Raw genomic sequence first — 136,398 nt, forward strand, 5'->3', positions numbered from 1 at the left:
AAAACCACTTACCACACCCAGGAAATAATCATTAAAAATGAATTACTGCACATTCTTTTATTAGCGGTGTGGTTAACTTCTGAATGCTACAGTAAACGCCAAATCCAAAGAGAGATGCCCTGGAATATTTCCTAGGTTCTTGAACATGCAGAGAAAATGTCTCATTAGCCATTCTGGCAAAAGGGATCTTGTGTACCACATCCGTAAGTACCCTTAAGTGGGCATTCCCTAGCTAAGATAACAATTAAATCTTTGCATGCCTTGTGTTACTCATGCACGATTCTAGCAGGTCTGCGTGTCTGGGTTGGCCTGGATGCAATGCCGGGCAATAATCTGAGACATCAGACCAAAGCAGTCATGTAACAGTGGGCTTCATTCGCTGTTAAGGTCCCCCCAGCAGAAAGGATCCCTTCAGGAAAGGTAAACCGTTTTATGCTGGGGTCTTCTGTTGAAGGGAGGCTGGACGCAGAAGACAATCCATCTCAGCAGCTCAGGTTCCAGCAGGCAGGCGAAAGCAGAGGAGCACAAGCAGATGGGAAAGAGAACATAGAAAACTTGTCTGTCAGGAAAGTCTCACCGGTGGGCTGCGCTCCTCACTGTTATTTTTACGGTCCTGCAGTAGCAGCCGGACTCTGCTGTGTTGGGAATGAGGTTCAGCCGGGATCGTTTGATTCTTTTCTCAGCTGAGGAGTCCCCAGACACGGCCGAGGCCCAAAGATCAGGCTGACCAGGTAGCTTGGACCCCCAGGTGCCCAGGCGCAAAGCCAACGGTGAGCATCCATCTCCGGCTGGAGGCCGCTAGGCCTGGAACACCTCTGCGGTTCGGGCAGACACGGGGAGCAGAGGCACCGGGGAGCAGAGAGGCACCGGGGAGCAGAGAGGCACCGGGGAGCAGAGGCACCGGGGAGCCCGGCACCCCCACCCGCCGAGGGTCCAAGCGCCGGGGCCGGGAGGGGGGGGCGGCGGCGGCTCCATCCCGGGCACCGGCGAGCCGGGCCCGCCCTCTGCCGGCACCTCCCCGAAATAAGAAGGGGCGCCCGAAATAAAAAAGGGTGCCCGAAATAAGAAAGGGCGCCTGAAATAAGAAAGGGTGCCCGAAATAAGAAAGGGCGCCCGAAATAAGAAGGGGTGCCCGAAATAAGAAGGGGTGCTCGAAATAAGAAAGGGTGCCCGAAATAAGAAAGGGTGCCCGAAATAAGAAAGGGGTGCCCGAAATAAGAAAGGGCGCCCGAAATAAGAAAGGGTGCCCGAAATAAGAAAGGGCGCCCGAAATAAGAAAGGGTGCCCGAAATAAGAAAGGGTGCCCGAAATAAGAAAGGGCGCCCGAAATAAGAAAGGGCACCTGAAATAAGAAGGGGTGCTCAAAATAAGAAAGGGGCCCGAAATAAGAAGGGGTGCCCGAAATGGAATTGCGGCCGCCTGCCGGGGGCTCAGTGGCAGCGGCATTCCAGCCCAACTCCTAGCAATGAGAGAGCTGGGAGTGAAATGGAAAAATGTCCACCAAGAGACAGTAACAGTGGCGAGAGCACCTGTTTTTATTTTTTTTTTATTTTTTTTTTTTTTTTCAATGAACCCTGTGGCACTTACATAGCTGTGGCAGAGAAGCGAGGCTGAGAAGCACCTGGAAAGGAAAATTGCACCTGACGCGGCCCTGGATGACAGCGACAGCACCATCTGGCTGTACTTCTTAAATGCATTTTTGCCATGCATTGTGTCTCAGGAGGTTGCAGCCTTCCCCGGCCGGGAGCTGCGTACCCAAATCTGCACATGACTGAAGGCAGCACGGCAGCTAACCAAACCCCGGAGAGCCAGGGAAGAGGTGCCCTGGTATGGAATGGGTGCCCGAGGGTCCCCACCCCATCGTGGGCTGAGGCACGCCTGGCCCTGCGGCTCCCTCCCGGGGGGACCTAGGGATGGTTGCTCTCACCTCTCCCACTTTGCTTCCTCCCCCAGGTAGGGATTTGGATTGTTCAGCCGTCCCTGCGTAATCACAGCCCCACCGCTGGCCATGCAGCGAAGCCACGTGCTTGCAGAGCTTGTGAGCCAAAGGTTGCTTACGTTCTGTGATCCCAGGCGGTGGCAGGGACTGGCAGGAGATCCCTGTGGGACCCGCACAGCCTGGTTCCCAGGATACTATCAGGTATATCATCGAACGGCCAATGCTTTCTGCATCTCTTCTTGCCATTCTCGTGGCAGTTAAGAGACCTAAAAGCGATTAAGTGACTGACCTGAACTGATTTCCAGGGGAGCAGAGCATCAGCTGCTGCCTGAATTCCTCAAAAAAACATGCCTGAATGGCCAGGGAAAGTAAAACCGTGTCATTGTAAGGGAGAGCTTTCACCCCAAGCCCAGGAATCCACAGGTTCGTGCAAGGACCATTTGTATTTCTGTTCCCAATGTCTAGCCCTCTGATATGTGGCTAGATGTTTGCTTCCAAGTCTGTCAAGCTTATCATCTGTACGGACCCTAAATTCAGTGCAGAAGACTTCTTTGTCAGGCCGAGCTTCTCAGTCTGTGTAACGAGAATGGGAGGACACTGCACAGCGGTAGGAAGAATCACACTGGAAGATCATGGCATGTCCTGCTCCCACTGAAGCCTGCAAGTGGAAATGCTCTTCTGGTCAGGGCTGCTGGCACAGGGTCCAGATGAGGAGGACAGCACTTGTGCTGTTACAAGGCAGGACAGACCTTCAGGAATTTAGGGCTCCATACTTGTCTTGTCAGAACATTCTGCCCTGAATTTAGGGAAGTCACTTAACATGAAATCTCGTTCTCACAGTAGCTGATGCGAATCTTGCCATGGAATTCAGTCCTTTAATAAACAAAAATAAAAAATGTCCCCTGTTTGACATCAGAAAGGAAGTGCCTTGGGGCCAAGACTGTCTCTTGCTTTGATGGGTTTTTGGTCCTTTAGTCCATCACACGTGGAACAAGGAATAAGAGCTTGAAGAGAGAGAGAATTTAAGTCTCTGATTATGGGAAAAGAAAAAATTTTTACCCTTGCAAAGACAACTGGCAGGTTCTTTCAGCTCAGGGTTTTCACAGACCCTGAGTCAGAAGAGAGAAATAGAAGTACAGATCCCTGCAAACCAAGGGGCCAGATTGGTGGCAGATAGGGCAGAGTGATTTAATGTTGCAACGAGGTCAAAACAGAAACTTTAGCATCAAAGAAAGGAGGAGTGCTGTGAAAGCCCAGTGCTCACAAGTAGCACTTACCAGAGGTATCATATAAACTTAACCCTGCTGTCATTATTCCTATTGGAAAGAAAGGAGGTGAAGGCCACGACCTGTGAAGCAGAGGTCAGATGTTACAGACCACCAGACAAACGCAGTGACAATGGGGAAAGGTTCTTCTCTGAAGCATTACCAGATGGTAGCTAACGTCAGTCAGGGGAGAAGGCACGGCCACCAAATCTGCACCGGCTCGCTGAACCTGACACTCGGGCATTATCAAGGGAAAAGACTGTTCTTCCAACTGTCACAAAACAGACTACGCAGTGCAACCCATGCAGTTAATCAGCGCTGTGCTGATTTGGGACAGAATTTGCCAAGATCAGACATAACACATAGTTGCTTGTTAATTGCTTCTCAATTAAAGCTGTAATCTGAAATAGCCTGAAAATTTCTGCCTTAATGGCATTTTTTCCTCCTGACCTTTCTGCTTATTTGTGCAAACAACTTTGTTTTCTGATTTAGAGAAAAGCACAGTCAGTCAGATCAAGGGCTGGTCTGAACTGGCAGAGCTTTGTGATCAGCACTGGGGTCGGTCCTAATGACTTCTTTTATGATAGCAATGGTGGAAATGATGCTGTCCTTGCATTCAGCTGCAAATCTGCTCACAGATTTCCTGAAAAATCTCGGCTAGCTGAGCTCAGGTAGGACTCCAGAGTATTTCCCTATCTGTAGTGGAGACAAGGAACGCAGAAACGGGCGTAAGGCGGGGAGGAGCTCAGGACTGCCAGAGTGGCCTCTACTCGGGGCGGTACGGCACAGACCTGAGAATGGAAACCCAAATGCTTCTTGTGGTGTTCATCACTACATGGCTTGCATTTAATCTTGTCTGAGCAGCTTATGTTTTCACCATGCTTCTGTTTTCCTGCCTGGGCGAGAAGGAATAGAGCCCCCATTGTTGTAAGCAGCTGCCACAAGAGCCGCGTGCAGAATGCAGAGCTGGGACCTTGCTGTGCCCGGCGAGAGCCTCGTGTGACAAAGATTGGGTTCAGGTCTCTTCCAGTCATTTCTTCCAGAGATAGGAGTAGTGAGCTCACTAGGACTCTAAGCTACGTGCTCTTGCTGTCTATCTTTTGGAAACCTCAGTGGTGCGATTTAAGTATCTTAGTTTGGCAGAGCACTCTAAAGCTTTAAAAAAATAATCTAGCCCACAGAAAACAAAGGCAATTAAGGACCTTCATGAAATTCGGTGGGTGCTTAAGTGCTAAATCAGGTCTTCCGTTGCTGTTATGGTCAAATCTCCTCAGCATTATGCATGGGAATGGTATCACACGCATTTTTTTTTCCACAACCAGGGAAAGCAGTGATGACATCATACCTGACATGCTTGCTGCTCATTGTCTTAATACCTGGCAATGTTATGATATGATTTAAGGTCCTCACTTCTTCTGGTTCTCTTGGAAACAGGGTGCATAGCAACACACACTTCTTAAAATGATCCACAGTATCATTTTGTATGCCTGCCATGTGGGATGTCTGGCTCTGAACCATGGAATGAGAGCTGCAACAGAGGCCAGGGATGGGCAGGGATGAAGTTCAAAGCCAGGGGTGACAAAACCCTCCTGACCCGCTTGTGCTAAACTACCAAGTGATCCCGCCATGTGCTGGGAGATGTCTTCTCAGCCCATTTTCTGGGTACTTCAGTCACCCTGCAAGGCAGCAAGGTTATGAATACAGTAGAAAATCAGGTTTTGCCCATGATAAAAGCTGTAAAACCTCTCCAAATTTGTGTTGCTTTTGCTTTTGTTACCTCCTGAGAAGTTCTGAGTTCATCTTTTGAGTGCTGTTAATGATGACATTTCAAAGTGTTCTTCCTGTGCTAAATGTGCATATCTAACACAGGAAACAGAATACACACTGCTTGCATAAAGCCTTGCTCTGCCTGTTGACAGAGTTTAGCAGTATTGGAATTTCCTTCAAAATTGGGGTCTGCTGAACCTGGGGCATCTTTCTGATTTCTTTTAGACATCTTATTGTTATTGTGTGAGATGGACTCTGCAGGGCAGGCAATCCTTTTAAAGAGAATACTCTGTTTTCCCCTCAAACTGGCAGCTATTTATTACGAAATGGCCACAAAGTGACATTATTTTAGAACTGCAGCAGTAGAGTAGAGCTGGCTGGAACTCAAAGCTTCAGTGAAAACTTTCAGCACGATTTCAGATTTTGTTGGACAACATAGTTGGAGGTTTTGACTAAAATGTTTCTGAAAATAGCAAAACTCTCACCCACTCAGAGAGCTGAATGTGAAACCTCAAATTTTGATGGGGAGAAAAAAAAAAGCGATGACATTTTCCTTCCAATTTTGGATCAGCCCCAACAATAAACTTCGCTTTATATAGGGACCAAGTAGACATAATAGGAATGAAACTGTACATAGATCCTAAATAGAAAATACAAGAGACTAATACGAGCATCAGATATGCACAAGGCAGAAAGTGGAAGAGCAGCAGAAAAGAAATGGAATGAAGGGGGAAGGTATAGCTTATATGCTGTAAAATTGGACCGGGGTAGAGATGGAAGCACAGATGTAAGCGAGGCGGTGTGGTGCAGCGGGGAACGCTCTCACCCCGGCAATGGAGAGCTCGCAGCCATGGACAAGGCAAGGAGCACCAGGCAGGGAGCCTGCACGCTCTCCACAGTCACACCAGAGTACGTGCAAAGGCACCACCACAGGGCTCAAAAACCCGTGGCTACAGGGAAGGATCAAGGTCATGGGGCAAGGGAAAAGGAGTACAGATGATGCAGAGAGGTGAGGTAACGCCAGGGAAGGGTCAAGGTCATGGGGCAAGGGAAAAGGAGTACAGATGATGCAGAGAGGTGAGGTAACACCAGGGAAGGTGTAGGGATTGGGAAGGGGGAAAGGAGGAGTGCTCGCTGTACAAAACAGCTTGCGGGGAGCCCCACCAAGCAGGGGCAGGAGAGGAGGGGAGCTACCCGCTCAGTTTGAGTCGGGAAGTCTGATCGCACTGGGCAAACTGGTGGCAAATGGCAGCCGAGTGGGCCTGGCTAGGAACTGAAGAGGTTCCCATGCTCTCCCTGAGGGTGTGGGGGGACCTGGGGGGCTCCTCTTGCCGCACAAAAGCCGCTCCTCCGGGCACCTGCCCTCGACCGCCTCAGCCTGGGCTGAGGGAATTTCAGGGAGCTACCAGGGGTGGCTGGCAGCCACCGTGAAGAGCCTCACGCCGCAGCCAACCTCCGGCAGGCTTGTCTACCTGCCAAGCCCAGGGCCCTGGGAAGTGCCACCGGGGAGTAGCACCCGTGCCCTGGCGAGGCAGGAGCTGTTTCGGGACAGGTCGACGTCCGCTTTGGCCAGCAGAGCCGGCTGAAAGCTACAGGCTCCCGGCTCAGCTCTTGGCCCTGCCAGAAGCTTCCTGGGTGCCTTTGATGCCGCTGCCCAGGGCCTTGCTTCTCCAACTGCAAAATGGAAATAAGAAATATCATCTCCCTCTTGTTTTTCTGCTCAAGTGATTTGCGAGCGGTTCACAGCTTGGGCTGGGTTTTGCTTGCTGTCTCTCTGCGCTCGGTGCAGGGGATCCTGGGGGCACTGCTGCAGGACAAAACAGGGAGAACAACAATAACTGCACGGTCCTGGCACAGGAGGGGGGAGGATTGTTTTCAGCCTTTGCAGCCCACGAGTGTTGGTACAAATGACAGATACAATCGGGCCTCAGGGTTTTTTTTTTACATTTATATGTCTGGGGAAGGATGTCAGCGGCTGTTCTCAGCCACTCTGTCGAACTGAAGCTAAAGGTTTGGGCAGGTGGGGGAGAGAGAGGGAGAAACTCATTGAATTGCCATCGAAAGAAACATGCATAATTCCTAGAAATGCTTTGTGTCAACTTCAAAGATCCTACTGGGAATGCAGCTTATTCTCTAACCAACATGTTTCCTCTGCAAAAGGCAGCAACTGCTGTCTTTATTTTTTTTTTTTTTTTAGTCTCCAGCAGCAGTCAGTACCTATGTATTTTTCATCTGAAATGCCTCTAAGTTCAATCAGCTGAAATGGATTAAATGTAGTAAGGGATGGGGCAAGTTCACATGTCACTCTAATAGGACCTTGAGACAAAATGTGGCCTCACTGATATAACTGGAGGTTTTGCTCCAAATCTCTGCTGATCTGTGAAGGATGAAGCAGGAAAGAAGGAAATACTTAATCCTTCTGGTAGAAAACACCATGGGAAGCAGAGAAACTAAGACAACATTCCTCTAAAGCCTCACCTCAGAGTTATGGCTAAATCTGAATAAAGTTCTTTCTCGTCCCACTGCCTTTACAAGAGTATAAAAATGGCACTTCTGAAATTTTGCTGTTGTTGGATTTGAGAAAAAGCCAACAAACAAAACTCTGCAATAGTTAAACACTGTTACATGACAGAACTTTAAATGATAAACAGCATCTAGTGCAAAGGTATCAACTTTAAAAAGATATTTTCTTAACCATGGTTAAGTCCAATGTTTAACCTCAACCAGCGATTTTTTGCTTAAGCCTTGATGTGTTTATGGCACACTGCTTGTGGTGACAATCCTACTTTCAATAGCAGTATCTCTGCTTCAAAGCCAGGTCTGTCTTCTCCTTTCACTGAACTCAGCACTCTCCTGAAAAAATTTCAGTGGATTAAAGTAAAAAGGTTGTTTATTTCTGAAATTGTTTATGTTTTCAAAAAGGATAATATAACTTTTTTTTTTTTTTAATTTATCCTGACATTATACACATCGGTGTCATCACTTCATGGCCTCTACTGAACCAGCCAGGCTTAGCCCTTATCCAGTTTCTCTCTGATGAACACTAGTGCCTGCTTTTGAAATTTTGTTTATTTTTTTCATTGAGGTAAGTGCTGGTACCATCTGCTGGGATTTTTGTCACTGTGACCAGTAATGTCAGGATTTCAGTTCTTCCACCTATAAACACACCAAATATTCCCAGTTTGATCCGTATGGCTACTTTTTGGTTGGTTGGTTGGTTTTTTTTTTTCAGTTACACCTTGGTTGTAGCTGAGCCTTTGGTGAGCCTGCCACACGAGGTAAGGCAGGCACAGGGCTGGCTTTCAGGATGTGGGCAGGTCCGCTGGCTTCTGAACAACAATCCAGCACCTATTGTGCAGGGGCATCAAATGCAGCTGGCTACTGTTGCTTAACGAGCGCATCGTGTTTAAAGACAGGGAACTGTTTCTCGGGCATTAGTGAGATGAAGACAAAACTCCAGACAATAAAAAACCTCTTCTATAAATTTTAGTGCTGAGACTAAAAAAGATTAATGAAGGTATTTTGCAACAGAACAAGGGGTAATGGTTTTAAACTGAAAGAGGGTAGATTTAGATTAGTTAGTAAGAAGAAATTCTTTCCTGTGAGGGTGGCGAGACACTGGAAGAGGTTGCCCTGAGAAGTTGTAGATGCCCCTTTGCTGGAAGTGTCCAAGGCCAGGTTGGACGGGGCTTTGAGCAACCTGGTCTAGTGGAAGGTGTCCCTGCCCGGGGCAGGGGGGGTTGGAACTAGATGATCTTTAAGGTCCCTTCCAACCCAAACCATTCTGTGATTCTATGCTTCTATTGATTAGCTTTACAGTAGCCACACAAGGAGCCAATGTGACTCGAGTCCTGCTGTCCAGGTCCTGTATAAACAGATTTTATCTGCCCACGAGGCTACTGAATTTCAATGGAGGAGACAGAAAAAGACTGGGATGAAAAATAGCAGCAATGAAAGATGGAATCATTTCCTTAAGCTTGTGTAAGATTCGGAGCAGGAAACAGTAGTCTGTGACGATATAACCAAACTCTTTTCCTGTAGACATCAGAGCAAGATTTTAATAAGTAAAGAACTATGGGAACAGGGAGTCACAGTGGCAAGGAAAGGTCTTCTTTTTGAACATTTTCAATAGAAAATATAACCTTGTAATTGCAAATTATTATAGTCATTATATCTGGAATTTACTATAGAAATTAAATTCACAAGCTTGTAGGGAATGTAAAAGTAGAGAATGTGTTAAGCACTGTCTATGTTTGTGTCATATACCTCATATTTTTAAGAAAATAACAAACATTTATTTTAAAAGAATGCATACAAGAGTATGTATACTTCATGTGGGATTGTCAAAGCTTTGACTCCCAAATATCATGATATATATATTTGAATAATTTGAAAGTGGTTTACTAGATATATTTTCTCTGTATTTTATGGCTTGCAATACATTAAAAGATACTTGAAACCTTATGATAGGTGGCTCATGCATTAAAACCTAAATATAAAAACCTGTTATATTTTGAGGACAATTTCCCATTTGAATCTCCAGATTTATCAAGGATAGGTTGACTTAGTTTTTGGTTTTGGATCCAAAATGAAAATACTGCCCTTTGGGGTTCAAAAGCAGTTTTAAAGGTGGTATGATCAAAACAAAATTAATTAATCTAATGAGGTTTTGTACTCCAGGGTGACAAAGTCACTCAACTCTGATTTAACATGTCGTCCAAAGAAAATTAGTAGAAACTTTTTACTGCAAATGACCACATTGCAAGCCTCTGATGCTCTGTACTGATTTGAACACTAGTGATAGCTAATCCCTGCACAGTATTGTCATTTTGAGGCATTTTCAGGAACTTCTATAAGAAGGCATAACAGTTGCATGGTTGAAAAACTTAAAACATTTGGAAAACTTAAAACGTGAAACTGGGCAATTCACATTCAAGCTTTGTCTTCTTGCTGATGTTGTCATTATTTTGAATGTTGCTTTGGCAAATTTCAAAGCACCACAAAATTGTTGACAAAAAACAGTTGACAAAATTCAGCATTAATAATTTGAAACAGATGCCCGAGCTACCTGAACTCAGATTTACGTGCCATGAATAGGTCTATTGGAGGGAGCGGTGACGGCACCTGCCAGTTATCAGGAAAATGGTCTGACATTGAATTTTTAGAGCCGTTTCTTCAGTGCAGTCTGAGGCACTGAGCAGTGCTTCTTCCAGCCTCATCTTCAATGTACTGTGGAGCACATTGTACTGAGGAATCTGACGGCCCTGGGCAGATGGAGCGGTGATGTCATCGGGCTTTTCCATTTCTACTTCCTATGAACATTTGCCTTATTCTTACACCCCAGCTCTTTCTTGACATGTTTTAGACTAGAAACATTTTTCTTTTTTTGGGCGCAGAGAAGGAATCACTTCTTTTTGATTTCAGACAAGATCTGGCAAGTGAGCTCTTGTTGCTGGTCAAAGAAAAAGCCTTCAAAAAATTAACACAGAATCTGTGTTTAGCAAAGTGATTTGCATAAGCTGTACACTTGGTTCTTAGAGTTGGAACAGTTCTAACCTATGACAAATTCCTCTGTCTGGGCTGTCTTCCAAAATCATTTTCATCTACCCTGGCAAAAGAACTGAAGTCTGCGTTCTGCACTAATTAACGGCCTTCAGGAGAAGGGCCCCAGTTGAAATGCTGACACACTTTGTACACGCTTTATTTGTGAAAGGGGATACTGAGCCCATTTGATGGCGCCTCCTGCTCCGTCATGCCGTGCAAAATTTTAAGTGGGGAAACAAAATGGGTACAGTTATGTCTTGTTAAGATTCTGAGTTACTAAAACACTGCAGTTTTCCCCTTAAAAAAGCATGATATTGGGATTTTTTACTCTTTGGATAACATTAATAAGGAGTAAAAAGAATAAAACCATGGCAGTTCCTTAGTGAATATGAACTGACATTCACAATTGTTATGAAGCATTAGAGCTTAATGCAGCTGAGTCTCTGTCTCACTAAATGTCTTCATTTTGGAAACAGCAGAACCCAACGTCCCTTTTACATAAAACTGGAAACTGCTGAAAAGGGCAGGCAGGGAGAGCAGCTGTCCTGATAACTCTGTGGAGTTCTTCTAGCAGGACTACCCAGTCCCACGAGGAACATGGCATACAACAACGTCAGGCATACCAAAACACAGCATCCCCCAAAACTAGGGGAGACACCTATGTAGTCACCAATAAACGGGGAGATGGCATAATGTTAGTCTTCTGCAGGAGAACATCCATCCCTGTTTGGGCTTCCCACCAATGAGGTCTCCTCTGGAGCTTTGTGTTTCAGCCAAGAAAGCTCCAGCTTGCAAGGTACAGCCTTCTACAAGAGGAACAGCCTGTACCAGGTTCAGATTTGGTCCCTGCTCTGTGCGTTATGATTGCCACCTTTGAGCTGAACATCCAAGCACAGAGCTCTCTGTGGAAGGGAGGCTGTCTTCCTCTCTTCTTCTGAAGCTGTTGACCCGAGTATTCACCATCTGCTTTGCAGGTATGAATACACACACGCTTGGGCTGAAGAGATCCTGGGTGTTAACTATTTCATCCAAGTGCCCAGCATGAAGCAAGGAAAGGAATTCATTTTCTGGCTTCTGTGTCTGGATCCTCACCTAGGAAGTGTGCTCTGAAAACATTGATAAGACTCAACTCTGCAGCTGAACTACATGGAGAACTCCTGTGGAGACTAATAGGGCTTAACTAGGGTTCAATGCACTCACCCTGGTCAGGGAAAGGAGTGAAGTACATCTATCCAGCAGCAGATGTTCAGATGCTTAGTGACCTGTAGGAAAACATTTGGTAGAGGCAAGGGCGTTTAGGCAGCTGCATGGTGTTTGAGGAATTTAAGGAATCCCAGACCATGTCTTAGGCTTTTCTCCTTGCTCCTTTGCAATGAGTGCAGAAAAGAAAAAAAAAAAAAAAGGAAGAACAGGAGGATTTCTCTCTCAGATATTCGATATTCTTGCAGCATGTCTTTCCCCCAGGCTTTGCCCTGCTTGCCTGCTGCAGCCCTCAGTAAACTTCTTAATTGTGAAGCAGGAATGCACTGATTCTGTAGCCACTGAGACAGATCCAGGGTTTTCACTAGCAAATAAACTAGCAAACATAATCAACATTCTTTGTGAATCCTCATTGTTGCCTTAGGAGGGGGAATTTCAAGTCTATTTTCTACCAACCTTAAACGTGAAGTTTCCGCAAGCACAAATGCTCCAATATTTTCCCTTCTTCTTGGGTACAGAGGACAATTCTGTCTTGTTTTTGTCCCTAAAAGTATTGACTGTGTTAAACACTAGGCACGTGCTTTTGAAAGAAAAGCACCATGAATGCTTACATGTCCCTGCATTATCAGCCACGTGCTCCATCACTGGGAGACAAACGGTCCACTGAAATGCGGCTGGCCTGGACGTTCCACATACCAAGCAGATGCAAGCAGAATGCCATAGGGAAATAAGAAACACATTGTATGTGATTTAAAAGGCTTACAGCTATGGAATATCCTTCTGAAAGCCTAATGAATATCTCCAACACATACGCAATCGAAATACAAAACGCGTCCTGCATCAGAATACAAAACCACGGAACTGGAGATAATCTCTGAAGAAACCCACAAAATAAATCTACTGACAGCAGCACCTATAATCATACAACCCCAGCATTTGGCTTGTCAAAATGTCTCCAAGCTCAGGATTTTCTGTGGAGAGGAAACCGTTCATGGAGATTCTTTCTTAATTTTATGCCTCCTGTTTGCCACTCAAATAAGCTTGTGTGCTGGGTTTGGGGTTTTACTTTGTTTTGCTTTCTTAGATGCTAACACGGCCAAGACTGACTTTGACAAAGTTCCTGATTCTAAATTCAGCTTTCTTTCCACAGGGCTGGAAAAGGACCATTTAAACAAGCACTTGTTCAAGTGACTGAAAATACAGGCTTTTTTTTTTACCTGGTGACAGTTGAAGTGAAAATACCCTATGTTTAGATCCAGTGAGGAGAATATTTAAGGAAAAGGAGGAGGGAGAGGGGAAAATCTCACAGGATTAGTCTTGTAAAGGTACTTTTTTGCATGGACCTCCCTGGTTATTTTACATATGAGCTCTTGGAAGTGTGCCTGCAGAGTTTCCACCAGAAGCTGAGGTGGCAAAGGCAAGGTGGAAGAGGTCAAGAAGATAATTTCATCCCTCATTCTCAAAGGGAAACACAGCTCTGAAGCAATTTATCCTAGAAATGTGTTAATTCCCAAGTTTTCCCAGCCGCTGCAGTGAGTGGAAGAATGGCTGGTGTTACAGCTGTATTGTGAGGTGAGAAGTCGGGTTACGCAGGCCAGGCTTTCTGTCCACAAGACTGGTTGTAACAAGGCAGGTAACAAGAGCATGTCTACTCTGTGGTTAAGAAAGCTGAACCCAAGGTATGTAAATAGTGCAGGTTGCGTTGTTTCTCCTTATCCCTGGGTCATATGCCCTACATGAAGGAGCTATGGCACACCTTCAGGAGCAAAAAACCTTCAGACTCTCCTCCTCCAGAGAGTGTTAAAAGCTTATAAGCATGCTTGAAAAGCAGTGGACGAGTCTGGCTTTGGGAACAGGCTCAGCCTTGCTCATACAGTGCACCAAGTGTATCGAGGCTTTGGAGTAAAAGCAGACGCAGCATAGCACTTTTATATGGGAATCTGGAGACAAAGTTCTGGGAAAAGGTGTGGGAAGACACCACCATACAATAAGAATACAAAAACTCTGCCTACCATTCCCCGGGTTGGTCCTGCATGGACAGATGATCAAGACTGCCAGGAACAAAATATGTACTTTCACAAATAAAAAAGAGGAGGAAAAGTAACAGACATAATAGACAGGGACTAGGCTGAGTCTCAGGACACCCAGCTGAGAGACATCAGCACTAATTTCTGCTCTGCTGCTGACCTGCTGTAGGACCTTGGGAAACTCATTTTGCTTCTCTTTTCTTGCCCACTCATAGTACAAACTCTTCGGGGTGGAGATGGTCTCTTCCTATACGTTTAAACTGTACAATGGAAATTCAGTCTTAATTCAGGCCCATTGATGCTACTGAAATTGAAATAATAACATGTAAATAAATAGATTATAAGAAACAACGAAATCAATTTGTGAGAGAGTGCTGATGGGAGTGAAAAGAGATATGGGTGAAAGAATGTGAAGGAGCATAAAAGAGACCAGAGAAATCTTTCACCTCAACTTTAAAAAACATTAGCTTGGTCCATCTCTCTTTAAAGAGAGCACAATGATATCCCCAGCACATCGTTATGCCAGCATTTATTAGTTGTCCGGGGGTCATCTCGGACCTGTGCTAACATAATCCTGATAAAACCTTCTGGTGTGTCTGGGGCCTAACTGTCTTCAGCAACACACCAGTGTGAAGTATTTATCAATTAAGATAAAATTAAAATATAATTCCCAGGCATTTTTAGAGGGAGTCTTTAGCTTTACTTGCAGCTAAGTGATAGATGGGCTCTAAAAGGTTGCAAGTAACAGCTACGTGGCTCAGAATGTTGTGATAGAAGGTGAAGTCTATGGAGACAGCCCAAGCTAACGCTTTTCAAAGTCGATGGAAAGATTTCTCTGCCTCTCAGAGTGTTGAATCGGTCTGTGAGAGACTGGATAAGATCCAATTGAGGCCCATAGTTACCAGAAGTTGCTACCAACCAATGGTTATTCAGTGAGTCACATTAAGTGAAAAGATGGTTGCAGTAACGTGCTCAGTGACCAATGGCTGCAGACACAAAATATTTTTCATTCTTCATAGTGGTCTGGGGTCAGAAGACCAGGAAGGAAAGGGCATGAAGGCAATAATAATGAATTTATCAGACTATGTGTGCCCCCCCATCGAGGGATCTGGAGGAACAGTCAGATTAACGTAAACCCTGCTCTGTTTTCCAAAAGGTATTTGGTCCAGAGGGCTGCAGGCTGAAGTCACTGTGCCTGTCAGGCTGACTCCCTTTACCAGCAGTGAACCGCTGCTTTAAAATAAAAATCTAAGGATTGACCTATAGCCACTAGACTGCCAAATGCAACTGAGATTTCTTAGAATCTGCTCTCACTGTGTCTTTTGTGTAAAATGTTTCCTAAGATGTCTTTGTGTGGCTACTAGCTATTGTAGTTGCTGTGCTGTTAAAGTTTTTAAAATGGCAAGTCAAAGGGTTTCCTTGAGATCTCTTCTGAAATCCTCTTTTGTTACAAACCACTCTAAGCTAAACCTGGAAATCAAACCAAAAAAAGTAATAATGAGACTTATAATGAATGGGTAATACTCCTTTCTTTCACCCTCACTGAAAATTACTCAGAAGCATATCTTTAAGGTGGCATAGATTTCAGGTCAACCCGAAAGAAGACACTGGAATGAAAACTGGTTAAGACAAAGGATCAAAGTGGTGATTATTCAGCCATTGCAAGTCTTTCAGGGGAAAGTTGAACTAAACACTGCAACACTTTTTCTATCAGTAAGACTGGTTAATAGACTAGGACAGAATATGCTGCCCAGAGAAATCATGCAATTTTTAATTTTTGAGACTTTTAAGCAGACACCCGGAAAATGTTTGCTACAAACAATTTACGTGAGTGCTGATGCTATGGTAGAGCGGGGGAATAGACCAGGAGACCACTTTGGGTCTCCTGTAAATTTATCTTCTTTGATTCTGTGCCTACAAACAAAAAGGAGTGTTAGCCAAGAACATGCTAAACTTGGGAAAGTGTGCAGTAATGTTTTAAATCCATTTATATACAAACTAAAGTTTAAGAAAATATACATATGAGTTGAAGAACTGCAAATGAAAGATGACAGGGAAATAACACACAGGCATTTGAAATGTGGGCTGAAAATAAAACAGGATTCAGCTTGGAAAATGCATGCTAACATACTTGGGGAAAAATAATCTGAAATAATATCCTCAGTGGGAAAGCGAAACCTGGAAATCATTTATGTTACAAAGGAGTCTTCTGGATGATTGAGGACAAAGAACAAGATAGATGTGTTTAAAGCACCACAGTAATAGATGGAGCTCAGCTGGGACTTTCAAATTCAGGTTTGCTGCTCCTGCAACTGAAGCACACAAATAAATCCCCCAGCACTCACAGTAACAGTCTACCAGCTGATTTATACCTCCATTGAAAATTTGGCTGGAAGTGTTTAGAAATTAATGCTATTTTACAATGCAAAATTAAACTGACCATCTGCCCTGGGAAACAGCTTCGGTGTTGAGTCCCTGAAGCTTCACCTGGAGACCAACAGCCAGCTCTAGTGATACGGCTTGACGACGGCCCGGCTGAACAGACTGAGTAAGGTAACAGGCACCCTTCCAGCCCTCCCCGGGTTATGTGTGGTAAGGCAGTCTGAGCAAGGTCTTGATTCGCTGATATTGGTAAACATGAAAATGCCTCTTGCTGGCTTCTATGGACACGGAATTGTAACACTACTGGATATTCAAAATTTCTGAGATTAGCTGGAAGAAAAGCCTAGGTAAGTAGGTAGGGAAGAATTCAGGTGTGAGATAAATCATAGAAAGCAGCGTGAAGAACTGATAAGAAGACATGAATGCAGATACTGACAAACTCTTTGTTTTTCAATTCTTGCAAATTATTAGACATAGTATCTTCTACCCGCCTTGGCTACAAGCTATGTTCCCTACCTGTCTGTTCACAAGGAGATCTAAACCCATTGAGGAAAATTCCTTCTACACCTAAGAGCAATCAGTGTGAACTCCAGACCCTTACTTATGCAAGGAACTTTAAAATGTGGGTAGACAGAAATGACAGAAATATGACACCCCACCCAGTGTACTGCTGGCAGCACCTTTTTACCTAGTTACAGAGAAAAACAACATTAATTTCAGAGACTTTTATTTCCTCAGAGTCCAGAAGCCATAATTTTGTTTTAGCTGTTTTCTTTAACACAAAGTTTTCCATTCTGTCAGTGGCACACTCAGCAGCTCCTGCCATAAGCCCAAGCCCAAGCACAGTATGACTTCATGAAAGACCTTACATCAGCTGATGGCATCAATGGGAAAGTCTGTGTTTGCTCTGTGTGAGATCTGTGGACTCCCATAGTGAATCTATTTGTACTTAGATGCAGGAGTTAGATGTCCAGTTACCAGATAGAAAAATTAGCTTGGTTCCCTTTGCCTCCAATACTCACTTTGTGATTGTTGTCTCCTTTTCTAGCTACTCCAATTGGATGTTCCCAAGGGCTCTCGACAAGGTAATGTTTCCAAAGGAACTAACCTACGATCTGAGAAGTCTGTTTCCTAGCTCTGTTAAGATGACAGCCACAGGGTAAACTAATCCTTCCACTTCTCTCTGCTCTTGATACTATTTCTCCATCCAAAGCAAGCTTTAATTAGACCCCCCTGTTTTAACTACATCATGCACTGAAATGAGATCATCGCTATACTCTGGCAAATGAGGTTGATCTGTGTGGTCCTCCAGCTGTGCCGAGTGCTTTTCTCTGTGAAACTTTTCCTGCTCACTGTGAAAGGAATTTTGTTATCTGATATTTTTTCTGTCTATCACTGTATCTTACGAACACATGGAAAGGGTCTGATATTGGGCTTCACCAGATTAAGCACAGAGGAGCTGTGTTTGACAAAATCATTCACCGAGTTTGTTGTGCAGGATCCTCTCTGAGGGCCTTCAGTGGTGGAAAATACAGCATGACTCCTGGCACCAGCCATGCCAGTTTCCTGCTGAGAAATACCGGATTGGCAAAATCTGCCCACGAAGGAAGCTGAGACATCTGGGAAGATACAGCACAAATCACCCACAGCTCATACTGTCTCCCCACTACGGTCCTAGTTCTGTGGCAGGAGCCCTTTAGGGTGCAGAGGGTCAGTTTGTTTACAGAACCCAGTGGAGTCACTCAAGATTTAATGCTAGTGCACACATGATCAAACTTGGGCAAAAATGCATTCAAGTAGGCTGCAAGGAACAGAAACACGTGAGTTCTCAATTCACTGACCTTCTTTGTAACCTTAATGTATATTTACTATGTGTTCATAAAGTAACACAAATGATGGGCCAGGATCAGCTACAAAGTACAGAGTTATAAATCTTGGTGAAGGGTAGCGATTACTTACTGGTATTTACCTCTGTTATTTTAGTTATGAGTTTTAGTACATTTCTAAATAAATTCCCTTCTTGTTTTAATATTTAAAGATCTCTTGCAGAAGCAGACATCATGTTTTGTGTTCATTCACATGAAATCTTGTAGCCCACATAGATGTATTTAATTATTCAAAAAATCACATCTTGTAGTCCATTATCAATCTTCTGTTTTCTAAATTTGCTCCATTATTTCAGTATTTTTCTGCTAAAGTAGTTTATTGGACTAGACTGACTATTCAAGGAGTGAAATATGGTACCCTGGTACTTTGGTGAGTTAGGCCTTAATATATTTCTCTATGCCCTCTCTGCCTCTGTATAATATTGTATCGAAAACACATCTCACTTAATCTTCACTGTCACTTCTTGGTCTCTTTTGGTGCTGTTTTCCTGCTTTCTGCATTCCACTGTGTATTCGTATTTCAGGGTTTTTACAGCTGCCTTGCATTTTTCTAAATTCTGTTTTTCCTGATATTATATTATCCTGTCTCTCCTGGTACTGTATGTAATCTCACCTTATGTTACAAATTTAATTTTTTCTGGGTCAATATTATATGCCCTCAATAGTAATATTTGTCTTTTTCTTATTGATATTATCTAAAAATTTCAATAATAAACTATTTTCCACATTACATAAACTCACCGTTAATCTCCAGTTCCTGAATTCGTGTCACAACATGCTCACCCGGGATCTCTGATTTTTTCCATGTCACTATGCAGGTTTCTAAAGAACAGATTATGTAGTAACGAACAAATGTCTTGGTTGTTTAGACACCAGTCTCAAACTTGCAAATGCTTTCAAGCAGGTAAAGAGAGAAGTTGGAGGAATGCTACAATCATAGCGCTTGCTGGGGGACAGGGACTGGCTGGAGTGCATGAGTGACAGGCTGGTTTGCTGCAAACCCCAAGTCACTCCAGAGAGTGAGGAGCTTGCCTTCCCTTGGATGCTCCCACCTTCCCATTCCGTTCATGAGCAGTTATCTAACAAACAGAGGGAGAATCAAGCTGTATTGCATTCAGCATGTACAGAGGAGAAACAAACCTGCTAACAACTCAGTATCTCCCGGGCTTGACTCCAAGCACAGTGAAAACTCGAGGTAAAGAGCTTAGGCCCCTCTGCACTGAGCCAAACTCTGCCTGAAGAAAGATATGCAGGAAGGACAGGAACTCTGTGGTGGATGCTGCCAAGAAGAGCACACAAAATTTTCTTCAAGAAGGTGGGTAAGTAGTAGATTTTGTGACCGACATTTTTTCAGACAGATTTCTCCAGCTATTTTACATCCTTTTAAAATTCGTACGTTTGCCAACCAGGAGTAGTACAACTCATATCAGCTCCTACAAATCACTGGTGTATAAATGAGTCTGAGATGATGGAGTTCTGCTAAGTGCCTGGCTAACATCAGCATGCTGTGCTTCGCCAGCCCAGCATCATGCTGCTGGTGAGGACAGGACAGGCAATGGCCCTGCTCATGAGATATTAGGGAGCCAGTTCAAGGCTGGGAACTGAGCAGTTGCCTACAGCCTCACCAGACTGCTTTTCTTTCTTCTATTTCAGCATTGCTTGTAAAATTTCTCCTACTTTGTGCCCCTTCTCCACTGCTACTGATGACAGTTTGTAAAGCTGCAGAAAACCAGAAACACAACAGAAGTGTGTTATACACCAGAAGCGATATACAGGTGTGATAGAGCAGATGTACTGATAAGGTCAACTATTTTTAGGGGGAACTGAGGAGACTGTGCACACGCATGTGTCTGTGCGTGTGAGTGAGCATGATGTGGCAGATGCATCTCAGTCCTCTAGTCCCACCCCACTGCTGGAGGCTTGCACTCCCCATGGCTGGATTCCGTAAGAGGCTGACAAACGCAATGATTACAAGAGGTGAAGAGCTGCTGTCTCCTAGGTGATTAGTAAAGGGAAGAAGACTCCAAACACAACTGAGGCTGCTCTTCATTGTCCAAGTTGAACTAACTATAAGAAATAGAGGGTAAAAAGTAATTTGGGATTCTATATTATTTGGATACTCTGAATCCATAAAAATTCAGTAACATGGGTAAAAATGTTTCTGAACAACTCATTATGTTTATAATGCAAAGATTTCTTTATTAAAAGGCATTGTCATTAGAACATTTCTCAATGTAAACATCTTAATTTACATAATAAATGTTGAAAGCAAATGTATTTGTTACCTTCAAAATTAGATCCACTGAATTTGTGGGAAATACAGCGTATAAGATCATTTTGTACCACATCTGTGCTGAGCTAAAGGTACGTACTTTTCTGTACATCTTTACTTCCTGTTAGTTTGCTATTTTGGAACAAGACAGTAGATTTGTAGTAGCTCACATTGCTACTAGCTTAAGAGGAGAAATGTCTAGAAAAGATTTTCTTGAGAAAAAGTTGTTTGTTCCCCATAAGGCATTGACATTCGGGGAACCAACCAAATAACTATGTCAAATCGCGTTCTAATTTCTGCCTTGCTCATTCTTCAACTCATCACCACCTGAGAAGTAGAGCACAGGCACATCTGCCTGAGAGGCAGTCATCCACTGCAAGAGGGCTCGGAGCTGTTACACACATTTCCAGAAGGATTCTGATTCACAACTACCACCCTGTGTTCTGATACAGTACCTTTACTCGATACAGCCACGGAGTCAGCAGCTCCCAAGCCCTTAGGGCCCACTGACCCTCCCTGCTCCCTGTCTCTGCCAGAAGTGACTCGGGGTTGCTCAATTTAACTGCCATAAGATGCAGCTTTAGCACGGTATCCACCAGACTGCCAATAAATTGTGGGCTGCTGCTGTCTTCTCTGCTCAGATTGGGTGGATCAGGAAGCATTTTCGTCAGTCCAGATACGGCCTCCTCACAGGACTGCTCAGTGTCTGGAAGGCCGATATATCCCTCAGTGGTTTTGCCAGTATTTTGGTTTGTTTCATCAATAACTGGATGCCCAGGCTGTCCTTCTACTCCGCAAACAAAAAATCCTCTTCTACTTTTGTTTATTAACTTCCAGCTTAGCATTAATGTAGCACTGGACATGTCATTTTGGGGTTTCTGCTTTTCACTGTCTGACACCTGTGAACCGGGTTCTTCAGCTTCTTTTGATACATCCTGACATCTTTCTGAAAACGTTTCAGGTGGGATCATGGGACCTGCATAATCGTAACCCAAATGCAGTGGGACCTGCTTTACTAGCATGGCCACTTTCTGTTGCTTTCTTGTTGGCATTCTTCTGCTAGACTAGCTGACAATCCATGGGCAATAATGAAATCACAATCAAGCCGATGAATCTGGTAGCATTTTGGCTACATACCAAATTTCTGAACTCCAGGGTGTGTTTTTTGGTAATCTTGTTTCAGTTCCCTTCTGGGTTGTGATTTTGAACATTGGATGCATTGGTTTTGGTTTTCATGCCAGAGGGTAAACCCTTGCTTAATAATGTGGTTACTCACTGTATCTGCTCAGGTCATTTCTTTTTCTTTTTGCAATGTTTCAGTCCTTGTTGCTTCAGACCTCAATTATAAGCCATTGCATCTGTTCTTGAACCTCTTTTCACAAAGGCATATGCTAGATGTTGTCTCCTCCAGGTTTTTGAACTATCAAGGTAGAATGAAAATGATTCGACATTGCTTGGACAATTTCTGCAGCCTTATGACTGCCTAGGGTGAACAGAGTTGGCTTCACTGAAGAAGAAAAATCTGAATTAGTCAAGAGCTTGGTGTAAGTTTTTTATATAGGAGTCTATTAAGTCTGAAACCATGGACTTAGAGTGCTTCAGTAACAAGTCTTCACCACAACAGAAGCTATATTTGAGTAATTTGCCTGACATCCCATGGTCTTCATAACTGAGACCACCATGACTGAAACCACATTATTTGCATAAATTGGTATGTTTATGTAAATTATTTGCAAATTCATCTTGGGCAAAACATTTTTGTGATGGCATTTTTCCTTCTCCTGTTGTCCTACCCTTCTCTTCTGGAAAAGCTAATTTCTATTGGAAGATTGGTTTATTTCTTTATAAAAAATGTCTTCTTGGGAGGTGGACTCTCTTCATATTTAGTTTCTTTCGTATTGACATGAGTAACATTTGCCAATGGATTATTTTTATTATTATTTTTACCCAGTCAAAGAGATTTATGACTAGGCTTTCCAAGAACAGCAAAACACAAGTCAGGGCCATCTGACTTCCATTAATCTTTTCATGTGCCATTGCAAAGACAAGGTTAGAGAGTCTTTCAGCATAAAAGGAAACCTCTTCTTACTCTCACTTGCCTTCAAGTAGTAGCCTCATCCTCTGCACCCTTTGGCTCCTTTGGATTTTGAGTGGCTTTCATCTTCAAGTGAAAATCTGGTGGCATCCACACTGATATGTTCACCATAGACACTGAATCCTCCTGGTGATATATTGCACTGTTGGAAGCTCTGCCTCTCAGCAGCTGGTTGTCTTGAATTTCCATCACTTTTCAACGCATCATCAATGCTGAGTGCCCACCTTTCAGGGAGTTTTTTAAACCAGCTCAATATTTTTAGTGGAACAGATTCCTGAATCAGTCTCAGGAATAAAACAAAATGGAAATGCATAATGATTTGTTATCCACACCTTTGTCCCTTGGCACAAAGGCTCTTTCCATTTCAAGAAGTTGTGTGTGAGTAGCAGGTGAAATTCTGATTGGTCTTGGCAACTACAGAAGAATCAGTATGTATACTGATCTCAACGGTATGTTGTCAATGGCAGCAACTAGCTCCACCAGTGGCATAAACTATGTGACTACTAATATGAAAAAAGGTTAGGTAGTTTTGCCATAATGCCACTAAAGCCTGTCTTTTTTGTTTTGTTTTGGTTTTTTTTTTTTTTTGTATTGAGGGTTACTGTTGCCCCGTGAGTGATTGTTACTGCTATCTGAAAAGGTCTATTGCAGCCTCATTACTGAGGACACATCTAATTTCACGTTAGATTAAAACCATAGACTCTAAGTGACTATTTCTCTGTGGTTTTGCTTCTTACAATCAATTTACAGTCGGATGGCTACTCCAGCTGTATGTATTTCCACCGAATGAAGGAAACGCATTTAAAAAGGAAGGAATGACGGTAGCCCAGAACAGTGATGGACAGGTATCTCAGAATATTTTGCATTTTCTGAACCTGTCTGGTGACTTGAAGCAACTAGTCTTTTTGCCTAGCATTTCTCCTGAGTCAGCATCCGCAGCAAGATTGTATGAAAAACTGTGTACATGTCAGTATAAACAGTGAAGCAAGTACTGGGAAAAATGTGGGGACAGCGCGTGGGTAGGTCATATGTCCAGTCCTTCTTCCATTTCAGCAGATAGCACTAACACTAGTGGCAGAATTTCCTGGGTTCATCCCCTCTGAATGCCTAAAAATGGCTTTAGCATAAGAAGGGTTTGCATCTGGAGAATATCTTTTACACTTAGTACTGACGCAAGCATAAGTTTGTGGTAGACTTCAAAATTGTAAGCATAGCTACAGGTATGCTCATCAAGATGGGCATGAGCTTATTTCTGTATTTGCAGCTCAGTCAGATAACAACAGAATGGCAGGGACTTGTTTTAGCCTGCTAGAATTCAGGATAAGCTATTTTACCAGTTACACTCTCATCCACACAGTATTTCCAAGGCCACAGCAGAAATATGAGGCAGCTTACAGCTGTGCCACTACTTGTTGTCTGAAAGCTTCAATTTTTTCAGACTGGCATTAAACAATATTCAGGTCCTTCTGACTCCACTCGCTGGAACAGTCAGTAGGTTTGGCATCCACTTCAGTGGCCAGCTGCGTCTTCTCGGCTAGATACCTTCTATGCTGCAGCTGTGCCACAAATTATTACCTTCCTCCTCAAGCTTCTGTCATAGAGTATGGATTTATATGCCTACCTGGCCGTTTCAATATTGTAGACTTTTTATTTACCCTAGCATGCACCAGTAGACATAGGATAAAAAACTGCAATCCTTCACTACGTTCCATTTCTCATCTCTCCTCTTCTAGTGACTCCTTTGAATAGAATGATCTCCTTTCTCCTACCTTCCTCAGACTAGCTCCTTTCAAACTCCACCACCATTTCTGTTGTTTTTGAAAGGTGTATATATATTGCACAGTGACATATGAGAGATTATCATAAAGGTTCAATGGAAAAATCATTATTTGTCCAAGGCCGCCTCTTCTTCTTTCTACTTATTTTTCCTCACACCTGTTCTTTCTTCTTTAATTTCGACTTAGAAATGGGATTTTCCAGTTACCCTGTATCTAGTTTATCCCTAAAGCCATTACAAACAATCCACAATGCAGAGTTTTGCCATTTTTTTCATATCAATCTTTCTATCAGTATTTGGAAGTTAAACAAAAGCCAAACTTTCTGTTAAACTCACAGTATGTGGCTGCACAAGTTTAAAGAGAAAATCAGTACTGTGTCAAAGAACGTTCAGTCAAAATTTTGAATATGTGATCATTGCACACAGAATGTGGACTGAACTATACATGCTTCTAGAAATACTCCTCTTTGACATCCAAGTCCTCATATACAGGAAATGAACCTTTACAGTTCCTCTAAGAAACCAGAGCACCTTTGCTTCGCGGTCTGAAAGAGCTAGTCTAGATTACCCAGGTCTAGCTTCAACTCAGAATTACTTGGTTTAGATTTACACACTAAATATTAATTCAAATACTCTGGGCTTGTGCCAAGGACAATGTTATTAAGCACTGAGGAACATGGTCTGAAAAAGTATGCAATGGTTTACTTTGGCTGATAAGAAAACATGTATATTTCAGATGAGGAATTCTAAGTTCTCTTCATGTGCTTACCCAATTTACAGTAGAAGAAACTGAAGAATTTTGCTTTCCCTTATTTAGACAACAAACTCCTTACTGTAAAGCAGCAGTAACTACTGTACGTAAGCAACAGCGACATTCCTACACTCAAGGGATGGCAGTCCTAGAATTAATCAGTGAGAAGAATACAAAGTTGTGTTGCACATGTACAAATATTTGGAATTTGGTATCAGAGACTGTTGCTTTTATTAGTAAATTTAACAAGGAAAAGGTGTAACTTTCTTCAAAGTATTTAACCAGACACAATCTTCTTGTTTTATTGTGTGCTTTTCCTACATGCAGATGCATATACAAAGTAATTAAAAGAAACACATTTCCTACTGTCCAATTTGTTCTGTTTTCATTCAAGAATATAATGATCTACTTCACAGACCTTGCTGGCTCTGCAGCCAGTCCATATTACCAGATATCAATGAGTAAAAACATAAAAATCCAAGACAGACATGGATATGAAAAGAAGTGTTTACAGTATGTAGTAAATTATTGAAATAAGAGATTTCCAATTTTTCACCAGAGAAAAGTCAGAATTTAATTTGGTAGCTTTATATTTTATTTGCATTTATGGAGAGACTTACACACTGAAACTAGGAGTTTTCAGAGAAAACAAAGGTCTTACAAAAACCTCTGTCTGAATGAAAATGTAAGTATCAAAAATAAAAGAAGTTTTTGTAGGCTGAGCTTGCAAATTTTAAATTAATGAAAGAGAGTATATTATACACAGATTTCTAAAGGAGTAGAAAGTTGTAATTTAATGCCTTAGCTCCAGAAAATGCCTCTCAGCTCTTCTGGAGATGAGCTGTATTTAAATTAATTTTTTGAAAAAACTTACCTTTTTGTTCCTGCAACAGGCTGAAAGATTGTGATTTTCCTCAGCATTTCTGAGAAAAACTCCTGTGGGCAGCCATATATAATTAGAGTCTGAAATGGACAAAAATTGTTTTCAAGATATCTTTGTGAATAGCAACATTAGCACTCTACTTCTGTTAATTTTCATCTTTACTAGGGGTTTCACAATGCGTTTGAGAACAAAATCAAGTGCAGCAATATTGTTAGTATTTGGAAAATCTTGTTAGATGCTGAAATAGTAACTGAGGAGTGTGAAAAAGAGAAAGGCAGCAAACCAAGAACTATCAAATTTTCTCTTGTTCTCATTTCGTAAAAGGTGACATCTTACATGTAGATAATCTGCTGGCTTTAACTGTGCTCTCAGTCCATGGGCATGAATTTGCTGAAGCAACATACTCCAGAAGTCTTGTGTACACTCTTGTGCACGCTGAGGTATCTATCTACCTTTCCAGGTGCATAAGAAGTAGCTCTGATATATGTTGTTTGAAAATCAATTTCTGCAGGGAGAGCACTCACTTTGTCAAACACTGCAGTAAGCTCATCTTTTTTGCAGCATACATAATTCAAATGCCAACTGCCTTTCACGCTACATAAAATAGCCCAAATAACCTATGTTCATCTTTCTCCAAATGAATTTTCTGTGTTGGGCTTTTTTTTTCCATTTTCCATATAAATTACCCTGTAACAATTGCAATTATGGCTAAATATAAACCGAAATATAAGTAACTGAGCAGACATTATAGCACTACTGTTATTCAACAGTACTGAGAAAGAGTTGGGCTTCAAAGTTTTAAACGCTCCAGATCCTTCAAAATCTTATGCAGATGGTTAATTTTATAATTTTGAAGCTTTTCGGTTGATTTCACTGAGCCTTGTCCATGAAGGGTACTTCAGCAAATATTCATGTCTGAAAGAGAATGCTACCGCATTCACGTAACACATGCTGTCTTATCCTACTGCACTTCTGAAATCCCATTTTTTAACAATATCACTAAATGCCACAGAAATTCTAGCCTGTGGCACTACTGCTGCAGAATCTGGATAAATTTGGCTGCAGTGGCTTGGTTATCTATACAGTGAAATAGAGGAAGTTTGCTAAAGGCATAGTTGTTCTCTTTTCCATGGATGTTTTTCATTTGTTTAATGTTACAAAACCCACCTAATATTACTAACAGCATCCATGAGGGGAATTCAAATTCTCTGTTAAGTATTTTGTGCATTTGCCATACATTTTGATTGCTTTTTCAATCATATCATCTTCTCATCCACTTTCCTACTTTGAGTGCTCCATACTGCTAGAGGTTGGACAAAAAACTTACAACTTGGATTACAAACTCCTGATAAGGAAATCTCCAGAACAGATATGGTATCTATAATTCTTTTTATTCATTTTACTTTGGAAATTACTAATTTCCAAGTTGACCGTGTCCTTTTAAATTAGAAAAAAACCCCAGCTCAATTCATTGCACCCAGCTTATGGTGGCACGAAGCCTACCTTGCTGGAGAGCAAAGAGGACCAAGACAAACAGTTCTGCCAGTGCAATTCAGCCAGAGGATCTGTGGGAATGAGAAGCCTCAGGGATGTCTTGCTGTCATTGAACATAACTGTAAAGGAAGATTAATTCACCCCGACCTATCCAGAAAGTAAATCTCTTACCAGACAAAGTAGTTGGTGCTGGTTGAGGAAGAGGTGCTGGAAATTAAGATTTATGAATTACAGATGACACAAATAGAGGCATTCTGATAATTGTTCGAAGTCATGTTTTACACAGATCCTGGTGTGACCGATCACTGAACCCCAACAATGGAAAAAGCCTCTGAAGAGACAGGCAAGGGCAGCACGCTCATGAAGCTCAGGGAAGAATGCACAGAGTGACTGACCACAGCTGTTGCACAGAAAGCTGAACTTCCCTTGACACAAAGGGAACGGAGGGTGGCCTTTGTTCTAGATAAATGGCTACATCAGCCGCGCGAATCAACCGGCTGTAGAACTGCTCATCCCTGACTTATACAAAAGAGCACAAATGTCTTCCTGCCCTGGCCAGACCAGGATGAGGACTGTACACATGAGAAACCTCTTTGAAATAGTTCTAGACTGTTCACTTCTGAGACTTCTCACAATAGTTTTCCTTCTATCTGCCTCAACTGGCTTCAAATCATGTGTTACTTCCCAGCAGCCGAGGATGCTCACCATCGAGGTAGTATATGCCATAGTATAGAGACCCACGATGAGACACACATTTGTATTGTGAGTCAGCTGTCTACTGCAATTGCTAAGTGTAATTTGTATTTGTATTGTGATTTATGTGCAGTGCTGTATCATTATGCTGAATCAAAATCCCATCAAATAATTTCAGGTACATTTCAGGTAACGTCAAATGATTTAATTAACACACATGCATCCCCTTCCCCATCCCTCCCTAAAGCATGGAATATCTAAAAGCACCTATTTAGTGAGTACTGGGCTCTGACACTGGGTCAGATGTGCCAAACGGGATCCAGGACAGTGCAAGTATCAACTACCCCTTAGCTTACATGCAAGATCTACTGGAAGGACAAAGGATGTAGGTGCTCACTGGGGGTTACCTGTGAGTAACCCTGGGATTTTCCCTGGGGTTACCACTGAAGCAAAAAAGTAGCCACAAATCCACATTAGTGGCATAACAATGCTGTGGACACCCCATGTTCCCTCTGCACCTTGCTCTGAGTTCCAGGAGATGTGGTTGCTGTGTGACTTCACCTTCCTCTTCCTATGACACTTCTGTCCCAGAGGCCTCACATGTAGGTTTAACACCAGTTTCAACCAAGGACAAATTTACCCTGCCGTAGCTTTTGGTTTATCTAAGAACAAGCTTTTATTGCCAGCACTAAAATATTTTGTTTGTGTAGGTCTTAATGGGAGACGGTCATATCTTTTCTCAGTTATTAATTGTTGTACACCATGAGAAAGACAATTTGTGGGGATGCTGGGATAACTTAGGATACCATTCCTACAAGGATGAAGAAAACAGTAACAGTATCACACTAATAAGAAACAATTTAAAAGCAAAACAAAAAAAACAGGTGTTATAAAAGTTCTAATTCTATATAAACAGAGGAAGCTGAAGCACTGGGATATTAACCTAAAAATATGCTACCTATAGGAAATAAAGTTAACCAATAATAATATCAATACTTTATTCTAAGACAGTGCTTTTCATCGGTACATTTCTAAGCATTTCACAAAGCAGGCATCATTATTCCACTTTATGGATGGGAAAGCTGAAACACGACAATGTGACATGACTTCTATATGTCATAGCAGACCAGCAGCAAAACTGGGAGCATACCCTTGGTCTCCTGAGTGCTAACCCTGTGCTTGATCCACTGGCAATGCTGTGATCCCCTTCTGCCATCTACAGTATATAGTCTAGCTTTGTCTAAGTCAAATTCATAAGTACCATCACAGGAAACAACCTATCACGCAAAGATCTCTGCAGCATATGTCTGTTTTCTTATACTCAGAAATGGCTTTCACTCTCATTCATGGAGTGTGTCAATTGCAGCATGAGAAGTTAACACCTTGGGGAAATTACATAACGTCTTACAAATCAAACACTACTCTGGGAGTTAGCAAATGAAACAGATGCAAGATTTCATGAAGTAGATACAACATATCATGTACAGAGCAGAGATACTTCCTGCCTTCCACACTGTGCCCCTCCTGACTCTGGCCTAAGCCACCCAAATACCTTGGTAGAGAAACCCAGAAGAAAAGAAAGGAGTTTTCAGAAGGAGGAGAATATCTGCCAACTGTTCTTCACACACCTCTCAAAAAAGCCACCTTAGGAGCAAGAGAGACTACGGTGAGGGGAAGTCTCGGAAGCAAACAGTCTAGAGAGGTTTCTTAAACCGCTGAAACAGCCCTGTTAATTCAAAGGATGGTGAAATCAGAAAGCAAATGGTCTTCAGTCATCAACTTGTATTCATATTTATCCGTTTCATGCACTGAATAATCTGTAGAGTTGACTGGACATACCTACCTCAGCAGCAGTGGTGTGTTTGTTGGGCCCAGGGAGCTTTCAAAGGATGGTTTCATAACAAAGCTGTTTAGTCTTCTCACCGGACAGGCTCTTTGGTCTCCTCCTTATCCTGCTCCAGCCAGAAAGCAGAGTGACATCAGTATGTCCATAACGGCAGTAAGGCCACAGGGAGACCAAGGGTGCAGGGTTGTGTGGAAACTGAGGCATGCCATTCATACCTGCCAGCCCTTAAAGTCAGCATTTGCGACTATCCTGCTGTTCCCCAATGTGGGAGAGCAGAGAGGTGCCAGAAACCCTCAGCATGGGATTCTTAATAAATCCTCACACATTTTTGGTGATCAGTAGCCCTGAGGCTGCTTTTAGATGCTTGGCCCTAACTTCCCTGGGATTCAAATACTGTAAGATAGTCCTTAATCAGCAATATGATGTTCCAAATTGTTTTTAAAATCAAATTCAGCTCCCTGTAAATTGCACATTTAACCTAATTAACTTGTAATTGGAGCTGTGATGAGTTGTGTGTGTCCATTATCCTATTGCTTTTTTTTGTGATTACATCACCATAAGATATAAGCAGCTCTCGTCAACTTACACATCTTATCCCTACAATAGCACTGCTGAAATAGGAAAATATTCTTTTAAAAATGGAGAGTGGAAAGCACAGAGCTCTGGTTCATCTCTCCTAAAATCAGGGGGTGGCAAGCCTGGAGCAGAAATCACATCTCCCAATGTATAGTCCTTTGCCTTAGCCTTAAATAATCATTTTCCTTCTAATCCAATCTTAGAATTTGTTATAAAATCACTTCCCACGGATGTTTATGTCACTGTACAGATCAATCAAGGGTCAAGTCCCCACAGCAAAAGGCTTGGACTTGGATGAAGAACAAAATGTATGCGCGAGATGCAGGAACTGGACAGACACTTTCATGTAGGTGTGCACCATTTCTGAAATGAGGTTGGGTACCCAGTTCTGCTTGGTAAATTCACACCGCTTTCCATGAGCACCCATTACATTCGTAGATTGTGAGCATCGGCTTTCTTGTACCGTCTGTAAGCACAACTGTACAAATTGGATTTCCCGAAGGCGTTGAGGCAGGCTGGGCTGCTCAGAAAAGCTGTGGTGAGACCGTCAGGCATGATGAAGGTGGGCAGAGCCGTGGTGGGTAGGTAGTTTGGAGATGGTGGGGGGTGGGAGGTGGAAGAGGCCTGCTGCTGTGGTTCCCAGCTACCAGCCAAAAGAGATGAGCACATTTATTTCACTGTGCACCTGGTTTACATGCCAAAGAAAAAAAGTGTGCTGTGGCCGAGAACTGAGGATGGCCCAAGTTCACAGAGCATCCAGATTTTTGCCCCAAACCCTGGATCACCTCCTACGCCACAGCCCTGGCAGAACTGCCATTTGGATTTGTGTCAGAACAGAAGTTGGGCTAAAATCGAGTGTTTTGGAATCTGTCCAAATTGCCAGAAATATTCCCTGACTGTTCTGCCTTTTACTGCACTGATGTTTTAAAAAACTGTTGGGTGAATATGAGCACGGGCTACAGTGGTGTAAGCCAGGTTACAGAAGAATGGCCATTTGTATTCAATGCGGACCAAAAAGCAATGGGAACCCATGGGAAAAACGAGGCTATAATAGTGCGAGTGGCAGATTTAGAGTGCCCTGTATGTGATCCTGATGCAACATTCACAGCAGCACTTGCTTAGGGGGAAAAGTCTCCGCAAAATGTTGAAGACCTATGATGACAGAGGCAGTCAGGAAGTTTAGAGTGGTTGCATGTCTGTAACCATAAAATTGTTTAATCCCCATTTGAGGCTAATTTAATGAGGCCAGGTAATTCAAGGTGTAAGTGACGAGTTACTGAAAATGTTTTCAATCAGTTCAGCTCAGCAGTGGCCAAAGTTACTGTCATTTAATTGTTGAATTTGGCTCATTTCCCAGTAGACAGACACTCAGGAGCAGGCACAAGGACCCGTAAAACAGCAGCTCCCGTAGAGAGACTGATAAATGTTTAAGTTCGGAGTTTTCAAGTGCACCTGGAGGTACTGGGGGTCATCCTCCCTCTGAAACTCCTCTCCTGGTTGCTTCTAAAATTCCGTCCCACCCTCCAGAGCCACGAGGCTACGACTCCAAGCGTCCTTACCTAGTCGGGCCCAGACTGTGCGCCTCCCCGCACCCCGCCGCGGGGCTCACCGCGTCACCCGCGGGCCGGCTCGGCTCCAGGACAGCGGCTCCGCTACGAGGGGGGGTACGGCTGCCCGCGGCTCCGCTGAAGGGCCAGGGACGGGGAGCGGCAGCCGGGAGCTGGGGGAGCGGCTGCCCGGAGCGGGGGGCGCGGCAGCCCGGAGCGGGGGGAGCGGCTGCCGGGAGCGGGGGGAGCGGCAGCCCGGAGCGGGGGGAGCGGCAGCCCGGAGCGGGGGGAGCGGCTGCCGGGAGCGGGGGGAGCGGCAGCCCGGAGCGGGGGGAGCGGCAGCCCGGAGCGGGGGGAGCGGCTGCCGGGAGCGGGGGGAGCGGCTGCCCGGAGCGGGGGGCGCGGCAGCCCGGAGCGGGGGGAGCGGCTGCCGGGAGCGGGGGGAGCGGCTGCCGGGAGCGGGGGGAGCGGCTGCCCGGAGCGGGGGGAGCGGCTGCCCGGAGCGGGGGGAGCGGCAGCCCGGAGCGGGGGGAGCGGCAGCCCGGAGCGGGGGGAGCGGCTGCCCGGAGCGGGGGGAGCGGCTGCCCGGAGCGGGGGGCGCGGCAGCCCGGAACCACCGCCCCGCGCTCCCTCCCCTCAGCCGGCGGCGGGGCGGGGCCCAACCGTCGGGCAGAGGCCGCACGTGCCGCGGCTCCGCCCCCACCGCCCGGCGGAGGGAGGTGGGAACGCAGCGCGCCCCCCCCCCCCCCCCCGCACGCATGCGCGCCCGCGGCACATGGGTTTAACGCAGGCGCGCTCCTCCCCCCCGTCCCCGTCCCCTCCTAGCGACCGTGGAGGTTTGGCCCTGCCCGCCTGCCATCCGGCGCAAGGGCTGCTGGGGGAAGCAAGATGGCGGCCGCGGCTCGGTGGTATCGGCCTCCCCGCGGCCTCTTGCTGCCAAGGGCAGGTGAGTGTCGCTGTCGCTGAGGGGCCGCGTCTCCCCGCGGGGGGCCAGGCCGCCTTTGCGCCCCCGGCCCCAGCCCGTACAGTGCTGCGCCAGCCGCCTCTCGCCGCGGCGCTGGGCTGGGTGAAGAAGCTCGCAGGGTAGCGTCTGAAAAGCAGCCAGCTAAAATGACTGTTTGCGGCAGAAACGGTCGGTTTTCTGCCTGCCTTCTTTTTAGGGAACTGGGGTTTGTAGTCCAGAGGGCTGCATGAGGTTGGTTCAGGTTACTGGTGTAGCTGGATGCTGGGTTGTCTCGCTGGGACTGTCAGAATCTCAGGGAATGAAATGCTGCCCTGTAGGCTAGAAGTTTGGAGTCCTTTGCGATTTCTTAGGGTATCCTTGACGTTTTGGCCATGATCTATAAGCCTGTACAGAAGTACAAAAATTAGATTTAAAGCTCACGTTTGGTCCTTTGTCACCAAACAGAACCAATGTTTAGTTAAATTGATTCAGCAAATGCTCCTCTGGGGAGTAAAGCGGGAGGTGACAAACAGGTTTTGTTGGTTGATAAAGGTGAGGAAGGAATTTAACATACTTTTAATTGGAGCAGTGTGTCTTTTCAAGAAAAAGATGGTTCTGGTTTACTGTGCGTATTTGAGGTTTAATTCAAGCCTGTGTTCATAAACTGCTTCAAATATGGATTGTAAAATTAAGCTTCCAGTAACAAATAGATTTGAGTTAGCGAAGAAGATGAAATCTTACTTCTCTGAGAAAGAATCCTTGTGCAGCTCTGTGTTACACAGGGGCACAGAGCTTTAAGCAGTGCTGCTCAGTCTGGAGAATTAATGTGGGCTGTGAAAGCTGTATGGCTCTACTAAGTCACATTGTCCAGAGTTACTAAATGTTGCATTTTGATAGGGCTCCACACCACATGGAAGGTCCTTTACTGATTGTGAATCTAAGTGAGGATCTTTAGCCTGCTTTCTTTGAGTTTCAGAGATACTGTTAAATCTCAGGGGTTTTTCATAATAGAGGAGTAATTGGGCATGTAGCCATAGATGGTGATAATTTGTGACAGATCTTGTAAGGTTATGGAACGAGAAAAGATGTGCACCACTAAAGACCTTAACAGTGTGAGGCAAGCAGCAACTGGTGTATACACAAAGGTGGGAGAATACAAAACAGTAGTTGGATGTTATTTGTTAGTGTGACAGTGACAGCATCACGAAGAGCCTGTCACCATCAGTTTTTGCAGAAATAACAGCAAAAAAAGCCAAGAAGTAGTTGAAAGGCATGCATAACTTTTTTCAGATTGACTTTCTTGTTGTTCTTGCATGGATTGATCTGTTTAATAATACTTTTTTTAACAGTCCGCTTACAGCGGACTTAAATCTCATTGCTTTTAGGTTTTATGTTGTGAGGACTGAAATGTGTTCCTATCTGAAAGTAACAGAGATAGTGTTAATTCTGTAAATACAATTATTATGTAGGGTTTTTTACAAACCTTTTGAAAGAGAAGTATATGTAAACAAAGTACTGAGGGGTATAAGGTCATCAAACTTTCTCTTTCACCGTCTTGGCATACCATGTAGCTTTTTTGCATACTTGAAGGAATCCTGCCAGTTATCTTTGTGTAAGTCTGCTTTTCCTGAAAAATAAATTAAATAACAAAACCCTAGTTATTAGAACACTACAAGAATGAAGGCAAGAAGATCATCCAACTGTCTCCCTCAGTGTTATCCTTTACACTTGCACTTTTACTGACCTTAATTAATCTCCACTCTCCAGGTACCCATTACATAGCTACAGGCTTTATTCTGTAAAGAGTATTCAGTATACACTACTGTTTTCGTTTGCAAGTTTGTTCGGTTGTTGTTTAAAAGAATAAAGGAAAAAATCAAACCCCCTCTCCAAGAGTTTTGAACATAAAAACCTAAGGTCTGGTCTGTATGTTTGTGCAGCCTGTGTCAGATAACATTGTAAGGATAGCATGGTAATGTGTTTTAAGATGTGCTGTATTGGAAATCCATTGAAATGACTCTTCACCTTCACTGTAATTCCGCAGAAGTATACACAAAGATTTGAGAGGGCCATGTTAAATTAACTGGCTGACAGAAAAAGCAGAGAGTGAAGACAAATGGTGAATATGGCAGCGATGAGTTGGCATGTTCCTTAACGTTTTAGTTTGAGGTATTACCAGATTGATATGAACATATTGTGTCACTTTTAAAACTGCATGTCAGGTTTTTAGACGTTAATTAGATGCCACAGGAGTGTGTACTTCTATTAGACTTCAGCAGATCTTTGACAAACAGTGATTTTTTTTTTGTGTGTGTGTGTTTTTGTTTGGGTGTTTTGTGTGTTTTGTTTGTTTTTAATGGGTGCTTATGGAGTGTATTCTCCTTATTTCTCATAGTTCATCTCAAGGTCTCTGCTTCAGTACTGGAGAGGCCCTGCGTTTCTGCCACTTTGACAGATCCTATGCCCAGTTTAACTGTTCCTGAGCTCAGACCTGTTTTGTAGGAGAGTTGCTGCTTAGGAAGTCATATATGTACTTGAAGTTTGCGTAGGTAATAACTTATTTTGTCCTGTTTCTATCAGCCAATTGAAGTATGGTTACTAGGCATAGTGTATGAATTTGGTAAGTACAAGTATATATGTGTGACTACTTTATTTACTTAAGTGGGTGTCAAATTACCTTTCAGGACAAAATTGGAGATGTACTATCTTTTATTATTCCAATTTGTGGGGTATGGAGAGAGGAGGGATAGACAAACTTTTGGATAGAGGAACACCTCCTGCAGGCACGGAAATCTTGCTGGATTTTCTGGTTTGAAATCTATCAGTTGATCTAACAAAATATAAATTATGTCCAAACATACCATGCCCTTTTGATCTTCTTGGTGTCATGGCTACAACATCAGTACCACTGTATAATAAGGTATAATTAGGTAATACCTAACCGTATTGGGATGAAATGTACTCCTTCAGTGTACAATTGGGATTTTTTGTTGTTTCCTAATGCATCTGTCTCTCTGATATCAAACACTAATCTTGTTTTTATTATGATTCTTGATACTTAGATTTATATGGGGAAGATAAAACTTGCTTATTCTTATCCAGAAAATGCTTATGGCCATGACTTACTAAAAGTTGGAAGGTCAGTTACTGGATTTCTATTATATCCCCAGGCTAGTTTTCCAATGCCAGTGCTTACAGTCTGCTCTTGTCAACAGCCAGATGTCTGTAGTGTGTTCATGCAATCTATATTTTATCTGATCCTTTCTTTTTATGACCATGTATGTGTAGTAGCACTAAACACTTCTGACTTCAAAAATCTCTTACAAGCAGTTTATTTCCGGCTTTTGGCTAACTTGGTTGGAGAGGACATATGTTTCTTCTTTCCAAAGTCCCTGTTAGAGCTACCTTGTCAATTTATGTCAATATCCCAGAGATGTCCTATTTCTGTGGCTTTTAAGATTTCCTAGCTCCTTGAGGAAAGGAACATCTTTGAGGCAGTATTCTATGCACCTTTGCATCTATTCATTCCCCTTCACTCCAGAGCTATAATATGGGAGGATTGCTGCCTCTTCCAACATTTGGGTCTGCTATGTTTAGACTGAGGTAAATAAATCTGGTTAACTGCATCTGTAGTGATTCTGAGGTCTTTGTCCCACAGCTCCCAGATCTGGGAGCAGGATGTGGATATTCTCAGTTGGGACCTGCCTGTTGCAAGTATTCTTTATTTGCTTAACCTCTGTACTTCACCCACCTTATACATCAAGTAGTGACACTAACCATTTAAGTTTTACTTGCTCTTTAGGAACTGATAACCTTAGTCTACTCCTTTTGTGTCTTAGTTTGGTCTTTGACTTTTATCAATGGCTCCCTCAAGCCTGCTGTCCTCTGACCTATCCAGATGTCTCTGAAATAGCCTGTCAAGAGTCTTAACATGGGAAATTTTGCTAAGGCAGATTAGAGAAAATTGATCTGTAATGAGAGTATGGTTTGGGACTGTTAACTTTTACCTTATATCACACGCTTTCTCCTGTTTTGTGTTGCAGGCCCTGGCACTTCTGTGTTAGCTGCGGCACCATCTGTGTTGCAGCAGCAGCACCAAGTTCATCATGCAGTGATCCCTCATGGGAGAAGTGGACGATCCTCTGTTAGTGGCATCGTGGCCACTGTTTTTGGGGCTACGGGTTTCCTAGGACGATATGTTGTCAACCGTTTAGGTAATGTGACCCAGGAGTGCTAATTAAAAAAAAAAATTGTTTAATGAAACGCTAGTTTTTCTTCAGGTTGCAGGATAATCTAGAAATCTCTGGTATTTTGGATCTTAAAAGTGTCTTGTGTGATACTTTCATAGTGTTTGGTCTGCTAAGATGTCAAGATGTGACAATTAGTAAAAAGTGTATTAATCTAGAAAATTTAGAAGCATTTGAAGATTCTTAAAGTCATTAAAATAAGTCTCCTTCAGGTACTATTTTTTCAGTCTGTAAAATGCAGATCTGAGAGTAGGTAAAGCATGTATTTGATTTTTCTGATTTTGGCCTTATTAGGATATTTTACTTAAACTGTTTGCAAAAATTTGGTTGGAATTCTTTAAAATTGCCCTTTTGAATATGTTTTAGAAAATAACTCATGTTTTTTTTTTTTTCCTTCTTTCCATGCAACTTAAAAAATGCAAATATCCTTAGATGTGGCACCCTTTTAGGTATTGTACTATGTTTATAGCACACACTGTGATTTTTTTTGTTGTTGTTTGTTAACAAGCTTCTTGCAAGCTTCTATATTTTGTCTTACAAGCCCAAATACTCAAGTACGTCCCTGTTTAAGAACTTCAGTGGTGTAGGTTCAAAAACTTACTTCTATTCTACTTTTAGCTTTGCAGATAACTATTCAAGATACCTGTATTTGTTGTGTTTTAATGCCAGGGAGAAGAAGAAGTTTTGTATATTCAGAAGTTCATCTACTTAAAGTTATGTAGTACTTCAAGATAAATTAAACTTTCTTTTTTGAATGCTTAGGTCGCATTGGATCTCAAGTAATCATACCCTATCGCTGTGATCAGTATGACCTCATGTACCTGCGGCCAATGGGTGACCTGGGGCAACTTATCTTCTTAGTAAGTCTTTTGATTTGGCTTTAGATCAACTACGATACCATTGCTATACAAGGAAGTCTGTTAATCATTCTCAAAGTCAGAACTCCAGCTACTATTTAGCTTCTAAATGGAAATGGTGTGAAAGAACTTTCTTTGATTATGCCTATTTATACATTATCTCACCTTTTTCCCATTTGATGCTCTGGTTACAGGAGTGGGACTGTAAGGACAAGGATTCTATACGAAGAGCCGTGGAACACAGCAATGTGGTCATTAATCTGGTTGGAAAGGAATTTGAAACAAAGTAATTTTCCTTTTTTTCCTATATACATGGATTTACACCAGGTAGTAGGCATAGTTAGCCATGTCTTACAGTATGTGTAGAGTATGCAGTGATGCTGACATTCTTTGCTTCTATGAAAAGGCAAAACTGAAATTTTGCGTATAAAAATTCTTCCATTTCTTTAAATGGTTAACTAGAGTCCTGGTTATGATCTGCTCTTGAAAAGTGCATTCTTCCTATAATGTTCTAGTGTAAAGCTTTTGTTTTGTCAGAGAACAGTTCAATGTGCTGCTTTTATACACCTACAGATGTTTCACGGGAGTCTTCAGTTTCTGTGAGTTCCTAGTAACATTATTACAGAAGTGGGCTTTCATCCTGTTGCTTCAGTGTAGCGATGAATTGTAGCCTGCTAGAATAAGCTATGAGGAAGGATTTCCTAGTCTCTGGTAAATGTTAATAAACAGGAATAGCTAATAGCAATCCTTGATAGAATTTTGTCACAGACACAATTAGCTACATAAGCATTTTTTTAGAATAATTTTTAAAAATAGTTCCTTTTTGAAATCCATATTTAAAAATCCCCCTACTTATTTTAGGTTAAAAATACCTGTAATAACCTCATCTTTTTGTGTGTGTGTGTAGTTATGTCCGCTTGATTTAAAGCCTGGTGCAGAACTGCCAGACAAATACTCATTAGTTTTGTGATTTGCCTTTATATGGTATATAATTTTGCTATCATAGTAGACAGGAACAAATGTAGATATCAGTTTCATCTATATTTACAAGCCTAATGCCTTTGTATTTTTTTTTGTGAACAGCCATTTGACGTTCAAATTGCAGAATTAGTAGTCAAATTGTATTAATAGAATAGAATTAGTAGTCTCAAATCGTACAATTATTTTTCTTAAAATAGGTGCTTGCCAACAGACATAATATTTCAGCTGTTTCACATAACTTTTGGGAGGCACTGTAATACTGCATTCACATTTGTAGAGGTACTATCTTTATCTGATAGTCACTTAGCTCTGTCCCACTGTTGGAATCTATAACGTAGTTTATTTGGAGAAAAGACCACCAAACCTAAACTGACTTTGGTCTTGTGCATCTGACAAGGTTTTTGCTTCTTTTTATATCTTTGAACTTGGGGATGTAGGTAAAAAAGTCCAAACCATTCTTTCAGGGTTGTTTAGCGCCGTTATTAAATCATGAACGTGAGTTCAAATGCTTATTGCTGTCAGAAGAAATTTCTTTGTAATGTGGGAGTGAGAAAGTTTGTACAGTTGGCCCAAGGACAATGTAATCTATATTTATCTTTCAGATATGGATTTCATGTGTACTTCCACTTTAAAATTTCTGGACTCATGTAAAAAGTGTGATTTATATAAGGGACGGTTTCTTTGTTATTGAGAGAAAGTGTGATGACAACAAGAAAGTTTCGTTTTAGTTCACCGCCCTCCCCCAAACCTTGTCACTGATCATTTTTAACAGATTCGAAAGCAGAGGAGTCTTGGTACATGGTAAAGACTTTTGGACATTCCAAAATTTACCACTGTATTGCACAAATGTGCTTATATATTTTATACATGTTGGTATCAACAATGGTGCTGGAACCTTGAGATTAAATTCTGTTGTCTGTTAAACATGAGGTCAGCCTAACCATTGTAATCATCCCAAAGTCTATGAAAAACTTAAGCAGGAAAAAAAAAAAGTAAGATTGGAAGTAGAGACCAGTCAAAAAAAGTAAAGCCTGCCATTAAACGCTTGTCTCCTTGCCTAGTACTAGTGTACAGTCTCATCTGTGTGTATGATGTTGTTTGAAAACTCCATAGTTACAGGAGAGATGTTGTTTGTTCTTGTGTGTTTCTAAAATCTATTTTTGAGAGTAGAACAGGAGTGATGGTTCCCAGGATCAGATTAGTTACTGAAGGATCAAAAATAACTTTTTATTTTTAAGACTTTCTTTAGACTCCAGTGGGATCTGAAGAGCTGTGGGAGTAGATAAGGACAGAGAGAGGCATTCAGACAAGATGTTTGTTACCCAAAGCAAATGGAAAAGATGGAGCAGGGTGCTTACAAGGACAATATAAAGACATAAGAAGCCAGTTCTCTTTTTTTGTGCTCTTGGGATAGTTGGAAAGAATTTTGGGATTCTTGCCAGCCTATAGTGTCAGTTTTTCTTGGAGACAGAGCTTCTGTATTGTTCTTGATCAGATGCCAAACTAGATTACAGTTGAACCCCCTAATTCAGGCCCCTTGAATGCCATAAAGTGAGTGGAGCTGTTCTTTCTGTGTGCTTCTCCTTGGAGTCCCTTACAGCTACTCTGAAATGGTTCTAACTGTTCTGTCAATGTAAAATTTTCCATCTGCATAAACACCTATGTGGTTTTTTGATCTGGTTTTGTCCACTTCCCCAATGCCTAGCGCTGGCCCTAACTTAGACTGCTCAAAATTTTTGAACTCCTTTGTAGTCTAATTGAGTGCATCAAATCAAGTAAAATTTTGAACAGGTGTTGAAATCTGAGCAAAGCTGTCTTTTTACAAGATGCAGCACTTCTCTCAAAAATAATCCGGTTTCATTTGGGAAGAATTTACTATTTGTCACAGACAGGCGGGCAAGATTTTTTTATACTGATTTAACCTTAAGAGGTGAAAAAGCAGACAGTAATAAAGCTGTAATTGAAGCTTACTGTTGCATTTAACTTGCCTCTAGTTTTTATTATATGAGGAGTCCCTCATGAAAGAAAACTTCATTTCTAACAAAGATCATCAAGATAAGTTTTTGAAATATATTCAGGTAAAAGATAATGATTGCTATTTGGTTGATAGGCAGCCACTGTTGTTTGCTCTTAAAGTAAAATTTGGTTTTGCCTTGTTTTAGAAACTTCAGTTTTGAAGATGAATTTGTAAATATTCCTCAAAGCATTGCACGGATAACTAGGGAGGCTGGTGTGGAAACACTCATTCATATCTCTCACCTGAATGCTAGCATGAAAAGTCCTTCCAAATACCTCAGGAGCAAAGTAAGTCTGGAATCCTTTTGAATATCTTTTCTGAGAACCTACTTTTAGTTTTGTTTTGCCTTTTTTACCCCCCAACTAAATCTGCTTGAAGGAAATCAGTGTATGAATTTACTATGGAATGTTTTCTGCAGCTGAAGAATTTCTGAGTTACTGTGCTTGTTGAAGCTAGAAATCCTCCTTAGTACTTCATGTGCTTTGAAGGGAGGTAGATCTTGTATTCCTGAAAACTCTTCCTTTCTTCTATCCTTGAATATCTTTGCATCTAAAATTACTGTCATTAAGAAAGAGGAACTAGTTTGATGGTTTGGGATCTGATATCTGGCCTAAACATCTAAGGCTGAAATGACCTAGTAAAGTAGTTGATGCCAAAATGAATGCTGCAAAGGCAGATGAGTATCATGATCACCAGCCCTTGGAGTGGGATTATTACCTGCTCTCATACAAAAAAAAAAAAGTTAAAGTTTTTTGTATTCTATTAATTTTTTACTTATTAGGAGGTATAATTTTCTATTACTGACTTCTTTTTAATATAGCTGTTGTCTCTGTTTCATCTATTTTTGTTTTGTTTGAGCTCGCTGTACTCTGCCTTGTCTTTAGTATAAAAATTTTTTAAAACCAAGGTTAAAATTTGGTAGCTCTTGATGTGTTAGGCCTTACTGTATTGGCCAGTCCCATGTGAAGAGTAGATAGCTGACACTGAAACTTCTAAATGTAGTTAATCAGTTCTTTGGAGTGTTTTGGTAATGTAGGTAGGGGTCATGTGAACCTTCTGTTTTGTACCAAGCTCTAGTCTGACATAAGCACGAGAAGTACTTCAGGCTTCTTCCTTTTTGAACTTTAACTTTGTGTCACTTCACTAGTGAGACTGTATTGTATCTCAAATAGAAGAAATTATCTACGTGCTTGTGATACTTTTGGAACATTTGAGAGACCTTTATCTTAGCATAGCATTTCAAAGATCAAATAGCTCAGGTACATATAATTTTTGTGCTACTGATGGTGTAATTTCTCTCAGTATTATAGTCAGGATGCATTAAGTTCTGAAAAGGCATTCTCTTTTGTTCAGAATGGATCTAACAATTGTTTGTTTTAATTGAATGATAGGCTGTTGGAGAGAAAGCAGTAAGGGAGGAATTTCCAGATGCTATAATTTTGAAGCCCTCTGAGATGTTTGGGAGAGAGGACCGATTTCTCAATCACTATGCAAGTATGCACTCTTGAAATAATAAAACCATATATGTTTTGTATACCTGTCTATAGAGGACAGAGAGAAAATGTGCTGTGCTTTTGAAAAGCAGAGAGGTATGTTTTTAGCAGAAATGTATTTTGTTAGCTGAAGGTGTGTAATGGGAAACATAAATTTTCATCTCATGACTGAATTCTTTCTGAATATAGTTACACTTTGCTGTTTGATTTTTCTTTTTTAGTTTAGATTGTTCTGAGCTAAGGTCTGATCATCTTAACCCTGAAAGCAGTTTACCCTTAAAGTAGTTTTTCAAGTTGGTAAAGCTCAAATGTAGAAATCAGCCTCAGTTGTTCTGGGCTCAGAGGCAACAGTAATGACTGACGTATTGCCAACAAAATTGCTAGACAGAATAAAGTGGAATCTGTTTCTCTGAGTTGAGATAGCTCCAAACCACTCTAAGTAAACAGTAAATACAGCCTTCCCATCATTCTTAAGAAAACTAAATATGTGTTGAAAACAGTGCTACTGAAATTGGATGGCAATTTTTCCTGTTGTTTTTTTTTTTTTTTTTTTAAGTTAAATCTGTTTTCAGAAGAGATATACACACTCAGCGTAGTGCAAAATATGTTGGTTCTTTGCTGACTGAAAGTATGCACAGATTTTATTCTCAAGTTATGTATGTGTCTTTCTATCAGACATGCGCTGGTTTGGTGGTGTGCCTCTTATTTCTCTGGGAAAGAAAACAGTGAAGCAACCAGTATATGTAAGTTTTCACTAAAACCAGACAATCCCAAATCCTCTTTGTGTGTTGGTTGTTTTTTTTTTTTTTATTTTCCCCTTGTAAATAACTTCTGAAAGAGAAGTGTGTGCGTGCATTCCTGTTTTCTGTTGGTAATTGTCTGAATTTGTTTCTCACAGGTGGTTGATGTAGCAAAGGCAATTATTAATGCAATTAAGGATCCTGATGCTAAAGGCAAAACATACGCCTTGGCTGGGTAGGTTACTTTTCTGATTCTAATTAACTGAAGTACTTCTTTTTGGTGTCATTTTTTGGCATGCTGCACAGTACACTTAATTTCTCCATCCATCCACACAGTTTGAGCTGCAATAAATTCCACCTCCTTTTTGGGAGGAAAAATGACTCAAGCTGTTACTGTGAGTACTCTGAAAATCCTAGTCTGGGCCCCATTGCATTTAATGTTATGTATGTGCACACAAAGAAACAGGCAGTTTTGGGAAGCATGGTAGGCAACATAGATTTGGAGAAAATTCTGCTAAAGCTGTGTGGAAACCACCTGGAATTAGAATGGATAGAGACAGTGGATCTCTTGGAATATTTTGTGTACAAAAGCTCCAAGTCAGAATAGGTCATTAAGAATAAACAGCATGGCAGATGTCAAGGTAATGGGTCCATGTTTTGATACTGGAACTGTTCTTCATCCAATATATGTGGTAAAAGGAACATTAGATTCATTGATAAAGAAAACAATTGCTAATTAATCAAGATATAAATGATGCTGAACAGCTCTCTTTTTTCTAATGCGTGTATATCTCTGTCTTCCCCTGCTTATACACAGAAAACAGGCGGAGTATCTGGATTTTGCAAAAGGCTTATTTGAGATTACACTGCTTTTTCCCTGTTCATTTTGTGATGCTGTTGCAGTGACAGCTCTTTATTCCTGTAGTGCAGAGATCACTGCTGATTCGTCTTTTACTCATGTGATGTCACTTTCTTCAGTGCTGTGGAGGAAGATGTTACCCTGGCATCTAGGCCGGTTGTGCTGTATGCTGGTGTTCTGGAAAAGACAGCAAGCAGGTTTTCAACTTCTGTTAGATCACGCCAAGAAACTTCTCAAACTAGCAAAATGAGAGAAAAGCTAACAGTGATCTGAAGGGACTATCAACAGCAACAATAAGGTTATTAACTAACTTGAAGCTGCTTTCAAACCACTGGGATGATACGAAGTGTCACACTAAAGAACAAGTGTAAAGAGATGCTGGACAGCTGTTCAAAGCTGCTCTTTAATCAAAGAGAATAGATATGTAGGTGACAGATGGGCACAGCTAATGCAAAACCACAAAGTGTGATGAAACTAAACCTTTGAGTAACTATTTTATCTCTTGGGGGCAAACTTGAAGATGGGTCAATATGTATCCAAAGCTGCCTCCCACAAAAGGAAGGAGAGGTGCCTGGTTTTAGTTTCATCTCTCCCAGCGGAAGCAACTGCTCTGACCGCAGGAGAAATTGAGAATTGCACACTAAATAGAACTATTTGCAGCCAAATGGGAGGGCAATTGGCTAAACTTTGAATGTATTCTTAAAGTTTCAAAGTCTTATTATTTGGCAATTTATGGAAGGCCAGGAGTTCAGTGCCCAGGTTTCGGAGGCAAGGATTCAAGCAAGGATGCCAGTCTCTCACTGCAAGGGATACAGCTTCAGGCACCTAACAATGACTGAAGAGACTTTGCCTAAATGATAGTCAGAACCAAAGATTCAAATCAATGTTGGAAAACAAATAAAATCCGCAGCATAACCCCTGACTAAAGCTGCATGAGGTGTGTGTTTTTATTTTTTTAAAAGGAGTTACCAGTTTGACAGTAGAATGCTCTTTTACAAAATTAGTATTTTATTTCTGTGGTAGTTTGCAGTTTGGTTTGTTTTGCTGGTTGAGTTTTTTGTTGTGTGGGTTTTTTTTTTTTTGTGTGTGTGATTTTTGTTTGTTTTGTTTTCCTTCCTGCTATATGGTAGAATAGAGTTTTAGCTATGACAGCTAGTGGTGTCATTGCTATTCTTTAATGACCATTTATTTGGTATGGTTTTTAAACAGTTTCCCTTTTTCCCTCATGACACTGATTTTGTTTCATCCACATGTTAAATCTGTCTTGAATGCTAATGCTCTCTAGAGCTTGCTGTCTGCTAGTATTGTGGTTAATGTAATGACACTTCAATGGGATTCTGTTCTTGGTGAAGTTGTATTGTTAGTGTTTGGTAATCTGTAAAGGAACAAACAGTATTTGTCTGCATTTTCACATTTTTAAGTTTGGCTATATGATACATCCTTACATGGTTCTTGCATATTGGGAATAAAAGAGAAATTGGCTTATACTGCCTTTGGATAGGCATGAGGATGTTCTATTAACTGAAGAAAACTTAATATCTTGGTTTTGATGGTAGTCCTTTAGTGTCACTTCAGAAATGCAGTTTTCTCTCAGGTGCTATAATCCAGCCACCTGGATGAAGTTGATAAGGAGTTGCGAGTACTGAGTTCTTTTGAGTATTTCCAAATATGCTGGCCTACCTTTAAGTATATCCTTTAGAATGTTTTGCCCTAATTTGCTTTTACAAACTAAACTAGTAACAATTTGGGGTTCTGTCTTTTTTCCAGCATTTATCAAAAAATTTTGTTTGTGGTTATTAGCATTGCTGTTCTTTCTGAAGAACATGTCAATTGAAGGCTCGGTTTTCATGTGTGCAACCTCAGACCTTGATGTCTTTGAGATCTTGGGTTTAACAACTTAAATTCATGTTCTTTAGATCATAGTTTCAGATTTTTGGACTGTGTTATGTTTTGCATACTTGGACAGTCTTACTCTAGCATGGTTTCTTTTTTGTGGGGGTTTTGATTCCAACAGTAATTGTCCCTCCTATTTTTTTAAAAAAAAGGGACTGAGAATGGAAAAAAGCCCTACAGTCTTAATTTTAGGAGGCCCCTACCTGGGAAGTAATCAGTCTCAAGATGATTGTTGTGTCACTGAGGTCTCTGCCTTAGCTGAAGAGTATAGGGAATTGTTAGGAGACACACATTTTTGGTGTGTTCATTGCTGCTTTGATCATGATTGGCAGAATGTAATTTTGAAGGCTGAAACACCAAGTGGCACACCAGTGCTCAGCAGTGTGTTGTTATGAAGATTTTCAGAATGTTTTGAAATACCAGCAAGTTGCCTTCAAAGCCAAGGGAGATATCTGTTTCAGTCTGAGCCATCTATAATAAGAGTATTAGAATGCTAAGGCAAAGCCTGAACAAGAAAGGAATGGGAACTCCCAATGGGTATATGTTTCTCTTAAACTACTGCAGGTGTGCAGGAGACTGACTGCTTCCATCGCTCCATCTTGAGAGGGGGAATACATTCTTTGGGGGAATTTATCTTAGTTTCTTCCTCTTGCCTTTGAAGAGAACAGTATGTTCTTAGTTGAACAGAGGCAAGTGAATCAATTCCCTTGCAGCCATTTACTACCAAAGATGGGATATCTTGTTAACAAACCTTTCTTAATTTTGCCATTTGCTTTACGGTTTCCTTCTATTACAAACTACCAAGCAGGCTTGCACAAATTCAGTCCTGTCCCAGTGTTGAAAATCTTGTATTCATAATTTGATTCAGTGTGAGGGAGGCACGTTAAAGGTGTGCTTTAAAAGTACATGGAATACGCTTTATTCAGTAGGATTGTGGTGTGCAGGTCTTGGCCAGCAGCCACATGCCCACCCAGCTGCTCACTCTGCCTCCTCAGCAGGACAGCTGGAGAAAATAGTATGAAAAGCTTATGGGTTGAGATAAAGACAGGGAGATTCCTTACCAGTTACTGGTATAGGCCAAACAGACTTGACTTGGGAAAAATTAATTTACTGTCAGTCAAAATAAATTTGAATAGTGTGAAACAAAGACAAAAAGGATAAAACAACACCTTCTATTCTCTACCCTTTTCCCAGGCTCAACTTCAGTCCTTTACTTCCAACTCCTCTATTCCCTCTCCCCAAGCTGTGCAGGAGGATGGGGAATGGCAGGTTAATGGGGTCAGGCCATAACAGCTCCTCTCTGCTGCTCCTTCCTCCTCACATTTCTCCATAGCTCCATCGTGGGCCCTTCCATGGGCTGCAGTCCTTCGGGATAATCCTGCCCCAGTGTGGGCTCTGCAGGGGAATCTCTGCTCGGGTGCCTGGAACACCTCCTCCTGCTCTCACCTTGGTGCTCACAGGGCTGATTCTCACACTTTTTCCCTCACTCCTCTCTGCCCGTGTCTGACATTTTGGCCTTAAATACGATTTCCTTGAGGTCTTGCCATCTTGTCTCCGGGGCTTAGCTGTGCTCTCTGGTGGGTCCGTTGGAGCTCACCGTGCCTGGCACGGCGCAGCCCAGAGCTCTCCACCTAGGCTGCCCCTGCAGCCCCCCCGGCTAGTGCCTGGGCACTGGCACCCAGCACAGTGATGAAACAATTCTTCAATTTGTGACTTACGCTGTTACCATTGCGGATGTCGGATGATATGTTTTTCTAACTTAATCCTTCTTTATTTCACACAGTACAGAATCTGGAGAGCCAAAATTTGTTCCCCTCTTGTGAGGGAAATGAAGAACGTGGCAAATCATTTAGATTGAAGAAAACAAGCCCTCAGTAGGCTTTGGGGGTAGAGGGCTTTTGAAATTTTTGCCTCTTGCTGCAAATATTTAAATATACCTAACTTACCTCTAATGTTTATTGCTTTTTTTTTTTTCAGACCTAACCGATACCTCCTGTATGACATGGTGGAATACATCTACGCGGTTTCCTTTCGAGTCTTTCTTCCCTATCCAATTCCACGTCCTCTCTACCAGTAAGTGAGACCCTTTCTTCAATAAGAATTTGGGATCCATCCGGTAGCACAGAAGCATAAATAACTGTTGCATTGGTTATTTAATACTGCCAGTTGTTATTGAACATGGTAGGATTGTAGAAACTGGCTTTCCCTAAATACTCATTAGCTAGCTTTGAGTCATCTGCTCAGGCACAGACCTGCATTTGATGAAAGGTGTACCTGTAATAACGTAACGATTTATTCCAGAGTCATTGAATGGCTTTGCTGAGTCGAGAAGTAGCAAAAGGTCCCGAGTAGAGACAACCAGTAACAAACTAGACAAACTTTTGATAGCACTGCACGGAAAAATTTATGTGTATGTTGCTGACTGTAGGCCCTGACAGATTTTTCTGCAGCAGTTTAAGGTATTGCTGCTGTCAGCTGTCCTTCCAGTCTGGTGAGCACTGGTGCTCTGGAAGCAGAGCTGCAGTAAGGGTGGGTATGGGTATTCATTGACTTTCTAGTTCAGTCCCTTGTATTGATTTGAACCAGTGTTGGAGGTAGGTTCGTACTGAGATCTTGGCCTGGGAATTTGAGCAGTGCAGTTGTGAGCAAGCATTTCTGTGTCTGCGATATGAGGGCAATAACATCTTTAGAAGGTGGTAACAAATGGGGAGGTAAGAACAGAAGGGTGTAAGGTCACTTCAGCTGACTGCAGTGGATGGGCTGCGAAGGTTCTGTTGGCATGCACTGAGCTGCTTCTGCAGCTGTGTGTTTTGGCCTCAGGGGGCACTGAGGATAGAAGCTTATCACCGAATTGCAGCTACTGAGTAGTGATAGTGCATCACAAAGAGCACTCTAAATCTGAGCCTGGACCTAGTCCTTTCGATGAGCTGCCTCAAACAGGAAATGCTGTTTCAGAAGTTGCCCCCAGCATGGCTGAGATTTGGCAATATTTGGCATGCTGGTCCTTCACAATTTTAGTACAATGCAAACTAATAAGCAGAAAAAGTCACCGCCGTTAGAACCCTCCTACCAATCTGGTACTAGGACTCAATATCGGATTCCTGTAGCTGGTGATGGATAATGCTAGAATAACATCTTAAACTGTTGTGGCTGTTTCTGAATTGGCTGTAGAGGCATCAGGTTAACATGGCCCAGCTGACACAGGGTCAGTTGCCTGTTAAAAAGTAACTATGTGGCTGCTTACTAGTTTTATTCACATTTCCTGCAGCCCATGTTATGCTTTTCTCTTTTCTCTTCCTGCAGCCCATGTTATGTGAAGATATGAAATACTACTTAACCAAGTAGTATTTCATATCTTTGAGAAAAGAGTGCATTTAGAAGGTGGATAAGCCTAGTTCTGTTTATGTGCAGTAACTTAATAACTTAATAACCAGTCTGCCAGGTGACCACTTAAGTAACAGATTCTACCATAAATACTCTTGGTCCCAAAACACTGAGCAAGAGCTGTAGTGTTATTTTCTTTTTCCCTGCCAGATTTTCTTTCTTTCAAGGAAAACTTAATTTCTGGAAACTGCAAATATACCAATCCGCATGCTTTTTATAGATGCAGATTGCTCTAGATTCCGTCATCTTGTTTGTGCTGCTGTTAACTCATTTAGTTGTCAGCAAGCATGTTTTCTCACGGAGGCATCGAATCAAACTTTGTGACTAATTGGATTACTGCCTGCACTACTAGGGAACGGAGTTTGGAGGAAGGGCAGGGACAAGACTGAACCCTCTGGTGTGTGGGGAATTGGATGTAGAGGTTTACTTTGCGCAACCAGTAATGCTCATTTTTACTTCTAGATATCTGTTCCTCCATTTCCTTCCAAAGTAAAGGAGTAGGAGATTGAATAATTAAGTAGCAAACAGTTAAAGTTACCAGAAACACAACTAAGAATTTACTGGCTGGCATATTTACTGCTTTAATGAATTCATACCTTGCAAGAACAGCTAGAGACCAAGCTCTTGCTCACTGTCTAAGTGTGAAATATTTTTACCAATTCTCGTTTTCTTCTGTGCATCTGGATAATGGCTATACTTGTGCAATACTCCTTCTGATTACAGTTTATTTGCAAGATTCTTTGAGATTAGTCCATTTGAACCATGGCTAACGCGAGACAAAGTGGACCGGGTAAGTGTAGGACAATCCATAAATTCTTGTTGGGAAATGTTTCGTTGTGTATTTGTAACCTGCATTTGTAGTTTTGCGCTCAAGGAGTGCTGAAATATGTGTACAGCATGTGGTGTAGTATTTCTGTCAATCCAATGGCTAGAATTTGAGTATAAAGAATTGCTTTCAGACTGTTTGGATGCTACAGAAATTTAAATTTTTAAAGATGTCTATATATAACCTTCCTCAAAAATGGTTATGGCTCCTGCCGTACAAGTGCTCCAGCTACTGTTGTGCAGTCTTGCTCTTAACTTATTTGTCCAGACCCGTTACGGTGCCAAGGGAATAGATATGCTATCAAAACAGTTTGGAGATTCCTCTGGTATAGTCTTTGTAAGACTTAGTAAGAGAGAGGGACTCACATAATTTTTTTTTTAAAAGGCGTCACTATGATGTAGTCTTTCCACTATCATTGGTGGAGGAAGAATAATTAACATGTTTCAATCACTTTCTTAAATGTATTAGGAGAAAGAATTGGTGAGAGGGCTATTTATCAAGAAGTAACATGATGAGGACAGGGAATGGGCCCAGCCTTCTTAACTGTTAAAAGTGGTCATGGCTACATGCTTTGCTGTGCCCCCACCTCCCTCCCCCAAAACACATATGATTGAAAATAGCAAAACCAGAGAGACTGGATGTGCAGCTAAGTGATGGGGGCGTGGGGTGCTCCCCACTTCTAGGTAACTAGTGAGTTTATGTACCTCTAGATGTGTTTAAAGTAATTTCCACCATCCAGATAATGGCATTTTTGACAACTTCAGTTGAACTGACAGCATGGGATGCAGCCCAAATTCTCGCTTAACATTAGAGTGCATTTCTCGTGAACATGTTTCAACTTCGTGTTTATTCTTAACTTCTCAGAGTGTCTAAGTGGGGGCAGAGAAGTAACTTGCAAAAAAACAACTGCAAGTGAGGAAAAAGTAGGCTTTAGCAAGGACTAATGTCAAAACTGTTGGCATATGTGTAGGTTAGCAAAGATAGCTGTGTATTCTGACAGTCTCTAAGCTTGCTCTCTGAAGGTATCCCAGCTATTTTGCAGAGTTGGAGCTTTAATGCCTTTTGTTATGAAGCAGTATCAATAGCCTATTTTGACCTGATAGTCCCCAAATTAATTTGAGATAAGGTACTATTGTGAATCTGGGAGAATCAGGTTCTATATTTACTGCAGTTTACTGAATAGTTGTAAGCAATTCATTTCTGTGTTTACGTTTCTCCATCTGTGAAATAAACCAGTTTTCTATTTTGTTTGGAAATGATTGTGAAAAACTGTATGCAGTATATATAATAAATGAGGTAAGCTTATTCATGATCTAGTGTAAAATTTCTTTTTTTGTTTTTTCTTGTTTTCTTTTTTTCCTCAAACCCCTGACTTGTCCTCCATACTAGAGAGAGCTGGCTTTGTAGTTCTATTGGCTGTATTGGCCCAGGATGTAGATGTAACATCTCCTGAAAGCCTTACTTCTAGCTGCCTTTGTAGGTTATAGAGTTACATTTCATAAAATAAGCCTGCACCAAATCACTAACACTACTGCAATTCAGCTATAGCATGGGAAGTGTGAGAGGGGAGTTTTTTCCATGTCACTCTTGTGTCTGATTGTTCCTCTTTCCCAGCTTTTCATCCTTGGGTAATCTAGATAAAATTAGATGTGGTTGACTTAGAGACCTTTTAAGTCATAACAGCATAAGAGAAATCCCCATTTTCTAAGATGTAGGTCATACATGTTGCAAATACGGTAATAGAATTATTTGTCCTGTACAGGACCCTGTAAACCATAAACAGAGAAAAACAACCTGCCAAAGGTGATAATTGAACATATGTTTTCTTGACAAAGCCTAATGTATATAATTGCAGTTGAAATATGCCCTTATAAGTTTGGCCTAATTTTGTGGTTGCAATGCGGTCATCTTCCTGATAATGTATACCTGATGGAGAGAAAGTGAAGATACTTTGTGTGTCTCACTGTTATTTATTCCTGAATCTAAATCTGAAGCCTGAAGGACTTTTTGCCAGATGCAGAACATCTGTATCTCCTGTCAAAGTATACCGGGTACTCGATATCTTGTATAATTATGCCATAGTTCTGTAGGGCCACACTGAATCTTTGCTTCCTCCCAAGGCAAAACACTGAGCCAAAATCAGTCAAGGAACTGGGACTGACACACAGTTGGCTGAGTCCCCATTTGTGTTTGAATAGATCTTCAGACCTAGTGCGAGACACAGCAGTGTATTGTACTGTGGGGTTCTTTCTTGGGGGAAGCAGTCTGACATCAGCAGCCTTGAAATTGTAGTAGCCACCCAAGAGCTGCCACTTGTAGAAAACTGTTTTGAGACATAATAAAATGTTTCTAGTACTATGGATTTATGCTAGTTGGTTTCTGTAAAATAAAAAAAATAACCTCAGGTATAAGTGCGTGATACTTTTTAGGATGTGAATGATTGCATTGGGTGTAATGCTGTTCACTGTATCAAGTGAATTCCCTCTTCTCTCCCCTTGTTAAACTCTCTTGTTAAAGTTTCACACAACGGACATGACATTTCCTGACCTTCCTGGTTTCGAAGACCTGGGTATTCAACCAACACCGCTGGAACAAAAAGCAATTGAAGTTCTGCGCCGTCACCGCAGATACCGCTGGTTGGACACTGAACTGGAGGAAGCAAAACCAGCTAAGACACATCCCATGTAACAGTTGATAAGGTGGTTACTTCACACTTCTTAAACTGCCTTTGTCTGACGCAATTTGTTTGGAGAACTGTGTACATACTGAATAAAATACGTTAATCGTGTAAACTGTATTTCACCAGTGTTGTCTTTTTCAATTATGGAAGACTCTCACTGAAATGCAGTTTTTATCTTTAAAAGGTCATGAAAGCAAATTACATATTGTTGCTTAGCTGGTGAGTATTAAAATATTTTGAAGGTTGGGACTAGAGGGAATGTGTCTTGACGCTAGCCGGTTTCCCCCTTGGCTCTCAAAGCAAGCCTATCACTGCGTGTTAGTAAGCGCTCAAGCGATTGGAAGAATGTTGCAGTTCAGGACTGTGTCTCCTAGAACATTTCCTTTCCAGTAGGGATTGCTGGTACTGCCACCTATTCAGATTATAAGGTCTCAGATGAAGCCCCATTTTTAAGTTCTTGACTCTTCCGAGCTTTATTTTCTGCCCTGAGCGCAGCTATCGTAGGAAATGCCAACCGAAGTGACACGAGCTGTTTCTGAGGTCGAGGAGTGTCAATCAGGCATGTAAACAAGTTGTTATGTGTCATCCAATCTCCTGTGATAACTGCGTTCTGTGGCTCATAGACATGAGGAAATGTGTCATTTCTTCCATTTTTAAATGAGAAAGTCTAAATATTTTTAGATGCTTAAAGATTTTCTGTGCTGGGACATGGTCTTTCTTTTGGTAAGAGAGAGAAGCTTTGCTTCAGGATTAAATATTTTCAATTGTTTTATGATCAAAGAAAGATGATTGCCTGAGTTTGATCAAGAATTTTCTGTGTCCATATCCAAAGAATTGCTGGAGGCTTTTGGTTAAATTTTTGCAGGGACGTTGTTTTCTAGAATGCAACCAAGAGCTGAGTGAGTGTGCACAGGACTGACAGCAGAGATCTAGATCTTCTGTATGCAGTGCAGTGTTCTGATGGCTTCAAGATGTGAAAGAAGGCATCTCTTGCATCAAGGAGTGAGCTGCTAGTTCTGGAAGCAGGACAAATCACATGAACTAGGATGAGTTGAGATTATTGGGGAAGCCAGTTTTAAACTGGGGCTGAGAGCAGATAAAATGAGTGGCAGAACGTTTTCTGTTTTCACCTCCAAGCTTCCTACTATTTGCCTTTGGATGTGAAATCAGAGGGAAGGAACTGAAGCAAGCTGGACAAATGGGTATCAAAGGTAGCAGCCTCACAGTGGGGAAATCTGGAGAATGTGATGGAATAGGTAGTGAAAAAGGAGAGGAGGAAAGAGAGAATAGACAGATTGAAAAGAACAAAGAGGTGAAGGTTAGGGAAAGCACAGAAGCCTCTTGATTACATCACACTGATTACTGGCAAGACCAGAATCTCACTATGTTTTGTTGCCAGACTACTGTGAAACTCCTGGACACAGTGTTCCCTAAATTTCAACAGCTTCCACATTTTGCTCTTCCACATACAACCTACTACTGCTAATGTTTACTCGCTTACAAAGAGGTAGACTTCTGTGAAAATAAGAATTTTTGGATCCTGTCTACTATGTATTCCATTTGGCTCCCATGGACTGTTTATTTTTCTTTTGATAACATAAGTTCAGTTGTTATAAGTCTGCCAATTCAAATGCTCAAAAGCTAGGACAAACTAGAAGTGAAGTGCATATTGTTAATAATTTGATCCTTAACTTTTATTATTTTTCTGACTGCAAGCTTTTTTCCATGAGACCCTAACTGTAAATAAGTAGCCTCAGTAGTGCTCATTTAATATGTGCAGCCCTAATTTTGATTTATTGCATGTGCTGTGAAAACAGTAGTATTTCTGAACTGTTTCACAAGTGCGTATAGAGTACAGAGATACGCAGTTGTCATGGTAGTCCTGCATGGCTAACAAGCTGTTTCCATTTTCAGATGGCAAACAGGCAGAAAAAACCTGTCAGAGGTAAAGCTGTAATGTTTGGTGCCGATTCTGGGAATACTTAAAATAATGCAGTGATTTTATTTTTTTTTTTCCCCATTCAAAGCACCGCTTTTTCCAGTGGTTTCAGTTGTATCGCAGACCCCACTCCTACAGGATCTTAATTCAGACAACCATTAGGTGGGCAGCATGCAGGAGATGAATACCCATGAAAAGTTTGCTTTAAGCAGCCTGCTCCACATTAGAGAGTAACACTGGTAGAGTATCACATTAATGCTCAGTTGCTGCTACAACTTTTATTTCCCACAATACTTTGGCTTACATAGCACTTCTGCTTCCTAGCTTGTAGAAGCTACAGTGTGATTTCTCATTATTTATCCTCCCAAAGCAATTTCTTTAAGGGTCTTGAATATTAAAAAAAAAAAAAAAAAAGTTATTTTGTAATACAGCTCAGACTACAAAATTGCTACAAATCAGTTTCTTCGCTGATTTTTATCCCTGCTCATTCATCAGTGAGGGGATCTTCCTTCATCTGCTGTCCCTAGTTTCTCAGCTTGCAATAGCTTTTCAGCCAATCTCCAATTTGCAAATACTGCAGCTCCTTTACACGCGTGGACTCGCTGCTGCTGCTGCTTAACACCTTGGTGTGCGCGGTGGTGCTCGGAGCTGGGTGGAGAGGGAAAGCAGGGGCTGTTGTTTTGCACCTTCCCCACAGGAGGTCACTGGTCGAGCAGAAAGCGCCCGATGGTCTTTACCCGTGCTGAGTGCCTCTGCTTTTTGCAGCCTGTGTCCTGTTGAGGCTTTGTCGATTCTCATCTCGGTTTCTTGCCTGCACGCAGCCAGAAGGGTGTCCAGAAAAGGATTTTTTTTCAGCCCAGGCCCAAAACTGCGCATCAACAAATTTAGGTACAGTGGCACTGGTACTGCCTCTGCCTGAAAGGGAACGTGGCTCTTTTCCAGCACGTAGTCTGATAGTCTAATCTATAGCCCACCTTCAGCCTGCTCCAGAGGGTCTGGTGAGAAAGCAGACCCTGGGCAGCATCTGGCTATGGACCGGCTGAATTATTGGCACGGCTGTGAGGAAGTGTGCAAGCCACACAGAAAATGGCCCTGTCACCAAAGAAGTATTCGGTTGATACTTCGAACCAAACATCGAGTATCTAAAAGATAAACATTAACAATACACAGTATTTAAATACTATTGCACTAGTACTATTAATGTAATCCTGTGCCTTTGCAGTGCATAGTACTGATACTTGTGGTTTAACCATGACGTGTGGTACAAGGTGCTCTTTGTTCCCTCTGATTTTTTTTTTTTTTTTTTAATGACTTTAAAATGGTCTGTGCAGTCATATCAGCAAACATTTCAGCTGTGGTCTGAGCACAGTCGACAGCCAACAGACCCACCTCGCTGTGTCTGGTGGTGTGTGAACCCTGAACTGCCCCACCTTTTCTCCCTAGCATTTCCTACTGCTGTTAATTTGATGGCAGTGGTTCGTTTCCTGTTACACTGGGTACTGGACTTCACAGTACAACCTACTGTGTTCTTGCTAGCTTAGTTTCTTCCTTCCCAAGATAAATCTCATTCTGTCGTTTTTTTTTCTAGCCCTGTTTATGTCCAGAAGTCCTTTATTTTTCTCTTTCCTGGATTTTCATAAAACTTCAACAAAAGCATAATCTGTATGTTCTGTGAAGATACTTTTGTCCTCTATAAGTGTTTGTGAAAAAAGTAAAATTGATTTTTTTTTTTTTTCTCAAAACAATTGACCTAATGTGATGCTGGGATTAATTTTTTTACTTCTGCTTCCCTGATTCCCCTTTCCCCCCCCCCCCAAAAAAAACAAACAAACAAACAAACAAACAAAAAACAACAGAAAGAAAGTTCAGAAAAGCTAAAAGAAGCAGGAGTATCTTAGCACAGGTAAGCACAGTTTCTTTTACACATCACAAAAAAAAAAAAAACAGATTAATTACCATTATTCCTGTCCATTTGAAGGTCAGCGTTTTAACATGTACAAATCAACCTATTGGCACGTCTAAGTTGTATATTCTTGGATCTGTGATAAACCTAACTAAAACAAGCTATTTTTGCATATTTTTTTTTCACGATTCCTTTGTATCATTAAGGAAATAGGACGTCTAATTTGCTGTCTTGGCCGGTGCCATTGAGGAAAAGGAGGCGCAGCGTTCTGCGTACGGAGATACCTCTGTGTTATTGTGCAAGACCAGTTGATGGATTGTCCTCGGGCCTTGGCAGTGAGTGAAAGGACAAAGCTGTTGGTGGCACACTGTGTTGGGTTTGCGTGGCGAGGTTTGGGGAGTGGGGGGGCTCCAGGGGCGGCTTCTGTGAGAAGCTGCTAGAAGCTTCCCCCATGTCTGATGCAGCCGGCTCCAAGGCAGCTCCAGTGCTGGCCAAGGCCAAGCCCATCAGTGACGGTGGTGGCACCTCTGGGGTAACATTTAAGAAGGGGGAGAAAAACCCTGCGCAACTGCAGCTAAAGAGAAGGGGGAGAATATGTGAGAAACAACTCTGAAGACCCCAAGGTCAGTGAAGAAGAAGGAGGGGGAGGAGGTGCTCCAGATGCCAGAGCACAGCTTCCCCTGCAGCCCCTGGTGAAGAGCACGGTGAGGCAGGCTGTGCCCCTGCAGCCCACGGAGGACCACGGTGGGGCAGAGCTCCACCTGCAGCCCTGGGAGGGCCCCCCCCCAGAGCAGGGGGATGTGCCCAAAGGAGGCTGTGACCCCGTGGGAAGCCCACGCTGGAGCAGGCTCCGGGCAGGACCTGTGGCCCCGTGGAGAGAGGAGCCCACGCTGGAGCAGGTTTGCTGGTGGGACTTGTGACCCCGTGGCGGGACCCACGCTGGGACAGTTCATGAACTGCAGCCCATGGGAAGGACTCATGTTGGAGAAGTTCCTGGAGGACTGTCTCCTGTGGGAGCGACCCCACGCTGGAGCAGGGAAAAGTGTGAGGGGTCCTCCCCCTGAGGAGGAAGGAGCAGCAGAGACAATGTGTGATGAACCGACTGCAACCCCCATTCCCTGTCCCCCTGGGCTGCTTGGGAAGGGGGAGGAAATAGGGAAAATCGGGACTGAAGTGGAGCCTGGAGAGAAGGTGTTTTAAGATTTAGTTTTTATTTTCTCATCATCCTACACTAATTTGATTAGTAATTAAACTAATTTCCCCATGTCAAATCTGTTTTGCCCATGATGGTATTTGGTGAGTGATCTCTCCTTGCCCTTATCTTGACCCAGGAGCCTTTTGTTATATTCTCTCTCCCCTGTCTGGTTGAGGAGGGGAGTGATAGAGTGGCTTTGGGGGGCACCTGTCCAGCAACCCAGCAGCCAGGGTTGACCTACCACACACACCTAGCTCCCCTCTCCCACATGCTGACCAGAACACAATCACTGACCTTGAGTTATTCCAGTGGAAAAACACCTGTGGTAAGCCTTACTCCACGAACTGTGGCAGGTATTCTGTGAGAAAGTCCTGAGTGATGCAGGCAGGAACACGTGAACAATTACAGCATTGACAGTGATTGGGTAATGAATGACCTTGTGCCCTGATGAAGGTTTATCTACTGGTATAGTTGCATCCCATGATTTTTCTCTACCGTGGACTTGCTGGTCTTGGCCAATGGCAAACTTTGCCAACAGCAACTTATTGATTTTGGCAATAGAGGGTGCGTGTACCTTGCTTTAAAACTATTGAGTTCACTTCTCCCAAGGTTATCCCTGAACCTGGCCATTGCAAACTGACTCTGGGAGATGCTTCTCAGCTTCTGGTCCCTGGCCAAAGCAGTCTGTATTACCCAATAGAGAACCCAGACCTGTCAGAGCAGAAACCCAATGCCGTAATTGGCTTGGTTTGTCCAACTACCTGCAGCCAAGGAGCCTTTCAGATGTGGTCAGGTGTGGCTGTCAAGAAGGTTGAGAGCAAAGGTGACTACAAACTACTTAGAGAAGCCCTACTTGGCGGTAAGGGGTTTAAATGCATGGAGAGGAGTGAGCTTGGCTCTCTAGCAGCACAGTGTTGGGAGTTCTGTGAAGCTGTCACCCTGTGTTTGCAAGTTACTCCTGGAGCTTCTGCATTTCTTCAGCCAGTAGTGCACGGGGTAAGTCAGTCTTTTGGCTCTTTGCTATATAAAAACTTTGCCGCAGGCATTACAGAATCAGGAAGGTTGTCCAAGCTTCCTTGGCCTGAAGTGTTTTGTAAACAGGAGCTCCAGTGAGCAGCTGAAGGATTCTCACCTAAAGAAGATTCTTCTAGATTTGTGTTTTGTGTTTGGTTTCTCGGGTATCTAACAGGTTATCACCACTTCATTTCATCCCCGCAATGGTGTTACCACTGAAGTAACTGGTGTGTAGGGCTTTGAGTTATGCTGTAGTCTTTCTGTAAGTGAGTAAATTGCAGGGTCTCTTCTCTGTGAAGTTGCCTACTGTCTTTGGCCGACGGGATGGGGACTTATTAGGGGAAGGGTGAATAAATAGGAATAGATGTGTATTCTAGGTATTGCTGCCACTGCATTTGGTGAGGTTTCGAAGGCTGAGGCCATCCTGAGGAAAGTACAGGGTTGTGTTCCAGAAAAGTGTTTAACAGAGCAGTAACTTGGCATAGTGACAGAGCAGTGAAAGTGAAAACAAAAGGTGTTTGCATGTTTCCAACTTTGCTGGCATGATCCTTACCTGTTTCTCACATGTGCACTCCTGTGCTTTATAGCCTTAAGTTGGTTTTGGATAGGAAAGGGAGAGTTAGCTATCAGTTCGTGAGTAAAGTCCAGATCACCAGTTCTGTTGCCAAGATTTGATTTCACTCACTCTGATCACTCCAGTTGCTGGCACCACAGGCACGTGGTCTCTCTGAGCTGTGATCTCCAGTTGCTGCCACTTAGACCTCCAGGCACACAAATGCACACAGAATAGAGAGTGCCTTGCCCAGGAATATGCTTAGAAATGGAGTTCAATAAGACAGGAAGATCAGGTGCAGGGTATGGCCATACAAGCATACTGACCAGCCACTCATTCTTCCATATTTGTTCCTCCCCAAATTACCTTGTTCCCTTTTACTTGCCTTTAGTCCCTTTCCTAAACATCCCACAATAAGTCTTGTACAGTCCTCAGGTGCTCTGCCTAGTGTCACATATGTCCCATACCCCTAGGAAGTAATCTACCCGTGACTTGAACAGCACCTGGACTTCAGGGAACACTTGCTGCGAGGGTGACTGAGCACTGGCCCAAGTTGCCCAGAGAGGTGGTGGAGTCTCCATCCTTGGAGATGTTCAAAAACCATCTGGACACGGTCCTGGGAAACCAGCTCTCGGTGGCCCTGCTTTGGTGGGGTGGTTGGACAAGATGACTTCCAGAGGTGCCTTCCAACTTCAGCCTTGCTGTGATTCCTTGCAGGTGGGCTTGTCAGGTGAATAGTTACACTGCTAAGGAGCATTTGCAGTACCCAGGTCTTGGGAAGGCTTGCAAGGACAATGAAATGCAAGTGAATAGCAAGAAGATCCATAGATCCATCTATCCTACCCTTTATTGACTGAGGAAGGATCTCAGGTGTGTGGTTTTTTTTTTTTTGTGGGTTGTTTTGGTTTGTTTTTTTAAATATCTCCTCCCTCCCCCCCCCTTTTAATTCCATCATGAATTAGCATAGTAGAGGGTTCCTGGCATACATGATTGATTTGGTTTTCAGTAGTCTTGGTTCTTCTCTTTTCATGTGTATCAGGTCAAAGTGTGATGGTTTTCGTGGGGGGGGGGGGAAGGGATTATACACTAGTGATGTGAATTTGAAGTAATGTTTCAAGCAATATGTACCTGGCATAACTGTTAGGGTTTCTGTAGCAGGGGGCTGCAGGGCTGCCCTGTGGTGGAAGAGGCCATGGACTGATGTACATAAGAAAGATTGTCAGCCAGTAAGGCAGGAAACACCTCTAGGGGACTGCTGAGGGGGTGGCATGGGGCTGCAGACACACTTTTGGAAGGAGATGGTTCTGAAGGGACTGTGGCCCATGGGGGCACACACTGGGGCAGAGACAGCCCCGAGGAGCCGTGGCCAGCAGAGGATCCGCACTGGGACAGCAACACTGGGAAGCATGGAGAAGCTTGGTGTTTTTGTGGAAAGGAAAGCTCCATATGCTAGTTGTTGATGTGAGCACTACTTCAAGTTCACATATATGTGCTAGGCATGACTGGCAGGGTTTTGGTAGTGGTAAACTGCAGGAATGGCCTGTGTGGGAGGGGGCTGTGAAGTGCCCTATGCCAGTCACTGTTTCTTCCAGCCATCTCAAAAACTGATGGAAAATCCATTTCAATGTATTTTCACATTTTTGTTTACTTATGTTCAAAATTCCCCAGCTGCTAATGACCAGGAAAGATAAGACTGCCTTGCAGTTTATTCCGCCTGTCGTTGTGTGTACATGTGCTTTGTGGCACGACAGGTTTTCCGACAGCTGCCCAACAGCCCTGCACTTCCTACAGCATCACTGGAGGTGCTTGCTTGGTTCACGTGGCTCATTACACAAGCCAGTGAGAACTGCCTGCTTTCTCTGGCATTAATAACTTGTACAGATACATATAAGCATGCATGTGAAAGCACCTGTAAACTGTACCTTATCACCATCAGTTCTATGACTCATTAGACTCAGTTAATTACTTAATCTGAGCAGTTTTATCTCTCAGTGAGGTAGAGGCAATTTGAAATTGCAGTGCATTTGGAAAGACAGTGCAGACACAGAACGACAAAGTCCAACCAGCAGCAGAACACTGAGTTTCTTCAACCTTACGATGGCACCTTGGAAGAGACCACATAAAGTTGCACTGGTAATTGTGAATGCAGGTTTTGTGTGTTATCTTGTGCACTTACTGCAAGAACAAAGAAAGGGACGACTTGATTCCTTGGAAGTTAATCCTAGATTTCTGAGCCAAGAATATAACATCCTTCAGAGACTGGACCATTTGGACTGGAACATTCATAACCTCTGTAAGTAAAATGGCATGCTGCTTAAGTTTTTGAGAATTAGGTATCTAGATTTCCTGAAGGATAAAAGAATAGCTAGCAGTGATAATATTTGTTTGAGTTTCCCTGGACACTTGATTGTGGTGTTGTTTTGTTGTGTGTGTTTTATTTTTTTTTTTGTTTTGTTTTTCCTTGTAATCTTGGAAAGAATTTGAGTGAGACCTTCTCTACTCATACACAAAACACTGAAGTCTTTCAGAGTCATCATGGTGGTTTTCTGCATTTTAGACGGCTCCTGACCCTGAACTCTTTCAGAAGTGTTAAGCAATTTCAAGGTGATTGTACTAGCATACTAATCTCAGGTGGCTATTATTCCTGTCATTATTTTGATTGCCATAAAAAGCTATTTTTGAGAGAAACTGAAAATGCCCCATTTCCTCAGCCTCTGCTGTGGGGGTGAACAAGGGGAACAGTTACTCCCTCTGTCTTTTTTCCTTTGTGTACCTGGAGCACAGACACAATGGAGTTGCTGTGAGGAAAATACGTTGATGAGCTCTGAATCACCTGCTCAATTGGACTGTGTTCCCAAGTGGTATTAGCTGATATCTGCTGGCAGGACTGTGTCTCCCTCATCCCATGACATTGAAAGGACAACTGCATCCCAGCAGATGTGCTTGGATATGAGTGATATTAATTTAGAAAGGGCCTTTTCTTTCTCAGTGTTTGTGAATTTGGACCTTGTTTTCAGGTATCTGTTGTAGTTTGGACTATTGCTGAGTGGGTACAATAGAGCCATCTGAATTAAGGGGTGAAGAATCCACCTCTTTTCCTCTGAACCCCTTGATTTCCTACTTTTTTCATGTCTTTTGAATCTCATCGCCTCACAACAGTGGTAGGAGGGCTAAAGCAGCCAGAGCCCTGATGGCTGGCATTGCTTTGACTGTCACATTGTCCACATCTCCTCACACTAGAGCTAGATGCATACTATGTAGAACAGAAGAAGAAACTTTGACTGTGTTGATCACCTGAGCCTGAAACTAGCTGTTTGAAATGCCACTTGGGGCACCCTTGAACTTGCTGAGAAATTTTCCCTGTACAATTTGGTCAGGTTTAATATCCCCTATCCCAAGCACCAGTTATCCCATAATGTCACTGTTATTGCTGACAGTATGTTCACTGGCAGCTGTTCTCATGGGCAACAACAGTGGGGCATATTTTTGTAGGTTATTTTGAGACATTTGAAAGAATGCTGGAATCTTCACTTCAATACTTAGTCATGGGGTCTAATAGTTGAGTTTGGAAGGCACCTCTGAAGATGGTCTATTCTACTGATTAGTCTGCTTGAAGCATGATCAGCTGGGGCAGGTTGTGCAGGACATCATCCAGTTGGGGTTTGAATATCTTGGAGAGATAAGGATGGAGACTTATCAACCTGTCTGGTTTACCTGTTCCAGTTTTTTGTCACTTCAGCAGTTAAAAAAAAAAAAAATGTAAAAAAAAAAGTCTTATGTTTAAACGGAATTCCCTGTATTTTAGGTCCTCTTGTCCTTTCACTGGACACCACGGGGAGAATCTTCCTTTGTCTTTGCTAGTCCCTCTCATAAGATATTTATATGCATCAACATCTCCCCCACCCCCAAGCCTTCTCAGGCTCTCTCAGCTTCTCCTTGTTTAACGGATGCTCCAGCCTCATAATCATCTTAGTGTCTCTTTGAAGGATTTTCTTTCGTATGTTCACGTCTGTCTTGTACTGAGGAGCCCGGAGGTGGACACAGTACTCCAGGTGTGGCCTCACCAGTGCTGAGTAGAGGAAGGATCACCACCCTCGACCTTCTGGTGATGCAGCCCGGTGTATTGTTAGCCTTGACACAAGGGTGCACTGTTGGCTCGTGTTCAACTTGGTGTCCACGAGGACCCTCAGGTCCTCATCTGCAAAGCTGCTTTTCAGCTGGCGTTGATCCCAGGGGTTGCTTCCCGCAAGGTGCAGGGCTTTGCACCTGCCCATGTTGAACTTCATGAGGTCCCTGTTGCTCTATTTCTCCAGCCTCTTCAGGTGCCTCTGAATGGCAGCAAGACTTTCTGGTGTATCAGCCACTCCTTGCAGTTTGGTATTATGCACAGACTTGCTGAGGGCGCGCTCCACCCCATTTTCAAGGTCATTAATGACCATATTAAAACAGTACTGGAAGCAGTATTGAGCCCCGGAGGACGCCGCTAGTGACTGGCCTCCATCTGGACTCTGTGCCACTGATCACAACCTCCTGATCTCAGCAGCTCAATCTCCCTTGCTGTCCACTTACCTAGTGTGTACTTCCTCACCTTGTGCATGAGGGTGTTGTGAGAGGCGGTGTCAGAAGCCTGGTTTGAGTTCAAACAACAGCCACTCCTCTCCCCTCATTCACCAAGACAGTAATTTTATTGTAGAAAGCTTTAACTCACATAGGTTTTTCTGGGCCTTTTTCATATGGCACAGTCCAATATTGTAAATTTAGCAAGACCTTGAGAAATTAGGAGTTGCACTGTTCAAAGGTTTCTGACAGAGCAGAAGTCAAAACTGACAATAAGCTTTTCAAAAGACGTTGCAAAGGGCTTGTTTATTGTATTTACCTTCAGGAACAATGTGACCTAAACAACCTCACGTAGGCTATTTGTGCCTTTTCTTTATGGCACAATATTATGAACCTAATAAAACCTTGAGAGATTAGGGTTCACCTGTTCAAACCTTTCTGAGCAGAAGTCGAGTTTGTCCAGTAAGCTTGTTAAAGGAGGTGGCAAAGGCCTCATTTACTGTATTTACCTTCAAGATAAATATTATTTCAATAACCTGAGCTAGATAAGAATCTCTTTATGAATCATTAATACAATAATGTAACTCAAGCATAACATCAAGGAAATGTTTTGGGCCTGATTTAACAATTTTTGTGTTGTTGCTACTCCCAGATTTCTCCACTGATGCCAGTGCAGTGTCCCTTGCTTGTGCAATTGAGAGCAGAATCCGATGCAGGGTATTGTGAAATGTGAGGTTTAAAACCTGTTCTCATGGAGGAGGAAGGGTCTGGTGCTACTTTCATGTGAATATCAACTTAGCTGTAACTTCATGCATCTCTTGACCTGCCATGTTATAAGGAGAATTTGTCTCGGTTATGATGATGGAGAGTGTTCTCAGTTGCTGTTATAATCAATTCACTTTTATTTTTAATCAGCAAAATCAGTGGAAGCATTCCGTGAAGACATAAAACAAATAGAACAAGATCTGAAGCTGCAAGATAACTCCAAGACTGAAGTACGCAAAGCTGATGACATAGAGGAGGAAAAGAAGATTGTACACCGTTTGCTGTACCCAGACTCAGCGTTGTTCAAAAGCTGGGGTACAGATTTAAGGGAGGAGGAGCAAACTGTTGCACAGAATTTGTTCTTAAATTATGGGTATAATGTTTACCTCAGTGATCATCTACCTCTGGATCGACCTATCAAAGACACCAGATCTCCCAGGTACAGTATAAGCCCTCTCTACATTCGCAAGGAGACATGAAATTAAGGGGAAAGGAATCCATGTTGCTTTGGACTAAGTTAAAATTAATCTACTAACAGCTCTCAATTTGTGCTCTGTTTCTTTAGGGACTTTTCTATATTTAGGGACTTTTCTATGTTTTTTTCCCAAAGTTTGCTTAGACCTGTAATACTCCAAAGACTGAAAAGAAGTCACAACGTAGAGAAGACACTTAAGAAAAATAATATGTTAACATTATAATTGATAGAGGACTTCTAACTGTCAGTAAAAATGAGAAAAATTAACCATAGTATTCAGCAGATATGAGATATGTTTACATTTTATTTAAGCCCCAAACACAGGACATCTGAAGCATTCTTTCTCTTGTCTCTTATGTTGTCTTGTGCAAGCCACATGCTGAGATAACCAAAGTGGTGGTTTTTAACTCCCCTCCCCTCCTCGCCTTGGAAACCCCCCAAAATATAATCAATGAAGAAATAAACCCCTACATTGTAAAATTCCATCCTTTTTAACACAATGCTTGTTTCTCTTAGCGATGTTGTAGACCACAAGTGGAGGGATACCTGTACTGCTTATTAAAAGATCATTAGAAATCAAACAGGAGAGGTGACTGGAACGAATTGTTGGCTGGTTCTGTGAAGGGTGAGGGATGATTCAGCATTTGACCTGAATCTCTAATGCTCTTCTCTGTAGTACTGTAGGCACAGCACTGTTATCTTTGGTATTATAGTCAGAGACATAATGGACCAGTGACTTTGTGAGTTTTCTCATAGCCTTATTTTCTCTCTGTTTCCCTTTCAAGTTATTAAAGAGTCTAAGGATTAATTATGTGGAAAATATAATGGGGTGAACATCTAAAAGATTAAGATGTAAGTAAGCTGTCCACTTCGTAAGAGGAAGCTTGAGGGATTTTTTCCATGAATTCACTGGTTCATGAAGTCCATAGATAATACTTTTTAAGCAGACCAGGGTACTATGGGGGCTGGCATAAGTAACTGTTAAAAACCTCATTAGGAACCAAGTATCTGTTCAAAAAGCAAGCACATTTTTTTCTGTATAGTATGATATGGTATACAATTTATTGCAAAAGATAATAGTAAGCTTTACAGGACTTAACTGGTATAAATGTTCAAGAATGTCACAGATACACTGCAAGCCTACACCTTTGTACCTATGGTCACTTGAACTAAATCTGATGGATGTGGGGGGCAGTGAGGATTGTGAACTGGGAGTGAATTAACTATGTCGAACTTGGGGAAAAGGGGAGTTGTCTCACTGGCAGCCCTCGGGAAAGTGTAAAGAGCAGGTTATGCAACTTGGGTCCTCATCGCCCTGCTTAGACGGACCCAGTTTCATCTAGGGCAGACAGTAATAAGCTGCCTGTAACTGTGGGTGTCCGTGGGGCAGCGTTGCAGAGGAGAAGACCCAGGGGGACAGACCTTGTGCAGCGGTGAGGCAGCAACCCCCGCTCTGCTGGGGGATCATTTTAGAGAGCTACCTGGAGCCGGGGTGGCCGCAGGAAGCACGTGATGAGTCTGCTTGATTCCAAAGAATGAGAGAAGTGCCTGGCACTCCTCTGCTTGGCATCGTAAAGAAATACAAATACATCATAAAGATGTATTTGCAGAGACCGCCTTTTGCAGATACTGCGCTAATGGGTAATAAAGTTAATGGAGAAATTCCGACAGAAATGCATTCCATTTGTGCACGGTTGCCGCTGTAGAGGTCTACCTGGAGCATAGGCCTGTCTCTGACAGCTGCATTATGGAGCTGCCCGACTCACAGTCTGAGTACTTCTTTCATGAGCATGTTTCTAAGGGGAGGGAAGGATCAGCTTCAGAATCCAGCTACGCTCTGTTGTCTGCTCTAGGGAGAGTTAGTGCTTAGCACTACAAAGAAGACCCAGTCCTTACCATCTCCCCTGTGGCCAGGGGGTGAATGCTAATTAGCAGAGCCGACAAATATCCCAAATATATACTTTAAAAAAAATAATTAAGAAGTCTTTAACAGCAAGCAGAAAGTACAGAGGTGTTCAAATAGCAAAAACCAAGTTTGTTTCAGTATTGGGAACAATTTATTCTGGGGTTGTATAGAATTCTACAAGGCCTGGTTTACTCTGTAAGAAGGATTTTTGAAGCTCTGTCAAGAATTTCTGAAGAGATCCCTTGTCCAAAAGAATCCTTCTCGCATGTCAGTTTATAAGTATAGTTAGACCTAACTACTTCATTGCACGTACAAAGGGTTTATTATCTACTTTGCTTTTGTCTGTTGTCAAGTTTGGCTACTGTCATCTCCTTCTGTAAATGCAAAAAGACAAATTTCACTCGCATGTCCACTGCCTTGTTAGCTAATCATCACTGACCGAGTTAACTGTATTTAGTCTCAGTATTTTATAACTATTTTGGATTGAGAAACAGTAATCGTTTTAACAGAAGTTTTAACTTTACCCCAATGGTTTAGATACATACATAACACAACTCAAATGAATAACAAATCTTGGATTTGAAAATTCCTTTTTTTTTCCCACTCTCATGCAGATTTTCACTACATGTTTTAAGCCCAACATACCAACTCTGCCTTATTGAAGCTGCCTTGCTCTCTGACTTTCTTTAGAAACTGTGATGAAGTTGTTTGTCTTCTGTTACAGCTGTAAAATGAAAACATACCCGAAAGATCTTCCAACTCTCAGTGTTGTGCTTATATTTATGAATGAAGCCCTGTCAATCATCTTACGTGCAATTACTAGTATAATTAACCGAACACCTTCTCATTTATTGAAAGAAATCGTCCTGGTAGATGATTACAGCTCAAATGGTAAGTGACTCAGGGAAGACAGGAGTCTTGCTAATTTATGCCACTATTGCAATAAATGAATATTGGTGGCCTTTTGGCCACACATAGAGTAGACCACTCAAAATTAAGAAGTGAATTGAGTGCAGGAAAAAAATGAAACACCTTAATGGCCTGGAAAAAGGCAGCTAATAAGGAACAGGATGATGCTCTGCCGCTATTTGAAAATGTTAAAAATTGAAGTGGGAGACTATTTACCATCAATGGCTCATCAGGCACAGTACCACAGTAAGAGCAAGCTAAGAAAACGATCTCTGTAGGTAGCTGAAAACTCTTTGAAGAGTGGTGTCTTGGATTGTGGAAAATACTCCTAGGGGAAGCAGCGGGTGCATTCTTGCTCTTAAAACTGAGCTGAACAAAGCACTGTAAAATTGTCTGTAAGAAACAGTCACGCCCCTGGTCTTAAGGGTGGTCTTTTTCCCTTGTCTGATGAGATGTGTTTGATTTCTCATTTTTCTAAGGCTCTGTGACTGTTAGAAAAACATGTCAGTTTAGGTGGAACAAGAGTTTGAGTTTCCAAAATGATGCTAAGAGGTCTCAACTTTCTATTCTTTTTCTCTGACATTGTTCATTTTGGTTTGGTTTTGGTTTTGTTTTTTTTTTTTTTTTTTAACTTTGGTGAGGGAGTTGGCATGCCTACAGTTCTTATAAGAGCATTTCACATTTTCACAGGGCTTGTTTGTTTTCTTTTTTCTTTTCCACATGGTAGAAGATACACACAAATTACTGCACTAAGACAGCTAAATGGTTACTCTTATGGCACTCGTCTAAATTTTCGACATACTGATGTATTTGCTTATAATTTAGAAGCCATACAATAGCACTATATGTAAATGAAATTTAGGTACTTAATTGAACTCCTGGAATGGAAGCTGGTTTTAAAAATAAGCCTTCTGAATTCATGAGTACCTGAATAATGCTACCTGTTCTGCTGCAAAGAACAAATCAGGTTTTGGTCTGGAACTGGGGGAAGCTAGAAAACCATTACCTACGTAATCTTTTCCATTTCCTAATATTGATTGACTCGTTGTTGTTGTTGGGGTTTTTTGTTTGTTTTCGTTTGTGTTCTGTTTGTTTTGGTTTGGTTTTTTCTTAATTATTAAAATATGGGGGGTCTGCTTTTAGATGATCTGAAAGGACCTTTGGAAACACACATCAAAAATTACAATGCAAAGCATCCTGGGCTGCTGAAGATCATCAGACATCAGAAAAGACAAGGCTTAACACAAGCCCGGATTTCTGGCTGGGAGGCATCAACTGCAGATGTTGTTGCAATTTTGGATGCCCATATTGAAGTGAATGTGGCATGGTAAGACTATGAAGACTTGGGGGCTTCTAAGGAGGGGGAGGGAAATGGACAAGGAGTATAACTGTGTAGCTGGGACAGGCATCTCGTAAATGGTTCTCCTTTTCTGCCTGCCACATGTTAATTAACAGCCACCAAGTAATTTATTTCTGAGAGGAAAAAGGATACAGTTCCTTGTAATAAATAGGAAAGCAGACAGGTAACAGAGTAAGATGTTTAGTGAAGAGGAAGAGAGAAATGCCTACCTTCTCTGCATATTACATTTCTAGGAAAAAAAGACTTCATGTGGTGAAATAACATAAGAATGATGCAGGTTATTTAGTTCCAGTGCCAGCAGCTGTGGCCATTTATATTAGACAGCCATAATACCCAATGACTTTAAATTGGCTTGATTCTTATTCCAGCTTTGGCTGATGTTTATTTGTTGCTGCTTGTTAGTTTAATAGTGCATCGTAGTTCTGCAGGACTCTTTTTACAAATAGAGACAAAATAAGTGGCTGATGATGGATATTTACATTCTGTTGGTAGTGAATCTATGGTACAGTTTTATGTGAAATCTCTTTACATTCTCTCCCCTCTGGGTTACTGAATTCACTGGATGATTATTGTTCACATTGTCTTGTTTTCTGGAAGCAAGGTTCTTCTCCCAGCCCTTCTCAGGCCAAAATGGCTCTGTGTGGTCCAGATCCCTCATTCTCTCTCGATAACACTCCTTGTTACGGTCTTAAAGGTAATGGTGAAGTCATTTAGTTATGGCTTTCACGACTCATCGAGATAAGTTGGGCTGTCAAGAGTATGTAGGGAGAGGTAAGGTCAGTTCTTTCAGGCCTAACAACATTCGGGGTCCAGCAAAAAGACTCCCTCTGCCAGAGCCAAATAGTCTCTGACCAGGTTCTTTTAAATCTTCCACATGAGGAGGGTTTAATATTTTAATAATAAGTTTACTTATTTGAAAATTTATGAGATTTTGGTTTAGAAAAGTGATACAACAATATACTGAAATCACAACACAAGCACAATATAGAAATTGCAAGATATGGTTGAATCAGCATACAAACAGAATTCACATTACCACACTCTGTGTGTTCACCATCAAGATGCTGGGCACCTCTAGTTGCTGGGAAGGAATACATGCGTGGAAGCCAACTCAAGCATGTTGTTCTCTTCAAAGTTCATTTTTCTAGGTGTTTGATTTTTATATTCTATGCTGGGCTAAGCCACATATACACTTCCCCCATGTTGGTCTCTCTTGCTTAGGAAGGTAATACTTTCCAGTAATTATTTTTAGAATGCCATGTACATAACCCATTGACCCACCCAACTGATACTGCTGTTTATCTGCAACAGAGACCATTCTCCAGTCCCCTTGGTGTGGGGATAAATTCAGCTTCCTTTACTATATCTGTGGTCAGTCCCTATGTTCTTCTCTGAGCTTTATGAGCACGTCATCTTTGACTATGTTCTCTGAGCCTTCTTTCATTGTAGGGGTTCATTGATCGGTCACACCCTTCCCTCATACATCAGTCATGGCACTAAGGCACAGGGGAAAGATGGTGAATGATCAACCTCAGGGCTTACAACACCCCTCAGAGTCTCTTTCCTTTCTTTTTCTCTTCTTGTCCCCTCATAAAGGTATTGAAGACCCTCTGGAGCCTGTAGGAAGCAGATCCAGGTAGCAATAAACCCAGCAGGAACTTACGGTTAGCTTGATTAGAGACAGTCAAAATGCAGAAGCAGCCTAATGGAAGGGAGAATTGAGCCATGACATTAGCAATTTGGGTTACTAACACTGTCGTGTAACTTTTTGTAGAGGCCAAGATCATTGACTTAAATAACTAATCCAGTTTTAGAAACAGGTGGTAAAGTTTAGTACTGTTTATTAGATTTCCACTTCTTCAAGCTGAATAGACTCTCTTAATTTTGGTAGGGCTGAACCTATTTTGTCTCGACTAAAAGAAGACCGCACTGTTATAATATCACCAGTATTTGACAATATTCGTTTTGATGACTTTGAGCTTCTTCAGTATGCAGTGGCTGCAGACGGATTTGACTGGGCACTCTGGTGCCTTTATGAACCTTTACCAGCTGAGTGGTATGCTCTGAAAGATGAAACAGCTCCAGTCCGGTGAGTGTAAACAGCATTTGAGAGTGAGCCAAGATATATTCTATCCAGTGTAGAGAGAGGAAAATGTTTTATGGGTGGCGGGATAGATACCTATGAAACACATTATATCTAGATAGTTGGTTTGGAAGTATGGGTTGTTTAGCAGTCCTGAAAATCTCAGTCCACCAGTTGCAGGGTTGTGTTACAGGATCTGCTCTGTGCTGATCCTGCTGTCAGATTTTCGGGCAATCCCTGAGTCATTGATTTTTCTGTCTTATGTTCCTTAGCTAGGAATGTGGTAGCAATATTTATTGACTGTACAAGATGTACTGTGGCCCTTCTCCATGCTTGCCCAACAATATGGAGTGAATCTAAACTTTGCTGGACAACTGCATGTCTGAGCTATGAGGATTCACTTGGATTCAAGTTGTACAGTTTTTTCTTTGAAGATGTTGGAGTGACATATGATTACAGTCATCTTGGGCAGCCTTTTTCAACCCTTATCATTTGTGTATCACACAAAGTCAAGAAAAAGACATGAGCACAATACACACAGGTGTTATACTTAAAAAGACCCCTTACTGTTAGTCTTAGGATACAATATATTTGCCTCTGTTCCTGATGCCTTCCTTAACTGCTCAGATTAATTTATTTATTCAACACAAGATGGTTGCAGGTACTATGATACCAGCAGCCATCTCGTGATGAATTTATAAACCCATTTGTTTCCTTGTTCTACAAGGATGTCAAATGTTGTTGACTGTCCCTTAGCTATTAACAGCCATCTATCAAACAGCATTAAAAAACCCTAACACAACATAAGATATAGTCATCAGATTTTTCTAGTCCTACCTTACTTTATTGGGTTTACATAGCAAGGCTTTGTTAGTGGGGGAGGCTGCAGGGGTGTCTTCTATGAGAAGATGTGAGGGGCTGCCCCCCATGTTGAACATAGCCTGTTCCAGCTGGCTCTAAAACTGACGTGGTGCTGGCCAAAGCTGAGCTAATCAATAATGCTGGTGCTGCCTCAGTAATAATGTATTTAAAATAGGGCAAAAAAAATGTGCAACAGCTGTGAGTGAGAGGACTGAGGAAGAAATATGAGAGAAAGAGCCCTCCAGACACTGGGGCTAGTGAAGAAGGAGAGGGAGGTGCTTCAGGCACCGGAGCAGAGATTCCCCTGCAGCCCATGGAGGAGACCATCGTGAAGAATGTTGCCCCCACACATCATGCGGAGGACCATGCCAGCAACCACATGGCAGCCCAGGGAGGGACCCACGCTGGAGCCCTTAACCACACAGCTGCCCATGAAGGACCCCACGTCAAACTGGATAATCCACATGGCAGCCCGTGGAGGGCCCCGTGGATGGATATGCCAGGAAGGAAGCTGCAACCTGTGGAGAGCCCATGCTGGAGCAGGCTCCTGGCAGGAGCTACAGCCTGTGGAGAAGTGCTCGGGCAGGAGCAGGTTTTCTGGCCTATGTGGGACCCATGCTGGAGCAGTTTTCCCCTGAGGAACTGTACCGTGTGGGAAAGGACCCATTCTGGAGCAGTTCTTGAAGGACTGTATCCCATGGGAGAGCCCCACCCTGGAGCAGGAGAAAAGTGTGAGGAGGAAAGAGTGGCAGAGATGAAGTGTTATGAACTGACCAGAACCCTAATTTTCCATCCCTATACCCTGCTTGGGGCAGGAGGAGGAGATAGAAGAGTCAGGAGTGAAGTTGAACTGGGAAAGAAGAAGGGGGTGGAGGGAAGGTGCTTTACTTTTGGTTTTGTTTCTTTTGCTATCCTCTTTTATTTTTAATTAGCAAGAAATTAAATTAGTATTCCCCAAGTTGAGTCTGTTTTGCTGGTGATGGTAACTGGTGAATGACCTCCCTATCCTTATCTCAACCCATGAGCTTTTTCACCTTCTTATCTTCTCTGTCTTGCTGAGAAGGGTGAATGAGAGACTGGTTTCCTGGACACCTAGTGACAACCAGCCAAGGTTAACCCGCCATACTTATTTATATAAAGGGCTTTAAAATTTACTGTGTAGTTCCTGAGAAAGAAAGACACCATGAAAACATTTGAAAATAATGTATTGTGTTGTCAGATGAGAAGGCAGATTTCTTCATTTGTGTAATACTGTACCTGGTAGCCAAGAATTGGAGATAGGTCTGCACAGGTTCCTAGATAATAAACTATGGGTGAAATTGGCATGTGTATGTATTAAAAATATCATATAGTGAGCATTAATCATTTGGGCAGGAGAATGGAATGAAAGCAAGCCAAATGTAGGTTAAAGAATATTTCATGGGGGATTTGGACAATTAGACCAGAGAAAATAGAAGTGGGTTTGTTGATAGAGAATGGGCATATCAAAAAAGTACCAAATTCCCTTTCAGTCCCCTTTCCCACACCTCTAGGATGGATTAATCCACAGTGGAATTGGTTCTGCCAAACAATCGCCTCGTCTGTCTTTCAAAATCTCAATTGACAGTGAGTGATTCCACAATCCCTCTTGGCAATGGGCATTAATGTTTAAGTTTCCTTAATGTTAGGTAAAATTTCATAATGCCTGACCTCATTCTTCCTTATTGCAGTTTAATCTGATTTCTTTCTTCTTGCTTTAAATATGAGAAAGTTGTTGTTACATTTCCTCTCAAAATAGATCTAATTCTTTAAAAAATACTAGATCACACTTTTTAGACTACTGATTAAGTTATTTGCTGTCTTCTGTGTTCTTGAATGTTGATCCACATGTTGTTCTGAATTAAATCTGTTACTTTCTCTTGGATACAGCTGGAGTCCTTCTGGTGGAAGTTCAAGATGTGACTGATGGCTAATTGACTCTACTTATTTCTGTCATTGCTACTTCTTTCTAATTTTACTTGTTTGGTTCTTCAGGAGCCCATCTATAATGGGGATTCTTGCTGCAGATAGGAAATTTCTGGGTGAGATTGGTGTACTAGACAGTGGAATGAACATATATGGAGGAGAAAATGTGGAACTTGGCCTGAGGGTAAGCTTATTTTTTAATATTTTTCTGAAAGACAGTGAAAATCAGCATGCAATTTTTTTTGAAAGCACTCAGACTGCTGACTATAGTCCAATGCATAATATGGGTTAATATTTCAGAGCAATTATTTTTTATTTTGGGTACCAAAGGGAAGTAATAGATTTCCAAAAGTGTTTAAGACTCATCAGCAGGCTTTTGTTGATACTTCTTAAGGATTTTGCCTATTGACACAAAGAACCTAGTTCACTGAGGAAATACCGAGATACCGAGTCTTGTAAGATGTTCTATGCAGAGCAGGAGAGCAAGATAAGATCAAGTTAAATGAAGTTATCTATTAGGAAAAACAAAACAAAAAACAAATCAAAACCAGAAAGAGGTCTGTCTGCCCTAGAAGGTAATGTGTTCTCCAACTTTGTCTTCAATCAAGAATGGAGGAGTTTTAGGTTTTTGTTTTGTTTTTTCCTTTTTCCTTTTTTTTTTTTTTTTTTTTTTTTTGTTCTCCTCCAGAACAGTTTTATCTGGAGTGTCTAATTAATAGGGAACATGTTAGAGCACTTAAAATTCTATTGATGAGTCTTTTTCAAAAGTAGTCATGGTTGGAGATATTCTAGAAGACCTGAGAAGAAAAAAAAAATGAATATAGCACTTATCTCTATAAAGAAGAAAAAGGATGGTAGGATGTGAGAATTATAAACCTGCTAGCAAGACTTAAACATCTAGGAAAAAAGAGTTTCATTATTCTCTTTCTCTGTAAACATGAAAACTAGGGGGATTTGAAAAAAGTCAGTAACCAGTTTCAAAACAAACATGAGGAAGAGGTATTTCATTCTTCCAGTAGTAGACCAGACTAACAGATTAGAAGCAGAACTCCTTGCAAATGGTATTATGGGTCTTAAAATCTTGCAGACGTTTGTGGGGAAGCTGAACAGTCATGGAAGAAAAATCTACTCAGAGTTAGTAAACAGAAGTAAATCACAGGAATATGCAGAAAGTTCCCTGACCTTAAAATAACTGAGAGCTGTGAGAGGTAACACATGTACTTGTCTTGTTCTTAACCTTCCCCAGGAATAAGCTTGAAATTACTTTGGGATGCAGAATGCTAGGCTAGATGGACCATTGGTCTGGTAGGGGCATTTCCTCATGGTCTTACAGCTTTTTCTTCTTTGTTCTGGTATCTATTAGTAAACACATAAAAGATAATACAGACAACATATATTTGTCCGAACAAATCATGTCAAACAAATCTAGGCTTTTTTTTTTTTTTTTTTTTTTTTTTTTCTTTCCCTGTAACAGGGTAGCATATTTTATGCAAAGAAGACAAACATCAGCATTTAGGAGAAACATGAGGAATAAACAGCTGCAGAGGTGTAGGCTGGGGAACATCCAGCTAGAAAAGAGCTGTGAGTAACAGACTTTGTATGAGTCAACGTGGCTCTGCAGCTGGATGGGAAATGATGGCATTGATGATCTTTCTTTTCTACTGCTAAGTTCTCTTTTGGAGTTGTGTTTTGAGTTCTGGGACCATACATCAGTAAATATGTGGAACAATTAAATAATCTGAAGGAAAGGAAAGAGGACAAATAGAGTTCCTCCAATATATGACATTATAGCAGAAATAGGCCTAAATGAGGTTTTCTGATTTTATAGAATGGTTTGGGTTGGAAAGGATCTTAAAGATTATCTAGATCCAACACCCCTGCCATGGGGGGCTGGAACTAGACCAGGCTGTTCAAATAATCCCCGTCCAACCTGGCCTTGAACACTTCCAGGGAGGAAGCATCCACAACTTCTGTGCAACCTGTTCCAGTGTCTCATCACCTCATAGTGAAGAATTTCTTCTTTATATCTAACCTAAATCTACCCTCTTTCAGTTTAAAACTTAGCCCCTCATCCTATCCCTATACTCCCTGATAAAGAGCCCTTCCTCATCTTTCCTTTAGGGTCCCTTTAAGTACTGGAAGGCTGTTATAAGGTCTCCCTGGAGCCTTCTCTTTTCCAGGCTGAAGAGTCCCAGTTCTCTTGGCCTGTCCTCATAGGGGTATAGTCATCTGATCATCTTTGTGGCCTCCTCTGGATTTGTAGAAGAGAAGATCAAGAGGAAACGTAGCAACCATCATCCAAACGTGCTGAATGCTGTGTTAAACAAAACCCCTGTGTGTAAGGCATCACACTGAGTTATGTCGATGTACTAACTTGGGTTGATACAATATTGAAGGTGTTGACAGATTTCTCCATTACTCGTGGTAGACATGGCCAAAGACACCATGCTTCAGATTCTGTGAGACTGAAATGTCACGTCATACACCTCATGTCTTGTGAATCAGACTGTGAATTAATATTTCAGTTCTGTTGCATGAACAAACATTTACACTTTAATATTTATTACCCTGCACCGTTCTCAGTGGTGGCAATGTGTGTCTACTCTGTAGTCATTTACGAAAATGCTGGAGGTGAAAATAATGGAGAATCAGTTCAGTTAAAACACAAAGATTGGGTGTGTTTGTTCTGGACCTTCTGTGCTTTTGAAGCATTAATTGTGGCCTGCTTAGGTATCTGCTTGAATTTCATGTAGGTATTTTCCAGGAATTCACTGATTTTTTTTAATTTCTCTTCATTTCTCCCTGGTGTATAAGATTTTGCAGGGCCAGTTTTGCTTTTGATATGTCCTGGGCAATGTTACTGCTTTTGAAGGATTCAGGCCCATAGCCACCATGGTATTTAGCAGTCTAGCTCCTAGTGAGATCAGCTGTAGGTACGTGCCAGTTTGCCTTTGTGTATCTACGTCAACTGACCCAAGTGCTTTGCCACAGGCAACTGGTGAGTAGTTTTGTTAATACTGATGGCAAAGAAAAAGAAGGAAGAATATGCCTTTACTTTCCTGGACCTGCGATAGGACTATACACAGTAGAAATGAAAGGCATTGAAAAATTCTTTTCATTCCCCCAAGCCAGGACATAGAGCTTTGAATGCTGAGGGCATGCCAGTTTATCTGGTGGGGGGAGCAGAGATGGGAGCTCTTCAAGAAAAAATGCAAAGAGTTTGAATAAATAGGTAACTTTGCCTCAAATTCTCTCTTCTTGACCTAGGCCTGGCAGTGTGGAGGTAAAGTAGAAGTGCTGCCCTGTTCAAGAATCGCTCATTTAGAAAGAGCTCACAAGCCTTACTTGCCAGACTTGAGCATCGCAGTGAAACGCAACGCCTTGCGGGTGGCTGAAGTATGGATGGATGACTACAAGTACATGGTTTACTTTGCATGGAATCTTCCAATTGAGGTGGCAGTGTTTCTCTGTGTTTCAAATTGGAATCCAGAGTCCAACAGTGGTCAAATTAGGAGCACATGGTCACAGAAAAAGAGGCGTAGTGTGGTTATAGGAGTCATTGCAGGAAAAAAAAATATATATATTAATATTGATATGTTAATAATTATTGATATGGTGAAAGGGGAAAATCTTCTAGCAACCTTGGAAGGTTGAAAAAATGGTAATACCAGGAAATGAAGAACTTTTCTTTAATAATAATAGTCTAAATCCTTTAAATTACAGTTGTTTTTTTTTTTTTTTCTCGTTTCGATTAACTTCAGTACTTCTGAATATGGTTATAACTTTTCTCCTGTACAAACTGTTGAAGATACTGGAAGTGTCAAGACCAGGTCATCTGAATATTGATCATTTCAGTTAATAAAAGAAAACTATGAATTTTCCTAGCCTGCATTTCAGTGGATTTATGAATCTAATGAAGATTAGCCTCCTACTTCTTTGTGTTTTCTTGAATAGATACTAAAGAAACAAATCAAAATATGTAGTGATATTGCATAAGTTAAAACTTCAAAACAATAAACTTCCCCATTAATTCACTTTTACTGTAAATATTTGGAATTTTTCATGTGAAAATGACAGTCATCAAAGACTGTTCAAGTCTATTTGAAATTCCTAACCTAATTTATTCAGGCCACAGACTGTATTTTTATAGAACTGCTTAAAGACAGGGTATAAACTCCTGTTGGACTGATCTCTAACAAACTTTCCTGCTGGAGCTGTTTCACTTTGTATAAGAAGTTACATAGTCTTGGAAACAACCATTTGAATCTCGATTGCTCCCGCATGAGATGAGCATCACAGTCAACAGACCACTGATCAAACTAAGGTTGTTAACAAGCTCTGCCTTGTTTATCACTTTGAGATAAATGATTTTTTTATCAGTATGAAATAGGGAAACTACTTCCTAACCATATGCAACTTGGATATTCTTTATATTTATGAAGTCATAGCATGTTTGTTTTTCAGTAATTTATTGGCGCCTTTAGACAAAATATGTTCTGAAATTCTGAAGTTTAAGAAAATGTACTTTTTTAAAAATTCACTTTTAAATATATCCTTTATGTTACAAATAGACGATATGGAGAAATAAGTCTGTATTTTCCCGAATTCCTCAGGCCACCTTAATGTTCTGAAATTAAATATGGTGTTCTTACAGAATCCTGGAATAGACTTTGGAGATGTTTCTTCCAGAAAAGAGCTAAGGAAAAAACTGAACTGTAAAGGCTTTGACTGGTACATAAAAAACATTTACCCTAATTTAATATTTCTTCCCAACATTGTTGGCTATGGAACAGTAAGTATTGAGTCTATTTATTTGAAATATGGAACAACTCATTAGCTCTATTTTTATGAAGAATTGTGAACACTGTTTTGCTGATTACGATATATTTTCCCACAAACTTTAAAAAGACTTTTACATGTCTTTCTAGACACTAAATTTTTCTAAAGTCTTTTTCATATTAATTATCAGTCTAGGATTTCTAAATTGTGTTTATTGTGTATGTACTGATGGGAGTACAACAGTAGTTTGGGAAAGTGCTTAACATGCATGTATGTGTTACTGCATTTAAAACTCATCTATTGACCAACAAGAATGGATCAATATCTTCTTGTAAGGGCCTGAATTTTTCAATGGAATAGTATGGATTTTCTTCTGTAGTGGTTAGCAGGATAATGTGGAAAACAGGTAGACACGAATCAAGATTGCATGCAATACATTGGAAGTCAGGCCACTATTTTCAAAAGAGAGAACTAATCATCCAGGCTGCAGTGGCTTCTTAATATAGGTAGGCATTTTCTAGACCCAAGCTTATATACCTTGATGGAGCTGGGCAGTTGGTACTCACCCGTTTGGAGCTGCCTGGTGACCTCTGAAATGGTGCTACATAGCACAATGTCAATGGGTCTTTGAACCTTAGATTCGCTTTTGATTTTTGCCGTGATTAATCATTTCTACAAAGGTGATATTAGATTTATTTTCTAAACCCATATTTTATCTTCTACTTCAGGATTCGATGCAGAGCTCTGAACAAAGTAACCTTGCTCTCAGGACAGTTTCTAAAATTAGTGGTGAGGAATTGAAAGCAGGATCGCTGATCCTCACGGTAAATTTCCTGGTTTATTCTGCAGATGAAAAACACGTTGAAAGAAGACATCTGTATTGATCAAGGGCCTGTCCCTGGAAACACACCAATTATGTATCCCTGTCATGCATACTCACCACAGGTAATGCAAGCAATTGATCAGATTTTTGCATATGAGCTGTTGCTAACTGTTCCTTTCAGTCCTCCACAGGTCCATGAAATAGGCACTTCAAACCTATTATCTATGGAATATTAACCTTTACTTTATTAAATTCTGTTCCTTAGTGCAACTGGCAGCAGAGCAGATTCCTGTGGAGATGTAAGTGCATTAAACTAAGGCTTTTGGCTTAACCTTGTCAAAAAATTGTGAGACTTCATGTTGATGCCGATTGATCTGGTTGATTAACAGATCAGTGGGATGAATGGGAGAGAGGTGGAGCTCTTCCTCACACCTCACTGCCTGTCCTCTCAGTAGGAGGGAAGCTAAAGATTACCATTCCATTGCAAGCATCTTGCTTTATTTCATTGGAAAGCAGAAAGATGTATAGGGCCAAATTCATCCTAGTTTAATTAATGAGAGATCAGTGAATGGTGGTGCTGCACAGCTGGTACCTCTCAATATCAGTTTTTGAACTGTCTGCTATCATCTGTTGTTGAGATTTCCTTGGTATCTTAATTCACTGACAGTAGTGTCACCTTCCCTTTCAGCACATCTTTTATCACAGCACTGGAGAAATGTATGTAGGAGGTTTACGGGCCCGGCAGAATACAGTTGATAGATGCCTAACAGACCCTGGGAATGGGGACCTACCAGTTTTAGAGCAATGTGATACAGCTGTGAATAAAGGCCTGAATTTGCACTGGGATTTTAAGCAGGTAGGTGGCTTCCTATATCCTCACATTTCAATAGGCTTTCCCTTTATAATGAATCCTTAGACACTTGGCTTGCAAAGATATTTGCTTCTGAGTAATGTTGCCTCAATTTCAAGACTTGCAGGTGCCACTGCAAGAGTTACAGTGAAGGGTATTGATTCTTTAGGGATGTGTGATGTTAAAAAAGGGGGGATGGTTACACAACCGAAGCTGAGTTAACAGAATTTAAGCAGTTTTCACTTGTTATCTGAACCATAGCCACTTATTTGTCTAACTGTATGTCTGTCTTGATAGAATCAGCTGGTTTGAGCCTTTACTTAAAGGTTTAAGTCTTAATTTTTATCTGGGCTGGCTAAAAACATTCACTTGCTCAGTTATCACAGGTCAGCTAATGGGCAGGAAATGTGCAAGCCCAGGTGCCTCGGTAGCTTTTGATGGTATGACTATACATTGTGAACTCTCTCCGCTGCCTGTCTTCCAGCCTTCTCATGGGACCTGCTGGTCTTAGGGGAAAAAGTGAGCTGATGCCTCATCCTGCTCACTCCCTGGTACCATCTTCTGTACCAGTGTCTGAGCATGAAAATAACTGTTGAAGGTCAGGCCAGGTTCATATTTTCAGGGCTCAGGTTACAGTTGGTGATTAGAGCCATCGCACCGTGTTCACTTGTCTCCATGCTGATATGCTTAGGATTCCAAGTGATGCTTTCACGTTCTGTATTCTGTGCTGCTGAATTCAGAATATGATAATGCTAGCTTAGTCAGCTAGTCTGAGAGAGATACTGCCATGCTGCTGGGGCAGGATGAACGGGCAGCAGTAATAATGGTGGAGGGAGAGATGGGAAAGGAAGCCATGCAGCTTCTCCCTTCTCAGGCAGTTCAAACTTTATTAGCTTTCTGTAATTAATAATTACTTAATTTTACATGTAATGTATGGGCCTCTTTACTGTATCCCCCCTCTCAGTAAAAAACGAAGCAGGAGACAAATCTTGTGAGAGAGTGGTAGAGAGTAGAGGAGTTGAATTGGTGAAAGACAAAGGTTTCAGTGATGTGCACCAAATAATATAGACCTACGCAGTCTCTAAAAATTCCACTAACATGGGCTTTCCTTTGTCTGGTCTGTAACAACAAAATTTAGAAAAAAGTGCAGATATGTTTCTGGAGGATCTAGACTCACCTTAAAAGTAAACCTTCAGTTCCTTGTGTGCATCAAGCATTATCATAGTGAAACAACTGGCTGCCTGAGGGAGCCGGGTGAGATCCTGTTTGCTGTGGTGGCCAACCCCTTGGGAAAAGCCTAATTTCCGGCATGATGAGTTGACTTAATCACACCCCAGCCCATTCACAATAGTCCTGAAATATTGACTTAGAGATAAGAGATTAATATTCTTACCTGTTATTAGCTCTCTTCTTTCAAAACAGGATACAGTACAGATACAAAATAAACCTCTAAATATATTTTAATATGACTTGGAGTTTCATAAGCATCATTAGCCTGAGGAAAACACAGCATCTTCCTTTCAGGTCTATGACCTACTAGTGTTTCTCAGACACATTTGTAGAGGCCAAGAGACTTGCTTCCTGACTGAACACTAAATTTATAAGCCTTCAGGTTCTCTCATATTTCCCTTCCTTTTGCAGGGATCAGCCGTAATCAACAGGAGCACTACAAGATGCCTTGAAATCACAGCAAACGATCTGGTTTCTTACAGACTCGTAATGCGGGCCTGCACAGGACAAAGGTGGAATATCCAACACACAGTCAAGGACTGGGGAAAGACAAAAGACCTGGAACAGAAGAGAGAGCACTCAAAGCATTGACTAGGGGACATTTTTCCTTGAAAATTTCTACATTCATAATGCAGCACTGAAAGCTGCATCACTAGAGAGAAACGGCTATGTCTAAGAGTGCTTCAACCCACCTGAGATCCTTACGTTGTCCTTTGGAAGTGCCTGTCTCTGCTCATTAATGGAAGACCAGTGTAAGGTCTTTAACTTTCTAACTTTGCCATTTCAGTTAGATATGAAAATTCAGAAGAAATTAAAGCAGGTCTGACTTCCTCTCGTACACAGAGTTTATCTCAGGCTGGATTGGACCATTTCTCTTGTCCTGTGTCATATAGATAATGCAAAACTTCTTGTCAAGTTGTGCTCATGCTAGTATGTGAAATGAAATACATCCCTGTTCTGTCCCTATAATTTGCCTGAACATAATTCAGTTTCTCGGTAAAGTTTATTAGATTCATCAGTGTGCCACACTAAGGCTGTTTTATATTTACCTGTGTGAAGCTGGTTTGTGCCAGCCAGGTGGAAGCATGCATAAAATCCAGTCACACCCTTGGAAACAAGAGGATTCGACTCCATAGTTTCCAAAAACCAATACGAGGACAATGCAGTAGAGTTTATGTCTGTCAACGAAACTAAATAAAATACAGTATGAGTTGCTAATGAGATGCAACTTCCAGGTAGACACGATGTGAGTCCTCATAGAAATAGGGTTAGGTGGAACTGGCTGTCCTAATTATTAGAGTAACCACTCCCAGGACCTGTGCTTATTTGTTAAAGGGAACTCCTGTAAAATAAACTCATTGAAACTATATAGAGTTTCAGCCTGAAGTAATTTTATTTATTAAAAGGGTGCCAAGCATTTTATTGGAATAGAAAGTATATTCAGGTTTTGTTTAGATATAATCCAATGTAATTTGTTTTTTCCTTTCTAATTTCTCTGTAAACTTGATGCAAACAATCTGCCCCTGATATTCAGAACTAGAATTGGACAAGCTCTTAAAGGATAGGGTTAGGTCCTTTTGGTCTGTATTTTTCTGTTCTGGAAACTGATTGTTAAAAGGGTCACATTTTAACCAGGTTGGATTTAAATTTCTGAAATCAACTTTTATTCCCACGTCCTGAGTCAAAGCCAAAGACACTGAAGAGAGAGGAATGGTTGTTTTCTGCGTTTTCAACGATGTGTCTTACCAAAGTCAAAGGACTAGTAATTGGCAAGCACAATGAAGACAGTTGGAATTTTGCTAGTAAAACTGAAATGATAATCTGGCCTATTGGTGATGATGAATAAAAAGTGTTTATGTAATCATTTTTGATCTTAATATGCCACTTCAATACAATGTAATGGACATTTGAAGAATTTTGTTTTGAACTTAGAATTTAGAAAACACCAAAATGTTGCAGGATGTCTAGATTTTCTGGTTCTTAATGTACGGCCTCTAATTATACAGAGGGGCCAACACCGAAGCAAAATACTTCAAATATTTTGATTTATCTCAAGTATGAGTTATTTCAGTTTCTTGAATATCCTCTGCAAATGTGACATTTTGGCTAATTTTGTAATGGGGAAGATAGTAGCCATAAGAGAACTCAATTTTCAGACTAGTACTTTCTGGTGGTGCTTGGTGAGACAAATAGCAATTCAATGTTTTCAGCACTACAGTAGTAATACATGGCTCTCACTGGTAATACTTATGAACTTGTAAATTCACTGCATGCTGAAGCAACTGGTGCGCGATTCCTCAGCAAGTCGGCAGTAGAGGTGGGACTCCACTGCCATGTTGTGTCACAAGAAGGCAGCTACGACTGCAGCACAGAATAGAGCGGGATCCCTTCTTGACCTGAAAACCAGTCACTAGCCGAACTTTCAGGAATGCAGAAAATCACCTCAGCTCCTGCAAAATGAGACCAGAGTACTGCAGCACTGCTGAAGACAGGTACTAAATAATAACATAATAGGCAGGAGTTTTAATGGGTGTGTAGCTGCAAAGGAATGGGACAGTTTAATTCAGAGCAAATATATAAAAATAAAAAAGGACCAATGTACATACTACTGGGCAGATAGGCCCTAATGGCCTCTGCAGAATAGTAAAGCTTTTCTGCTTGGTTTTGTGCTCAAGCAAACTTGGCTTTACTACATACGCAACAGAAATCCACCTTGGGAGAAAGACTTAGAAGAGGAAAAAAGTTTTGTTTTTTTTTTTTTTTCTTTAGTGTCTGGTGGAATGGGGACAAGAGCTAGTCTGGAGACAGGAATATTTAAGAGGCTATTAACTGTCAATCTCTTTAAGAGGAAACAATCAGAGAACAGACAGAATCATTTAATCTGTCACCAGGGGATTTGTTTAGTTCTGACCAAACGATAGGTGGTGGAACTGTAATAATCAATAAGATAATTAGAAACCCCACTGCTTTCATTCACTTTTTTTTTTCCTGACTTTAGAAAAGTCATGAGGCAAATAGGTTTGCCTCCTCATTTTCCTCCCTTTCTGTGAAACTAGCCCTTCTGAAACCCTAAGTGTGTGTGTTATCAGTGGGGTATAGCACTCTGCTTCCATTGAAGGTAATCCAGTCAAGATCAGTGGGCAACCTTTAAACAAATGATTATTTAAATTCTATGCCTTGTGTCAAGAGCAAGAGGATCTTATTGGGCACAGGAAAGTTTGGCAGAAAAATGATAATTTTCAGAAATCTAGATGGTTTACTACTTGTTTCACCTGTTTGCCACTATGCCTGTCCCTGTCACAGCCCATTTTTTCAATTCCCACAAAAGACACAAGTAGCTCACTTTGTTCTCTGGTTTGATTTGATACTCCTGGGCTTTGTTCACTCTATTTAAGCTGCTATATACCTGTTTTTCTGCACACATCTTCCAGCACAATGTGTTTTTCAGCTACATAACCTATGAATGCATGATTCTTGAGATTTTCAGCAGACTCGGAGCCTTTTTCTCTTCTGCTGAGAGATCCAGGTGAGGTGAGGACATCTGCCAGTTTGACAATTAATTGCCAGCACCAAGAGGACTGAAGGGTAGAAGGGCTGAGAGTCAGCCACCCAGAAACCCTCTGTAAACTGTGCAAGCCAGAAGACTGCCGAGGGGATAGTGGGTCCATCATTCATACCGGGTGGATCAGGGTTGTGTTCTGTCCCTCGTGCCTGGAAAGCTTGGCACTGGCGCTTTGTGTAAAGCTTTGTGCTTGAAACTGTGCCCTAACAGTGCTTCAATATTCACCTCAACTGCCTGTAAGCAAATGTGATTTCAGCAATTCTTTTGTACTTCCCCAACACTGGTAAATTCTGTCTACTCAGATATGGCAGTTATCAGTCATGTTTGTAATCTCAGATTAGATTTCAAGCTGGTTTTTTTCTGGGTTTTGGGAGACTTGCTGTTACTTCAGAGCATGTTTTTCCATCTGTTCGCTGTGAATTTACTTTCAGCCCCTAGTCCTCCCAAACTCTCTGCCCAGACAAGACAAAATGGTACCTTACAGCCCGTGTGTTTGCCTGCAGAATTTCCTAGAAATGTACCATCTGTTCCTAAGTGCCCAAAGCAACAATGATAATTGTAGAACCTTTGAAGGAAAATCATGCTTACTTGAGCCCTACTGTGGTGAACACATAGAGCTCTGAGTTCTGTATCGTGATAGCTGTTTGCTTTTAATGACTTGTATTTGTTACAGTGGTTCAAAGCAGACTTGCAAATGTAGGTCAGTTTTGTATGCATTATTTAAAAGAAAATCTCACTGTAAATGTTATTTATGCAAGTGTCACTATTCAAATCTATGAACTGCATGGTGTAATGGCACACATCCTGAAACTACAGCTTTTTTGAGGAGTTTAATAAAGGGGAAATACTTGTCTTACACAAACTTCTTTGAAAAGGTATTGTCAATTCACCATATTTTAAGGAAAACAGATACAGCGTTAGAGCTCTACACTGACAACCACATCCCAAAAAGACTGAGACAAGCATGTACAAACCTATGATGCAAGGACACTCTGCATGATACCTGATCCACCACAGGGCTGCCCAGGTTTGCTTCTGCATCTCTTGTAGACTTTGAATTTCTGTGTGTCTGTCTTCTTTGTTGGATGTGTGCAGGTGCCATTAGCCTGGATGACCTGAGCCTGTCTCATTCCTCACTCCGACTGGAAATGATCCCTGATGTGCGCAGCTCGGTCAGCGTCGAGTGCCATGTTTCTGGGACTGCCACGCTTCTGGCGTGCAAGTCAGTTGATTTAAGTAATAGCACACTGTGCTGCAATCTGCTGTATAATTGCACACTGAATTAGATTCACAGTTTGTTACCTACGTCACACTGTGACAGGGCTTGTTGCTCTTCAGGAGGGAAAAAAAATTCTTCTGGCTATAACTTAGAAAAGCATCATGAGGAATGATTTTCTCCCTGAGGCTGTGAGTTCCTTTTAGAAGAACCTGAAGAACAGATTAAAACTCGGGTAATCCCTGTTTATTAAATGTATGTGGTTAATGCCCCCAGTTAAAAGCATGCCTTTGGGCTTGCAAGGAAAAAAACCCTGAGAACAAGATGATGATGGGACGCACATTTACTGCTGTGGGATAAGCAAAGAGGAAATGTCAGTGTGTGAGTTCTAGGATAGCTGCCTGGTTGTGAGATCTTGCACTACACTGTGAGATAGCTTATATTGCGAGGGCTGAATTGCCTCCTACTTCACGGAGGGAAAACATGCTATTACTTGCTATTCTACAGTATACCTCCCTTTGGAGTATCTTTCTTATGTACCTTAAATCTGCCTTAAAACTAAATGTGCAATGGGTACTGCTCCCGTGTGTAAGGGAGCATGTAATAACATGTTTAACATTTTTCTTCTAAAACAATAGCGTGTTTTGGAATGGACATATTTATTCCTGAAACTTTAGAATTATTTTCACTGGTGTTTGTTGGATGTCTTTAAAGCCTATGAAAGGACTGCAGGGTTCCCTAGAACAAGGAAACAAGATTTCATAGAATCATAGAGTGGTTTATGTTGGAAGGGACCTTAAAAATCACCTAGATCCAAGCCCCCTGCCATGGGCTGGGGCACCTTCAAAGCCCCGTCCAACCTGGCCTCGAACATTTCCAGGGAGGAGGCATCCACAGCTTCTCTGGATGACCTGTTCCAGTGTCTCACCACCCTCACAGTAAAAAATTTCTTTTTTAAATCTAATCTAAATCTACCCTCCTTCAGTTTAAAACTGTTATCCCTAGTCCTATGTCCTGGGTTGAGTGAGTGGTGGGGTTTTTTGGTGGCAGGGGAGGGGGCAATAGGGGTGCCCCCCCTGTGAGAAGCTTCTCGAAGCTCCCCCAGCTCCAAGTCAGCTCTACCTCTGCACCAAAACTGAGTCCATCAGCTGCACCTCTGTGATAACGTATTTAAGAAGGGACGTGGTGAGGAGCAGTGGGACTGGTGAGGAGGAGTTGGGGCAGCTGCGTGAACACCAAGGTCAGTGGAGGAACGGAGGAAGAAAGGAGGGGGGAGGTGTGCCAGAGCAGAGACCCCCCTGTATCCTGTGGGGAGACGGCAGGGTGGCCCCCCCTGCCACCCATGGAGATCTACGGTGGAGCAGACACTGATTTATGGCCTGTGTTTCATTTCACCTGGATGATCAAGGTGCTGTGCCTGAAGAAGGCCAGGGTCTTGTGGGAGAGGGTAGCCCCGCTGTTGTAGTTCAGTGCTGGGAGGATTGCAGCATGCGGGGGAGTCCCACGCCAGAGCAGCTCGGGAAGGGCTGCAGCTGTGGGAGAGAGACTCCTGTGGAGGACTGTCTGCTGGGAGAGGGGGACCAAGATGGAGAAGGAGGAACAAGTTCCAGAAACTCCCCCCACTGAAGATGGAGAAAGTGGCAGAGCTGACTGCACCCCCCATTCCCTGCCCCTGCGCCGCTGGGGGAGGAGGTAGAGATATCGGGAGCAAAGCTGAGCCCGGGAAGAAGGGAGAGGTGGGGGGAAGGTGTTCTCAAGATGTGGCAATGCTTCTCACTGTCCTACTCTGTTATGTGTTGTTAGTGTCTGTAATAAATGTATGGGTTTTGTTCTTCCCCTAACGAGTCTGCCTTTTGCTCATGACCATCTGCAGTGGTTGGCTGCAAACCCGGCTCTAACCACTACATACTATCACTACACCCCTGATAAAGAGTCCCTCCCCATCTTTCCTGTAGCCCCCTTTATGTACTGGAAGGCTGCTCTAAGGTCTTCCTGGAGCCTTCTCTGCTCCAGGCTGAACAACCCCAACTCTCTCAGCCTGGCCTCATAGGGGAGGTGCTCCAGTTCCTTGATCATCTTTGTGGCCTCCTCTGGAGCCACTCCAACAGGTCCGTGTTTTAGTTCATTTACCTTGTGCTGGCAACTACAAGTAGAAGTTTAAGGAAGTAAAGATAATATGAATGTTCATTGTCATTATTTTTCTAGTAATACTGGATGAAAGGTAAACTATTAGTTTTGTAATTTGGCAGTTCCCCAGTGCTTGAAATTCAAGTAAGTTTATGTATTATTGTAGTAGCTCAAACTGAATCCATTACATAACATTTAATAGAAAGACTCGCTAAAGCCTTAGGCCACAGCAGCGAACTTATACCAATAGTTACATGAAGAGAGGCCCTGACACTGGTGCATCCTATGAAAAATAAGGTAAGGAAGCCAATATCCGTCAGCAGCTGTATCCTGTGAAAAAAATAAGGTAGCCACATCTATGAGCTGAAGCTGCATCCTCAGTTAAGAAAAGGAACCGCCAGCCTAGAGACAGGATCCAATGAGGAACAAGAAGACCCCAGACCCAAATATTATTGTTGGACCCAACCACTGTGTGAGGGAAAGGGAACTGAGAATATAAGGATATAATTGCCCAGGGATGTCTTTGTTCAGCATCTCTCTCTGGAGGCACCAAGTTCAAGCTGGTTTTCCACTGTATCATCCATGAATTATTTTTATAAAATGCAATGCCTGAGACTCTGCTATGAGAAATCTGGGGTAAAGAGATTTTTTTAACAGTTCATATGCAGTAAGGAAGTTGGTGATTGTGTGATAAATACGAAAATACATGATTATCTAGAGAAAATGAGCCACCAAATCAAGCTATTTACTTTGAAATAAGATCCATCCACATAAAAAATCAGAGTATCATTTTTGGATAAGTGATACAGTTGCTAGCAGCCATGATTCGGAGACTGAAAATTGTCAGACTTTCTGAGGGAGGCCTGGCTTGGCCCATCTCTGCTGTGACAAACTCAAGATATTATCATCAGATAAGCGTGTTGCAATAGGATGCAGTGGTATTATAAAACTAATCAACATGGATTTTATTTGCTCTGGTGGAGGACTATGAGGATCCAAGGGAACCGGGAGGTAACTGAACAACAACAGTTTCTTTCTTCTCCCCTCGTGATCGAGAAGATATTGAACTAAAATTATCCTGAAAGTTGGACACTTTGATCTATTACGATGGACCTGAAGAGAAGAACCTGCCTTAGTTTGCCATGTTTTGTGACTTGCAGCCTCGTAGCATGCATTCTTGAATGTGCAGAACAGTAGAAGCAGATGTGCTACTCAGTGGCTTCCCCTTCATTATCCTGGCTCTGTAATACTGAGACCCTGGGGTGTGACTGTCGTGCTTTTTTTTTCAATTCATCTGCAAGTCCCAAGAGCTCAGTACGTTACCAAAAGGGTGCATAAGGTGAGTAGAAGCGCGTCAAGCTTAGTATTTCTCAAAGAGAGAAGGTACTGTGCAGGGGTGAAGCACAGGTTTGAGGCGGCACGTGCATGTCATGAAGGAAAAGAAGCCAGTCCACGTTCATAGCTTGCCTTTGCCTTGCTCTGTCCCAAGCATCCCGCTCTCCAGGCCGCAGCAGACAGTGTCCTACCAGTTCCACTGCACTTTTACTTAATACTCCAACCAGAGCATTGATAGTGCTCTGAGATGCAGGGCACAAACCAACCTCCACATTTCTCTTCTTTTGTCATTTGATCCTTCATAGAGAAATCCTTCCATCATTCTCTTTAAAACAAACTGAACAAATGGGCATGATTTTTTTTTTCTCATATTGTTCTTTTGCTTTCTTCCTATATAGAAACTGTAAAAGTGGCTGACTGCTTGAAGCCTCCACAGATGGGGTGTTTCCCAAAACATGACGCTGTAATGAGCAGTATTTCAAGGACTGTGTCAAAATGTACAGAGTTTTAAACATACCTGAAATGTAAGCCAGTGTTTCTCACGGTAAGGGAAGAATCCTTCACATCTTGCTGGTGTAAATACGGCAGATTGCTTTTGTAAAGACCCTGCTGTGATACTGTGAAGATGAGTATCACGCGTTTCACTGAGAAGCATCAGTGTTTAAGAGTGTGTGTTGTAAACTGTTCCGCTGCTCAAGGTGACTGTGTCAGGAGATGAGGATCTACAACTTTTCATTAAGTCTCACTGGAGGAATAAGCAAAACTGGAAAGAATGGAAGGGGGAGGGAAGTTAGCTGACAGACAAAAGTCTGTATCAAAGTATCTCTTAAATGAAAGTGAACAGTGTGTGCCATCAGGTATGGGCAATGGCCCTATCTGATTACAGCCTTGGGTTATGAGACTTCACTAAGCACAAAAGCAAACGAGACAAGGTGGAGCTGAAAGCAGAACTACAAAGGGTTACCACAGAAAAGGCAGAATCTGTTAGTGGAAGCCTGTTTAACCGATGCAGACCCTTGATTGTGTGATAACTATTTGAGGTGAGGTATACCTGGGCCTGGGACTGCTGATACTGCTTGGCTAATGGACAGCAATTATTTAATGCTGCAGGCAGGTCATGGTCTGCCCTGGCCATGGGATTACTCTGCTCACTTTGCAGGGGAGTGGGCTCTGGCATAGAAGTAAAATGTGTTCCCTGGATGCAAAGCATGGGAAAGAAAAAGATACTATGGAAAGAACCTTCTTGACATATACTTTCTCCTTCATGGCATCATCCCAGTGACGGGGCTGGGATCCAATGCAGAGCAGAGTTCATTGTTAAAATAACATGACAAACACTGTATTTGGAAATAATAAATTTAAAACACAGATCTCATAAAGACAGGCCGACTGTAGCAGAAACACATCAGAAAGAAAATATATAAGGCAATATTTTCATGATGATTCCTGCCTATGTACCTTTGTTTTGAGGGTCCTGATTTGGGACAGACCATCACAAATGAGTAGACCTGTTCCCAAAACTAATTGAAACACTTCCCTCACCTTCCTTCCCTACCTCCAAATCAAAATAACAGCGAAACATTTCACAAAAATCTGTGTGTGTATGTGAATGCAGAAAATGGTACCCATTCCTCCTGGGTTGTTTTATTTTTTTTTCCTTTGTGGGAAAACACAAATTATTTTGAAAAAAATAAAATAATTGTTTATTTAAAATGTAAATATACCTGCCAGAGGAAAACAAATTTTCAGTCAGTCTGTGCATTTCTCATTGTTTCCTGTGGGGAGAGAGTTCATGAAGTCAGGCTGTATGTGCTTTTTGCTTCTCGGTGTTCATTGACACTACGGCAGATCTAACCTAGAGGAACGAAGGTCTTACAGCTCAGAGCCTACAAGTTTTGTGAAAGCAGTCAGGTAGAGAATAGGGGAGAGATGTGCCTCAAATGAAGGTTTCACCTACCAGAAGCAACACAAGGGAGAGAACTTGCACGAGTTACCTCACCACAACGAAAACTTCAGTCTAGTTTATACCTCTCAAATGCTAAAAAGTCAACCTCCTGTTAAATTTAAATCCATAGGAGGTCAGTATTTCTGCATGTTAGTATTAATGGAAATAACTTTGCTTATTTGTATTTTGACACTCTTCTGTATTTTTAACTCAGACCACTTTTTATTTATTTATTTATACATCATTATGCTAGAATAGACTGAAATCCATATCCATGGTAAGCTGTTTTAGGCTTTTTATGCTTTAATTGTGGGATTTTATTACTCGGTGATGGTCTGTTTCCAGCTGAGGGTCCCCTCTGTTTGTATGATTTTAATTAAATCCTGGATAACATCATTTTTTTTAGAAACCATTAGGAAGAATATTGAGGGAGGAAAAAAATTAGAAAAAATAGAAAATTATATTCAACAATAGTGAAAACAAGAAATACTATCAGAGAGATGTAGTGGACAAACCGGAGAAGATTGGCTGTCCTCTGTGCCATATCTAGGCTGCTTCTAATTTGTTGTATTTGACTTAGACACAACTGGTGGTGGGCGGAAAACAGTTATTCTTTACTTTAAGAAACTAGGTTTTTTTCAAATTTGAGAGGAGAATTAGAAGGTAGAAATGATAAAAATAATTGATGCAAGCTTGGCATTTAAAGATTTTATGTGAAAGAAAATTTTGAAAAAGATTGTGTCATTCATTCAAAATGTGTCACTAAATTTAACATAAACCAAAATAAAACTATTAAAACAAATTTAAAAATAAAACTGAAATATTTTGTTCTAATATGTCAAATCATGCCTTTTCAATTTGCTGAAATTCTCTTCTCCTTTTCTACCAAAAAAAAAGAATAAATAAATGACTGATTGAAAGAAGACTTCTTATTTTGGTATAATTTCAGAGCAGGAGTTTTTGTTTAAAAAAAAAAACCCGAACACAGTAAATAGCAGACTATAATTTTCATGACAACTCTTTTTTCTAGGTATTTATTATCATTTATCCTTCCTGAACTCTTGCTAGAATTCCAGTTCTATTTCATTGGGTAAGATTCATCCAACAGAAAACATTATCTTCTGCGATAAAGTACTAGTTGGTTCAATACTATATATGTTTGTATATCTTATCCTGCTATACAGACAAAAATATAACATTTGAGTTTTTAACAAAAATACATTCTTAAGGAGGTTTTTAAATCATTAGCTGCATCAACTTCCATAACAGCACTAAGCTAATTGTTAAATATATTAGCTTCAGCAACCAATGTCTAGAGACCTTCAAGACTAATTTTATCAAGTGGACTAATTATCTATCTCTTAATCCTTTAATTCTTTACCCCATTCTATTTTCCACATAATTATTCTCAGAACCCTTGGATACCTTAAAAAGGAAGAGAAGTGAGAACTATAAAAAGATGTTTCTAGTTGCTGAAGATGATGTGAGCTTTAATTTTCTGTTGCTATTATATACAAATGGGAAATTACACATATGAATGGGAAAATATATAGATAAAAATTTAGCTATATAAAATGAGAAAATAGGGCTTGGAGAGATGTAATTAATTTTATTTAGTTTGAAAACTTTGACAATTTTTCTGGCTACACAGGTAACAAGGTAATAAAAGATCTGACATGCTCATTCACTCTAACTGGGATGTTATTATACTACTAACATTTTTTTACATCATCTACTGATCATATTTTGGGAAGGAAAATTCTTTTGACTTGCTAAAGCAAAAGAGTAAACATGAGCAGAAATTATATTGTGCTGCAAGTACAAAATTATATAGACCGAAGAGAACATATTACAATAATATATTCCAAGGTGGGGATACTCTACATGTACTCTACATAGTTTGTTAAGGAACAGGACAATTAAATGACACGTTAATAAAGGGAGTATTAAACTTTAAAGTTGATTCCGCAAATTGACAATTTGATGAATTGTTGCTTATCATTGATTTCTAATGTTAATTGTAGTTATGACTCTGGCTCAGGACAACATAAACACATTTCCCAACAGTAACCACTATATTTATAGGCATAAACTTAAGGAAAGAAACAGAAACTGTCCCTTTCTTTTTCTTAATGTTTACAGATTACAGAATCTGTTTTCTCAGTAAGTGTCCTGACAAAGCCCTTTTCTTTCTGATTATTTTCAGTAAGAATGCATGAACTTAATTATAATGGAAACCTTTAAACATGTATCAGACTGGGCTAGATCTGTCCACGGGTCCAGAAGCAATTAGAAAGAATGATGGAGCATCTAGATGCCTTCACTAACCTGCACGTGGACTGTGCATCTATAAACCTTGCTTCCTGAAGAAATTGCTCCCCAAAAATTGCTGTATCTTTGATGCATTTTCTTTCTTTTGTTGCCAAGGATTTAATTTCCCATGCAATTTTGTGTCCAGCATTTCCACTTTTAGACAGCTCTTTTCAAGCTTTGATTTATATTTCAGTAATGTGGATCTAACTAAACAAAAATAAAAATGTTTCTAAACAGACTTTTCAGTTCAGTCTGCTCACAGAGAGGGAGGCAGACTATTAGGGAAGTCAATACATGTTGGACCAGCTGTCTTGATTTTATTAGGAATCACTTGATAGTTGTCATTCTTCCCAGCTCTGTGGCTAATATCAGACCTTGGAATAAAATTATAAACTTTTGTTCAAGTAAATCAATGAGGTGAAATGCTGGAAAGGATGACACTAGTGTGAATTAAAGGCTCAGAAACCAGAAGGAAAATGAGTCCAAATACATGTGACCTTGACTCTTGAATTGCCTAAATTAGTCTCAAAGTTTGCCTCTTTTCATGGCCTGACTTGTGATTTTTGAGACTCAAGGCTTAACCCTCAGCTGCTCAACTGTTTGTACTCTGTCAGTAGTTCTCAGCTACTGTAGGCACTGGAGTAGTCTGCAGTTGGTGGGTCTTCTGACTTTCCTCTGGCTTGACGCATGAGACCCCAACATGCAAGTTGAGACCTGTGATGGTGAAAGGGGCTGCTTTGTTGCACTGTGGATGGGAAGACAACTTGAACCAGAGCTTTGACCAATGCAAGGATCTCAAGCTATAGCTGGCAGTGATGTAATGCCACAACCTTTCATCTTCTGCCAGTATGCCAACCATGGCTAGTGTGCAGGGCACAAAAGCTTCTGGTTGACTGTGCCTTTCATGGGGTGGGAAAGAAGCAGTGACATCTCTGCACTGTGTATGAATTATGGGTGTAGCTCTGGAGAGGAAGAAGCAGGAGGTTTTTCTGTGACTTTACATACCTTGGGTTTATAAAACTTGCTGGACATTTACTGGACCCTTTGGCAATTGCCCTCATGACTCATACAATTATTCCTGATGCAGTTAAATCATTGAGTTCAGACAGCTGAAGAAATAAGGGCTATTTAGTGAGACCTATCAAAATTGTTCCAGGAAACCAAGGTAAAACTTAAACATTATAATTGCTAGTTAAAATGCAGCTCTTAATCACTGGAGTCCAAGGCGTGTTTCACCTTGCCGGGAGGTTAAGTACAGTGTTTGATGTTCCCTGTTCTATAGCAATACTACTAGTTTTAATGAGATTTACTCACTTTCATTAAAAGTGCAGCCACTTAATCCTTAAATCCTTTCAGAGCTTTAAATACCTGCTTGTAGATATTTGCTTTATCAGTTTGTTTCAGCAACTACTTGTTTCATCTCTCAGTCTCTGACTTATCTACCCAGGCAGACTGTCCCAAGTTATCCTTCATGCGGCTTTAGGGTACCTGCAGATGTAGAAAAGCACCTTATTTCTTTTGTTGCTCTTGATCTCTGTAAGTGCTTTGATGTTGCTCTCATCATGAAATGGACCATGGCTTGTTCCTGCATTGTTCTGTGCCAGTATCTCCAGCAGCTTGCTAAAGGCCCCAGTTCCCTAAATGTTCAAACCATCCTGGTCTCGAGATGCACTAAGCAGCATCTAAAGAGCAGCCTATCCAGAAAGGAAACATTGAGACTACTTGGCCTTTCCATCCTTTTCCAGGTTGTATCCCCAGAATAACTTGAGCTCACTGGCAGACTGTCCTGACTTTGAGTGAGTGGTGGGGTGTTTTGGCAGCAGGAGAGGGGGCTATAGGGGTGCCCCCTCCTGTGAGAGGCTTCTCAAAGCTCCCCTGGCTCCAAGTCAGCTCCACCTCTGCACCAAAACTAAGCCCACCAGCTGTGCCTCTGCGATAATGTATTTAAGAAGGGACGTGGTGACGAGCAGTGGGACTGGTGAGGAGAGTTGGGGCAGCTGCATGAACACCAAGGTCAGTGGGGGAACGGAGGAAGAAAGGAGGGGGGAGGTGTGCCGGAGCAGAGACCCCCCTGTATCCTGTGGTGAGATGGCAGGGCGGCCCCCCCTGCCACCCATGGAGATCTATGGTGGAGCAGACATTGATTTATGGCCTGTGTTTCATTTCACCTGGATGATCAAGGTGCTGTGCCCGAAGAAGGCCGGGGTCTTGTGGGAAAAGGTAGCCCCGCTGCTGTAATTCAGCGCTGGGAGGATTGCAGCATGCGGGGGTGTCCCACGCCGGAGCAGCTCAGGAAGGGCTGCAGCCGTGGGAGGGAATCCAGTTGGAGAAAGTTGGTGTCCCACACCAGAGCAGTGTAAAGAAATGCTGCGGCCTGTGGGAGGGACTCATGTTGGAGAAAGTTTGTGGAGGACTGTCTCCTGTGAGAGGGGGACCACGATGGAGCAGGAGGAACAACTTCCAGAAGCTCCCCCCCACACACACACAAAGATGGCAGAAGTGGCAGCACTGCCTGCACCCCCCATTCCCTGCCCCTGCGCTGCTGGGGGAGGAGGTAGAGATATCGGGAGCAGAGCTGAGCCCGGGAGGAAGGGAGGGGTGGGGGGAAGGTGTGCTCAAGATGTGGCAATGCTTCTCACTGTTCTACTCTGTTATGTGTTGTTAGTGTCTGTAATAAATGTATGTTCTTTTCTTCCCCTAACAAGTCTGCCTTTTGCTCATGACCATAATGGGTGATTTTTCCCTCCCTGTCCTATCTTGAACCCCAAGCCTGGCTCATCTGTCCCTTTTCATTTCTGGAAGAGAAGGGGGAGAGAGTGGCTGCGTGCTGTTTGTCTGCCAACCAGGCTCAAACCACTACACAGACATTTCACAGAACAGTGTGGCTGAGACCAGCTCTGTAACCCACCAGAAGCTATGTGGCCTAGATAGGACCCCACTCTTTTTTTTCTTGTAGTGCTTTGTGCAGTCACATTACCATCAGAGAGTTCACAGAGACACAGAACGGTTGAGACTGAAAGTGGGCTTTGGAGATTGTCCAGTCCAGTCCTCCTTCTCAAGTCAGCTTTAGCTACAGCATGTTTCCCAAGATCATGTCCAGTTGGGTTTTGAATATTTCTAATGATGGAGACTCCACAAACTCTCTAGGAAACCTGTTTTAGTGTTTACCCACCCTCACAGTAGAAAAGGTTTTCCTTACCTTCAGATAGGATTGTATTTCAGTTTGATCCCATTGCCTCTTGTCCAGTAACATGCCACCACTAAGAAGAGTCTAGCTCTGTCTTCTTTATGCCCTCCCATCAGCCATTTGTACACAGTGATGAGACATTCCACCCAGTCTTCACTGCTCCAGGCTGGGCTGTCCCTTAACCATCTTTGTGGCCACGTGCTCTGCTTTCTCTAGTAAGTCTATTCCTCTTTTGTAAGGGGGACACCAGAGCACAGCACTACAGATACATCTTCCCCAGTTGTTCTGCAACGGGAGGTGCTGCTCTTTGTGATCCAAGTAAGAAAGGCACTCGGACTCTGTAAAGTATCATTTAAAATACTATTCATTAGAGCTAATGCTATAAAGAAAGTATAGGTAATCTTAGGTCCCCTCAGATGCTGGGAACCCCAAGTTGCACAGCATCAAATAGGCTTCCAATCAGCATGCCGTGCAAACCCCAATCCATAGAAAGGGTTGCCCCATTTTGGTAGTTTGATTTACTCTAGGATTTTCATAAAATAAAACAACTCTATTCAACATTTGCACTGTCAAACAAAGTGGATGTTCGCATGAGAACTTCTTGCCGCACATTTAGATAAAAGCAAGGCCAGGCAGATGGGGCAGTAGCCAGAACCAAGTGGAAGCTGCCTGCAGTCTCTTCTGTTACCATGAGCTGGCTAAGCTTGTCCTGAGGCCAAGGGCTTTGTGCAGCATGACATGGTCTGAAGGCTACGCAGCATGTGCAGCACAGCACAGCACAGACCTGTGCCTGCTCAGGTGTGCTGGTTTTGGCTGGGATAGAGTTAATTTTCTTCACAATAGCTAGTATGGGGCTATGGTTGGTATTTGTGCTGGAAACAGTGTTGATAACACAAGGATGTTTTAGTCACCGCTGAGCTGTGCTCACACAACACCAACGCCTTTTCTATTCCTCAAAACACCCCACCAGTGGTTAGGCTGGGGGTGCACAAGAGGTTGGGAGGGGACACAGCCAACACAGCTGACCCCAACTGACCAAAGGGATATTCCATACCATATGTTCTCCTACTCAGCATACACAGCTGGGAGAAGGAGAAGGAAGCAAAGGATGTTGGGAGTGATGGCATTTGTCTTCCCAACATCCCAAAGCCTGGCTTTCCTGAAGATGGCCGAGCACCTGCCTGCCCATGGCAAGAGGTGAATTAATTCCTTGTTTTCCTTTGCTTGCTCACTCCACTTTTGCTTTACCTATTAAACTGTCTTTATCTCAATCCATGAGTTTTCTCACTTTTTCCCTTCTGATTCTCTTCCCCATCCCATTGGGGAGGAGTGAGTGAGCAGCTGTGTGGAACTTAGTGGCTGACTGGGGTTAAACCATGACATCAGGTTAACTTATATGTGAATCACTAACTCCTCCATGTACAGTTCTCTCCTGGTCAGGATCGCTATACCAGAGGTGAGAAGAGAGGAAGGATGACGTACCACAAACTGCTGGCAATGTTCCTCCTAATGCAGCAAAAAATACTGTTGGCTTTCTGTGCTGCAAGGGCACATTTCTGGCTCATGGTCAGCATACTGTCTGCCATGAACCCCAGAATGCTCTCTGCAAATCTGCTTTCCAACCCACAGCGTATGCTGGTACATGGAGTTACCCTCCTCAGGAGCAGGACTTTTCGTTTCTGTTTGTTTAACTTCAAACTCCATTTGGTTTTCTGGTCTTCCTATGTCCCTCTGAATGACAGTGCAAAAGTGTGATATACCATCCTCTCCCAGCTCTGTATTTTCACAGAATCATAGAATCACAGAATGGTTTAAGTTCAAAGGGTCCTTAAAGATCATCTAGTTACAACCCCTCCTGCCATGGGCAGGGACACCTTCCACTAGATCAAGTTGCTCAAAGCCCTGTCCAACCTGTCTTTGAACCCTTCCAGGGATCAGTCATCTACAATTTCTCAGGCCAATCTGTTCCAATGTCTCATCTCCCTCACAGGAAAGAACTTCGTCTTTACATTTTATCCAAATCTACCCTCTTGCAGCTTAAAGCCATTAACCCTTGACCTATCGCTACATGCCCTTGTAATAAGTGCCTCTCCAACTTTCTTGTAAACTCCCTCTAGGTACTGGAAGGCCACTACAAGGTCTCCCCAGAGCCTTCCTTTCTCCAGGCTGAACGTCCCCAACTTTCTCAGCCAGTCCTCATAGGAGAAGTGCTTCAGCCCTCTGATCAAGTTCATGGCCTTTCTCTGAAATCACTTCAACATGTCCATGGCATCTATTATATGCACACTTGGTGAGTGTGTACTCTTTCTCATCATCCAGGTCATTAATGGAGATGTTAAACTGTATTGGTCCCAGTATTGAACCCTAGGATACACCACTAGTGACTAGCCTCCAGCTGGATTTTGCTGCCTTTGTTTGATTTTCTTGTTAGGACTGTTCATGAGCATGGAGTAAGTAATCCTTTAGTATCAACCAGATCTCTTGGACCTCTCTTCTCTCCAGGGCTGCATCCCATGAGATTCTTCCAAGTAGATACCTGAAGAGGCCAAAGTCTGCTCTCCCGAAGTCCGGGGTTATTATCCTACTTTTTACCTGTCTCCCTCCCCTCAGAATATTGAACTCTACCTTCTCATGGTCACATCAGCCAAGACTGCTTCCAACCTTCAAATTCCTGATCAATCCTTCCTCTTTAGTACATATGGTCTAGCAGAGTGAGTGCTTCTCCTTGTTTTCTCCTCAATCTCCTATGTTAGAAAATTGTCATTGATGCATACCAGAGACCTCCTGGATTGCATATGCCCTGCTGGGTTAACCCTCTATCAGCATGGTCAAAGGTCCCCATGAGGACCAGAGGCTGTGAACACGGGGCTTCCTCCACTTGTCTGAAGAAGGCCTCATATACCCCTGCTTGATCAGGCAGTCTGTAACAGACACACACAACAATGTCACCCATGTTGGTCTGCTCACTCGTCCTGACCTATAAGCTCTCATCTGGCTCATCACCCTTTCCTAGACAATGCTCCATGCATCCCCATGGCGTTCTCATATAAAGGGTACCTCTTCCTCACCTTCCTGGCCTGTCCTTCCTAAAGATCCTGGGTCCTTCTTTTGCAGTATTTCAGTTGTGTGACCTATCCCATGTCTCTGTAATACCAGTGAGACTGTAGTCCAGTAGCTGGACTAATTCCTCCTGATGTGTCCTGTGGTGCATGCATTGGTGTACTGGCACTTCAGAGAGGCACCCTGGTGTGCTAGTTTCCCAGAAAAGGTAGGGGAGCTTTCCACATAATGCTGTTCCATAGACACTCCCTTATTTATGTGCATATACTTGAGGTGACCCCACTTCTGCCATGTTTTATTGGTTACAAGGTCCTTTCTGTTCACATCATCCCAGACTCTTTGCTTGCTAACCCGATCCACTACTTCTTCACTTGATTTCTGGTCAGTCTCTCCCCCCTTCATTGTTTTTACTTTAAAGATCTTATCAGGTTGGATAGTCTGTTTGCAAAGATACTTTGTCCCCACTTGGTCACATGGCTCTTGTCCCTTGCAAGCTTTGTTGATCTACAGAGAGGGTCATAGAAGCCAAAACCTTATGAACAGCACCAGGTGTACAAACAGTTGCTGACCTTCAGGATCCACCTACTCCTCCTCAAGCCCATCCATCTCACTGACAGGATCAAAAGGGGAACACCACCTAGGCCTCCATGCCCTGATCATTGCCCTCTGAGCCATGGGGTCATGCTTGATATGCTTCAGGTCTCCCTCAGCAGTATCACTGGTGCTCACATGGAAGAGCAGGGCAGGTAATAGTCTGAGGACTGGACAAGCCTTGGCAGCCTCTCTACAATGAGCAGGATTTAGGTTGCTTCTGGGGAACTCTTATTGCTTCTTGAATGTTGTCACTTTGCAGTCCTTTGGGTTATTTAAGTTCATGTGAAGAATAGCCTTTGTGTTATCTAGTCAAACAAATAATTATTCAAGTTCAAAGGAAACCTGCTTTTGGAAGCAATGTCTTATATTTGTGGTGCCTCTACAATATTCCCCACTCAATGCCCTTGTACAGGTAATACAGTATCAGTATTATGACATGTCTGTCTGTGGGTACTGCTATGTGTGTACATGATGTTCACACATTCTTGGTCAATTGACACCGGTGGTAGTGTAAAAGATTTATTGCTTTTCATGTTCAAAGTGTTGTACTACTGTCGTGGTTTGAGCCTGGTTGGCAGCCAAACACCACGCAGCGACTCTCTCCCCCTTCTCTTCTGGAAATGAAAAGGGACAGATGAGCCAGGCTTGGGGTTTGAGATAAGACCAGGAGGGGAAAATCGCCCATTATGGTCATGAGCAAAAGGCAGACTTGTTAGGGGAAGAACAAAAAAGAACATACATTTATTACAGACACTAACAACATGTAACAGAGTAGGACAGTGAGAAGAATTGCCACATCCTGAGAACACCTTCCCCCCACCCCTCCCTTCTTCCCGGGCTCAGTTCTGCTCCCGATATCTCTACCTCCTCCCCGCAGCGGCACAGGGGCAGGGAATGGGGGGTGCAGGCAGTGCTGCCTCTCCTTCCATCTGCAGTGTAGGGGGGGAGCTTCTGGAACTTGTTCCTCCTGCTCCATCGTGGTCCCCCTCTCACAGGAGACAGTCCTCCACAAACTTTCTCTGACGTGAGTCCCTGCTATGGGCTGCAGTGTTTCCTTGCACTGCTCCAGCGTGGGACACCCCCGCATGCTGCAATCCTCCCAGCGCTGAATTACAGCAGCGGGGCTGCCTTTTCCCACAAGACCCCGGTCTTCTTCAGGCACAGCACCTTGATCAACCAGGTGAAAAACACAGGCCACAAATCAGTGTCTGCTCCACCACAGATCTCCACGGGTGGCAGGGGGGGCCGCCCTGCCGTCTCCCCACAGGATACAGGGGGGTCTCTGCTCCGGCACACCTCCCCCCTCCTTTCTTCCTCCGTTCCCCCACTGACCTTGGTGTTCACGCAGCTGCAGAAACTCCTCCTCACCAGTCCCACTGCTCGTCACCACGTCCCTTCTTAAATATGTTATCACAGAGGTGCAGCTGATGGGCTCAGTTTTGGTGCAGAGGTGGAGCTGACTCAGAGCTGGGGGAACTTTGAGAAGCTTCTCATAGGGGCCACCCCTATAGCCCCCTCCCCTGCCACCAAAAAAACTAACTAAATGTCACACATTAAATATTTCCACGTTAGGAAGAACCATGTTAATTGACACTGTAATCTGAATAAGGACCTCACTTGCTTCCTATTTTGTTTTTAGTCAAAATGTACCAGTTCTGGAAAAGGTCCTGACTTACCTTTGTTTAGCTCCAGTGATTTCATCACCTCAGGAAGAATAGTAGAAACAGAAAAAGTTAAGTGAACTTTACCTGACAAATATAATGTGGAAAAACCTGTGCAAGTCTTTCCAAGTTCTGCTTTATAGTAGTTTCCAATAATGCTGTTTATGGTATTTTCTCATGCACACACAGTCTACACAGCCTGTAGGCCTATGGCCACTGATACTACACTTCTTGATAAAGAGTCCCTCCCCATCTTTTCTGTAGGATCCCTTTAAACACTGGAAGGCTGCTATAAGGTCTCCCTGGAGCCTTCTTTTTCTAGGCTGAAAACCCCAACTCACTCAGCCTGTCCTCTGAAGAGAGGTGCTCCAGTCCCCTGATCATCTTTGTGGACCTCCTCTGGACCCACTTGAGTAGGCCCATGTCCTTCTTATGCTGACACCCCCAGAACTGGTCACAGTACTCCAGGTGGGATCTCAGGAGATCAGAGTAGAGAGGGAGAAACACCTCCCTCGACCTGCTGGCCACACTTCTTTTGATGCAGTCCAGGATACAGTTGGCTTTCTGGGCTGCGAGCACACATTGCTGGCTCACAGTCAGTTTTCCATCCACTAACACCCCCAAGTCCTTCCCTACAGGGCTGCTCTCAATCCACTCATCACCCAGCCTGTATTTGTGCATGGGATTGCTTCGACCCATGTGCAGGACCTTGCATTTGGATTTGTTGAACTTCATGAGGTTGGCATGGGCCCACTTCTCCCACCTGTGCAGGTCCCTCTGGATGGCATCCCTTCCCTTCAGTGTGTTGATCACGCCACACAGCTAGGTGTTGTTGGCGAACTTGCTGAGGGTGCACTCAATCCCACTGTCCACATCTCCAACAAAGATGCTAAACAGCACTGGTCCCAACACTGACCCCTGAGGAACGCTACTCAGAGTGTGATCATCCAGCCAATTCCTTTTCTACCGAGTGGTCCATCCATCGAATCCATGTTCGTCAATTTAGAGACAAGGACAGTGTGCAGGACAGCATCAAATGCTTTGCACAAGTCCAGGTAGATGACATCAGTTGCTCTTCCCTTATCCACCAGTGCTGTAGCCCCATCATAGAAGACCACTAAATTGCCAGGCACAGTTTGCTCTTAGTGAAGCCATGCTGGCTCTCACCAATCACCTCCTTACTTTCCATGTGCCCTAGAATAGTTTCTAGGACCCACGATCTTGCCAGGCACAGAGGTGAGACTGACTGGCCTGTAGTTCCCTGGGTCTTATTTTTTCCCCTTTTTAAAAATGGGCATTATGTTTCCCCTTTTCCACTCAGTGAGGATCTTCACTGGACTGCCACAGCTTCTCAGATATGATGGACGGTGGCTTATTCAGTTCATCCATTGGTTCCCTCAGGAATTGCAGATGCATCTCATCAGGTCCCATGGACTTGTGGACCTTCAGGTTCCTTAGATACTCTTGAACCTGATCTTCTCCTACAGTGGGTAGTTCTTCATTCTCCCAGTCCCCACCCTTACCTTTACCTCTGAAACTTGGGTGGTGTGTCTGGAGCCCTTGCTGGTGAAGACTGAGGCAAAAAAGTCATTGAGTTTCTTCATATCCTGGGTAGCCAGGTCACCCATTTCCTTCCAGAGAGGGCTCACATTTTCCCTAATCTTCCTTTTATCACCAACGTACTTACAGAAGCTTTTCTTGTTGCCCTTGATGTTCCTGACCAGATCTAATTTCAGCATGGTTTTGGCCTTCCTAACCTGATCCCTGGCTCCTCGGATAATTTCTCTGTATTCCTCCCAGGCTTCCACCTCGCTTCCACCCTCTGTAGGCTTCCTTTTTGTATTTTTGTCCAGGAGCTCCTTATCCATCCCTGCAGACCTCCTGGTGTTTTTGCCTGACTTCCTCTTTGTCAGGATGCATTCCTCCTGAGCTTGGAGAAGGTAATCCTTGAGTATTAACCAGCTTTCCTGGGCCCCTCCTCCCTCCAGGGATTTATCCCATGGTACTCTACCAAACAGGTCCCTGAAGAGGCCAAAGTCTGCTCTCCTGAAGTCCAGGGTAGCCAGCTTGCTGCACAGCTGCCCTAAGGATCTTGAACTCCACCATTTCATTGCCACTGCAGCCAAGGCTGCCCTTGACCTTCACATTCCCCACCAGCCCCTCCTTGGTGAGAACAAGGTCCAGCATAATGCCTCTTTTCATTAGGTTCTCTATCACTTGGAGACAGAAGTTATCAACACATTCCAGGAACCTCCTGGATGGCTTGTGCCCTGTTGTGTTTTCCCTCCAACAGACAACAGGGTGGTTGAAGTCCCCCATGAGGACCAGGGCTTGTGAACGTGGTGCTGCTCCTGTCTGTCTATAGAGGGCACATTGGGTCTTCCTGGTTGGGTGGCCTGTAGCAGACCCCCACTACAATGTCACCCGTCCCTGCCCTCCCTTCAGTCCTTCAGTCCACATCCTTCCTTGTGGAGTATAAGTAAACAGACCAGATGTTTTTTTGCCAGCATTTGCTTTTAGCTTACAAGTTCCTCCTGCTTTGTATTTTCCCTCCTGGGAAAATAAAGAATCAATCATATCCCTTTTTCAACTTGATTTGTTTAGGCTAAATAAAGTACGCATTTTTTTATAGTTTCTTTTCATATGATCTCCTTCCTGGATCATCCCAATTCTATTTCCTCTGCAGCTGTTACAGTTATAATTCATCCTCTTCAAACATTGGGGTTAGATTCATGTATACAGTATTGCAAAGGAAGACTTACCAATACCTAGTGCAAAGTAACTTGTATTTCACTATTTGCTGGAAATACCTTTCTTGATGCATTCTAGGATTTTTCTTAACTCTTTTCATTGTGTTGTCCTACTGATGTCTCTTAATCATCTTGTAATCAAGCAGTATACGGAATCCTCACCTTCATTCTTTTCCAGTGCCTGAACACATAGTAGAGGAGAAGTTCTTATTGATCTCTAAATGCACACTCTTATACTTAGTATATTTAATCTCATTTGTATTATTCTAGTCCTCCAGTTCACCCAATTTTTTGTTTGATTTCCCAATCTTCCTGAAGAAGCCTTTAATTTAACAAACTAATGATATGGCTCTTTATTATCGTAGCTCAATCAGCAGTCCTTCTAGAAGTGACAGTTTTTGGTTTCAACTCAAGGTATTTTTGGCAATGAGAAAAAACCAAAACAAACCATAAGGCAACCAGATCCCTTTGCCCTCTTCACCTACAGAAACAATGTTTTATGCAAGACACTGTCTGTAAAAAGGCCGAAAAGGTACATAAGTGCTTAAAGAAGGAAAAGGGCAGGAAAAAGTTTGGCTTCATTTGAAGTGGGAATATTGGGTGGTCATCTGCTTTGAAAATATGGGGTGTAGAAAGATTTGGGAATGTACAAATTAGCACCTACCTGAGCCAGTTTTGGAGTATAAGGAGAGTTTGTTTCTGCTAGGTTGAATGAAATGTCTACTAAGTCCACAGACAAGGACGTTACAATTGATTGTCAATAGGGCTGAGAAACCTTAGAAGGAATTATCGATTTTTGCAATATTAGTTTTTACCCACGTAAACACTTGAACCTGCAGCATTCCTGCCTGTAAGTCCTGTGCTAGAGTAGCTAGAGTTTCTTGAGGGGTGGGAGATTGACCTTTCTTTGTAGAAGAAATAGCAAGAAGAAAGCTGCCTTAGTATTTCCCAAGGAACCACACTTTCACAGAAAAACACTGGCTTTGAAAATATAACATCTGATGGCATGTTGCTTTCAGAAAACATCTGCAAAAACCTAAGTATCAGTTGGTTTAGGTTCCAACCAGTCCCAATGCTTGGATCCCTCTGGCTCCTGCAGTCCATGACTCTAGGGCAAACTTTATGGCCTATCTCAAGGGAAAAGGCAAAGGGTTTCCTGATTTCTTAATGGCAGCTCTCCACAGCAGGAGCCTGAGGAGGTTTTGGATCAGTTCTTCATTGTACAGAAAATCTGTGCTATGCATGAGCATGTGAGACTCTTCAGAGCTGGGTAAAGCTCAGCTTTCATACTGTATCACTGAAATGTTTAATTTTGAAACGAAAAATTCTGCACAAAACAGCAACATTTTCCAGCTGGGGAATTTTGGCTTGTGACAAACTGCAGTGAAGAAATTTGCTCCCTAGGGACTTCACTCAGCATATCCTTTAAAAAGCTCTCCCTTATTTCTTCCATTGTTAACACAACCATCCACCTTAGCGCTGCCATCCACTCCTCCTTGCTGCGGGGTCAGCAACTACTGGCACTGCAGGGAGATGATGAAAAGCGGCATGCTCTCAGATGGATGCTGCACAGCCAAATGAGCAGCCTCAAGCCAGCTCTCAGTGGTGAAAGAGCCCATGGAAAAATGTAATTCCATTTCTTAGTGCTAACAGGTGCCACAGGTAAGTACAGAGTGAATTGTTGGAGTGGGGATGCTCATCAACTAACTGGTGGAGTCCCCCCAGTTGTCAAAAGGGATATAAATGTTTGGAGGTCACTGTAAGTTTAGGTAAATGCAAGGCAACTGTTCAAACAGGTTGGCTCAGTGCAGGTAGAGTAAACACAAAGCAAAATGCTTAAATATTTGCAAGACTTAAGGAAATGTTCAGAAAACAGAGGCTTTCCTGCTTTGCATCTATGGCACTTTTGCATTGCCTCAATTCTTGGGTAACGAGGAGGTTTGTGTTTTTCTTCCCTGAGTGGTTTCCTTGTGTTCTTGACAGCTTTAAAGTTGATATTATCAGTCATATAAATAAAAAAAAAATCTCAAAAGGCAGTTCTCAGGTTGCACATTTTATCAGTGGTCCACAATATCTTTGGATGATGATGTGTGTTAGCAGAACAGTTTTCCAGCAGAAAATACGAATTTCATTGCATTGAACTGCAGGAAATCAGCTGGCTGGGCAGCATCAGAGAGGATGAGAGGACCAGATGGTGTTCCCTTCAGTTCTGCTGGTGAGGAGAAGAGAAGGGGACTATGTGTCAACAACAGGTTGCAGAGCTGGTGTCAGCGACGGAGTTTTGGTTTGGACCATGGGATCCTGTTTGAGGATCAACATCTACTTGGGAGAGATGGGATACATCTCACTAAGTGAGACAAAGGCATCTTTGCCAGCAGGATGGCTGACTTGGTAAGAAGGTCTTAAAGCAGGAATTATGTGGGAGGAACAGTTAACAGCAGCCCTGTGAGAGAGTGATGGACAGGTCTGATGAGCAAAGAGGCTGGGACGATATGTACAAAAGGGAAGACAAACTCAACAAATCAAGGCTTAAGTGGGGTCACCTCCAACATTTGCGTGTAAGCAAGAAAGTTCCCAGAAGGTAGTACTGATGTGAAGGGGAAAGGAAATAGACTCTTTCTGGGAAATGATCACACTGGGGTGCCTCTCTGAAGTGCCTGTGCACCAGTGCACGCAGCGTGGGGAATAAGCGGGATGAGTTAGAGATGTGTGTGCAGTTCCATGCCTGTGACCCCACTGGGATCACAGAGACGTGATGGGGTGGCTCCCATGACTGGAGTGTTGCGATGGAGGGATACTGGCTCTTTAGGAAGGACAGGCTGAGAAGACCAGGAGTTGCCCCTTATGTGAGAGAGCAGCTGGAGTGCCTGAAGCTCTGCCTGGGGATGGGTGAGGGGCCAACTGAGGCCTTGTGGGTGAGGATTAAAGCGAGGACAGATAAGGGTGACACTGTAGTAGGCATCTGCTATAGATCCCCTGACCAAGAAGAACAAGTGGATGGGGCCCTCTACAGAGAGACAGGAGCAGCCTCACATTCCCAGGCCCTGATACTCATGGAGGACTTTGACCACCTTAATATTTGCTGAAGGAATTAGACAGCAGGACATAAGCAGTCCAGAAGGTTCCTGGAGAGTACCAATGACCACTGCCTGGCCTAAGTGGTAGAGGAGACAATGAGGAGTGGTGGTCTGCTGGACCTCATGCTCACAACTAAGGAAGGGCTTGCTGGGGGTGTGCGGGTTGAAGGCAGCCTTAGTAGCAGGTGAATTCATTAAGTTTCATCTAGAAGGAATTAGATTCCCCCTCCATAAGACTGCCCCATGACATGACTCAAAGTACAGTAAGTGGGTATGATCAGGAGATTAACTTCAAAAGCACGATTCCAATCCAAACTAAGGAAGCACGGTGACTTTCCCAAGGCTATGAGTAAAGCCAGAATTTCTCGTCACAAGCACAATCCCTGTGTTACTGCAGTAGGTGTCTGTGTGAGGGAGCCTTTTGCAGGTCTCCAGTGAGGATGTGGTGTGCAGATACATTTTCAGTGTGCCAATAAGTCATGGCTTTAGCATAGAGGAAAAGCATCTTTAAACATCAAGTTTAAAAAGAGTAATGCAGCTACTCTGCAGGCTTATGGGGCTAAGAGAAATGATGCTGATATACCCTGTAATGACAACAACACAGAAATTGCTGGTGAACATGATCAGGCTAGAAGTGTGGTAAAACTGCACACCCCAGTGTTGTTTAACATACTGGCAGGCAGATTTGACTGGGGAAACTTTTCTGCTGTCTTAACACACTCAGATATTCATTTTCCTCTCTTGTCTTGCTAGAGGAACATCAATTATTTTGATTGTGAAGTCTCAACAAGGAAACTGCTAGTTTCTTGCAATCTAGCTTTACAGTGTAAATACTTGCATTCCCTGCTTATAAATACTTGCATTCCCTTCGCTTATAAATGTGCAAAGCCTTTTCTTCTGAGAGTACTGCCAGCATTATACAGAGTTTAAATAAAAACGTATCAATTCTGATAATATTTCTCACTGGGGACTTTAAAGTTACAGGAAACTGTAGAAGAGATGCAGCATGTTTATCTTAAGATCCAAGAACAGCTGATGGGATTTTATTTGATCTGGAATGGGATGTTGAGAGGTAGTCAGCAAAGGAAACTACCTGTGTATTTCTCTCTCTCTTATGGATTGTGATCAGGAAGTTTTGATTATTTTGTTTTTTATTTTTTAATTTTTAATCTGCAAATCTTAGCATGCTGTTTTCAGGCAGAAACCTGTGTATTTTAGATATTTGCAGCAGGAGATAGTCTTAATGTAGATTTGAAACTAGAGAAGATATTACTAATTTTAAATTTCTGTCAAAGTATGCAGCTGTGCATAGATCTAATCTAAAACTTCTTGTATGGAAAGTGAAAAGGTCTGAGCCTGCAATTTCAGGTTTGTAATGATGACTCTTGTATCTTCTCTGACACAATATAAGCAACTTCACCATGAGAGTGGTTCAATGTTGTCAAAGCTCCAAGAGGCAGTGAAACCTCCATCCTTGGAGAGTTTCAAAATTAGGTAAGTTTTCAGCAACCTGATCCAAATTTGAAGTTTTGGACTAGATGACCTCCAGAAGTCCCTCCTCATCTTAATTACCACAGAAGCACTAAGCAATTTTGCTTATAGCTGCTGCCTCTTGCTCAGGCCTCTCCCTTGACAGTGTTGTGATCTGCCCGTAGGGAGTGCTCTTACAGGAAGGAAAGGTACCACCCTGCTTATCTCTTCATTTGAAAAAAATTAATTTGAATCAAACCACTGTGATGTACTGAGTGATGGTGTGGTTACTGTGGTTGCTAGGAAGCCAAGAAGTTAGGTACCAAACAATGGCATCTACCTCTGTGTTGGCAATGGATGGTAGTCACCCAAAGCTGTTAACAGTGTAAACAGAGCTTGAGGATATTTCTAGACAACAATTTAGACAGCTCTTGCATGTTTTCAGTGTACAGTTGTGAGATGACCTGATGGTTGAACAAGTGGGGGCAAGAGCTGGTGCAGGTTTTAAATTGGAGGAACTGCCTGATACAATTCTTCACTGGTGCAGGCTTTAAATTGAAGGAGCTGTCTGATACAATTCTTCACTGGTGCTGCCTGAGAAAGAAAACTCGGCTCCATAAACCCATTTTTTGCCTTAAACTCTCCAGGTGAAGGCTGCTACCAGATGACAAAGCACCTCTGCCATATGCAATACCCCTCCTTAGGAGAGGCAGCACAGTGGAGTCAAAACTGAAGTGTCCTAAATAGCTGAAATGGCAAAAGGTAAAGGTTGTCTCCCCCAGTGAATTTCTCTTCCTCAGCCAGCTGTGAGTTTTCACTGTGCAAGCGTTCATGAAGCTTGCCTGTGCTCCAGCCTAGACTCCTGCTTGCCCTGGAGGTGCCTTTCACCCCCCAGACCAGCCCAACCCTCCCTGGCTGCAGGGCGGCGTTATGACAGCCAGCTCCCACCTTCTTCCAGGGGGGGCAAGGTCATAAGGCCAGCTACCCGCTTACGTTTGCTAGTGGTTTAATAAACCTCGCACACAGATCGCAGCCCCAGGAACCTGGCTTTTGAGTACGGGGAGCTGGGCTTCACCCAGGAGATGGGGCCCCGTACCTGCTGTGCCACTCTGAGGCCAGGACAAGCACCGCACCCTGCCCGGGCTCTCCAGCACCCTCCCCGGAAAACCAGGTCTGCTAAAGAGCAGGAGCCCACCGGCCATCCTTTACATTTAAGAGATTTTCTTTTCTCCCCAGCGGTTTGTGCTCCTGTTTAATCATTTTAATCCGCCCTGCGACTGCTCTGCCTCGGTTGCTGCTTGAGGGATCAGCAGAGTATTAGAAGAGCTCAGTGTTGAAGTGCTTTTTGATCGCTGCCGTTTAGTGTGCTTGGCTGAACTTGGTGACAAATCTCCTTAGTTCCAGCACTAGGGCTCACAGTAGATACTGAAGAGATGTACTGACTCCAGAAATTGTAGATGATCTTCAGAGTTCAATGATGGCAGTATTACTTCTTCTGTTTTCTTTTCCCATGCAGAAGTGTCTTTTTTTTTTTTTTTTTTTTTATTCAGTTTTGTGGACTTTTTTTGTTGTTAAACTTTTCCATATCTCACTTGGACAATTTTAAAATAAAGGTGGGGTTTTTAACTTTCTTCTCTTCTTTTTTTCCCCTCCCTTTAAACAACCTTTTAGATGAGAAAATAAGACTACTACCACACAAAAATTAAATTATCCAATTGATACCTCTCTGCTTCAGGAATCATTCCTACAGCTTTGAAGTCAATATATGTATGTCTGTCTGTCTCTCTGTCTGTCTGGGGGGGGGGGGGGGGGGGGGGGGGCGGGAATTCACCTTGTCTTTCCCCTCTGGGATAAGGTCTTCCCAAAGCCTTAGATCTTTTCATCTTGAGAAGTGCAACTTCCACTCATTCCTTGTAAGTCCTTTATGAAAATGATACAGGAAAGCTACATAATTAATCAATAAAGAGTTCTGGTTTCCAAATAATTGAGTTGTATCTGCTTCCCTCCCCCCCCCCCCCCCCCCCCCCCCCCCCCCCCCCCCCCCCCCCCATCTCTGTCTATATTCTCCTACTGACTAAAGCCAGGAACATGCAGTGAAGTAGGCAGGCAGGTATTTAGCCCCAAATGTGTTTCCCTAGCTTTCAAAAATGTTAACAGAGCACTTACACAAGATCACAGCAGGCTTAAAATGTGGCCATCCAGCAGGAAAGCCCTTTGCTGAATTTCTTAAATTCAGGTCAAAATGCAGGCTCTGTGTGTTGCTTTTCATGCTCACTAGCCACTTGTCTAACCGCTACAAACCTTAAGCTTTTCTAAGGAACACATACACAAACACCCCACTACATACATCAGGAGCAACCTGAGCATTGGAATGGACCAAACTTTATTTACTGTGCATGCTTTCAAGGATGAATTGTGTAAGGATTCTTCTATGTTAGTTAGTGCTGAGGTTTTCTCTCCTCTGTGGAAAATGTAGAAACTTGTTTTATCAGAGATTTATGCCTTTCTGTTACATTTTGTTGAAACTGGCCAGAGGTGGCAGTGATGACTGCTAGAGAGACAAGGGTAGACATTTGGTCAGAAACAAATCAGGTGACACTTGAGTAAAATGCAGTTCTTGGACATTTTTAGCACAGGTCCTGCCCTGAGGCCGTGTTTTATGACCTGTTTGTAGACATGTTGGCATGAGAGCCGCCAGGAAGCGAGCCAATGAGGGTTTCTAATGTGGATTTTTTTTTCACATGCTGTTCAGCGTCTTACAGAAGCCCCTTGCATCCTGCGTGGGAGCATCAGTGCTCCTGGGGAGTTGTTCTCATCTCACAGATAAGAAAAGTTGTTGGAGCTCGGCTGTAAGTGCTTGGTGTCTCTTGATTCTCAGAAAAATGTTAACTTCACATATGCTCCTATTATGTTTGGGAAACTGGTCTAAAAATGTCAACGTAGACAGGCTCAGTTATTGTAAAATGCAGTTTATACTAACATAAAGCATGACAGATTGAAATCTGGACCTATATTCTCCTAAACTTATGCTATTTAGAATGAATTTGAAAAATCTATGACTTATTGGATCATCTTCACTTTAATCTTGCTGTGTAACCTCCAGAATTACCACATTTCAGTCACCAAATAAATCAGAGGGTCTCTCAGTGGAGCATGTTACTTTGTGTACGAGGCCATGATCTCATCTCTGCATTAAATGATAGTTTTTGACAACTTTGGAAGCCAACATTAAACAAAAAAAAAAAAAAAAAAAAAAAAGCATTATCAGGTTATTATCATAATAGTAAAATGCTGAGGAATAGTTAATTGAATAACAGATAACAAGTCTTAAATGGATTTCTCCCCCACCTCCAGTAATAAATCCAGCTTGATAATGACAGAGCTCAGACTGAAGCTATGGGTTTACAAACATGCACTTCTTCCAGGTGGGAAGAACTCCAGTCTTTTGTGTAGTAAAATTTCATAATAGCATTCTTATTATAAATCTTTGGTCTTAAGGTTTTCTGCCTTAGTGAGGAAAGTTCATTCAAGGTCAGCAGCTGCTACGAAAACATTAGTCTGACCTCATGATTAAACTTTTATTTTTGATACAACTGATGGGAGGAAAACTTGACTGGTTGCGCATTTCTCATCAGCAGACTTAAATTTCAAAATAGGAGTATGACAGACCTCAGCTGCATGGGATTTAAATCTGATTGACTGGTTTGAACAGAAACAATCTCTGTCAGTGATTGTACAGCAGTGGAACATAATGTAGCCTGTATTTGCCTGGGACCTTTGGGCAATATTTTAATATGAACTTAAACTACCTACTCACTTTATTTTTGTCGATGTCATAGAATAGTACATCTAGTCTAACATGTTTAATGATGGTGGGTATGACACTTCATTTAGCTTGTCCCGTACTAAGCCTAGGACCTTATTGAACCATTAACATAATTTAGACTTTCATGAGCTGATGGATTGGGTCAACCACAGCCTCATTATGTTCAACAAAGACAAATGTGAATCTCCAGGATGCAATGACCCAGTGTGCCTGTACAGGCTGGGCACTGACTGGCTAGCAAGCAGCTCTGCAGGGAAGAGCCTGGGATTCCAGCTGGACAAGAAGTTGAACATGAGTCATCAGTTGCGGCGAGGAAGGCCAGCTGAAAATTGAAATGTGTTATCAAAAGCATAGCCAACACCTCAGAGGAAATGATCATTCCTCTCTACTTGACATTCGGTCACCTTTGGAGTGTGGTGCCCATTTTTGGGCCTCCCAATGCAAGAGAGGTATCAACTAACTGGAGAGCAACTAAAATGGTTGGGAGCTGGAGCACATGATGTACCAGGAGAGGCTGAGGGTGTTGGGCTTGTTCAACTTGAAGTAGAGAGTGTTTGTGGGAGATCTAATTGCAGTTCTCCTCAACCAAATGGAAAAGGGAGTTACAGAGAAGACAGAGCCAGGTTCTGCAGGGGTGCACAGTGAAAGGAAAAGAAGCAATGGGCACAAGCTGCAATAAGGGAAATTCTCACTAGACAGAAAGACTCTTCTTCCACCAGCCACCATACCTCAGGAGTGGTGCAGCACTGGAACAGGTGCCCAGAGATGCTGTGGGATCTCCATGCTGGGCAATATGCAAAATTCAACCGAACACAGCCCTGAGCAATCTGCTTTTGCTTTGAAATCGATACTTCTGTTAGCCATGGGTTGGAATACAGACTTATAGAGCTCCTTTCCAACCGAAATCTTTCTAGGATATCTGAGTACTTAGGAAGTTACTAAGAGCTTGGAAGAGGATGGTGTCTTACAGAAACAGCTCAGAGTATTAACAGATGTGGAATAACAATGTCCCAACAGAGCTCTGGCAGAAGCTGTGACTCAGTCTCCTAGGACATGAGAAAACATTTGTTAGGACACTGCCACACAGCACAATATATTCCCCTTTGAGCTGGCCATAACAGCTTATCAGTACAAAATGGCCGTGTATTTCCTAACCTCTCCAACATTACTTGATTAGATCCTACATGCAAGGCAGGCTGACTTCTACAGGATGGAATGATGGAGCACAAAATAGAAGAAAAGGTATTGAACTATAGATAGAAAAATAGAATCAAGAATGTTTTGTAATTAATGAGGCATTATTCATGTGACTACATTGAGAGGGAGGAGGTATAGGTATGTCTTACATGAGAGGATGGGAATTTGTGCCCCCCCTTAGCAGTGACCAGTACAATGCATGACATGAGACCTGCTCCAATGGTACAAGCCTATTTCCCCCTTTCCTATTCAGCCTGTGGCTGGCAGTGAACTCCAGGACTGTGACAATGTCAGCCAGGACATCTCTAGTTAGATATAATTATCACACTAAAAAATAATATTGAGGAAAAGCAAAATCATCCATGTGAAGAACAGGATCTAAATGCAGTTTTTTCTCTTGCAGTAAAACTACTAAATCCTGTCTTCCCAGACTGAAAACTCAGTTGTTTGCACATGAAATTGCAGAGAAGAGATTATTTACTCTACCTGATCCCTTTGGTTCCCTATTTAAAAAATTAAGAGCTTTGATCTGAAATTAATGAAAAAGAATCATCAGCTGTTTTATGCAAATTTACCCGTGAGACTTTTCAAATAGCACTTTTTAAAAACTTGCTTTTTTTTTTTTTTTTTTTTTTTTGTTGAAGGCAAGGAAACTTAGCAAAAAAGACCTTTTTTTGAAGCTGACATACACAGCAATTTTTCTGTCTGACTTTTTAACAGAGACTTCATGAGGAGATATCAGGTCTCTTGACATCAGAGTTTACTCTTGTTCATGCAGGTTTGATTTCCCATCTTAGTATTGGAAAATGCATGTGTTGGAGAAAAGGGCTTTTGTGATTAACATGGTAAGCAGAGTGGTTGCAGACTTTTAAAAGGTCTTTTTTGTATGAGTTCTATATGACCAATGAGTTACCAGAGTTATGTTGAGGGGTTTTTGAAAAATCACAGAAGTGCTGGCTTGAAGGTGCCTCTGGAAATCCCTAGTCCATCCTCCTGCAAGGGCAAACTGCCAGCCAACACTAGGTCACATCAGCCACGGCTTTGTCTGTCTGAATCCTGAAGACTTCCTAAGATGGAGTTTCTGTGACACAGGAGCCCTTGAAAATACCCTGTCATCTGTGTTAACTCATCATCCCACAACAGGTAGCATGAAGTAGCTTTGCAGGAATCCACAAGTAAAGAAGAGAACGTGCCTACAACTGCAGAAATAAAGATTGTTTTTTTATTGATTGTTTTTTTACTTTTAAAATGAATTATCATATTATACTTTAATAGTTTAAGCCAGTTCTATATTTGGCACCTATACTTCTAGAAAAGATGGAAAGGCTTCTGTTCCACTGATCCTCAGGTGGTTCAGGTTGCACAGAATTCTGTCAATTTGGGCCTTCAGAACCTCTGAGGACATAGACTGCACAACATCTCTGGGCAACCGGTTCCTGTTCTTTATGATATTTACTGTTGTGCATTTTTCCCACTCTTACATCTAGTAAGAACCTCTCTTGTTTCAATTTATTACCATTATCTATTGTTCTGTAGCTGGGCTGGCTCCTTATTCTCAGTAACAGACTGTCAGGAATTGGAAGGTGGCTTTAAGGTATCTCCAAAGCTTTATTTTCTTCATTATAATCAAGCTGCATTTCCTCAGGCTCCCCTCACAGGACAAATTCTCTAGCCCCTGGACAATCTCGGCGCCCCTCCACTGAACTCGTTCCAGTTTGTCAATAACTTTCTTGCACTGAAGGATCCAAATCTGGAAACAGTATTCTGGATGAGATCTCATAAGCACCTAGTGAAGGAAATAATGATTTTCCTGTATCTACTGGCTATGCTCCTGTTAATATGGCATAGTATGCTGTTAGCCTTCACCACGGTCATGGTACACTGATGATTCCCACTTAGTCCACTGTTCACTAGGACCTCCAGATCATTTCAAAGCCAGATAGACCTTAGCAGGTAGCTAGTTCAGCTCAGGTGCAAGGTTTTTTTTTGTTTGTTACGTTAAATTTCTTGAGATTCCTGTAGGCCCTTCCTCCTTTCTATCTGGGTGTCTTTGAAGAGTGGCTGTGCCCTTTCATGTCACAAGTGTATCCCCGGTTTGGTATCATTTACAAACTACATGAGGGTGCACTCCATCTCTTCTTGTGCATATTTGATGAAGATGACATCAAACGTGACAGGAGAGGGCTACTGACTAGAACAGGTTCCTGCAACACTCTACTTGTACCCAGCCTCCAGGTAGAGCCCTTTTGATCCCAGCAATACAGCCAGTTTTTCACTCAGCTAATTGTCCACCCATGCAGACTGTAACTTCCCAATCTGGATACAAGGATCTTGTGGAGGAACACACTGAGAGCTTTGCTAAAGTCAAGATAAACAAAATCCATAGCCTTTCCCTCACTGTATATCTAGTCTTTTCATGGCAGAACATAATCAGATTGTTCAGGTTTGATTTATCCTTGGTAAATCCATGCTGACTGTTCCCAATCACCTTATTCTTCTTCGTACGCCCAGAAATGGACTCCTGCTCATTGATTTTCCCAGGGACTGGAATGAGACTGTCTGACCTGTAGTGCACTGTATAGTCCTTCTCATCCTTTCTGAAGGTAAGTGCAATATTTGCCTTTCTCTAGTCACCAGGAAAACTCCCAATTTGCCTTTCAGACATTATGAGACTGGCCCCTCTGTGACATCATCCAGCTTTCTCAGCACCTTTAGATCATGGGTTACTTCTCAAGAGACCCATGACTTGTCTCTCCAGGCAGAGAGGCCTCGAAGACCTTCTTGGTGAAGACCAAAAAAAGAAGGCATATACTGTATCTCAGCGGCTGTGAAACTTGGGGTGGAGAGACCAGCATTGTGAAGATGAGGACAGGCAGAGCAAAGAAGATTTTCTGGACAGGGACTTCATTTAATTCCTTGCAACTGGACTGAAGCTAATAATATTCCAGCTCTTACTCATCAAAGAGGAGCCAAAGAGTAACACTCTCTCACATCAACAGCAGCTCCATAACCCCAGGTCCAGCCAGTAGCAAGAGCAAGTGTGTATGAGGCACACAAGCACACAAACATGTGCATATGCACATACATACATACATAGGCACATCTGGCCACACAAATCAACACATGTGGAAAACACAGCATTCATGCAAGTACAGACAGCACCCTGAGCTTCATCCTGCTCCACTCGTTCTTTGTTCATGATGAAAGTGCGCCAATGGAAAATATCTATGCATATGAATGTAAGTATATATATACAATATGGATCACTTCAGTAGCAGTTCTTAGACACCCAGTCTATCCAGCAGATTGACCCTGGGTTGACCCAAGCCTCCCCAGTTGCTGGCCCCTGGGCATATGAACCCCTGAAGCTTGCAGCCCAACTCCAGTCCTGTACAGTCCCAAAATGCTCTTCACAGCATTCTGTAAAGACTCCCATACCCCACCAGGCAGAAACACCCTTTCATCTATAAGATGACCTAGAGATTGTCTCCAGCTGAGTCATCTGGTGGGTCTCCTCAAAAATGGGGCTGGTTGCTTTCCCAGTGGCAGCCCTGGAGGGAGCTGTGTCGGGGTGTGTTGGTGGATCTGCTCAGGTTACTGGGGTTTCCCCACCTGCCATTGTTCCTCTGTTCTCCTTTGTGTTTGTGGGGATGAGCCTTTAATCACACAACCTAAGAAAAAGTTAATATGGTGTCATAGTATAAACAAACAGAAGAAACAAATTCACTGTAGTTTGCTGGTTTCAGTTTATTTTGGTTTTGTGGGTTATTTTGTGTTTTGTTTGTTTGTTTGTTTGGTTGGTTGGTTAGGGTTTTTTGTTTGGTTTGTTTTGTTTTGTTTTGTTTTGTTTTGTTTTGTTTTTCCCCAAACTTGATCATTCATTCATATTTAACACTTCTGCCAAGGAGACCTAATCTCTGCACAGATTAAATATCCTTCCACACCTTGCCTACCATCCTCGTGAGAGTCTTTGAGATACCATGCACACTGGATGTGGTCAGAAGGAGCAACTAGTGAAAATCAAACCATTAGGACACCATCCAGTATAGCAGAGGACTCGGAAGGCTCCTATTGGTTCAAAAGTGAAGAGTTGTGAAGCTTCTGACCAGAAACAGATAGGGAAAGCAAGGAAAGAAGTGCTCCATGCACTGTGCATTTTTGTGCATTCCCCACGAGCAAAGTCAATCTCGGGAGAACTGGCTGGGTGCAGCATTGCTCTATGTTAATGCTGTCACTCTCACCTGTGCAAGCCTGTAACGTGACACACTACACACAGAGACCAAATATGTGCTAGACTTGGGCATGGTATTGAAGTGGGAAGTATCTCCAAATACTCAAAAGCTCTCCATGGTTCTAGTCAGGCAATTTTGGAGAGGACAGCTCCTCACAGAGATGTCAAACCTGTCCCATTTCCCGTCCTGAAGAGCTGCTCCGCCTGAGTAGTTCTGATTGCTTACACAAGAGAAATCTGTGTTGTGGACTTCAATCTCTTGCTACTGTGAGTCTGGCATAATACCTGTTAGCAAAAATGCTGTCTGTATAGTAAGATGACCATGTCTACAGTGCAGAGGAGCAACACACTTTCTGGCCAATTGATAAAAAAATATAGTTGCAGATATTGCTTCCTGACAAACATTAATCTATTTTTTAAAGATTCCCTGAAATAGCTGTTTATGCTTTAGGATTTTTTAATGTTTCATCTAAAAGGAGGGATAGCCATGGCTAAAACATTTTGTCTGGATTTCCTATAGGTCTATGTTCAAATATATGAGCACAGCATCTGTTTCACATTTCCGTGGCATCTCGTCTGTGTCATCTTTTTATGCTTCATGTCTCCCCCATGACACCCAGTAGTTCTTTTCTGTTTCCATGGAGAAAACGCAGAGTTTTTGCTTTGGACTTAAATGAAGCAAAAAAAAAAGTGTTCTTTAAGTTTCTGTCCTGCTCCTACTTCTTGTGTTATTAATTAGGCAAAGCAGCAAGGAACTACTATTTAGAAATGTACATCTCTGTTTTGTCAGGTAGAAGAAAAACTGGATACTGCTGTATATGTCTTATCATCATGGTAAGTGTTAAACAGGGCAAGTAATTTACATTAATAATGCAATTGAATGAGCTTTCCTGTCAATGCAGCTGAGCACATTATGTGTAAGGCTCAGATTTCCCCCCCACACACACCACTACAAAAGAATGTTCCTTCCTTTCTCAGACTTGGTCAAGAAAATTACTTCAGGAATAGAAATGAATTATATAAGGCTGTACCCTGGCCATCTGACAATCTTACATCTTCCCAGTAGGCACAGTACTAACTTTATCCCAGCACAGTGCTCAGGCTAATATGAGTCATCTGATAACCTCCTCACTGTGCATTGACCTCAACCTTGGACCAAAATAAACATAAATTAAATTACAAACCTATACTTGGTACTCTCACACTCTCTGTAGTGTCTCTGAAGCTGAGAAGAGTGGCAGACTTGGAGGCTTCACTTTCTTTCCATCCGGCTGTTGTGAAATGAGAGCTGAGTCTCAGAATATATTATTGTCTTTGTCCTTTAAAGAGCCTGTGGGCCTGATCCTACTTTCAGTGGGTTCAGCACTTGTGCTGCTCTGTGTGTTTCAGGTGAATTACTTCTGACTGATGCTGGTGTAAGTGCAAGCAGGTGTCCTCTGTCATATGGAAACATTGCATCTTTCTCTGAAGGCAGGACCTTGCTTCTAATATCTAATTTCTTGACTTTCCCTGTGATTGAATTAATGGATGGGAATTCTGTAGTTTTATAGTATTTTACCATTCTCCTTGCCTGAATGACATGGGCAAGTTGGGGATCTCCAGGAGGAGAATAGGTCATCTGGAGCTGGGGGGAAGGATCGGGGACAGGCATTTTGGGATAAGCTCTTCTCTGAAACAAATCCACTTTGAAGGCACAAATCTCTATCTGCCCCCATCCCTCCAGCTAGAGGTCCCTTAGATGAATGCTGCACCCAAGAATGGCCACCTGAGATGTGCTGCACATGACAAGAGAGTGATGGCACATTGTCACACACGGATATGGGTTTATTAGAGCATTGGGCTGAGGCAAAGATGACTCCGCCACTGATGTGCTTTGTGTCCTTGGGCTCTCAGCTTGCTGGGTCCTTTCCCCATCAACAAAAAGGGGCCCATCACTAGGGTTGGCCTGTTCCAAAGCCATATGATTTTTAGGGAAACTTCTGGGTTTTGGCTGTTTGTCTGGAGAAGATTCTAATAGGGCTAACTTACAGAGAGTTCTGAGTATCATTGCACCAAAAATACAACTGCTCACCCTCTAAAGCCTTTATTTAAAGCTCACTGAGCTGTTTTCTGTGAGCAAATTATAGAACAAATCTACCTCAGATTATGGATCCATCCAGTCCAGATTTCTCTTGAAATAAATATTTCAAACTTCACAGTGAAAAGCAGATGTGAAGTCATGTTATTCTACAGACTGTCTCTGAACTGTTTTCTCTAAGGTAAGCCTTTCATCCTTTACTGTTCTTGCTGAGCATTTACTCTCCAATGTCTGAAACCACTAAAGCAGGGAAGTAATCTATGAAGAGAGAAGAGTGAATGCAACATTTTTTAATGTGCATTTTCAGATACATGGTGCAAAACCTACCTGAATTATTAAAAAAAAAAACCTTCATGCATAAATTTACAAGGAATTCTACAACCAGTGAATAATTGTGTAAATAAGCACAGCCCTGTAACAAAACATGTGCATGTAAATATGTGCACATACACCTGAAGATTTGTACAGATTCTACAGTTATTTGGCTTTAATAACTACCCACGTATCTGGACAGAGTAAAGGTGAATCTGACACCAATTCTAAAGATGAGTCAAGAAGTTTGGCTGGAAGACACTACTTAAACCTGGAATAATAATTATTTCTAAAAACACCCTTAAAAATAGGGGCTTGTAGACAGTTCCAGAAAACTTTCAGTACTGAATCTGCCCTGACTGAATATAACAGAGTGAGAAAAGATGGTTATGTTCTGAGAAAAAGCTTACTCACTTAATTTGTACCCAAACTAGCCCAGAATGAAAGGATTCTTTCATCTGAAGCATTCAGGCTCAATACACCTTTTGTTTTACATGAAGCCTGAGGTATTCACCTCCTGTCACTTTACTGGTAGTGTTTCACCTCCTTTATAACTTGATCAGAAGATCTTTGTACTTGGCAGAATGTTCCCTTTGATGCCAGGCAGGTTGGGATGATTTGCGTATCTTGGCTTTTTACAAAAGAACTAATGATTCAGAAGTGCATTTATTTTGAATGTCTGAAGTCAGGCACCTTGAAGAATGCAATCCTGACAAGTGGTTAGAACCTGTTTTGAAAGTCAGACTTCTTTTTTTTTGATGTGTACCAAGAATACACAAATGCAGCAGTTCCTTGTGGAAACACACTAATGAGCTTGTACATAAGTTCAGTCTTGTCTGGAAGCAACATTCTTTGTGTCTGGGGTAAGAATTTGAACTTGAGACCAAATGTAGTGCCTCTGTAACAAGCATAGAAGGAAAAAAGTAAGTCTCTGCTTTTCTTTTTTTCCTTTTTTTTTTTTTTTTTTTTTTTTTTTTTTACACCTTGTGGACACACCAGTACACATCCTAAGAAATCAATGAGATGTTTTGGCAGTGTGTAGTGCTTGGAAGTCCTATGGAATTCCCTGGTGTGGTTCCACTTTTGCAGTTAATGGCGATCACTTGGGAACAGCAGAGAAAGAAATGCATTTCATGACCATCCCTGCTTTTTGTTCCTCACCCATTTATCCGAATTGCAATACTGGCCTGTGACTCTGATTTTATGCGTTTAGGTTTTTGATAACCTTACCACAAATTCTACCTGTTATCATACCCTTGAAAAGAACAGCTGCTGTGGCTGGGCTCTGAAGAACCCCGCTGCTAGGCTTTAAGTAACTATCTAGCCCATGTTTTTAATTTCAGTCTGTGTCTGTTGGAAGGTCCAAGTCCGTTCATTTTTACTTCTGATCTAGGATCAAATTCTGCACACAGGTATCTGGGAACTGAGCAGTCTTCCCCAGTGCTCTGTAGGTCTCTTGGACCTCAGTTACACTAATACTGACTCGTGGTAACCCTGATGGTTGCAGTCAAGTTTCCACATGTTTACTCAGGGATAATCAATAACACTCTGGATTCAGAAACTGAGTGATTCTTTACTGAAGCCTCCTTCACTTGTCTTCCTGTGAATTAAAAAACGGGGATCAGACTTCTCTTCTTTCAAACAATGAAGATGATAGTCCTTTATTTATGAGGACTTGGAAATTACATTTTAACCAGGGCTGACTGGGAATCTTCTGTGAGAACAGGTTTTTGATGGCAAACGTGTGCTGTCAGATACCAAGATTTTATGGGAAGAAAGCTTTTTATTTTCTCCTCTCTCTCCCAGGATGACTGGAGGGAGGGATCCTTGGTTGTCTTCTCACAAGGTTCCATCTTTAGAGAAACAGTGAAACTCAGGAGCAATTCTCAAGTGGGGGTGCACAGCAACCACCTCTCTGCCTGCCCCACTCAGCAGCATCTCTGGCAGCCAGGCACTGGGAAAGGGGAGAAGCAGAAAGACACAGGACTTTGTTGCTCAGTCTTATGGCTCCTAGAAAGAACTACTATCAAATTCTCTTTCTCCTTAGAAGCAGCCAGGAAAAATGGGGGAAGAAATAAATGCATAGATAAGGCACTGAACCCCTCAAAGGCATGCATCTAGTAAGTCGGGATTTCCACTACTGTATTTCTGATGCATAGAATGAAGGAAAAGTGGAAGACAGGCACATGGTGTTCCTTCAGGTTGTCGTTTGGTTGGGTGTAAGAGGTTGGGTGAATTCATCTGACATGAGGCAGGAGTAGTCTGTGCAGCCTGAAACTGCTTTGTGGCTACAGTGTTCTGCCTCAGCTAGATCCATCTGCAATTTTCCATATAACTCAGAAATAAACAGCAGATGAGACATCTCCCTGTAGCAGTATATAGCACGGCCATGGGTATCTCTGAATCTATCAGTATAAGCTGGATAGGCTTACGTGTAATTGAAAGAATGTTGGAGGCAAGTCCATTTAATGGGTTTTCAGTAGCACTGATGTCCTTCTAATAATACAGGCACAGGAATGAATCTCAGGGTAGTGTTTCCCACAGAGGAGGTCAAGGAGATTGGAGGAGGGTCAGTCCTGTTTCAGAATATGCATTTGTGTTACCTTGCAGAAGCATCTGCCAAGGAGATCCATTGGCATGGAAAGGAGTCTGATCCTCACAGTGTTCACGTGGGATGTGGGTACCTCTACTTGGTACAGAGTACTGTTTGGCTGCAGAAAAAAAAAAAAAAATGTGTGGAGGAGCCCTCCACAAAAGGCTTGGGAAGTAGTTTTCTTGATTACCCTCCTCGTACATTTTGGGGAGCATACACCGAGCATTTTACTGGGCTACAATGGTCCCCACAGCCTGGGTATCAGGTGTTGCAAATACCTCAGCATTTGCAGAATTTCCTCAGAAATTGTAGAACTATTGGTCACTTTGGGCTCACAAAAATAGATGGGATTCTTAAGGCTCCATTCCAATATCTGGCTCTGATGACAGCTCCAAATGCCTTACAAAATGAAATACAGTTAATGCTATTTCTGTCCTGAGCTAATCTATGGGGTTTTAAAAATTATTTTAAAATATTAATAGCAACATCTCTAAAAAAGATCTAAAGTCCAGAATTCCACGTTTACCAATCATTTAGTCAAATCATTCCTCATGTTAGGTGCTATTTATGCTAAAAAGGCTAAAGGAACACTTCTCAACCGGGTAAAAAACTGCAGGACTAGGAACACTATCGTTATGTGAAATGGTTCCCCTGGGGAAAATCCTAGAGAATCTGCTCCTGAGAACCTACTGGAAATGAGAGGGGGTTTGTTTGTTTTTAAAAGCCTGGAATATTTCTTTTATTTTTAGCTGTCTGGCAATTAATCTGGCTTCTTTAGGGATGCTTAAGCTCTTCATACAATCAAGAGAGGTTGCTTATTTTTCATCCAACGTCAAGATGTCAACAATAGTTTTGATTACATAGACCTGTCAGTTTGGTTATGTTTGCTTAATTGACAGTGTTAGTCTGATGAAGTCTTGTTTGCAAATATTTCTCAGGGTTTGGCTGGTCTATTGCACAGGCAGAATATAACATGAAGGGGTAAGGAGATCATATTTTTGTGAAGAAAGCCTCCTTCCTAAAAATCAGGGGCTACTCAATCCAGAGTTCTAGAAGGGGAGAGTGTACGATGATCTGTATAACCAGATACTTAAATTTCTGTTTTTTTCAGGGCTGTGAAACTGAAACATGACAGTAGCTTAATTGTGCAAGTTCAAAACCAGTTTCCATGACAAATTTAAGGCTACTCTTAATTTTTTAACAAATAATTCAGGGATTTTCCCACAGAGGCTAATTTATCCCAGTGAGAGCAAAATCAGAAGAAATTCTGTCCTGAACTGCAGCAACTAGAGTTTGAAACCTTGCTGGAAAGCTATGGGAGAGGCATTATGCATTTTTCATAGAAAGCAATGAAATATTAATTCCTCTAAGTGACTTAGATGAGCACTGCAAAAAAAAGTATCAGAACTGGGGCAAAAGAACTGCATTATTTAACCACAGCCTCTTCATTACACGTTATTAAAAGATGTTCGATATTTTGAGAGGAAAAAGACTTTTATAGTTCTGGTTATTAGAGTAAAAAATTAAAATCTATTCAGTCTTGGGAGAGAGAACAGAGGATGTCAGAAGATGTTTCCTTGCCTTTATTTTCCCTTTCTTCTAAAGAAGGGGGCATCAATATTATAATTAAGGAATTTTGTTTCACACCTTTATGGGCATATCCGCTGTGCTGGAACAGCATTTCACAAGACTACTCACCAAAAAAACCCTCAGCAAAGTTATAGCCTAGCTCCACCAACACTGACATGTTGGGCTCCCTCTGAGCAATCCTGTACAAGTTAGTGGGATTCCACCAGCTGGGGAAAGTTGCTCCTGTGCCTGTTCCTTCAAGACTACCTAAGTTACTATATAAGGCTTCTTATGGGTAAAAGACCGAGATATTTGTTTGTTACAATCGTAATCCATTGGGTGTTGACATCTTCACAGCAAGCCTTGACCCAGCAAGGATATACAAGGTTAATTATATGTATATCTCATCAAACTCAGAAGGGTGATTCAGGAAGGTGCCTGTGTCATTTTGCAGGCAGCTTTTGCCTGTACAGGGTTGTTTTTTTTTTTTTTAAAAAGAGTGGTGCTGCTGTTATTCCTCACAAGAGCTGAGGCTTGGTTTGGCAGCCATTAGGAAACTGTTGGATTTAAGTGGGTAAGACAGCTCTAATAGGAGGGATGTCATGGAAAAAGTGTGATTCATTGCTTTGAGCTGTGCACAGAGCTCAAATACTTGTTTTAATTTGGTGTTGGGTGCCAAATGACATATCTATAGCTTGACACCAGGACTAGGAGAGATCGCTTTTTTCCTTTGCTCTTGCTGATCCTGAAACATTTCCCTTTTGAGGAGCCTTTCCTGACTGTCCCAGGTTGATCACATCCCAGTTAGATAATTAGATGTCAGTGCTGTAGGCATGGTCTGCAAGGAGCAGCTGGATCTTGGGGTATATACCCTTTCCTCGGAACTCCTTACTCTCTAGGAAGTTTTATAACAAAGTTTTCCCAGATCTGCTTCCCAGATTAACACACAAGGATTTAAACTGCATCTAATGCTTAAAGTTGTGATTCTGCCAAGCTCCAAATCTTGAAAAATCCTAAAATTGGAGGACTCGTATCAGACGGATGTGCAGTATAGCTCTATTTCCACTGATGCTTAACACATTTTTGGGGATTCTTTAAGCTGTAGCGCAGTAGTAGTATATATAACGAGGAAGGGGTAATGGCTGTTGTTTCCTATATAATATACATTCAAGCACAAGGGAACACTGTATTGCTGTTAAAACAAGGTAGGCAACATCCACTGCTTTCTCCTCCAGTGAACCAGTCTTTTAATCATAAAAGGGAATAAAGTTGGTCAGACATTCTTTGCCTTTGATAAATTCATGCTGGCTTCTCCCGATCACCTTCTTATCCGTCACATGGCTGGAAATGGTTTCAAGCAGGATTTGCTTTGTAACCTTCACAGGGACAACAGTGAGGCTGACTGGCCTGCAGTTATCTGAATACCCCTTCTTGAAAATGAGGTTTGTGTTTGCCTTTCAGATGAAAGGAACCTCTCCCCCTGGTGACCATGACCTTTGAAGATGATAGGAATTGGCCTCTGAATGACATTGGCAGGCTTCATCAGTACCATCAGAAGCATCCTGACTGATCCCATAGACTTGTGTATGTCCAGTTGGCTTATGCTCCCTAAATCCATCTTTCTCTGTTGTGGATAATGCTCCACTCCCACAGACTCTGCTATTAAGTTCAGAGTCCTCAGAGGCTTGAGATCCAACTTTGCTGGTAACAACTAATGCATAAAAAAAAAAAAAAGCAATGAATAACTCGGTCTTTTTCTTGTCCTTTGTCCCTACGTCCCCTGCTTCACTGAACAATGGGACCATTTATCTATTAGCCTTCTTTTTTCTGCCTGTTTATTTAGGGACCCTATTTCCATTGCACTGAAATCTGATTCAGTCTGAAATCTTGTGGTTCTCCAGTGGTTTCCAAAAAGCCCAGGAGTGAACTGAGATGATCTTGCGTGGGTAATTCCTACCAGACATTTCATCCTCACCTTATCAGGGGCCCTTATGTTCTTTATTCAGATTGTCTGCAATGCCCCACTGATTTGCAGCAGTTTTCATCCAGGGGAAGAGATGGCTCATGTTACAAGGCTGATGCTTACATCTGTTTCTTATTGCTTCATATTCAAAGATCATCTTATTGTTCCAGTGGTCAAGAAGAGGGGAAGCTGTTTCTGTTCTTTAGAGCAATTAAGATGGAAGGATTGTGTGAATGGAATTAGTCTGTGTACTGGTTTTTGTACATCAGGTTCCTCTGTTGGATTTTAATTGAGGTTAGTGTCTATTTGGTCTATATTCAGTGAAAACAGTCCAAAATACTGTCATTAAGCGCAATGATCATACTACTGTTATCCGAGAACAGTCTGGTAAAGCCCTCTCCACTCCAGCTAGGAAGGTTTCTTGTTGATCTTAAGACTTCTCAGATAATATTTTTTTCATGTTGGTTGTCTACTTTGGGGCGAATTTTATTGTTTGTTTTTATTTGGAAAGCTTATTCTAAAACAAACAAAGGGGAAAAAAAAAGGATTTGGCTGCCTCTGAAACAAAGTTGGTAGAAAGCATTTTGCTTTGCCTGTCAAAAATTATCACACTCATTTTTCTTCAAAGCTCTACTACTTTTTGAGCAGAGTTGTAAAATTTGGGAGGGAGGCTGTTCTGGTGTCATCATGTGCTTTTTGCCATCCTTGAAGAAATTTGCTTAATACATTCCTTTAACATGTACTTCCTTAGAGACTTGTCAGAGATTTAGTATGAAAATCCCTGAGGATTTCTTTGTACCAAGAGGACCAGATGTTTCCACATCACTGGGAGGGGCTGTAGGGGCTAACCAAGACCTTGCTGCTCCTGTCCGTGCAGGATGGATGGGATAACAGGCGGCAGACCTGCTGTTTCTCCAGCTGTTTCTCCAGCGCTCTCCGTGCCAGCAGGCAGGATGCTGAGGATGTGGGAAGGTGTAGAAGTGCACGGCGTGGCAAGAAGGGAGAAGCAACCTGGGATAAGGAACACAGTGCTGCCAGCTTTGGCTTCCCAGGTAGTGGCATGACCCTTTTTCAGCCAGATGAGCTCCAGAAGCCTCATAGTTTCCATTCCAGGGGTGAACAGAAATCCCAGTGAAGGGCAATTAGAAGTTAGAGAAAGGCTGAATTCTTACCCTCCTCTTCGCAGGTGGGATCGGGATAGACAGGGAGGGCAAGCAGAAAGAGCTGTGTGTCTCCAGGGACCAGTATGTCCTTCTTGCTTTCCCTCTTGTGTGCAACTGTTCATTCTACAGCCTACACTTACCCTAACAACGTCTACTGAGGAAAATGGAAAGCCAACCTTTCTAGAGACCCAGAGAATGACAGTGAAGATGCCTTACGGGTCAGGGCAGATGTGGAGCTGAAAGACACAGTATTTACATGTACAGAGGGATTATCAATCAATAGGATGAGAACAGACAGAAGCACTATTTGGGGGACAGACAAATTGCATGGAACCATGGAGGAGGGGAAAGATATTTGTGCAGATAGGATATTCCTCACAGCCCTGTGTATGTGTGTGCAGAGGACACACAGGATGGGGGCTTACCTTGAGGATAGTGAGTTCCCTTCACATCAGAACTATACAAATCTCACTAAAATCTTCCTTAATCATTCTCTCTCAATAGGGATATGCGGTGGTGACATAAAATGAAGGAGGCAACATGTTACAATACAGGCAACATCTAGCAACCTGTTATAACTTGTAACAAGTAACAAAATTTAAATGTAACAAGTTTACACAGGTTTTTGGGGGTTTTGTTTCTGGTTTGGGGGATTTTTTTTAAGAATGTTTAAACCGGCTGCATGTTCATGTGTCTGTAGAGACGCCCTCAGTGGAAGCTCCACTTGCTGATCCCAAGCTCACAGGGATGGGTGTTAAGGGATGCTGCCAGTGTCCACCATCTGCAGCAGCTCCAGGACCCAGCGACTCATCCTGCCTGGATGCTGGAGCCCAGATCCACGTGTCCAGAGACCCACGAGTCTCCCTCCGGGATCCAGTGGACATGGCTGTTGTTTTTCCATTCGCAGGCTGAGCCAGCAGCAAGGCTGAGTGGGCACCCAAGAGACGCACACACTGACCCAGCTGGTTACACAGACTGCCACAGGCACAGCACCGTCTCCCACAGCACCCTCAGGTAGCACGACCAAGGCTCACATAAGACACAGCTATAGGCAGATAAGCCTCCTTCCACCTTTCCAGCTGCTCAGGATTGAAGTTCACTAGTGACGACACATAGACAACACTCTCCAGGTTCAGAAGCATGCACACACACACTCGTGGGTTCCCTGGGTACCAGCACAGCCCCTCTGGCTCATCTGACACCCCCCCTGCCCAGATCCCAGCCCCTCTAACCCACCCCACGGGTCCCCCGCTCACCAGTGGCTCCAGCGCAGGGCTCGCCGGCGAGCAGACACACTCACACACACATCTCACAGGCACCCCGCCCTTACAGGGCCCCCCCAAATACCAGCACGGACCCTCTGCCCCCCCGGTGCCCCCACCCCGACCCAGGGCCTCCTCCCCCCCGGCCAGTGCAGCTCAGAGCTTGCCAGGAAGCTGCAGGCGCACAGCCCCGCACCCCGGGCTGGGGGGAGACACAAGCCCTCTCCCCCCAGCCCCCACGGCCCCGGCCCAGCTGCCGGCACCGAGCCCCCCACGCCCCCCACTCCCCCCGGCAGCCGTGCCCGGGACACACAGAGGCCGGTCCCGGCCCGGGGGCCGGGCTGAGCCCCCCACCCACCCCAGCGCCCAGCACCCTCACCGGGGCCCGGCACCGCCTGCGGCCCCAGAGCCGGCGCCACGTCCACTCGCGGGGGGCCCCGGGCTGCTGGCACCTCGTCCTTACAGCGCTGGCACACGCAGGGCGGGGGGTGAGACCGCGGGGAGAGGGGCTGAAGGGAAGGTTTCCTGAGGAGCCGGGACAGACCGTGGGGGTCAGGGCCAGGGCTGGGCCGTGCAAGTGCCTACACGCCATCAGCAACGGCTCCCCCATGGCCCATCCCCTCCTCTCTGTCACCCCCTTCCCCTAACGCTCCCCAACAAGTTTTGCAGAGTCCCACAGGCCCCCCTCAAATATCTCAGCTGCTCCTCTTCCCCTTGCTGTCCCCTTCTTACACATCACAAAGTCCAGGCTGGCCCTCTCCAAAGCTGTGTCAGGAGTTTCTTAATGGCCTGTCAATTAGTGGCGGAAGAATTCTGGTGTTTGCCGTTGCCTCCATTATCCCTTATCTATCAGATCTGGGTCTCTCTGTGTTTTATTTTCTCTCTTCCCCTTTATTATCACCTTTGCATTGAAAGGGTCCTTGGCTGGATTACCTTAATGAAGCAGATGCTTTCTCCTTCCACATACCCTTACACTGGGTAGAAGGCACTGAGGTGGATCATTGACTGGACCACTTAGGAGAAAGTTACAAGATCCCTTACAAGATAATGTCACTTATTTCTCTTTTCCAACATAAAGCTACATATTCTTGCTTTGCTAATGTTAGCTTGATAACGAATAACTGATAGTGGTAGTGTTTTGCATGATACTGCTCTCTCAAACCTCCATTGAATTATATGCACGCAAACAGAAGCCTACTATAAATTTTTCCATTGCAAACGTCACCAGATAAAAAGCATTAGAGGTGCCACTGGCAGCATGTGCAATCTGATCTCAGCTGAGACTCCTAGCAACGGCTTTCTGTACCTGGGCTGAAATAATTTTCCTCACTATGCATTTGGAAGAACTAGGAGGGCTGTAAATATCACCTGCACACAAATGCAAATGTATCAAATGCCACAGCAGGATTTTAAAGAGTCTCTTGTCCTTTTGTAAATAATGCCCTTCTCTTGCATGGAAGGGGGGCTTTGTTGCTATATTTTGGATTTGGGGAACTGAGCCAAACTTAGAGAGAAGGATTAGGAGCAAAAGGGGCTGGGAAATGAGGAAGGATAGAACAGTAAACTGGAAGGGCCAGCAGAGGATAGAAGATGGGAACAGGAAGATGGGACATGGGAAGGAGCCAAGGCACAGGATGGCAGGATAAACATTTGGGACCAGCTCAGGGACTGTAGGATAGAAATAAATTAAGGGGTGGAAGCTGAATGACAAAGTGCGGGATCAAAAGGGTTTGAACAGAACCAAAAGAGGACAAAGTCCAGCTGAAGTGTGGACAGACATCTCAAAGGAGTTGCATCTGATACTGCAGAACCTGAATTTGGACACAGTGTTTGTACATCTCAGTAATTCTAAGTTGCCTAGCAAATAGTTGTGAAACCCTCCATCTTCTCTTGGTGACGGGTCTGCATGCTGTTATTATCTTCTGTCCCACTCATTCATTTGCTCACACAGCACAGGGTCGTGTTATGAGCCTAAAAACTGTGACCGTCTGGCAGGCCAGCATGTTTTTCATTCTATGGTAAATAGAGCCCTGGAATCCCTGAAATACTTCTAAGGGTTCTCTCTATGAAAGGCACCTAAGGAAAAACAGGTTTACGTAGAAAATACTTAAGGGACTGGAAATGGAGATTTAAAAGAAGTTTAAAAATTACTCATCTGTATGGGAAATTTATTTTCAAATTTAGTTTTTTGAAAGCCCAAGACAAACACAGCATTGGTGTACAGAGGTAAGTACTTGAAAGCTAGGAAATGCTTGCATTAAAGTTTCTGGTACAACCTGCTTTCCCTTCCCCTTCTGCCTTTACTCCAGTGTTGTGACACAATTGTTAGTTACACAGTGGTGTATTTTTGCAAGTTCAAGAACTTGTCCTCATTCAACGCACAGAAAAGATAGTGTTCCAGGAATAGTCCTGGGTGATACAGTGAATGAGTCTGTCATCTTCAGCTTATCATGGAAGTGTAATTCTTCCTCCATCAGTTAATGGTGGCACAAGCATTCTATTCAAAGCGTAGTGTAGAGGCAGCCTGTGTAGTGTTTTGTAAATGTGAAAGCATTGGAAAGTACACACTGTTTCGCTATGAAATTATGACTGTAATCTTGGTGCAGGGAGACAGTGCATTCAGGTGTGCAGGTGTGAACATGTGTGTGCGGGCACACACGTGAATTCCTTGTGATATGGCTGATGTTATATCTCCATAATAACACCTCCACCGAGTTTGCTGCCTTTTCTCCAAATGTGTAACTAATGGCAAAAGGAGAGAACTCTGTACGGAGGAATGAAAGGAAACAGGAACTCAGAGGACTGGGGTGGATGCTTTCCTATCAAAGAATAGTCAGCGTTGCTTCTACCTCGGGAAAACTGGGAGGTCCTATATTTGCCCATTGTGGCAACGGTGGGAACCGCAGCGTGATGGACACGTGGGTATTGTTAAACGCCTAAACCCTCCTCACCCTGTTGCCATCTGATGCTTTGAGTTCTACAGTTACACAAACTGAGATTTCTTCATATATTTTCTTTCCTCTTACAGTGTAATGTGAATATAAAAGCCAACGTTTCATTTCCTGTATTCAGTGAAGTCACTCCTCTTTCCTCTCCTAAGTGTGTCTTAGCATTCTGCCAGATGAAGAGAGTAACAGTTCAGACCTATGCCTCCACATGGACCAGGATGAAGGGGCTGAAGGCCCCAAAGAATTGGGCCGTTAACATTCGATAGCATACCAGCTGGCTGCTCTGATGCCTGGAAGGATGTTAATGAACAGACAGGTTCATTCCTGGTTTCTGGTAGGAGAACAAAATAGGACAACTTCTGTTTCTAAGTGGTATGGATAACAGCTTCAGGGCATAAGATAATTCTGCTTCCTTCTCCTGTTTGGCACCTTCTTTTCTAGACTTATGACTCTGAATAGGTAGGGAGGTACGAACTTGGCTGTAATTGGTACTGTCCATAAATGTAAATGACCATTTCAGATGTGGGTACACTGCCAGCTATTACATTTTTCAAGTTGCCCTGACTATTGCTTTTTTTTAGACCGTTGGGATTTGTATTACATGTGGAATATTTTGGCTCCTGGGAGATGAATTCTACCTCAGGACCTCAAGCCTGTGAGAGGCTATGTTGTACCTCCTAGGATGTATGTTAAGGTGTTGATACATGATTTCAGAGGTTGATAGTTCACTAAAGTTACTGCAGGTGTGAAGGATTGCTTGTTTTTCCTCTGGTCTCTTCATCTGATATGGGTATTACAAGAAGCCACATGAGCAAAGCGTCTCTAGCTGTTCTCCTGGTTGCCCAGTGTCTCCTTCCAGTGATCCGGGCAGTCAGCCACCATCTTCAGTGCTTACTGGTCAGGGTCCAGTCCCAGTAAGATTTTTGGAAAGGGGATATGAAAAATATGCTGACTTTGATGCAAGGGGCCACTCTCCTGCAAGTAAGTGAAGCAACTAGTAGGGTCAGAGGGAGGAGATGCTCCATAACTGGGAAGAGTACCTGAGTGTGGGAAGAAGGAGACAGGCATAGCACAGGACCCACGGAGGAGAGAATGGGAAAGCTCAGGAGAAAATGGAGTGACTGGGAAACCCAGAAAGGCAGAAAGTGGATAAGAAGTTCTGCATGCACTAGATGGAAATCTAGATACCCACTTGGAGTATCTCAGTTTTGGGATGCTTACCCTGAGGGTCGCTGAGTTTGGCTTTCCTGAGAAAATGCTACATGCCCAAATTTTGTGATGGCTGCAGTGCTGAGCACATCAAATCCGGCGGAAAGGAGTTAAAGGGAATCAAAAGGGTGGCAGCACTACCTGAAGTGCTGACCCACATTTGGGGGTGCGTAAGACATCCAAGGAGCAGTTTGGCTTGTTGAAGCTGAACTGCTGTGCTGCAAATTGATGGATGCCTCTAAGGACCAGGCTCGGGGTGGGTGAGCAATGTCTCTCTGGCTTCTGGAGTAGGATGAGAACCCAGAATCAGGTGTCCTGCTGTGCTAATCACCAACAAATTTTCCCATGTATCTATGAAGGGTGTTTTTGTGCACCACGGAATTAGTGACTGACATAGCCTGGGGGAGGATGTGGTCATGAACCACAGCAACATGCTCTACCTGAGCTTGGAGATGTGAACACAGCCATTACCTCAACGAGAAGCTTAGTGGCACCTTTAGGTGGTATGGGTCTTGTGGTGGTGTTGGCTTCAGACCTAGCAGCCAAATCACTCTGCGGTGAGTGTTACAGTCCTGCTGTGTGGCTTTCTGGAGTCCCACTTCAGCGTTCGCCTCTCGCCCCTCCCTGACATCTCTGGATCTCCCTTGCTGTTCTTCTCCAGTTTTGCCAACTGTGTACCATTGCAAGCTGCTGGCCCAGCAAGATCTGCATGGAGGCTGAATGGTGGCAGCTGGCATCGCCTCTTAATATAGAAGTGAGGGGTGTGGCTGCACAGGCAATGTGGTGCAGATCAGTTTGGGAACAGGCTGTGTGCTAAAAAAGAGTTTAGTTGCACTTTGCAAAGGCTTATGGGCTTAATACAGAGTCTGAGGTGCAGCGTTAAGTACACAGAGGGAAATACAGTGATTTCTTAAGGGCTTCCAGGAGCAAGCACGGGTAGGGTATAGCAGCCTGGGTGCCTACTCAGAGATGAATTGTGGTAGGAGGTGAGCAGGGCGAGTAGACGTGGCTGGATGGGATGCAGCTCACGTGGAGGCACCTCAGCTATCTGTAACACTGCTAGCTCAGGTAATGTGAAGACCGGAGCTGTGGCAGCATGAAATGTCTGCGTGGGCTGGAAAATTGTCCTGCAAACCATTGCGGTCTCTGCTATGCTGCTTGAAGCTTGCTCGTTTAAAGCCAGTACAGGATGAGCTCAGTCACAGCAGCGATTGCAATGTAGACATGCCCTGTATCCTCTTATAAACCTCAGGAGCCTTTCCATCCCTCCAAAAAGCTGGTTTTAAAGGATTTCTCAATAGTTAATCACGTGCATGAATAAATCATAATTGTGATTCAAATAATCCTGTGAATGAATAATTCATTGTAATAATTGAAAAAGGAATCTCAGCAAGAAGCATTTTACTACTGCAAAGGTAAACACTGGTTCATCTTTTTTAAAGAGAAGGTACGTTCTCCAGCAAAGTATTTTTCATCTGGTTGCCATACCCTAATTATGCATGATATGAAAGAAAAATATGCTTCCTCGTGCGACAGCCATCTTCATATAAATGAAAAAGACATGCTTCCTTTTGCAACAGCCATCTTCAATGCTAATGAGTGAGAACAGAAAAAGGATTAAGTGACATTTAAATCACATTCACCCCTTTCCTGAGGACAGAGCCAAACAAGGCAGCAATAGTCAGCTGGTCAAAATGTCCAGAGCCTGAAGTAACTGAGTATTGCCAGCTAGTTAGAGAGG

General features: G+C 42.6%; 2 protein-coding genes and 1 long non-coding RNA gene across 3 annotated transcripts; 2 read left to right on the forward strand and 1 right to left on the reverse strand.

Moving 5' to 3' along the window:
- Nucleotides 1-20,222: 20,222 nt before the first annotated feature.
- On the reverse strand, nucleotides 20,223-32,178 carry LOC116962111. The gene is made up of 4 exons (XR_004407371.2): nucleotides 31,957-32,178; nucleotides 29,819-29,927; nucleotides 25,780-25,868; nucleotides 20,223-22,601 (listed from the first exon to the last, which is right to left on the reverse strand). It is a non-coding gene; the product is annotated as an uncharacterized LOC116962111 (long non-coding RNA).
- A 583-nt stretch (nucleotides 32,179-32,761) lies between these two features.
- On the forward strand, nucleotides 32,762-52,981 carry NDUFA9 (NADH:ubiquinone oxidoreductase subunit A9). The gene is made up of 11 exons (XM_042795475.1): nucleotides 32,762-32,890; nucleotides 36,931-37,101; nucleotides 37,897-37,994; nucleotides 38,186-38,277; nucleotides 41,135-41,276; nucleotides 42,381-42,483; nucleotides 43,158-43,225; nucleotides 43,381-43,457; nucleotides 47,952-48,047; nucleotides 50,082-50,148; nucleotides 52,702-52,981. The coding sequence occupies exons 1-11, from the start codon at nucleotides 32,833-32,835 to the stop codon at nucleotides 52,870-52,872; spliced, it is 1,143 nt and encodes a 380-aa protein (XP_042651409.1). The 5' UTR covers nucleotides 32,762-32,832; the 3' UTR covers nucleotides 52,873-52,981.
- Nucleotides 52,982-61,490: 8,509 nt separating this feature from the next.
- Nucleotides 61,491-83,309, forward strand: GALNT8 (polypeptide N-acetylgalactosaminyltransferase 8). The gene is made up of 11 exons (XM_009965519.3): nucleotides 61,491-61,761; nucleotides 64,941-65,229; nucleotides 67,896-68,062; nucleotides 69,224-69,407; nucleotides 71,332-71,529; nucleotides 74,398-74,512; nucleotides 77,596-77,781; nucleotides 78,983-79,120; nucleotides 79,957-80,052; nucleotides 80,619-80,786; nucleotides 82,422-83,309. The coding sequence occupies exons 1-11, from the start codon at nucleotides 61,566-61,568 to the stop codon at nucleotides 82,599-82,601; spliced, it is 1,917 nt and encodes a 638-aa protein (XP_009963821.3). The 5' UTR covers nucleotides 61,491-61,565; the 3' UTR covers nucleotides 82,602-83,309.
- Nucleotides 83,310-136,398: the final 53,089 nt, after the last annotated feature.

Source organism: Tyto alba, unplaced genomic scaffold (assembly GCF_018691265.1).
Source record: "Tyto alba isolate M040663 unplaced genomic scaffold, T.alba_DEE_v4.0 Super-Scaffold_21, whole genome shotgun sequence".
Lineage (NCBI taxonomy): Eukaryota > Metazoa > Chordata > Aves > Strigiformes > Tytonidae > Tyto > Tyto alba.

Excerpts from the sequence above, each read along its gene's own strand:
- NDUFA9 (XM_042795475.1), top strand. The coding sequence starts at position 32,833 with ATGGCGGCCGCGGCTCGGTGGTATCGGCCTCCCCGCGGCCTCTTGCTG. Across the intron at positions 42,484-43,157 it reads ATTTCTCAATCACTATGCAA|ACATGCGCTGGTTTGGTGGT; the intron begins GTATGCACTCTT and ends TCTTTCTATCAG. Across the intron at positions 43,458-47,951 it reads AAAACATACGCCTTGGCTGG|ACCTAACCGATACCTCCTGT; the intron begins GTAGGTTACTTT and ends TTTTTTTTTCAG.
- GALNT8 (XM_009965519.3), top strand. The coding sequence starts at position 61,566 with ATGGCACCTTGGAAGAGACCACATAAAGTTGCACTGGTAATTGTGAAT. Across the intron at positions 65,230-67,895 it reads AAAGACACCAGATCTCCCAG|CTGTAAAATGAAAACATACC; the intron begins GTACAGTATAAG and ends CTTCTGTTACAG. Across the intron at positions 71,530-74,397 it reads GATGAAACAGCTCCAGTCCG|GAGCCCATCTATAATGGGGA; the intron begins GTGAGTGTAAAC and ends TTGGTTCTTCAG.